The sequence below is a fragment of the Prosopis cineraria genome, unplaced genomic scaffold (genome assembly GCF_029017545.1).
Source record: "Prosopis cineraria cultivar Desert tree isolate PC_DT_omini unplaced genomic scaffold, ASM2901754v1 PC10, whole genome shotgun sequence".
Lineage (NCBI taxonomy): Eukaryota > Viridiplantae > Streptophyta > Magnoliopsida > Fabales > Fabaceae > Prosopis > Prosopis cineraria.
Genome location: NW_026555341.1, coordinates 7,910,185 through 8,021,234, shown reverse-complemented (window position 1 = coordinate 8,021,234; position 111,050 = coordinate 7,910,185). Strand labels below are relative to the sequence as shown.

The 111,050-nt window shown below is 33.6% G+C and overlaps 16 protein-coding genes across 25 annotated transcripts; 5 read left to right on the top strand and 11 right to left on the bottom strand.

Moving 5' to 3' along the window:
• Positions 1 to 2,230: 2,230 nt before the first annotated feature.
• LOC129321671 (GDSL esterase/lipase At4g10955-like) lies at positions 2,231 to 5,278 on the bottom strand. 2 transcript variants are annotated; one of them, XM_054967523.1, is made up of 3 exons: positions 4,994 to 5,278; positions 3,697 to 3,817; positions 2,231 to 3,376 (listed from the first exon to the last, which is right to left on the bottom strand). In XM_054967523.1, the coding sequence occupies exons 2-3, from the start codon at positions 3,756 to 3,758 to the stop codon at positions 2,392 to 2,394; spliced, it is 1,047 nt and encodes a 348-aa protein (XP_054823498.1). In that variant the 5' UTR covers positions 3,759 to 3,817; positions 4,994 to 5,278; the 3' UTR covers positions 2,231 to 2,391. The 2 variants fall into 2 exon arrangements, with proteins under 2 accessions (XP_054823498.1, XP_054823499.1); XM_054967524.1 differs by lacking the exon at positions 4,994 to 5,278 and adding an exon at positions 3,464 to 3,502 and having other exon boundaries at positions 3,697 to 3,798.
• A 2,477-nt stretch (positions 5,279 to 7,755) lies between these two features.
• LOC129321670 (dynamin-related protein 5A) lies at positions 7,756 to 15,461 on the bottom strand. Its single transcript, XM_054967522.1, has 16 exons — positions 15,070 to 15,461; positions 13,733 to 13,796; positions 13,531 to 13,638; positions 13,203 to 13,304; positions 13,013 to 13,063; positions 12,837 to 12,898; positions 12,437 to 12,527; positions 11,910 to 11,974; positions 10,814 to 11,008; positions 10,579 to 10,698; positions 10,179 to 10,249; positions 9,836 to 10,061; positions 9,260 to 9,310; positions 8,501 to 8,729; positions 8,245 to 8,384; positions 7,756 to 8,080 (listed from the first exon to the last, which is right to left on the bottom strand). Exons 1-16 carry the CDS (start codon positions 15,196 to 15,198, stop codon positions 7,952 to 7,954), a joined length of 1,833 nt encoding a protein of 610 aa, XP_054823497.1. The 5' UTR covers positions 15,199 to 15,461; the 3' UTR covers positions 7,756 to 7,951.
• Positions 15,462 to 18,379: 2,918 nt separating this feature from the next.
• On the bottom strand, positions 18,380 to 22,502 carry LOC129321243 (UDP-glucose 4-epimerase GEPI48). The gene is made up of 9 exons (XM_054966954.1): positions 22,239 to 22,502; positions 21,373 to 21,422; positions 21,108 to 21,243; positions 20,283 to 20,384; positions 19,845 to 20,072; positions 19,601 to 19,679; positions 19,324 to 19,406; positions 18,888 to 18,979; positions 18,380 to 18,756 (listed from the first exon to the last, which is right to left on the bottom strand). Exons 1-9 carry the CDS (start codon positions 22,422 to 22,424, stop codon positions 18,663 to 18,665), a joined length of 1,050 nt encoding a protein of 349 aa, XP_054822929.1. The 5' UTR covers positions 22,425 to 22,502; the 3' UTR covers positions 18,380 to 18,662.
• Positions 22,503 to 32,932: 10,430 nt separating this feature from the next.
• LOC129321685 (uncharacterized) lies at positions 32,933 to 40,354 on the bottom strand. Of its 5 annotated transcripts, none has more exons than XM_054967551.1 (13): positions 39,752 to 40,354; positions 39,011 to 39,171; positions 38,749 to 38,838; positions 37,900 to 37,979; positions 37,486 to 37,570; positions 36,323 to 36,742; positions 36,033 to 36,140; positions 34,704 to 34,771; positions 34,484 to 34,571; positions 34,288 to 34,335; positions 34,141 to 34,194; positions 33,410 to 33,531; positions 32,933 to 33,277 (listed from the first exon to the last, which is right to left on the bottom strand). In XM_054967551.1, the coding sequence occupies exons 1-12, from the start codon at positions 40,185 to 40,187 to the stop codon at positions 33,451 to 33,453; spliced, it is 1,719 nt and encodes a 572-aa protein (XP_054823526.1). In that variant the 5' UTR covers positions 40,188 to 40,354; the 3' UTR covers positions 32,933 to 33,277; positions 33,410 to 33,450. The 5 variants fall into 5 exon arrangements, with proteins under 5 accessions (XP_054823526.1, XP_054823523.1, XP_054823524.1 ...); XM_054967548.1 differs by having other exon boundaries at positions 32,933 to 33,326; positions 34,288 to 34,359; positions 39,752 to 40,353; XM_054967549.1 differs by having other exon boundaries at positions 32,933 to 33,272; positions 34,288 to 34,359; positions 39,752 to 40,353.
• Positions 40,355 to 42,177: 1,823 nt separating this feature from the next.
• LOC129321687 (uncharacterized protein At2g29880-like) lies at positions 42,178 to 44,336 on the bottom strand. The gene is made up of 2 exons (XM_054967555.1): positions 43,033 to 44,336; positions 42,178 to 42,952 (listed from the first exon to the last, which is right to left on the bottom strand). Exons 1-2 carry the CDS (start codon positions 43,342 to 43,344, stop codon positions 42,329 to 42,331), a joined length of 936 nt encoding a protein of 311 aa, XP_054823530.1. The 5' UTR covers positions 43,345 to 44,336; the 3' UTR covers positions 42,178 to 42,328.
• A 2,333-nt stretch (positions 44,337 to 46,669) lies between these two features.
• LOC129321686 (putative RING-H2 finger protein ATL21A) lies at positions 46,670 to 52,350 on the bottom strand. Of its 2 annotated transcripts, none has more exons than XM_054967553.1 (2): positions 51,502 to 52,331; positions 46,670 to 47,317 (listed from the first exon to the last, which is right to left on the bottom strand). In XM_054967553.1, exons 1-2 carry the CDS (start codon positions 52,220 to 52,222, stop codon positions 46,848 to 46,850), a joined length of 1,191 nt encoding a protein of 396 aa, XP_054823528.1. In that variant the 5' UTR covers positions 52,223 to 52,331; the 3' UTR covers positions 46,670 to 46,847. The 2 variants fall into 2 exon arrangements, with proteins under 2 accessions (XP_054823528.1, XP_054823529.1); XM_054967554.1 differs by lacking the exon at positions 46,670 to 47,317 and adding an exon at positions 50,913 to 51,180 and having other exon boundaries at positions 51,502 to 52,350.
• Positions 52,351 to 54,032: 1,682 nt separating this feature from the next.
• On the bottom strand, positions 54,033 to 55,808 carry LOC129323052 (putative RING-H2 finger protein ATL21A). Of its 2 annotated transcripts, none has more exons than XM_054969591.1 (2): positions 54,567 to 55,808; positions 54,033 to 54,487 (listed from the first exon to the last, which is right to left on the bottom strand). In XM_054969591.1, the coding sequence occupies exons 1-2, from the start codon at positions 55,267 to 55,269 to the stop codon at positions 54,441 to 54,443; spliced, it is 750 nt and encodes a 249-aa protein (XP_054825566.1). In that variant the 5' UTR covers positions 55,270 to 55,808; the 3' UTR covers positions 54,033 to 54,440. The 2 variants fall into 2 exon arrangements, with proteins under 2 accessions (XP_054825566.1, XP_054825567.1); XM_054969592.1 differs by having other exon boundaries at positions 54,033 to 54,472; positions 54,567 to 55,805.
• Positions 54,067 to 54,390, bottom strand: LOC129322049 (putative RING-H2 finger protein ATL69). Its single transcript, XM_054968081.1, has one exon. It carries the CDS (start codon positions 54,388 to 54,390, stop codon positions 54,067 to 54,069), a length of 324 nt encoding a protein of 107 aa, XP_054824056.1.
• Positions 55,809 to 58,028: 2,220 nt separating the features above from the next.
• LOC129322048 (putative RING-H2 finger protein ATL21A) lies at positions 58,029 to 59,691 on the bottom strand. Its single transcript, XM_054968080.1, has 2 exons — positions 58,974 to 59,691; positions 58,029 to 58,450 (listed from the first exon to the last, which is right to left on the bottom strand). The coding sequence occupies exons 1-2, from the start codon at positions 59,689 to 59,691 to the stop codon at positions 58,029 to 58,031; spliced, it is 1,140 nt and encodes a 379-aa protein (XP_054824055.1).
• Positions 59,692 to 64,236: 4,545 nt separating this feature from the next.
• On the top strand, positions 64,237 to 64,843 carry LOC129284562 (uncharacterized). Its single transcript, XM_054920075.1, has one exon. It carries the CDS (start codon positions 64,408 to 64,410, stop codon positions 64,705 to 64,707), a length of 300 nt encoding a protein of 99 aa, XP_054776050.1. The 5' UTR covers positions 64,237 to 64,407; the 3' UTR covers positions 64,708 to 64,843.
• A 6,899-nt stretch (positions 64,844 to 71,742) lies between these two features.
• LOC129321247 (uncharacterized) lies at positions 71,743 to 72,465 on the bottom strand. The gene has a single exon (XM_054966960.1). The coding sequence runs from the start codon at positions 72,359 to 72,361 to the stop codon at positions 71,915 to 71,917; it is 447 nt and encodes a 148-aa protein (XP_054822935.1). The 5' UTR covers positions 72,362 to 72,465; the 3' UTR covers positions 71,743 to 71,914.
• Positions 72,466 to 75,430: 2,965 nt separating this feature from the next.
• LOC129284596 (uncharacterized) lies at positions 75,431 to 77,376 on the top strand. Its single transcript, XM_054920122.1, has 3 exons — positions 75,431 to 75,645; positions 76,763 to 76,911; positions 77,115 to 77,376. Exons 1-3 carry the CDS (start codon positions 75,576 to 75,578, stop codon positions 77,130 to 77,132), a joined length of 237 nt encoding a protein of 78 aa, XP_054776097.1. The 5' UTR covers positions 75,431 to 75,575; the 3' UTR covers positions 77,133 to 77,376.
• LOC129284595 (NAD(P)H-quinone oxidoreductase subunit S, chloroplastic) lies at positions 77,268 to 78,240 on the bottom strand. 2 transcript variants are annotated; one of them, XM_054920121.1, is made up of 2 exons: positions 77,737 to 78,240; positions 77,268 to 77,608 (listed from the first exon to the last, which is right to left on the bottom strand). In XM_054920121.1, exons 1-2 carry the CDS (start codon positions 78,140 to 78,142, stop codon positions 77,574 to 77,576), a joined length of 441 nt encoding a protein of 146 aa, XP_054776096.1. In that variant the 5' UTR covers positions 78,143 to 78,240; the 3' UTR covers positions 77,268 to 77,573. The 2 variants fall into 2 exon arrangements, with proteins under 2 accessions (XP_054776096.1, XP_054776095.1); XM_054920120.1 differs by having other exon boundaries at positions 77,268 to 78,239.
• Positions 78,241 to 79,213: 973 nt separating this feature from the next.
• LOC129284597 (nucleoside diphosphate kinase IV, chloroplastic/mitochondrial) lies at positions 79,214 to 87,376 on the top strand. Its single transcript, XM_054920124.1, has 14 exons — positions 79,214 to 80,009; positions 80,119 to 80,200; positions 80,284 to 80,366; positions 80,511 to 80,574; positions 80,683 to 80,800; positions 81,959 to 82,113; positions 82,318 to 82,361; positions 84,520 to 84,596; positions 85,494 to 85,625; positions 86,007 to 86,044; positions 86,175 to 86,225; positions 86,360 to 86,527; positions 86,625 to 86,737; positions 86,820 to 87,376. Exons 2-14 carry the CDS (start codon positions 80,138 to 80,140, stop codon positions 86,941 to 86,943), a joined length of 1,230 nt encoding a protein of 409 aa, XP_054776099.1. The 5' UTR covers positions 79,214 to 80,009; positions 80,119 to 80,137; the 3' UTR covers positions 86,944 to 87,376.
• Positions 87,377 to 89,326: 1,950 nt separating this feature from the next.
• LOC129322166 (uncharacterized) lies at positions 89,327 to 93,636 on the top strand. Of its 2 annotated transcripts, none has more exons than XM_054968267.1 (7): positions 89,327 to 89,569; positions 90,197 to 90,263; positions 90,349 to 90,407; positions 90,512 to 90,601; positions 90,715 to 90,854; positions 92,621 to 92,675; positions 93,128 to 93,636. In XM_054968267.1, exons 2-7 carry the CDS (start codon positions 90,197 to 90,199, stop codon positions 93,332 to 93,334), a joined length of 618 nt encoding a protein of 205 aa, XP_054824242.1. In that variant the 5' UTR covers positions 89,327 to 89,569; the 3' UTR covers positions 93,335 to 93,636. The 2 variants fall into 2 exon arrangements, with proteins under 2 accessions (XP_054824242.1, XP_054824241.1); XM_054968266.1 differs by having other exon boundaries at positions 89,334 to 89,569; positions 93,125 to 93,636.
• A 1,295-nt stretch (positions 93,637 to 94,931) lies between these two features.
• Positions 94,932 to 104,308, top strand: LOC129322164 (long chain acyl-CoA synthetase 4-like). The gene is made up of 19 exons (XM_054968264.1): positions 94,932 to 95,292; positions 95,865 to 95,928; positions 96,515 to 96,604; positions 97,529 to 97,585; positions 98,075 to 98,123; positions 98,251 to 98,327; positions 98,447 to 98,486; positions 98,568 to 98,662; positions 99,172 to 99,339; positions 99,559 to 99,669; positions 99,749 to 99,836; positions 100,703 to 100,769; positions 101,014 to 101,089; positions 101,189 to 101,306; positions 101,604 to 101,849; positions 101,944 to 102,083; positions 103,167 to 103,349; positions 103,450 to 103,569; positions 104,027 to 104,308. The coding sequence occupies exons 1-19, from the start codon at positions 95,141 to 95,143 to the stop codon at positions 104,084 to 104,086; spliced, it is 2,001 nt and encodes a 666-aa protein (XP_054824239.1). The 5' UTR covers positions 94,932 to 95,140; the 3' UTR covers positions 104,087 to 104,308.
• The last annotated feature ends 6,742 nt before the right edge of the window (positions 104,309 to 111,050 follow it).

Here is a 111,050-nt window from a genome sequence, read left to right as displayed (position 1 = left end):
AATATAAAGTTATTATCAATATGAACACTTTTGAAAAAAGACAATAATCACACCTTAAAAGATTAAAAATACCTTACATTTTTAAATATACAACTCCTTAAAAATATTTTTTAAACAAAGGGAGTATCATTTTTAAAAATTACCTTGTGATAAGAGCAAGAGGAGTTATATCACAATGAATATTGAATAGTGAAGGAATGGGGTTAAAAAAAAGGAGAGAAAAGGTTATGAAAGTAAAATAGCATTGGAATTACTTCCTTTTTTTTTTTTTTGGGCCGAAACTTCTTGATTCTGACAATATTCAAACTGACTCAAAAATTAGTAACATAGATAAATGAATAAAAAAGAAGGCTAAATTATAAAATATTCTCTTAAATTTCAAACCGTGTATAAATAACTTTTTTAATCTTTATAATTTTATAATGAACCTCCATCAACTCTTATGTTTATGCAGATAATGTTATATGATTAATTTCATACATTAATTATCTACAAATAACTTAAAATTTAGAGAGTTATTCATATATTAATCAAAGTTTGAAAGCTTAAATGCACACAAAATAAAGTTTAAGAGGGTACATAATCAATGGTTAAAGGTTACTTGCATAAACTTGAAAGCTTAAGGAGGTTTATTATTAAAATTTAAAAATTAAAGAGATTATTTGTTCATAATTTAAAGCTTAAAAGAGTTGTGTGTAATTTAGTCAAAAAAAATAAAAAATATAAGAATATAAATGAGAATTGAGAATATATAATATAACGTAATGCCTAATTAAGTATCTTTTATATAAAATAAAAATATTTTTATATTATTATATTTGTTGGGATAAAAAAGTGATGAGGATGGAAAATATATAAACTTGAATGACTAAACAACCTTTGAAATAAAATAATACAAATTTTATTTTACTTTTCTTTAGAACGATTATAGTCACTCTCATTTTAGCCATTAATTAGATCAGAACATTGCTGGCCCTTTTTAATCTGATACAGTGCTTCAAGAGGACTTCAAATGCAAGTTCGAAACTTTCTTCGTCATCCATTATCCCTTGCTCGAGATGCATGCGGGTTCTTGCTTCTCCTCCAAACTCTTCGTATTCTATCTGGTCTGAGATGCACGTGCTTTAGGTTCATTCTTCGCCAAAATGTTCCATATCATTCTTCACGTCTCACATTTAAAATCCATGTGTTTAAAATTATTTGCTTGAATAGTTTAACACATTTCAAATGAAGAAGAGTGATAAATTGATATTCAAAACGAAAATTTAAAATTGAAAATGACACATTTATTTTTATTTTTTAATCGAAAAAGGTAAGAAAAGATATAATAGCTGTCAAGGAGATTAAATGTTTGAATTTATTGAAATTTAAATTATTAGGGTGTAGAGAGAATTTAAGATTACAAAGAAATTATAATTTAAATGTAGTTGAGTTGCATCCAAATGACATATAAAAATGTATGAATTTAATTTTTTTATTATAATTTATTTATAATTTCAAATTCCTTTTACATTTTAATTATTTAAAATTTTAAGCACTTTAAATTTTTTATTATCTTTGCATTTTCATTTATTATACCTCTATAACTCCTTGTATATTCTTTTCATTTCTTGCTATCATTTTTCAACAATTGAAAAATATAAAAAATTATTATTTCTAATTTTTTGTTTTTGTTTTGAATTTCAACTTATACATCTTGATTTAGAAAATTTTGGACTACTGAAAATAAAAAATTTAAAATATATAAATTTTAAACATGAGATTTAAAATACAAAATTTTAAATATAAAATTTAAATCCAAACTACCTATCCAGACACTATTTTAATTCATTGTTCCTCTTCTCACAACCTCCATCTTTCTTACTTTTCGTTTGTTACAATGTCTTCATTTTCTTAACTTCGATTACATCTGAGCTTACTCCTGCTGGAATATATCGAACAGATTTTTCTGTTGAGCTCACACCATTTAGTTTGATTCTTCATTTGTGTCCATGTATAATGCAAAAATCAAAGATTTCACGGGCAAATAAGACTTTTCAATGATTATTCCTTGATCTACAGTGCCATTCCTTCACCCCCAACCATGGAATGATCTGGCCTATCCTCTCATGGAAAAGGAAAGATAGTAGAATAAATTTCAAGCATACCAAACATAGTATTTGTGTCTGCATATGCCATGTCCCTCTCCTTTTCCAAGTACACCAAACACAACGCGAGTCTTACCAATCAGTAAAGACACATGAACCACCAAGCTTCTATTTACAGAAGAAATGCAGTTCAACCAATCTACATGCATACACATTGCTCCAAAACCGAAATTAAGTATATAGACATTCACAAGGAAAACTAGAAGCGACAGCGCCAAATGAACATAAAAGCCAGTAACTAGAGCTACTTGTATTTGTAGAGCTTGTGTTCCAGACTCAAATGAGGTCTCCACCACTGATGAATGCTATGAGCTTCTTTGAAATCCTGAACTGGAGTTACATTTACTGTCAAAGAAGCTGAAGGAATTAGGTGCAGGGCTTCTGATTCCTTACCAAAAGCTCCCATCAGCAAATCACCGATTGAATTCTGAGTCGCTAACCTCTCAATTTCACCTGCACCGATCTCCTCCATCATCTTCCGGTGTTCAAAATATCCTATGTATTCTGAGCAGATGTGATCGGATGGATTCACAAATAAACAGGGGACCCAGGCAGACAAAGCAGCAAATGGATCCAACTGATCATCCAAGGACACTTCCCCTTTCTGCTTAGCCTTCATAGCAAGGGCGAGTCCAGCTGTTATCACACTGCCGGCTATTCGAATCCCAAGTTTCAAGTTTTTATCTTTGATTCTCTCGATTGGAGCAGAAACAAATGGTGGGTTGAAAAGAAAAGATTCAATAAACATGCTACTCTTGGCCATTCTTTTCCCTGTAAGCATTGCCATGGCAGATCCCAGTGAGTGACCAGCCAACCAGATATTTGAATCCCCTATGGTGGCTACCATGTTCCGAGCAGCTTGGATAGCAATGTCAGAGCGAGATGTCTGATGGAGTCCATTTTGGATAAAATGGATATCCAACTCAATATCACGAGAAACTGAATCTGCCTTTGTCAGAGTGCCTCGAAATGCAATCACATATCGTGGACTTCTAGATATAGTGTCATTACCCTTGGAAGAGGGAGGTGGCTTGAATTCATAAATGGCTCCAAAGATGGACCTATCAACGTCATCTATCAATGGACGAAACAACTGAAAATGGAAGAAAGTCCACCAAGGAGGTGCAAGAGCATTGGGGCCTACGCGATTTTCTTGCCGGTCCCTTTCTAGTATGTAAACACCTTGTACTAGACTCGCAGCAACTGACATTCGATGATATGCATTATCCCTGCAAAAGATAGCATATTATTTTGTGTCAGCAATAGATTCACCAAAAAATAAAATGCTAAAAATATTTATCAAGAGTCAAAATCACCAGCGAGCAAGTCCTTTTCATCATTACTCAACTGAAGCACTACGTCCAAGAAAAATCTAATTATATTCTTGAATACCACAAGAAAAAAAATCTTGTTCTTGACAGACAAATCAATAAATTTTCAGATACGCAGTCAAGGACAATCAACAACTAATTTATACTCACATGTTGCTCGAGATGAGGAAGCAAGATAATCCAAAGCAGAAAAAAAAAAACACGTTAATAGGCTTTACCAGTCAACAAAAGAAAGATGTAAGGGTCCTGAAAGGTCAAAACATTCCCTCTCAGAGGCCATTACACCCTATGCTTTTTTTCTGGCTATCTTCCTTTTTGCTATCTTCACAACTGCTGTCGCTGAAGTCAAAAAGGAGAGAAATGGGTCAGCGTGGAAATTGTCAAGAGTCAATCAAATTATTGAAATGTCTATGTAAGGCGAACAAAATATCAAATTTCTAACAAAAAAAGGTTTTCCATAACCGTTGATGAAACATTTCATATCGTAAAATTCTACAGATTATTCATGCCGTAAATAAGAAGAGTCATACCCCTGCATTATTTATGCTCCAAGTCCAATCTATGACATGGTAACATGTTTGAGAAAATCTATTGTGCAAATACATGGATAGTTGGAAGGAGGAGGAAGAGCTTTTTCTATAGAAAAGGGGCTTGGAATGGATTCAATTCTATTTAAAGTCGTCTGGCTTAAATCAAATTATACATACACGATCCACACTAATCTAGGAATATGAATTTCAAGATTCCAGACGCACAAGTACACAATCAAGTATCCTAAGTTGCGTCAGAAGAATCTAACCTCTACGAGATAAGATTAGTAACTTTCATGATCACCGATACCCTTTTGAAGCTTAAAATGTTGATATGCAGTTACAAGTAGAAGTATAATTTAACAAAGGAACCAAAGTACTTTTGCCTATGATAAAACGACAAAGGACAGTGACAGATTTGGTATGAAACATAAATAAAACCGGGAAAACAAACAGGAACTAGGATTTTAATATATTAAAGAGCTTAAACTAATATTTGGCATCATATTATGTTCTTGAACACGATATATTACACTACCAATTTTCTCCTTTTCTTCGAAACGCCTTGCTTCATAAACACAAATACATGTCTTATTCAATAGTCCCATTACGAAGTTCCTGAAAAACTGGTAAGTCTCAATCACATAAATCGTCAACGTACCAACGAACATAAACAGCGAACCAAAACAAGTTCGAGAAAAGAAGGTTCATTTCCGAAGACGAATTGAGAGAAAAATATGATGAACCAAAACATAAACAATGACAAAAAAAAAAATCTTCTCGATCCATCTTGGATGTGCGATGAAATCATCCCCAAAAAATTCAAAATTTCGCAAAATGAAAGACCTCTTGGATTCGATCAATTTCCGGAAAAAAATACACAGTTGACCGGATATTGCTGCTTGTAGAAATTCAAATCACAGAAGGGAATGAAAGACTTGGGATGAGATCTGGAAAGCATTTGGAATCAGAGAGAAGAATATACCTTGGGGGAAAAGTGAGAATGAAAGTGAAGGATCACAGGTGACGGATAGGAAGCAGAACACCAAACAGCAAATAATGCAGGTCCAAGCGAAACATTAAAATGGGGAGTGAGTGAATGGCTCCAGCAAACGTTGGGAACGTCACCGGGCCTGACCTCCACCGACCCCCCACTCAGGTTGCTTTCAGAACCAGGAAGCAAACCAGAAACGACCAAGGCATTTATAGAGATTAGAGAATGGCGTGACGATGTCGTATGCTAAAGTTGGAGTGATTACTCAACCACGCATATCCGCGATCCCGCGCATCAGTTCTGTTGGTTACCTGTTTTCAGGCACGAAGTTTTGTTGGTCACTGTAGGATGGAGATACGCTATGTCGTTTACAAATCATTACTCCCCTGATTTTTTTTATTAATTATTTTAATCAAACTCATCAATATTAATATAAAACAATAAAAAATAAAAGTTTATAAAATTTAAAATATATTATATATAATAAATTTAAAAAGTAATGCATTTTTTTTACTTTTCCATGAAGAATAATTTTAAAAATATTATTTAAAAAATCTTACCGTAACTTATAAATCGAATCAAATAAATTTTTTAGAATTTGACTTATAAATAAAATATAATGGAGTAATTCATTAGAGCTTAAGGCCTAAAGCTGAGAGTAAAAAGCCCCCTTCCCAACCCTCTTTTTTGGAATAAAAGGCTATAAAAAAATTCATGCAAAATGGTGACAAATTAAGTTAGAGTACAAAAAATTCCTACACCCATTGGGTGAAAAATCAAAGATCCTAATCTCTAAATTATCATATAAAGATTTATGTGTAAACCAATCAATACGTCTATTCACTTATCTAAAGACTTGATCAAACGTGATTATTCAGTCTCTTATAACAAATTCTCTAATTTTTCCAATAATTTCAATGAGGGGTGGTTATTTGAGAATTCATGTTAGATGAGCATAAGAGCTTCAAGAGAGTCAGAATAAATGTTAACTTTATCAAACTTGTCATTCCAACAAATTTTGATTCCTTCAAGAATACCTATTAGTTTTGCAACAGCAATAGGGTGGTAATTGAGTCATCAATATCAAGTCTTACCCAACTTGCTTTAGGAGGCACCATTTGGCTTAAACTTTTTCACCTTGCAATAACATGTGGTTGAGCCTTGACTGAAGCTTTAGATCATTTATTATATCTTCAGTAGATGTGAAAGTGATATCTTTGTTGGCAATGTATTCTTCTGAGTTCATGTATTTGCATCTATCTTTCTAAATGCTCCAACAGATATGAGCGAAAAATCTCTACCAATGAGCTTTCCTTGTATTTGGTCCTCCCACATCATTCTTTGCATTTCATAGTACCCAATCCTACAAGTTAAAAGAAAAGAAAATATTAAGTTTAGAATATATAACTAGTTTTGACCAAACATCTCTTAATTTCTTCTTGCAATCTTGTAAAATGTGAATCAATGAGTCTAAAAAATTACAACCAAAAGGGTAGGCCCTTTGGCAAGGATTGGAGCCATTAGAACATGTATATTTAGATTGAAGATGATCCCAAGCCACTTTCTAAAGGAATAATTTAATTTTCTCATAAGTAAGCCATCTCCAAATCTTAGACTAAATTTTAGAGTTGTTATTGTCTCATTGGTTTTCAATAGCCTTATAAGCAAATTTAATGGAGAAGTTTCCATCAATAGAAGGCCTTCAATAAAGACTGTCAGCATCTCCCAAGGGATTAAGAGGTTGAACGAGAGATAAGATTGATGACATTTGAATGGAGATATCTTGCCATTTGAACTAAGTTCCATCTGCCTGTTGCAAAATGGAAGTTAGAAACTCTAGCATGTAAAATAGACTCAACATTAGGGAAGGCATATTTAATAAGAGGTTCAAAAAGAGAGAACCATTTGTCATATCAAAAGGAAATTTTATCCCCTTTACCAACCTTCCAATCAATATGAGATTTAAAGTTATCCCAAACCTTACAAATACTGGTTCATATGTATGAGGAAGAGTTAGTTTTACAAACCATAGAAACAATGGACTTGTTGCATTTATATTTATCATGCAAAATCCAAGCCTAAAGACAATTATTAGGCTTCATAAGGATACCCTAGCATAACTTCATAATATAAGCAATATTTTGACTTTTACGTTTCTTAAAACCTAGTCCTCCATAATTTTTTCCTTTGATAATACAATCCCAAGATATTAGGTGAGACTTTTTGGTGTAATTGGAAGAATCTCAGAAAATTGCGAGAACTCTTTTCCAAATCAATTAAGATGTGCAAGAGCACATTTTACACAATATAGCTAAGTAGAGATAGAAGACTAGATTTTGTGAGAATAAATTTCCCAGCCATGTTGAGGAATTGACCCTTCCAATTGCACAAACGCAAATTTGTTTTTCTCATGAGAGGAGCAAAGGTTTTGATCCCCAGGCCTTGCATTCTCACTATTCATTTTTCATTTGATTTTTTTTTTTAATTAAAGAGACAGACTAACACCTTGAAATTATAAATAAAATTAAACCCATAACCTCTTACTTATAAGAGAATTTACATGCCATTAGACTACAAAAGCATTGGATTTTTATAGTTGACTTAATCCCATTATTTTACAAAATTTATAATATTTTCAACAATTGTTTTTCCCCCATCTAAAAGAGCTCTCTCCTCTAGATGATTTTACGCGCGTACAAAATGATCACGCTAATCATACATTGAAAAATGGGGGGTTGCTGAAAAGAATCACGTTGAGGGAGTGAAGACACCTAATAAATGATATATAACCCGGAAAAATAAAATCAGATCTATTATCAGAACAAGACATAGAAGACAATACATTTTTAATAAGTAGAAGACGCACTCTAAATACAACAAAAAATTACACGCTCAACCAACGTGTTATAGAGTCTCTCCATGTATAAACGCAATGCACACGATTCCCATCTACTTGGACCAAGCAACAGCATCTATTTCAGCTTGTGCACTTCTGTATAATTCCAGCCTCTTTGCAAGGGCACTACGCCGTTCCATAATCGCAGGATCCTCATTCAGCAAAGATGATAAACGCTTTTGCTGCCAAGTTTCATTAACGAAGACATGAAAAATTTCAATGTTGGCAAATATAAAAGAAACTAAATGAAAAACTCAACAACATGCTACCAACTGGCCATTTGAGGGAGGGGGGGCTACAACGAGTAATATCCGCCATAAACTCCGTGAGGCAGATTTTTACTCACCTCCAATTTGCCTAGCTCAGTGAAGAAATGATCGAGTAGGCTTCGCTTTGCCTCTCGCACTTGGCAATAGACAACGGACTTGGGAATCGAGTGTCGAAGACTAGCACAGACCATGTTGACATAAGACAAAACTGTCGTCCCTGTTTATAAGAAGAGAGAATAAATAATAAATTTAACGCATTTCACTGTGAGGAAGGTCACACTGGATCAAGCTAGGTGATTTAAATCAAAATTCCTTGAGTTTGACAAGACTTACCAATTCGCCTAAGATATGAATCATTATATCTATCAAAAATTGAATGTGTAGGATTGCCACCCTTGTCAACATCTTGAGGGAGCTTCCTAAAGAAATCAACCGTCAGATAGCCACACTCCATATCAACTAGCTGTAGTGTTGCTTTTTTGCTCTCCTCCCTCATTCTTTCTAGAGACTCAATTGCTGCATTTCCCACCTCAACACGAAGACCAGGATATTGCTTCAAGTCCTGAAAGTCAGATGAATCCCACGTCATTTTGATCGAACAAATTGAAGGGGAAAATACCTACGCATAACTTGACTGTAAAAACAAAACAAAAATATTAGACAACCTCATTTCATAATGAATTATTTCAAATTCCTCTGAGAAAGATCAAACGCATAACATGGGAGGCATGGAAGTTTTGGATCGAAATTTTTCAAAATCCTAATAGCAAAATTTCAATAGCCTCTAGCATATCTTGACAAAATAAACAGTCTATAAAAAGTCAACAAAAACACGGAAAAAGATGTTAAATTGTTAGCGAACATTTTAGCATGCATGAGTTAACCACAGGCCCAAAGAAATCCTGCAACCCAACAATTAGAAACTTAAAGTAATACAAGCCATTTACTTTCCGTGGTACTTGCAGGAAAAACGATTACTCACAGAATAAATTAAGACAAAACCTGAACACCAAGAAGCATAGAAGTTAAGTGAAAAAGTCACAGCAAGAATTACGGAGGAAACAATGAACCCTAGTATCAACAGGAACATACCACAGTCTCATTAATAGATTTGTGAACCAGGTCCTTGAGCAAGGAATGAACCTGAAAGTAAACAATGCGAAGTAACAAATCAGTTGAGCGTGAATAGTGGGAAAAGTCAACACTTTAAGTTGAGTGAAAATATATCAATTATTAAATACATGATAGCTCAAACATGCATTATATGAATATTTTAGCTTTTAACAACATTAAGGTTAAATTTTTGCCTTTAACCAGTGCACAGGCTTTTAACAACACGTATTATATTCACCAGTGCACAGGCTTTTAACAACATTAAGGTTAAATTTTTGCTTTTGGTTAACAAAAGAGACATAAAGCCCTAGAAATTTGAAAATTCAGAAAAAGATAGGGTAGAATCAAACCTACCTATATGGAGAGCCCCGAGCTCTTGTATCCCCAAGAAGGGCCACTTGAGCCAAGGCTCTTTGGCTAAGGTTTTTTTAGATCAATAAAGAGGTCATGTTAAGTTTCAATACAATCCTATGAAAAAAAAATGGACTAGCAACATGGTCATAGACTAACAAGTCTTATAACAAATAGTGTAGACTTTCTTTGATTCACACATACCGCATCAACAGCTGCCTCAGCAGGGCCCCTGATAGTAGTTAGAGAAGACTCAATCAGACGACGGTACCCTTGCTCAGGGGCTATTAAATGAGGCTGGTACCCATCAGCTTCAGTAATAAGTTTCCGTATGTTTTCCATTGAAAGCTGCTTGTCAAACTGCAACCTTTTTAAAGCAGCAGGGAGCTGATTATCAAAGACATGATAAATTTTATCACCTCCAGGCCTCCTGCAGAATGGGATTGACAAAGGTATTGATAAAACAAATAGAGCACAAAAGGTATTGTGAAAGGTAGGAGAAAAGGGCACTACATCACATAAAAAGATGAAAGAATGTAGAACATACACTCCATCAAGATGCTCTTTAAATATTTGATCAAATGAACGGCATATTTCCATGATTGCATACAACTTGCCCTGCATTTCATAAGATATCAGTCATTAGAAAATTCTAGTGTGAGAAGTGAATATCCCAAAAAATTAAGCGCCATGGCATCTTATCAACACAACCATAAATGTTCACAAAAAAAAAAAAGAACACAACTATCATAAATGGGCTAAAAAAACAATTAATAAATAATTGCATATGAACAATTTCTAAGACAGTAACAAAAGTTCCCTCCTTTTTTTTCATTTTTTTTTTTTTTTGCCTGACAGAGAAAGGCAATATCTTTTTTCAGCACCACGATTGCATAAAATGCCCCATGTTTTCTGACACTAATTGAACAACAAAGAGGAAAGCTTACCCCGGCATCAGCTGCAATAGGTTTCCCTAAACGACTCAATTCAGCTTCAAGTTCAGCAACTGTTTTGTTAATGAGAGATTGAATGCCTGGAATTTTTGACTTGATGACAGTCTCCAAATGCTGAAGTATTCAGCATTGTGAATTAATTATTAGAAACCCCAATGGTTAGAATTGAATACAATAAAAAAAAAAGGCATTTAGTCAAACACTAATTGGCAAGGGATTTGTTGGCTACCTTTGACAGCATCTTCGCCAGATGCTCAGAACCCATTCTGTGAGCAAGGTGCTTATATTCAGGGGTATTAGCAAAATACTCACGTTCTCTGCGCCTAGCAGCAATCATGTCAACATTCTTGTTTATATCTTGTTGTGATCGATTGACAACACCAATCCAAGGATACTTCATCCTGTATGCTTTCCCCTCCAATATCTGAAGCAACCAACAAGTTATGTCAAAGAGATCTGTATTATACCAAGTAGCTGGATTTCACAACATAGCTATGAGCAAAGCAGCTATATGTTTTTGCTTTTCTAACCGTGCAGAATGAAAACTAAGGAACTTTAAAGCAGTCGAGACCTAAAATGCAAAAACAATTTCCTTGGCAACAAACCGACACTACTACTGTTGACTATAAATGGTCCTTCAAAAGGAAATGGCCAAGTCTTTCTGAATATCATAAGCCTCGTGCATTTTCAGGCCAAGCATATTCAAGGAAGAAGCATATTGCTAAGGCTGATGGGAATTTAAGCCCAAGTGTCACTGTAAAAGGCCCAAAAGATGCCGTCAGTTATGCAGAGGTGGTTCAAAGGGATGAGTTGGGGGCTGACAAGGATTCCAACGTAGCTAGGGCTGAGTAAGATGACTTTTAGGTTATGTGCAGTGGGATGAGGTCCAGGAAGCTCCTCTTTTGGGAAGGAAAGGCCTGACCACCTGAAAGTTAGGGACTACGGTGCTCTTTTGCTGTTAATATCATTATTTTAGCTTATGTCTGTCCTTACAGGCCTGGTGTTTACCATTAGGAGCGTGTAATTTTGCCACAGTAGCTCTTTGTTCGTTGGGTAAAGTGTAACACCTAACACCTCCACTAATTAAAAATAATAGAAGTTTTACCAGGTTTCCATCAGAATACCAATCACTTAAAGTCCACTAGTATTTACGGTATCCATTAAATGAAGGCTAATCTCAAAATTGGGAACAAGTAGAGCCAATTGTAGAACTACGAAAAATATTTAGACACTTTCCATAGCATATGTACCAGTAGAATAAAGTTCAACTGATACACCAACGCATTACAAGTTGTTCTAGTAGATTTAAGAATTAATCTACTCACATCAGCAGCATCAGTACCCTTATCCATAAGATCAATCTTTGTCAAGACTCCAAATGTCCTCTCCCCTGGAAAAAAATAATAAACCCAGGATTAAAACACGGATAGACTGCTTACTTCAAGTTATTCAATCAACTTGTTCTCATTGATTAGCCACTATTAGTTGGATGGTGGTTATAGCAAGGGAAAATTGCATTAAAGATTAGATCAACCATGGTTCAAGCATAAATTTTGTACATGATAAAGGACCCAATAATTGGGACAGAAAAGTTTATTTAAAATGAAGCATGAAGCATGGCACATAATTGGGTCCCACTTGAGGCCTTAAATTAAAAACTGCGTCTCATCATTGTACTGGAAAAAAAAAACAAAAAAACAAAAATGCTCTCAATGATGCGAACTGTTAGAAATTTAGAATCATAGTAAAGTTCACATTTTTTGCTTAGAGAGCAATGAAAAAACTCATTAAATGAGAGGAACAAGAAGAGTAATCAAAGTATATGGAGGAAAAAAAAAACTATAGAAATCACCTGTAGGATCCACTTCACGGGAAATCTTAATTGCATCAGATGTAGCAAGATCTTGATTGGCTGGTGATATAGCCAAAATCAAGCAATTTGGCTGCAAATTAACAAGAAGAATTGAATTTAAAACATTTACTGCAGGGTAACATCCGTGCAAGCATGAACAATAATTGCTTCACAGCCCAGCAATCTATCCTCAGTTGTCCACAAAATTATGAAATTAAACTCAGCTACTTCTAAATTCTCTATCAACTAGCCAGTTTTGCAATTCCTAGCTACAAATAATCAGACTAAGACATCATATAATGTGAGGTAAGCAAACAAAATGTTATATGCTTCCCAGCAAAGTTTGTACTATAACCATGCTATTTCATGTTAGAAGTTCAAACACTAGAATGGACAGCACCTTCTCTATGTAGGAGCGAACCATATTCTCAATGTCCTGTACAATACTATCAGGTTGACCCTCTGCATAACATATAATAATAAGTAAGCACCTATTCTTTATCATAAAACTTGAGCAATTCTCACGAAGTTGCAGGAAAACCATGGACAATAAATACATGTCAATCTTTTGCTTACCTACAGCTACCTTTGTAAGTCCAGGAAGATCAACAAGTGTCAAGTTAACAACTGCAAAAGTCCAAGATGTCACCAAATTTGAAATCGGTTAAGAAGATTGATTAAAAAAAAAATCTTATGCAATATTACATTTATAGGTATTCTAGTTGGCAGATCATAAGGTATAAAGAACAATGGAATTCATACACACCATTTGGAGAATATATACTAAGATGAATTGGAACACTTGAAATTTGTTTGGTTCGTCCAGTCTCTCTATCAGTTTCATCTTGAATCTCCTTTCTCACAGCAGCTACATAAATTAGATCATCAATAATATGGAGAAATGCCCAAACTTGTGCCAATAAGTTTGTAGTGTTAATAAATCATTCAGAGCTCTAAATAGTGAAACAAGCTTTAATAGCTTAAACTAGCAAACCTGAAGATGAACTTCTCAACAGTCAAAACAATATCGCACAGCACCAAACTAAAGTAATGGCTAATAACAAAGAAATCGAACTTGAGATTGAGGAATTTACCAAAGTCAGTGAACCTTTTCCTTGGGAGATGCAGAAATTCTGCATACTCTCTGCTACCTTCATCAGCCTTGTGAAGCTGTAAGACGAGAGGTCGCCGGGTAACAATCCCTGAAATTTTTTTCATACATTAACTTCCTCCTCCTCATATTTACAAAGACTAGTTAAAGTAAAAGGTGTAGCCAAATGTTATTGCCATAATTACCTGATCCACGGGGTAAGAAATCCTTGCCAACTATGCTCTCCAATACTGAAGACTTTCCAGAGCTCTAAGAGAAGATACAGTGAACATAATTAACCAGGGTTGTATATTTTCACATACAAGGAAGGCATAATCCTTTACCAACATAAAAGATACACATACCCTATATACCAAAAGAAAAACGTAAGCCTTCTTACTTATAAAATAATAGATACACCAATTAAGTGAAAAATCATATTGAACTCAAGAATTATGTACTACTCTAAAGAATTCAGTTAGACAACTAAAATGGTTAATGTGAAGAGACAAATTCATTGATGTGTCCGGTCAAACAGCACTAAACCAGAACTTAAGTGACAATTTCCACCATATCACATGCATGGCAGAATCCAAGCTCTTCTATTCCACTAGATGATGAGATACTAATCTTCATCTGGCAGCAATCATGAAAAACTACAGGTACTGTCTTGAGAAGTTCCTACCAGTATTCAGTCTTCCATGTTTATCAAGAAGCAAATCAACAGGACGAGTGGAAGACCCTCCAATATAAATGGGAGTTCCACGTCTCTCATCGAGCTAACGTGAAACTAATTCTCCTATGCAGGAGGTGTTCTTTATTAAAGTTTTGCCTACCCTTTGGGTATGCTTGGTTGAGGGGAAATGGGTAGGGCAAAAGAACGAGAAAATGGGAAACAACAATTATTTGAACACAACTAAGCATAAATGCAATTCCATTTTGAAACTGCTAGATAGTTTAGACACTGGGTCTAGTATCTTCCATGCTGTGGCTGATGGTGGTTTTCTCTACTACATCTACATGCCCCCCCACCGGCGCGCGCGCGCGAGAGAGAGAGAGAGAGAGAGAGAGAGAGAGATGAGACTAACGTATGTCAGTGTTATTCCAACCTTTCAAACAGTGGCTTCCGCTAAAGAGGGAACAAGATAACCGCTCACTACCAAGGCAAAGCTGGTATCCTTCCCTCCGAAATTATGCCGCTACAAAGGAAATAAAAAGATGTTTGCACTCAAATGTTTGTTATAAATTTATCATCGATCTAAAATTCAAATAAAAATCTCTAAGGATTCAATCAAAGCTTGACCATCAAATACACAATAACATAAAATCACGATCCCTACAGGATTTTGCCAAACGAGAAAGAGCCACACCAACATGTGAAATGCAAATGAAAAAAAGGAAATAGACCAATATATATTACCAAAATAAATAAATAGATATCTAATCCAAGGGAAGCTTAATCTTGATTCAAAACATCAGGAGATAAAATCCAATCAACAGAAAGAAAACAAGAGCGGAACAAAAATAGCAGGATCAAGCCAACCTGGCCGCCGACAACAGCAATAGCAGGGAGGGCGTCCCAGAGAGTAGGCAGTGCACTACCTTCACCGTGGTCACCTAAAGCTGTACAAGCTCTCTGGATTTTGTTCACCAAAGAAATTAGATTCTCCATCGGAATTGTCGGAGAGAAAGGAGATGAAGAAGAAAGAGAAGAGAAAGTCCAAAAGATTGTAGCTTGGATCTGACGAACTAATCACCAAACTGATAGAGATCTGCGCTCGAGAGGGAGAGAGATGTAGAGAGAGAAAGCTAACGCTGTGTGGGTTTGAACTTTGAAGGGGGAGAGCGCGTATGGCTATAGAAGCGTTTTGAAACGACGGGACCCAACCAGAGCCGGCCACCACCCTTCTACTGGAAAGAAAGACTCGCACTTACCTTTGTAAACTTGAACTTGAATGCCGGGTCATTATGCTTCAAGTTTTCAACTCGCGAGATTTTCGTTGACGTGTCTTCTTTTTTTTATTATTATTATTTTTTTTTCACCTGTTCAAGCTCAGCACTGATTAATAACTTCACAAAAAAAAACAAAAGATCAAATTCATTAGCGTAAATTAGTAAAACGAAATGCATAAAAAGTCCAAATCAGTCAAGGTTAATTTGGGCACCGAGTATTACATATTACGGTAAAAAGGTAAAAATTATCAGTCGCAGGCACCTAATATCTTAAAATGAAAAAAAGGATAAAAATATCATACACATAACGTTACATAAATAGGTGCAAAATTAACAAAATCATTAATTTTAACCGTTAAATGCTGACGTACATGTCACGTGTCAATTTTTATTAACATGGATTAATAAAGGAGCAAAAATACCCATGAAGTTATCAGCCAAAAGCAAAAATACTTACGAAATCATAGGTAAGGAGCAAAAATACGCGTAATGTTACCAGAGTTGGTGCAAAAATAAACAATCCATTCAATTTTTTAAATGTTGATTGTTTAGCTAACAGCTAAACAAAAGTTGATTATTTTTTCATTGATGTAAATAAAAAATATTCTTATACGAAATTCTCTAGAAATTAATCAGTTATTATATGAATATCATGTGAGAAAATGTCATTTTGATTGAATATCAAATTAAATTGTTTATTTCTTTCCAACACTAGTGAAAACCATTTAAAATTTTTGAATCTATCATGAATGCAATTATTTAAGGTTGCTTAAGCTGAATGTGCTCAGCCTCAATTTTCGATTTTATATAACCTATCTCACCATGCTAAACCTCAGGTTTTGTGGACAAGAAAAATGAGTGAAGAGGGAGAAAGAAAGGGGTCGAGATACATGGCGATGGAAATAAACATGTGACATTAATTTTAACAGATTAATCACTATTACACTTAATAAAGTAATATTATAGGTACTTATACGATGATAGATCAACATTTGTAAAAATTCATCTAAGAATATTTTTTTCTACATCAATACAAAAATAATCAATTTCTGTTTGGATGTCAGCTAAAAAGTCAACACTTAAGAAATTGAATGGATTGGTCACTTTTGCACCTACTTGGTAATGTTACGGATATTTTTTCTCTAGGCTTACGATTCATGGGTGTTTTTACTCTTAATCAATGACCCTGTGAATATTTTTGCCTATTTAATAATCTACGTCAACAAAGACTGACATGTGACATGCATAGTCAACGTTTAACAATCAAAGTTAATAGCATTAGGTCAGATTTAATAATCTGATTACTTTTGCACATACTCATATAATGTTATCAGTGTTTTTATCCTTTTCTTTACTCTAAAATGCTGGATATCCATGACTGATCACTTTGTGAGTTTTTTTACCTCTTCTCCCTACATGTTACTACAATAAGAAAGCATTAGACAAGAGTGACAACAACATCATCACGAGCTAAATGAACTATTATAAAAGCTACATTCAACTTGAGCCCGTTTACTTTGATGATTGTATCGGTTTGAGAAAAGCTCTATTCTATTAACTACATAATCCAGCATTTAAAAAGAAAGGTGAAATAATATATCTTAAATCATTTATACCAAGGTGATAAAGAGAGGCACCCTAAAATAACTGGCACAACTGAAAAGTTAACATCAATCCGATTTTTTTTTTCCCAACTTATCACTTATATTAAAAGTTTTTATAATATATATAAATGCAGGTTGGACATATAAACATGGAGAAAAAAAAAAACAAGACAACTAACAAATAGCAACAACAAGCCCATCGCTCAAACCTCTCTCCTTTCATTTTCAATTTTTTTTTTTTTTGTGAGATAGAATTTTGATTTTAAATCTTTAAGGTGGTAATTTTTAGCGTTTCACGCTAATGTTTCTTAGCCTGATGGATTATTGTTTGGACTCTTTTTTAACCGATGGCATAGTATTGTTATTTGAATTTAAGATGACTCTGTTCTTTTAACCATACTTGGAATGATTAATTCAAGACAAAATAAACAAAGCATATGCTTTTGTCTATAGCTTTGATTTTGCACCTTTTTTGTGATGGAAAACTGAACTTCATTAACAGAAACTATTTACAAAGGTGGACAAAAAAAATCATCTAAACCTCTCATCAACCTTGCCTTTTGTTTAAAAGGAACAAGGACTAAACTAAAGTTGCTTTTCAGCTTTTAGTTAACATATTAAAACTTCAAAATAGAAAAAATAATTGATGATTTGCGTTTAATTACAATTAAAATTAGAATAAAGATGAATTTTAAATTTTGAAAGATGCATTTTAAATAAAACAATGAAATAATTCAATATTTATTCAATGCAAAAAAAAAAATTGAGCTTATTACTACATCCAAACCTATTTAAAAACGAAGAAGTCATGATGAGTATTGAGTGTGGGCTAGTTGGATTGAAATCAGACCCAGGTTTTCAAACATAATTATCTGTACGGTGGACTGAATATTGAATTTGGGCTTTGTGCCCATCAAAGTATAGAATTAACGAAATTCAATCAGGACCCAACCATTAAATTTTTCAACCAACTCAACGATTCATTCTTAGTCAAAAAAAAAAACAAAGAACTCAATGATCCATTCGGCTTTCAAACCATTGGATTACCGAGCGTTCGCCATTTCTGTTATTTTTCATCTGCAAATCAATTTCTTAGTAGCAACTAGGTTCCATCTCAATTGCGCTAACTTCAAAGAATAATTTCATGAATGATCACTTCATTATTGAGAACTTAACAAGTATGAGAATCCTTGATTATGACGCATCTTACGTTAAGAAAAAAACAGAGAAAATTGAAGGAAGTGAATGGCCAAGACAGAGATCTAACCAAAAACACTGGTCATGACGCTGGCAGTATGAATGGAGCTGTTAGTGATATTCTATATATAAAAATGTTGTTCAGATATACAGGTGTTCTATATGAGCTACCTCACTAAATGACCCCTGCAAAAAAGAACCTAAAAAAGCTTTAATTACAGTAAACCACTACTTTTTTTTTTCATGTAGCTAGAAATAATAATAATAAGAATATGCCAGCTTTAAATTACAAAAAGAGCCAAGGGATTTCCTAAATTCATATATAGCCTATGGTGTGACAGGATTCACAAAAGGGAAAACAAAGAATATATATTAAACAAAGTTAATTGGGGGACTCCTGTGATTCATAACCGAAAGGATTTTGGCTAGCCCAGTTCCATTGATCACGGCACATCTCTTCAATGCCAAATTTTGCCCTGTGAGGAAAACAACGTTGTGAGAATTTGAAAAGAATGAAGTGAGAGCTAAAGATCAGTTCTCTAACAGGAAATTTTCAAACGAGAAAAATACGAAGATACTACTAATTTGATGTTAAGCCAAGACATACTTCCACTTAAGTTCCCTTTCTGCTTTTTCTGTAGATGCATAAACAATTTCAGCGTCACCAGGTCTTCGGCCAGCCATCACAAGTGGAATTTTCTGAAAGATAGCAACACAAGTTAATGAGATATGGAATACGAAGGTTCAAGATGCAAGTTTCAGAGATGGAGAAAAACTTGTTTTTGTTCATAATTCCAACATGAAATTGAATTGGCCTTGAACATGAAAATCAAAACTAAAGATTATTTGGAAAGAATTACATAATACGCCATTTTGGGACAAAACACGAACAGCAAGATGACTCGGTGACTGAATTCTCAGCAAAATAGAAAAACTCACCATGAATATAGCAAAGGAGTGTTTTGAAAACAAACAAAAATGACAGTAAGGGCTACAGTGCATTAACAAACAAATTATTAGTAATAGAATTATTAGTCTACTACCTTTCCAGAGGCCTTTTCAAAAGCTCTAACCATCTCAAAAACTGAAGTTCCCTTTCCTGTTCCCAGGTTGTACACCTCACAACCTGCATGCAGCACAAAAATTAATGTACTGAAATTTTGTTGTCAACGATACTTTATAACCACAAACTATAAAAAAATAAAAAGAGAGAACAATAAAATAGATCATTAGCCTATAGAATTAAGCATTGCTGCTGCCAGAGAATGTACAATCTGGTGAGTGAACGAATTCTTAGATGACATAAATTTGGAGTAATACCTATATCAGAATCATTTAGTTTACTCAATGCAGCAATATGCCCATCAGCTAAATCAACAACATGAATGTAATCACGAACCTGAGAAGAAAGAAAACAATCATTCAATTAGATACTATATGAATACATGAAGAATTAGATCCATGGTCAAAACAGGAAGACAATGAGTTAGAACTTCAGTAAAACATCATGCAATTTTTCAAGGGAAAAAAAAATCAATGACAAGACAACAGAGTCAGAACATACACCAGTGCCATCAACTGTATTATAATCATTCCCAAAAACAGTCAGGGCAGGGCGTCTGCCAACAGCTACTTGCTGAACAAATGGCATGAGATTGTTTGGAATTCCCCGAGGATCCTCACCAATATTACCACTCTGATGTGCACCAACAGGGTTGAAGTATCTCAACAATATCATTTTCCATTCAGGATCTGCATGGTAGACATCCCGGCAAATATCCTCGATGATCAGCTGAAAACAGAAACTTTATCAGATCTCATTACTAAATTACAAGACAACCATCACAATGATTTAGTCACCAAAACACATAAAACATTTGGTGAAAAACATTCTTTCAGTAAAGTAACAAGATGCAAATCAAAATTGTATTGTTCATGCAAGGCCACTTCCCCCCACTTTCAATTTCCAAAAAAAATACAAAAACAAGTTTCCTACTCATACCTTGGTTCTCCCATATGGGTTCATTGCAGAGAGAGGGAACTCTTCTGTACATGGAACCTCCTTTGGCCAACCATATACAGTAGCTGAAGAGGAGAATACGAGCTGAAATCAATTCAGAAGTAGGAGTTCAGTCTAATCAGCAGACTACACAATAAGGCAACATAATATATAAGCAATTTTCACAAGACAATAGGGTTGAAACACAATGAAGGAATTAAAATAAGCGTAATCAAAACACCATCCCAAAATAGCTTGATGACAATGTCTTCTACTCAACCGTTGCAAAACTGAGGAGTAACTGAATGGCTTGATAGTTTAACACTCAATTTTCGGATTGACCCATTCAACCTATTCAATGACCATTAAGAAGAACTTTATTTTCAGATTGACCTCATTCCTGTAGGAGGAATACATATAAGCAGCTAGAAATTTTTTAACCTCCTCTTTTATCTGATTGGAAAAACTGAAGGGGACCAAGTCCCATATTCATATTTCAATATGTTTGCTAACCGGAAATATCAAGACAAGACAAAGAAATTTAAAACATTCATGCAAAATCAAGTATTGGTATTGCATAACAATACAATCAATTGAAGGAAGCATCCCGTAAAAGCTATACAATCATAAGAGAAGCAGTTGCATAAATAAAAGCAGCAACAGTATGGAAGAATTTTAGCCATTAAGTCAACTGAGTTAGTTCATAGATGTATGAGCTAATCACTTCAATCAGACTTGGTATATTTCGCAATAAGACGGAATTTCATAAACAAAAACTATTGAAAAACACTGCAATGAGGTCAACCAAAAAAATTAAAGCAAAATTACCTTCTTGCAATTATGGGCAGCCATTACTTCCAACAGAGTAATTGTACCAATCAGATTGTTGTTATAGTAGAGTAATGGTTTCTGCACACTTTCTCCTACAGCTTTCAGCCCAGCAAAATGTATAACAGCATCAAATCTACGGAGAAAGATAGAGATAAGAAACAGCTAGAGGTGATGGGGTGAAAGCGTAAATAGACATTATGCATCAAGCAGAACCAAAATTGTAATTTTGAACAAAATTTTCCGTCATTAGCCTAGTCCTTACTGTGTAGCAGAAAAAATTAGCTCAAGAGCAGCTCTGTCCCGGAGGTCTACCTATAATGGATAAAAAGAACAATAGCAATAGGTCAAAAGTTCAAACTTAAATATAAGACATGCAAGAGTTTGTCTGGACAATAAGATGTAAAAATAAACAATTTAAGTATATTATAGTCATGTTTAGAACTGCCAGATTTAGACATGTCCGAGTGGGGAAAATTTACAATTAACATTCGTTATTTCAGAACCACTTAAGCAGAGTAAATAACTTAGCAGATAGAAAATGGACTAGATGTTAAAAAAAGGTTAGCTTTTATCACAAAAAAGAAAAAGGAAAAAAAGACGTTAGCGCCATTCAGTTTAGAACTCGGCCAAGCTTGAGCTAATTGCAAAGCGGATGAAGTCAACAAATTGGATGCGAGAGAAGAAAATTATCAGAAGCGGCTGTATTAAAATTAATTTAATCACGGTAAAGAAAGCAATAAAAAATATTTGGATCCAGAACGGGAAGAAAGCATTCGCTCTCCAAACTCACAACAGATCAAAAGGCACTCCGAAATGATAAAGCCAGGAACTGTGGGGAAAATATAACTTCGACGGGCCGACATATCTTTATCAGTCACAGAAAGAACTAAAGCACAAAACTTTTGGCTTTTGGACCAACGGTAATCACAAGATGTGAAGAGCGCAATCCAATTGAACCAATTTAATCAAATCCAATCTAAACATTCAAAATTACAGCGAGAAGCGTGAAGTGGCAGACCTAAATCAAGAATTAAAAGCCTTAGCTCATAAGTAAAACGCATAAGATGCCGAGAAGGCCATGCAAGGAAATCAAGCAAAAGGAATGAGTAAAGAAACAAGAGTAGAAACCTTGTGAAATGAGAGATTATCCCCGAATTCAGCGGCGAGTTCTCTGACTCTGTGGATGGCAATTTCAGAAGAATTGTCGAGATTGTCGACGACGACAGCCTTATAGCCGCCAAGCAGGAGCTGAAGAACAGTGTGGCTGCCAATGTAACCGGCTCCGCCGGTAACAAGAACAGTGTTGGTCGCCATAATAGAAGGTGAACTGCAACGGAAAGGAGAGAGGGATAACGAAGATGAAAGAAATGATGGCTTTGAAATCACAACAGGAGGTGGAAAGGGAGGGGAAGTTATATATAGGTGGCGAAGTTGAAGACGCGCGAGCACATTTTCGGAGAAGGCGAGAATTATGTGACACGTTCATAAAGGTAAAAGATAAAAAAAATTATAAAAAAGGAAATAACTTTAATTAAAATTGGAATTTAACGCTTTTGTAAATATTTATATTTTTTTGGAGAGGGCAACAGATCAGCCACGTGGATTTCCAGTGCGTCCACTTCCCATATGGCGCGGGACTCTCTTTCTTCCTTTGCTTCCAATCCAGCACGTTGGGTATCCATGTCAATCAATACTTCTCTTAGTCACTTTTAATATATTTTAAAATATTTTAAAAAAATATAATTTTAAATCTCTATATTTTATTTCAATTTTATTATAAATTTATATATTTTTTTAATATTTTAAATTCTTACATTTTTTTTATTTACACCTTAGGTCAGCGTTATAAAGATTTAAGGTGCAAATTAACAAAAATAAAAAGATTTAAAACATAAAAAAATATAAAAACTTATAATAAAATTTAAATACCTAAAATTGTATTTTCTTATATTTTATCAATGCATAAAAATATTTAAATTTTATTAATTTTATCTAAAAATTTAATAAATTTTTAATTTTATCTTTATTAAATATAAATATTTTAATAATATATTTTCTCTATCTATTATTTAATGAAAGATAAAAAATTAAATGTGTGATAAACATCTAATGAAATGGCTTATGGAAGAAAATTATTTTCTTTCTATCATGTAAAATTGTAAATAGAACAAAGGAGAGGTATTTATTCTACATCATTCATCTGCATTAATTTTTTATGTTATATTATTAATTTCTTCATGAATAGGCATTATTCCGCAACAGGCGCATAATTTTCTTCAAGAGTAAGTCCGGGTAAATCACTTTTTAATATTTGAATGATGTATTACTTAAATTTAAGTTCACGTTTAATTAATGTGAAATCTGTTAATATTTTTGGCCAAAAAATATGATAATTTATCAATGAAGAGACGTATCAGCTTTTGCTTAAATTCCGTGAAATTTTCATATATTTTTGGGTTTAAAAACATGAAACGTATTTGATTTTAACTATCAGCTTCTTGACATTAAATTAATATTTAATGAATAAATATAATAATAAAAGTAAGGTCATTTATTATAAAAAAGAACTATTTTCAGGTCTTGAAAATAAAATCATACAATTATTTTTTTAAATGTCTGCGTTAAATTAAACATCTCTCGTTGGGATACTTAAATTTCATTTAGTGTTAAAAAATAAGTTTTTTTGTTTTTAAATAAATTACTCCTCCAGAGATAATTTAAAAAAATAAAGTTTAATTAATAATTTTTTTTAATTTTACCCTTGAGTAAAGAGAAAATTGAAATAATATTACATGTTATGATTAAATATGTAAGGATATTTTTTAAAATTTGTAATTTTATTCTGAAAAGATAAGTTTGTAAAATGATATTATTTTGTTTTATTGATATAACTAATCTTTTCTTAAATTATAATAATTATTTTTTAATTTTATTAAAATTATGAATATAATAATTATATATTTTTACTTTTTTAGGTCAAAAATATATTTATTATTTTATTCATTTTAAAAACATTTTGGCTACTGCCGCGTGTCTCAAAATCTAGAAGAATTGTTTTTACTCTTTAGCTGTCCCCAATATAATTAAGCTGATCATCAATCAATTAATTATTCCTAAGTTATAAGATAAGGTGAGATAAGATTAAACATACTAATAAAATATAAGAATGATGTTTTATAAATTCTAATTTTGCAAAAATAAAACTATATATTTTTAAAAATACCACTATATAGTTAGTAATTACTTTCTAATCCTATTTATAAGTTATTCCTAACATATTTTATCGGTACTTAAGAAAATTTTAAATCTCATTAATTTTTTTAAAAAAATTTAATAAATTTTTAACTTTATCTTTGTTAAATATATATATTTTAATAATATTTTTTTTTTCAAACATTCAATTGAGGATAACAAATAAAAATTTAATAAAATTACTTATAAATAAGATAAAAAATTTGTTCTCTCTAGACTCTGTAAAAAAGACTATAAAACATACTTTACAGTATCATTTTAATTATTTTTCTGCTTGAAAGATAATATTTTTAATATTAAAAAAATTATTAACAAAATCTTATTTTTTTCAAATTATATTATATTTCAGAGCAACAAATTTTTTTAAAATTTATCTTATAATTTAAAATAAAAAAATTAATATTTAATAAGAGACTCTCGAATTCTCTACAAGCTACTATAAAACCGTTGTTTTTTGTGGCTTGGGAAGAGTGCCACGAGTCGAGGAGTACGGTAATACTTTGGACTTGAGATCACGAGAGCACTGCTTCGTGAATTATGTGATACAAATCCCAATCCAATGATTGGATTATTATAAAAACAAAAAACAAATATCGGGTGTAAGTTTTGTTTGTTAGCTATGCTGTTATTATAAAATGCAACTAACCAACGGTGTCTATATTTAATCAAATTAGTGTTCAATTACAAATTACAAGTATATTTTTTTAGCATTGGAATCATAATTGATTCTTTCCTTTTATATTTATTAAATAAATTAAAAAATACGCAGCTGCTCTAGACGGCACATTTCCTCACCTAAATATGATTATTTGATTCTTTTCTATGAGATGTTACTGAACTCATTGATTATATTTAACAAACGTTACATGTTTATCAAATTTATTCCCACAATCTTTCTGTTTTAAGATTAAAATAAATCACCACAGCACTTTTAAAATATAATTAATAATTCCCGATTTAACATATTTAATTTTAGACACATGTGCTCCCTCGTGCAAAAGAAATATACAGTGCTAGCCTTGGAATCTTTGTATGTTTTTGTTACAGTAAAATCAATATTTATCAGGAGAGGTGTCCATATTTATATCTGAACTTACCTTAAACAGAATTGCTTCTAATAAAAAATATCTTTGGATAATTAAAAATGCAAAAATAAACAGTTTTGTTTTGAGCCGCAGTTCGATGTGTTTAATAAATTAATCAAAATTAAAGTAAATAGTCATGAAAACTAAACAAAAGCTCTGTCAATATAAAGTCCCTTTTGAATTGCTTCTTAAGAGAAAATTTAAGTAGAAAAGAAGAACAAGAAGAACTCACCATTAAGTAGTTGGTAAATACTTCTGCAATCATCAACAAGCGCTTGTGGTTCATCTAATTAGAAATTGTACTGGCTTAATAAAAAAAAATCTCAAATTTGGGCCCAAGCATGCAACTATGTTAATTAAATCTCTGTCGAGAGAACTTAGCACCCTTGTAATCTGAGCTGACTCGATCTTAAATATTTAGAGGAGGATAATTAATTTTCGTTATTGATAAACTTACTTTTTATACCTAGAGCCAATAATATGAGTTGAGCTTGCCAATCTATGAAAAAATTACAAATTAGATTGAACAAAATAGGTTCAATTATATGCAGGGCGGGCCAAAATCGCCCCGCATAACTTAAACCAATAGTGGGCTAACCCGCTAGTTGGCAGGTTAGCCCGTTTATATTTTTTCTTAAATAAACAACAAAATAAGTAAATTATATTAAATTTAAGATAAAACATTCAAAGCAAGCATGCTTGAAATTGTTATTTAAGCACTTGATACTTTTACATTTATTTAATTTAAGTTTAAATTATGGTAAAAACAATAAAAATACATTGCTCATACATTTACATTTAAGTTGCGGCATAATATAATCTAAATGCAATCAAGATAAGATTGAATAAAATATTTTATTATACTCTGCTTGATTCATATAATAATTTATTTAAATTATCTTGTTTGTAAAATAGTGCTACCCAAGCCAGTAAATAAAAAAAAGCTTAGCTGCCCTTTTTATTTATAAAATTAAACATATTTATGAAATGCTAACCATATATTATATTATCATCTTAATTTGAATATAAAAAGAAAAAAATGGATACAGAGATATTAGAACATATTTAATAATTAGGATTTAACTTATCATTATTTAAAAAAAAGAATTGATATTTTAAATTGAGGCATCAATTTTATAGCAAAAATGCCAAAACAATATTAAGAGAAAAGGAGATAGATAAAGCATTTTTATTAGTTTATATATGTATAATATTCATCAATCATATACAAAACTAGAGAAGGAAAGGATCACAAAATTAAATTAGTTTATATTTAAGTAGTGATATTAGTAGGTCTTAAATAGAAAGACTTTTATTGTTATTTGGATAATTAATTTTTAGGGAGAATATATGATTTTTTTACAATGAAAAAAATAATAAAAAAAATAAATTCATAATTTTTAAAACTTAAAAAAATTATAAAAAAATATTTTTTTTACTTGTGAGTTAATTTGCTAACCCACCAACTTGCTACAGATTGGTAGAATTCAACCTGCAAAAAATGCGAGACATGCCAACTTATCTTGCCAAACTTGCAATCCGCTGTGAGTTGATTTATATTATCAATTCTATTTATATTTAAAAAAATGCCATTGTTGCCCTGTGAAAGTATAAATGCAGCCGTGTATGGCGCAAGAGCACAGTAAACAAATGGATATCCATGAACGCACTCTTTGGAGACAAGTCTTTCCACAAATTTCTCCACAACTTTCTATGCAAGCTTTGGCAAGAAAAAAGCAATAATTATTTAATATGATAACTATGATACCGCAATTATAGAGATGCATATCATGCCGTTTTTCATGCACCGTTTGATCAAAAGCGGCCCGTCTCATGTGTTGTTGTCTTCCACACCAAACATCGTCTTACGTCATTCTCGGTTCCCGAATCTTCAGGACTTGTACCTTTACATTCCCACCATTTTCCCACGATTGATAGGAACTCCGTTTATTGTTTCAGTAGCATTATATCAAGATGAATCAAGGGGCGTGTGAGATTTTGCTTGATTCTGTGTGGATTGGATCGGAAGTAGAAATATTGAGAAAAAGAAAATGGCCACGAAAATTAATGATGACAGGTGGCTACTGGCCCGGGATATGTATTGTATACTTGCCGCCCATAAAGGCTATATGGGTCTAGAAAACTTAAAAATTTATTAGGTCCGTAATTTTGACTTGTGAAGAAGTTGGAATTGAAGTCAGTGTCGCATTCCGTAAGCAACGTCAAATAGTATTATTTGACTTTGCGTGGGTGACTAGCCAAACAGAACACGCTTTTATCTTCAAGAATATGAAAATATATGTAGTTTCACCGCCCAAATGGGATTTCAACCTGAGTTTCACGGATATATTATTTTTGTTTACTTGGCCTTTCCTTTATCTATTCCCGTCCAATAATTCTTTGCCCTTTCAAATGTAACAGGTCCTTTTTAATCGGAGGTAAATAGGTAATTATGTTTGATTTACAGTCAATTGTGAAATATGGACATATATCTTAACTGAAACTTGAATCTTAATTTACTATATGGTGAATAATTGACATTTTTTTATTAAATTCAATGCCTATTGATATAGTACCCTTTTTTATTTCTAAGGACACAACCTGTCCCAAATGTTGAGATGGGTTGTATTGATTATATGACGCTATTGTATTTTATCATTAATCAAATTCTTAATAATCTTGTTAATTAAGAGGACTTGTTCAATAACTCGTGTGAATGTTTTTTTTAATTTTTTTCTATCCCTCTTAGTAAAGCTCAATGACGAATGCAGAAACCTAAGTCAATGAAGATATAAATTATATAAAATGTAAAAATAATTAAAAAAATAAATATTTGCATACTTTGCAAATTTTCTCCTCATGAATTCATGTTTTGAAACAATTAAATGATCAACACATTGTCAAAAAAGGAGAAATTTGGGACTTGGGACCACGCTAAGCAGTGACAAAAATTTCTTGCTTCTCCGTCTCCTTCAACTTGTTTTATGGAGCTCACTCTCAATTTCTCACACTCTCGCTCCATTTACCTTGTCTCTCATCTTAAACTTTATTTTTTAGCAGATGGTTTCTCTATCTTCTTGTCTGTTGATTTTCTTTTGATCTTTGTATACTTTAAAATTTTAAATTTTATTTTTATTAGAGATATTTATTATTTAGTTTGACTTTAGTTTTGTAAAATATTAAAAAAATTATAATTATTATTATAGTTAAAAGTAATTTAAATTTAAATATAATGAATTTTAAATTAAAATCCATTAGGTTTAGATGAGATGTAAAAAACCCAATCAGTTTCGAACTCAAATATGCTTTAGTTTGAGCCTAGTGGGTTTAAAATTATAACGGCAATGGAGCAAATTTTTAAAACTCCTATTTCCTCCTTATAATTTTCCCCAAGTTAGGGGACACTTGTCCATCCTCGAGTATATGTAAGACTGCTTGATATTACTTATTCTACTTTTTTCACACGTGCTTCTCTCGCAATTATTTTTGGTACATATTTAAATCATTTCAAACAATTTTTTTATCAGTTTCTCTTCAACAGATGTCACTTTCAGCTTTTCTCATTATATTTTATCCTTTTGTGTATACTAACACATTCTTATCAATATTATCATCTTAGCTACTTCAATGTTATAGTCCGGTAGTCGTTTTAAATTTGATTTCAACGGAATCAATGCTAAGTGAAAGCATGAGAGTTGGAGAAGATTACTCCATTACTGCATTACATGCCTCAAAAATCCTGTATTTCTTAAATTCTAATGGAAAGAGGTGGCTCTATTTATTGGTGATACTTCACAAAATATTGCTCTTAGAAAAAAATTTCACGTGCCTAAGCTAAAAAAAAAAAAAACCACGCTCCTAAATTTATGCTCTCTTCAATAATCATCAATAATACTATCAATTCGACGATGAAGAGAGAGAATGAATATACATATGTTAAAAATGAAAGAATTATAATCAATTTGATTTGCAAATATAAGATCTAATAATTTATTATTAGGAATTGGAGTGACAATGTCCAATTACAATGAGCCAGCTGCCTACTCCTATCTTGACTTGAATGATCTCCATTAATTTAACGCATAAACAGTGCTAATGAGAAGCTGACACGATGTGACATGACCCTGTGTGGCCACTGGACCGTCAATGAATGAAGAGGATGAGTCATATGTGAATGCAGCCTTTTGTTGACAAGTCATGCAAAGCCCCAAAAAGAGAGAGGAAACAAACTTCCATAACCAACCAAATCCAATTTCTCTTCTTCAGAGCAAAACAAATAGAAACTACGACCACAACCGACCCCTAAAAGCTGCCCCACCCAATTGTCACAACATGGCAATCCAATTTCATTTTACTTTCTCACTGTTCAACTTTTTTATTTAACCACAGAAGCCTGTGCTTAAAAAAAGTGGCAACAACTTAATCAGCAATTTTAAATTTGAGCTTTGAAATGCAGTAATGTTATAACTCAATGATAAAGCCTTCAACTAGAAAAGATTTTACAATGTTTGATTTTAATTAATCTAGATCCCTGTCAAAAAAATTTTCAATTCAATGTAGGGCAAGTTTAGAATATCAAATGCATGAGCAATAAAAAAGTATCTTGTGTGTTTTTTTGTGTCCGTTGAGTACGTGGATTTATAAGAGTCGGGGTTTGAAATCCATGAAGGTAAAAGATGGATCAATTAATCTAAAAAATATTAATAGAATGAGTCGTATTTATTTTCACCCGTGAATTTACCTGCGCTAACCTTCAATCCATCCTTTTGGTGACGGGAACATTTCACTCCATTTTGTGTTAGTTTATCAAAAAATTATTTCTTCAATTAAAAAATATAAAATATTTTCATTTAATTGAATCTCACTTTTTAATAAAATAGTTACCTACTTTCAAACCAACTCTTTTTTTTATATTTACTCTTATTAAACACCTTATAATAAATATAAAGTCACTATTATTAATAGGAGTACTTTTGAAAAAATAATGATTATATTTTAAAAGACTTATATTTTTAAACATTTAATTCTTCAAAAAATATTTTATATTTTTAAATGGGGGGAGTATCATTTGATTTCTGATGCTTAAAAGACCTTTTTGAAATATAATATGTTGAAATAATAAATAATATTTATATTAAAAAACTTTCAAAGCTGTTGCATTTCTCATAGACTGTTAACTGCATAATTCACTTGCTAGACTCTGTGTAACACGAGGCCTGAGAGCGAGATGTGATTGAGCTCAAAGTTCAAGTTACCCTCCCCAGCATCTTCTGATTTTAGATTCACTCAATATATCATTCACTTGAAATAATTTAAACTCGACTAGTGACGGTTGTCCTAAGAGTATCCCCAAAAAAAAAAAAAAGTGGTTGAAAAAATTGTACGTAAAAACCTGTAAAAAATATCATACACAGACAATGGCTAATATAAAATAAAGTTTTGTTTGTTAAAATAAAAATATAAATTTATTTCTTTCTCAAATGATGATTGTTATTAGTTTTTATTTATGAATAATATTCTAAACATGTCCTTAGATGCCATTCCAAAATCATTCACCCATCACTCAATAAATCTTTTCTTTCCAAGTTTTTATTTTAATCAAAGTTTTAAATTGATTGGTTGAAGATACAGTGAGGCGAGGACGAAAGAATTATTAGAGACAGAGAAGAAGGTGTGGATCAATTCCACCTGTCAAACAGCAATAGATTCTGGGAGAACATGTTTGACCCTTGAGGAGTTTGATAAACACCCACTCCACCGACATGTAACGAAACGGGCGTGAGGGATCTCCAGAGTATCTTGTGAGACAAGACATATCGGTCATGCCTGCCCCACATATTTTTTCCTTCATTCTCTGAATTATTGCACTAATCAATACTTCTAAGTTTTAAGTGCTTCAAGCCGGGCCCAATGGGGCGGCTCAATTGCTTCTCCATTTGTTCTCTTGGTTTTTTCACTTTTTTTTTTTTTAAAATGACTTCGCAACATAATGAAATACGATCATACAATTCATACTATCTTAGTTTCTTTGGAATTTTGTTTTCGGGTAAACATAAATATGAAATTTCAATCTTTTACTGAAATGCTTTTAGTTTTTTTTCTCCCTCGAAAATTTACTAAGTGGAAATAAATACTCTTACTAACATTAGTTTTTTATTCAGGGAATTTGGGATCCTAACAGGTATCAAGTCCTTTTTTTACACATTTTTAAAATACAAAATAAAATATCCCACGTAATTTCAGTAAAAAAAATTAATAAATTTATTTAACCTCAATTTTTTTTATTTTTGAGTAGAAGTACTTCGATTTAAATTTTAACTAATTTATACCTCAACATACAAGTTTGAAGAATAAATCATGTTATTTATGACTTATAAAATTTTTATACAAATATATATATTGTTTCAAATCTTCCGGGAAAACCTTTTCCAGTTCTCAAAAACAGTAAAAAGATAAATTTACTCCCTCTATTTAAAAATATAAAGCATTTTTAATTTTTCAAGATGTAATTATTATCTTTTTTTAAAAGTACCCCTATTAATGAATGATTTTATATTTATTTTAGAGTTTTTAATAGAAATAAATATAAAAAGATAAAATCAATTTAAAAGCAGGTAACGACTTTATTGGAGGTGAGATTCAATTAAAAATGCCTTACATTTTTTAATGTGGAAAGTATATTTTATATCCATGGAAGTGTCACCCCTAGAACCTAAAATAAGAGTCAAAATTGGAGGCCCTATTTAAATAAAGATTTGGATTTTGAAAATAATTTTTTTAAAGTAATCGGGCGTCAAGGTCTGACCCTAATAAACTCTGTAAAAAAAAATTCTAGCCTGGAACCAAGGACTTACTTGCTTGAAGTCCTGATCCTTCACATATTATATTATTATTAATTTTAATTTATTTTAAAATTAATTTAATATAATTTAATAAATATTAGTGTACAGTATAAAAATTTTAATTTTTTTTATTTTTTTATAATTATTATATTTGTGTATTTATAAAAAATATTTTTTAACTAAGATTTGAATTTTATTATTAAACTTTTGAATGTGTATTGTTTAATTTTTAAAAGATTATGAAAATTTTAATTTTTAAAATTTTAAAATATTTTAATTAATTTATAGTGTTTAATTTATTTTTAATTTTTTTTATAACAAGATTTGTAGGTTTGGCTTTGAACCTTCTAAATAAAAGTCAGCCTCAAAAAAGAGATGAAAAATTGAAAAGGAAGAGGAGGGGGGAACCCTTCCCATGTTAAACTACTGGAAACGGAAATAAGCTTTTGCACGGGACAACTGTAAGTTGCAAGTCCGGCAGTTATAACAGACTAGAAAACTGATAACTAACACGCTCACTTATTAGTTATTCCCGTCGAACAGCTTGTTGCCACCTAAAGTGCGAGCATTGCTTAACTTTTAGAATAAATAGTTCTTTTTTTTTTTCTTTTAAAAAATTAAGAGGTAAGATGAGGCATGATACTAGACCAGGCAGGAACCAATGCTTTCCCAAATATAAGCATAGCTACAGCAAGGAACCTCACTTTTGAATGTTGGCAAGAATTGGGTACAGATTTGCGCATGATAGGAAAGATCAACAATGATTACTCACTTACTCGATATGACATAATAATCCCTACTATCCTAGGCCTTTAAAAGGCCTGCTCATCTGTAAAACAGGACGACAAAGACGATTTAAAATGAAGTTACCCACTATGTGCTGTGACCTGTGATCCATGCTTGGCTTCTGGAGCCAGGAGGCTCGTCTTCACTGGCCCTTTTCAGACGCCACGTCATCCCATATCATCGTATGCAATTCCGTTCTGATCTGACATAACAGCAACCATTTTGTCGGAAATTAACTTGTCTAACGTTGCCTGTTACAAGGCAGAGGGAACATGATGCTGCACTCCATTATTCTGTCGAGTGCAGATCATTAAACTGGGGATTTCACACTCACCTTGTGATGTAGCTCTATAAACCCGATGCATTTGAACATGGCTAAACTTCTTCATAAGGTAAGGACTGCGAACTAAGAAGTCTTTCAGCCTCATCATTGGCTTCGGCTTGTATTTTCCATCTCTGCATCGCAGTTTTAATTAACAATCAGTGAAGTCGCCGGAAAAAAAAAAAATTAGACAAAGGGTAGAGGCAATGAGAGTATTAGCAAACGGTTTAATCAGAGAAGCATAATATTATTACTATCACAACAACAAACGTCCTCGTTAAGACAGGAATTCATTGTTAAAACCATGGTAGAAATTGTCGAGCTAATTCTTCCTTTATCGTATGAAGTTAACATTGATGAGAAAATACTACGATCACTAAATCAGTTATGCAGTAAGGAGGCAAATCCCGATTGCTATCCTAGACCTGCTGGTGAAGGGGAACCGATGGTTTCATCCTAAATTTCCTTTGCCGGCAAACAAAAGCTCATTGTTTAGGAGGAGAAAAAAGTCAAAAACTATCAGCTCATAAGCGTCAAAAGTGTTAAAGTAGAGGAGATAGCAAAGAGAGCAGAACTAATCTCCAAGGGAGAGAACTCAAAAAAGCTTATTGCTGGCATTCCACTTCTTTTCTTAGTCTAAGTAGCGCAGCACTCTGAGCAAACGCTTTTGTGAATATTTACTATGGAGGCCATATTCTAGTCTACAATGTCAGATAAGAGGCTTCCTTGTGAAAAGAACAAACCTCTTCAAGATTTTCAAGCTCCATGATTTGTTGTATCTGTTCCATGATATTATCCTGCACAGAAGACCTCAGTTGAGCAATTGCACCAGTCATATCAATATATCATCAGTCATCGCCCAAAATAATAAATATGACAAAATGCTTTACCGCGTTGCTCACAGTTTCAGCAGCAGGAACATCAGTGTCCATCTCCACCTCAATTTCAATCATTGAAGAGATCTGTCAAAAAGGTGCTATAACATGCATCTTTTGATGGAACAAATTCAAAAACACAACCAGGAGGGCTATGTTTCCTAACCCTCACAACCATACAAGATTTGAATATTAGTCAGAGAAACCATACTCTGGCATAGCTGTCGATCAATTCAATCCGTCCCCTGAGGGACTTCTGCAAGCTCTCTCGTACCCTCTTGATTCTACTTTTACGAGCTCTAGAAGAAGGAGAAAGGAAAAAATAATAACTCCAATAGAATAGACCAACATAAGTGGTCAACTACATAGAATAAAACAGTTATTTCAGTGATACACTGAGAATTGAGAAGTAGAAGACAAGGGTAATTCACCGATATGAGGGTTCTCCAACAACAGAAATTTTGTTTTCCAGTTGGCACATTCGAGCCAACATCCACACCTGCAGAGAAAGCAAAGCATAATTATATAGCTCAAACTAAGGTGCATGCATGCCTAACAAAAGGAATAAAAGAACATGATTTTTTACTCCATTTCAAAATAACTATTGCTTTTGAGTTTGGTTTTGTTTCAAAATAATTGTTACTCCAGAATTTTAATGAAGCTAACTATTTTTGTGCCATTTTACTCTTCATTAATGAAAATAATGGCAGATAAAGTTTAAGTGCCATAATATTTTAATACAAGGGTATTTTAATCAAATATCTTTAGATCTTGCTCCAATCTAGACAATTTAATAATTTTCTTAATCTATGTGTACAACCTTAAATCATAATTATTTTGAATAAGAGGAGGTATTATCACCAGATAGATTTTTCATATGTCGTCCTTCAGCCTTAGAAGTGAGAAATGAACTTTGCTCAGAACATTTCCAGAGGCTACTAGTGGCATTTATATAAAATTTACTATCATATTGCCCAGGAATAAATTATATGCTTTATTTAAATGATAAATTTCTGCTTTCAAAGTTTAACAACTCGTCCTAGGAAATTAATTGTTTGATTGATTACTAGTGAATCATACGACGCCACCTATATTAAAAGCTTGCCAAAGCTTTATTATGGCAAATGAAATACCTTGAGCCATCATAACTCCAATGATATAGCACTTTCTTGTTTATAGATAGTGAATGGAGTTTTGCGCTGGCGGTGTATTAAATTTATACTCTCCACTTGTGCATCGGATTTCCATACGGAACACATTATGCATACACCCAGACATGCCTGCTGGGTGAGCATGTGCGATGCAAATCAAGAAGACCAATTGCAACACAAAGCTAATATTTGAACATGACGGGAAGTTTAGAGTGAACGTAGAATAAATTAATATCAACTGATGTTAGAAGCCAACTGAAAGACCTTTTTTCAAAAATTCGTTCTTTCATTTCAATCTTGCATGATCTAAACAATATTTCTCATTATTACAATATAATAGAAAAGAATTTAAATTTCACAGACTTCATTGTCATCATCCCATGTCTGAGCACTTTACTTCACATCCTTCCTTGATGACTCGTCAGGTTCCCTAAACAAACCTACCCGTGTTCTAAATATAAAAGGTGTCTAGAGAGTAAATGTGTGCTAACAAACTTTTCTCTACAGGGAAGTTGGAATGGAAGAATAGCTCAAAACTTCAGAAGGAGAAAGACTTAGAAAAGAAGGTAGAATTCAATGTGCTAATGAAAAATAATGCAAGTAGCACACCTCTTTTTCAGAAGCTTCTTTTAGGTCTTTGATGCGAGACTGAAGCACATCATATTGAGATAAAAGTTGTTGTTTGATAGCGATTGCTTCAACTGATCCTTGCGGAAGCTGCCACAATGTAAAAAGTAAATACTCAGAATAAATTGCAGGATACAAGGCCACTGAGCGGTGGGTGCAAGGGAAAATGAAGCCATGCTGATTTCAATATATTACAACGGCATAATAAATTACAAGGGTCACACTAAAAAAATGAAAAATAAACATGCAAAACAAAAAGGAAATTGTAGTACCAGATTCAACTGGGGAAAAACAAAAGAATTCAATGTTGCCCCAACAGCAAGAGATGAAACTGCAACAACTGATATAAACTGGGGCAGGCTGGGGTCAATAAGTCCAGATGCTGCATCACCGGTTGCAAATACAGCAAGAAGAGGAAAAAGGAAATAGGGTTTAAGCAATGATGAATCTCCTTCTTTTCTTGGGGCTCTTAATAGAAGTGATTCTCGGCCATCTTTGTGGTTCGTCAAGCACATAGCCTCACCAGGATAGAAATCAGGGGCCCTGGGACTAAATCTGAAGGGGCCTACCTCTCTATAGACATTTGATGGAGCTGCCACAGCAACAGTTACCCTTTCTCCTACTTGCGCTGGCACATCAACTGTTTCAGTTGCAAATCTATGTGTGCGAGCCATACCTGAAGGGGTCTGCACCTAGATGGTGGGAGAATAAAGGATTAATGAAAATAATTTAAGAAATGACTATTAATATTTAAAAGCTGACTCCATTTAGTAAGACAAAGCTTGTTGTTTTTGTATCAATATTTAGACGAATGGACATAAGCAAAACTTCATAGCCCAGTGCTCAGTTTGATAAGAAACCATAATAGCACAAGCAAATAGGAAGTGAAAGGACAGACAAAAGGGGCCAGTGAAGATCAGAAACGTGCACCACAAAACAAGAATTTGGTGCAGGACATACAAATTTATGGTACCTCTATTTTAAAGACTGCCAAAAAATTTTTTCAGATGAGCCAGAAATAGAACCATTAACCAGCGCAGGTGCCTCCAAACGAGATACTGCTTGGAGTGAAATGGTTGAAATCCTAAGCTTCAACTTTTATAATGAAGCAACCATTATTGATGCTTAAAATTCTCAGTAAAGAGCTACCAATAATAGTAAGATGGCTAGAAGACACGTATATCAAAAATCAGAACCTTTGCAAAGGTCAAAACTTTATTTCACCAAATAGCTACCATTAGAAGGAGGTGCTTGTTTTATTAGGTATCATAAATTAGAAATCTAGAAAAGCTAATGCATCAAAAGATATTAATTGTATAGCTGGATTCTGAACTAAAAATCAACTTAGACATGTCATGTGAAGGTCCTAATGCATGATTATTTAATAAAAGCTAGACCCAATGATAAATGTCTAGAGTTAGTGAAAAGTATATACCACAATGGAATGAACTGCAGCAGGAATGCTTCGCTTCTTCAGTTGAAGGAATTTTAGCCCCCTTTCCCATGGCGTAATATCCATGCTGCGTTCGGCATGAGGAGATCCTTAGGCAAAGTGAGTATTCCTTGATTAACTACGCATACATGTTGTTCAATCAACAAAAATAAATAAAGAATGGGAAAACTCAATTGTGCCGCTTCCTACTAAAACTATTGGACCTGTGGACTAGTAGAAACTCGGATCTGAAAATGGAAGTTATATATCCTCCGTATTCTTGATAAAATAAGAATAAATAAGAAAGTTTAGGCAAAAAAACATACAAGACATGTCCACCAAACTTAATTTTAGGGGAACTACTTTTAGTTTACCAGACAAAAGAAAATAATAGACAGAATGGTATGATTAACTAACCTGATTTCTTCAGATTGAATACTGATTATGTCACCAGAAACAAGTTCATATTCGTAGCGACACTTCGCACAGGATACCAACTGCATAAGAAATATCATTTTATGTCCACCTTAAAAGTTTCATATGATTATGAGTAGGTAATACCAAAGATATCATCTAAATAACCCTATCTAGAGTTTTATGCGCATATAAATGCCTCAAAGAATCAACCGAAAAATAGTAATGCTTTCTATGTCAACCACGGCTCACAAACATTCCATATTTCCTTCATGTAAGAATTATGCTGCTGAGACAACGACTATAAATGATCCGAGTTACTCAAATATATTTAATCGGTACCAAACGAACCTGAACAGAAGTGAAAGAGACTAATCTATGGATGAAACCTCTACACAAGCTCATAGTTCAGATTTCTTTCTTTTTTTTTCTTTTCTTTTCTTTTGTTTTTTTGTTTTTTGTTTTTTTTGCCTTCTAAGACGCTTCATAGTATGATTGAGCATGTAACCATACCAGGATTAAAAGTTTGGCAAGGTTTAGGATTAATGAATTATCATTGTCTTTGGGGAAGAGGGGACAGAGGATGTACTGGATGGATGCTGAACCTAAGGTTGCCCTTATTCTCAATTTATTATCCTCATGATCTGTACTTGTGCTTCTTTACAAAAATTACAATTACCAAAATCCTCACCGAGATAGGAATCAGTACATTTAAAAAAATATGTCAAAGAATTAATAAAAATGACCTAGTTTCCTTATCCTGGAGGCTATCATCATGGACTTCCTAATCAAGTGCAGCTGCATCAAATTTGTGACACAGGGATCTAACATGCACCAAACACACTGAAATACCTGAATACCTTGCTGTGGCTGCGCAACAGCAACAGCTATCCTACAACTAGGACATCTCACTATCTTTCCAAAAGGCACCTGCAACAATATCTACAGAATTGTGATAACAGTGATGCTAAAAAGCATTGATAATAAAGCCATAAAAAAATATAATTTTGGTAACATCAATGAAGTGGGATATTTTTTTTAAGTTCAATTCGCTAAGGAGGCTAGCACTGTATATGAGGCACAAAAGCAGGACATAGAAATGTTTTAATCATACCTCCTCACCAGGAGATACTGCCACTTCACAAATATATTTAATGACCCGAAGAGCATCTGAAACCCTTAATGATGATGCAAGACCCTGAATTAACAACGTGTAAGCATGCGCATTTGGCCTGGACCACTTCCATCTCTCAACCAAAGGGCCCTTCTCAGCAACTGATCATGGCACATCAGCATTGTCAAATTGAAAAGCAAAAGAACAAAGTGAATTCACAATGTTAGTATCACATAAGTTCTCAGGAAATCAGCTTTCAGCTGACAGAGAATAACATCTCAAACCAATAGGACAGTTAAAGAAATCTTAAACCAGACGCAATTTACACCTATAGAGTTTCAAGTTTGTATTTGATAATCTAGATCAATAACTTGTGGTCCAAATATTAAAACCCGTAAATAACAAAGATAAGAAGGCAAATCTTCCAGAACAGTTACATCATGCTCTTGATTTCTAGTTGTGACTCCGGCGCGGTTAAGCTGGACTGTATATATATGTTGTGAGAAATATGTACAACTGCTCCATACGTCCTCTGATAAGTGATAACAGCTAGATTGGGAGCTACGTAGTCCTTTTTTTTTTTTTGTCCATTTTGTCTGGTTGGTTTAAATTTAATTTTTGGTTTCCTTGGGAAGTTTGCTTCCATTGGGGCCAAGAAAGAATTATTCATAGAGCAAAAAATATCGAATATAGAAGGTAAAGTTGGCAACTGTGCTCGTGATAATCAAGCATTATAATAACCTTGATTAAAACTAGAGCTCATGGCGAAGAATACCGACAAAGCCAGCTCCGCATTGTTCCGATTAAGTGCAGCCACTATAATGGAGCAACAATCAGTCGTGCAAACAACACCTTCATCTCTTCTAGACTTTTCAGCGATTATCTGCAATGCCTCGTCGGCGTCTTTGGCAGCGGCAACGCTGACCAGTAACTCCTGGTCCAATAACTCCGAAACGTTATTTGCTGAAATCTCATGATCGCTCTCACTCACAGAAGCTTTAGCCTTGATGAATTTCGATATATTGAACGAAACTGAGGAGCACCCCAGGAGGTGAGGCAGGAAAGAAGTGTTGCCACAGTGAAGTGCGCATGTTTCGCATAGTTGCGGAAGACTTGAAGGAGAACGAGGAGGAGGAGGAAGCCGAGAGAAGCGAGGAGTGCACGTGGTCAAAGTCATAGCAGGAATGGAGAAGATTGGAAGGAGATAACGGAAGTTTCACTGAATTAAACTTTCGCGCTGGTGATCCATCCTGCTTGTAGCCGGAGATCAGAAACGAGTGGTGGGAAGACAAACCAAGGAACGAATATAATGAGCTTCCAGAATCATGAAAGGATAACGGAGCCGTAAAATTTTCAGCCGCCCAATATACCTCCTCTTGCCACAGGCATTTCACCTGTCAATTATTTTCACGCATATGACTCTTTTTCCAAAAATATATATATATATATTAAAAAAAAAAGTCCGCGGCACTAATATGAAATTTTAGTGTGTATTTAATTTTCAGTTTGAAAAAAGTCAGTTTGATAAAAGTTCATTTGATAAAAATTAGTTTGATGAAAATCAGTTGTTGTAACGAAATTTGTATTTGAATATATTTTTCCAAAAGTCAGTTTGATAAATAAAAAGTTGTTTGGATTAATAAAATTTTATTCTTTTAAAATGTACTTTTTAATGTGTAATGATCAAAAAGGACATTAAGAAATGATAGTTTATAATTTTAATTATACAAGTATAATATATTAGTAATGTTTGAAAAATGTGAAAGAAATTTTAAAATAACATAAAATTTAAAATGTTAAATAATAAGAAAAAAAATATAAAATTTAATTTTGGACAAATTTATGTAATAAATAGTTAAACATTGACTAATATTGAATAGTTACATGATTAATGGTTCGATCTATAATATACAATCTGATCTCTAATAGAATCTCGAACCATATTCATCTCTCTATCAGAAGCCACGCTTGAAATTGCACTTGAAATTATTGATGAAAATACATGCTCATCATTATCATCGTTAGTATTAACCATATTTTCATCCTCAAAACGCCTAAAGTCAGAATTAGTTGCAGATTTTCTTCTAATAAAATTATGTATAGCCATTGTTGCACCAACGATACGAACTTGCGTCACAAATGGATAGCTAGGCATGTGTCGTAAGATTGCGAATATGTTCTTCCAAACCCCAAAAGTCCTTTCAATCGTGGTCCTTAAGCTTGAATGATAATAATTAAAAACCTCATTATTATTTGCAAATCCAGATGAATGCCTGAAATCTGGGAGGTGGTACCTATGAGATCTATAAGGACCTAAATATCCACTGGCGTTGGATAGCCGGCATCTAATAAATAATATTTACCTACCAATAAAAAAATTATAAGATCCCAAAGAATATTGAGTAAATTATTTTAAATTAAATAAATATAAAATATACCTTGGGGTGGATGTGGAAATTTCATGTCCGGCCTTGTGAGTGCATAGTCAAACAAACGAGCATCATGGGCAGTCCCTTCCCATCCAGCCATGACATAAGTGAAGCATATATCCCAATCACATGCGGCCATTATATTTTGTGTTGGAATACCTTTCCTTCCAATATATTTCCCTCGTTCTTCAACACTAACCACACATGGGATATGTGTTCTATCGATTGCTCCTATAGCATCTTTAAAGAATGGCCAATATCGCGGATCACCTAAAAATTTTGGATGAATATCTTGAAAAGTGCGATCTTTTGGTTGGATATATTCCTTTGCTAGCTTCTCACAAGCATGCAATACATTTTTGAAATGTCGGTGAATAGTCTCTGCTGAATGTTGAAATCGTTCTTGTGCCATCACCCCATGTCCAACAATATTTAAGAACATACCGACCATTTCATGAATCCCTGTTCTTCTAGTTGGAGACAAACCATGTTGCACCAGTTCATCACAAAGTTGGAAAAAAACATCTTTTTCCATGCGAAACATGTCACAACAACGCTGAGGATGCCCTTGCAAAATTTCTTGCACCCATGCATGACTTGATTGTGAACTGGTTTTACAAGGCTCTTTCAATAAAGTTGTTGAGTAATTAGATTATTGCAGTAATAGCCTCAATCTCATCGTCTTCCGCAGGTATAAGTAATTGTAATAAGTGAGATTACGTATTGTCATCCATAAAAACTGCATAGCATAAGTAAACAACCATTACACTATTGTTCATGACTTAACATAAGAAACACATAACACAAGAGTCAAATAACATAGTCAGTTTCAAAATAAAGTTAACAACATAAACGGCACTAGCTAAATTTAAAACATTGAGAAGGCAAGCTAAGATTGATCTAATCTGCTTTTTTTTCCCAAGCACCTCAAATAGGCCACTAATGCTCTTCTGTTGTCCCTAAGCCCAATATACATGTCCCTTGCAGTCTTATCTAACAAAGCCACAGCACACTGTCCAAGAAGCGACTCATCATAAGCAATCTCCTCGATTCCATAAAGTTCCTTTGCAACATCCACCACATTTTGATCAACTAGTTTTGTGCCACCCTCTATGGAATTAAGAATTGACTTCAATGTTGAAACCCTATCCTCTTGTGTGAACACTAAGCGACTCATTGAATCAACCATCACAGTTGCAAGATGTTTTCCCTTGTTGTTTTGACCACTTTCACCAATCTTTCTCTTACTCCTCGAATTAGAACCACCACTGTATGCATTGTTCAAGTTGACCTGCCCAATTTCCGGGAGAGCTCCTCCACTAATATTTCTCACATCATCACTGTCTCCTAATCCTTCGGTCAAATCCAATTGAGGCCTATACACATCTTGTGCGTCATCAGCCACAGGTGTCCACAGGTAAGTACCTCGAGCTACAACTAGCTGGAACAACTGTGTCAATTCTTGTACATATGGAAGTGGTCTATGTCTGAATTTTCTATACTCAGGATTCTCCTACACATTACAAGAATTGAGTTCAATATATTTACAAAATAAAGTATCAAATATATGGCATGCCGTATATAACTATATACCTTAATCTTTTGACTCCACCACTCATCCGGTGCTGAAATAGTATTCTTTAAACCATCCCATCCCAAGCCGGTCTCTTTGTTCAGCAATTTGTCCCATATATTCCAATCTTTTCTCAAATTATCCCATTTATTTTTTAACTGCTTCTTATCATAGCTTCTAGAGTTCAAAGCATTGAATTGTTGCATTAACGCTTCCCAACCTTCCTTTGATAAGGTAGAGCCCTTGCGCTTATTTTTTTTAACTTGTTGAAGAGCTAATTTGAGGAACAGTTTGGTCTCTTCGGTAGTCCCCAATGCCTTCTCCTTACTCATATTTACTATTGAAATATTACATTCTCAATAACTAATTAACATAAATTAGACCTATTTGTCAATCCACATTTAACAGGAAACAAAGCAACTAATAATTAATTAAGTAAAATCATCCAATATTCATTTATGAAACCATACCAAAACCCATAATTTAACATTAGTTTGAACAAAAAAATAACTTGAAAATACACACATAAATATACATAAATTCAGAATAATTCATCAGCAATTGAGTACAAAAAATTTTTAGCACACACACATTCTCAAGAAAAGAAATCAAAACCCAGGAACTAATCATTGATTATAAAAAATTTTACACATTTATACAAAGAGCAAAACTAATTTTGAACTTAAATAATTCAAGATCTAAAAACAGAACCAAGCATTTCCACCATTTCAGTTCCTATTCATTCAGCATAACAAAACTTTGACCCATACACACAGAGCACAACTACATTCAGATTCACAATATTCCTATTCAATAAGTATGAGAAAAGTTTGAACCTGCCCTTCTTCTTCAAGGTTCAGATTCCCAACGTCCAGAAGCTTTCAAGTTTTGGAATGCAAGTAGAAGAAACGGTTAAACAGATCAGAAGAACCTTCAACCGGAAAAAAAACAGAGCATAAGCAACTGGAAAATGGTGACTGAAATGGAAGAAACGTCCAGAAGCTCTCAAGTTTTGGAATGCAAGTGGAAGAAACGGTTAACAGATCAGAAGAACCTTCAACCGAAAAAAAAAACAAAGCATAAGCAACCTTCAACCGGAAAGAAGCTCTAACCGTCCGAGTTCAGTTCAAGCCTCAAGTATTTTTACTTCTATCAGCTTCACAATGCTGTCCCAGACCTAAAAGAAGCTCGATCCGTGAGCTACCACCGGAAAATGGTGACTGAAATGGCGAGGAAGGATGACAAAACTAGGCCACGAGCTCAGCGAAAGAAGAAAAGTCAGATCTGTGACTAGAGATGGCGGGGGAGAGACGGAGGAGAGAAGGACGAAAGTCACCGGAGATCTGACAGCGGATGAGGCGGACGAACACAGCACAGAGAAAAGAGAATGAAGAAGTTAGATCTGTGACCCAGTGTGGTGGGGGAAGACGAACGCGAGAATGATGAGAAGACTCACCGGAATGATGAGACGAATGCGAGAACGCGAGAAGACTCACCAGAATATGACAGAGGTGCACTAACAGTGGATGACGCGGAAGAGGCGGAGGAGAGCAGACCACAGACACGACAGAACTGGAGGAAGCAGGCGAGATCTGAAACATGAAAGAAGACAAGCTCGGTAGGAAAAAAGAACAGATATGAGCAGGGGTATCATGGTCATTTTAAATAATAAGTATTTTATCTCTCCTCAACTGACTTTTTAAAAGCTCTAAATACTAGCTTTCAGTTTTTTACGTTGCAACCAGGTCTGAAAACACTTTCAAAAAGTTAATTTTAAACCTTAAATGATCCCCAAACACCATTTAACTTTCCCAAAGTAAAAACTAACTTTTTGGATGTAAAAAGCTAGATTCCCAAACGTACCCTTAATCCTTTTCAACTTAGTTTAGTTTAGTTTTGTTTTTTTTAATGAATGATGCTGAAACCTAATAATTAGAATAATAATAATTAGAATCAGGGATCCCTCATCATTCCTCAATTATTGTAAAAGTGTTGGGTGATCACAAAGATACAATACTTAGAATCAAAAGTATAAAAAATCTAGCCAAAAAATCAACATAAACATTTTTCCTTCAAGGAGATGGTAGGCACCCATTATCTTTCCATCAAGAGTTTGGGATGTTTATAAAATGCATCCCTAGCTACCTAATTATATTGTGGATTGTATTACTAACATGCTAGCCCTGTGTGAGAAGAGAGGAGAGAACAAGCACTTTTGAATCCATTCACCTAATGGAAATTTTTTTATAAAATCTAGTCATTTTTTTTTCTTGTAGGTATCAGGGGTAATCGTGAATCCATATGGCAGTGGATTTTAAGATGGAACATCCCAGAGAAGTTGAAGAACATTTTTTGGCAGCCTAAACACGACATAGTCCATACAATAGCACTCCAAATTTATAGAGGACTTGCTGTTTTAAGCCTATGCCCTTTCAGATGTGAGGAAGTGGAAGATATTATGCATTTATTTTGTGACTGTAAGCATGCTAGGAATTGGCGGTCTGAGTTTGTGCACCCTAACTTATTTAGAAAGTTTTTTAATTTAAAAGGATGTGACTAGCTAGAATGGAACATGAAGGAGAAAGTGGGTTTATCCAACACTCATTGTTTGCCTTGACATTTCCTTTTTGCAAATATATGCTGAAATATTTGGAAGAATGGATGTAGAGTTCTTTTTCACGGAAATGATAATGAAGTCATTGAAGAGCCCTACTTTTTTTTATTTAAGGTAGTTGTTGATTATAGGTTGTCAAGTGAGATTTCTATGTTGCACAATTTAAAGTTAGGTTCAAATAGAAATCCCTTATTATGAGAATATGATATTATTAGATATTGATGGCTCTACCTTAGCTAATGGTCGAAGCTCCTGTGGAGGCATCATGAGAGATGCAAGTGGAAACTAGATTCAAGGTTTTAATTGTAAGCTGAAAGGTGCTCCAACTATCATTGCTAAAATTTATGGTATTTTTACAGATTTTGAAATTTGTTAGAAGAAGGACTTTGGGATCGTGGAAGTCTTTTATGATAGTGCACATGTCACCTCACTAATCACAAGGGACAATCATAGTTTACACTCTTTCATGGATATCATTAGTCAATAGAGAGATTAATGTTTAGAAATTGGAGCATCAACTTCAATTTTATGTATCGAGAAAAGAATAATATGATCAATTATCTGGTAAAATTAACTCATAATTTTCCTTGTGATTTTAACCTTTTTGACCCACCACGTACTTTTTAGATTTTGGGTTGTTGCCATATTCTTTTTGGCAGTTTTAATTAGTTTAGTTCCCGTATTTTTTGTTTATCATGTACCCTTTGTTTGTTCATTTTTGAATGAAGGTTCCTGTTTATATTTAAAAAAAAAACAACAATGATATCTCTAAATGGATGGCCCTCGTCATATCTTTTGGGGATCAAATTAATTGCTTCAATGCAATGAGAGTAAACTTCAACATTCACACACCTATATTCCCGACAAGGGTCAAGTCACAAAAAGATAGCAAGGACTTCTGTCAAAATGTCGTGTGCTTTTTTCATTATATAGAACACACAGAACTTTTTCCTTAAAGATATTACTTCTATACTAGAGTTTTCTTAGGGGGAAATTTGAAAAAACATCAATCCAAATTGCTGTCAAAAAAGATAACATATTCATTATCTGATTATATGTATAATATGATTGTTGCTAATAAAAAAATAGATGTATACAAGAAAAAAGAAAAAAAGAAAATCATCTACACATAAACTATGGTATATTTCGTGTGGTATATATTACAAATAGTAACATGCTTGCGTGTATCTCAAATCTCAATGGGGGAGAACATGAATTTATCTAGTGTGAAGAGGATAAGGAAGAAGAAGGAGACATAGATGATGAAGTTGAGATAGAAGAAGGTGTGTGCGTGGGAGAATTCCGGCAAACGGGACACGTGGCATTCATCTTGAGCCATTCATCTATACAGTGTGCATGGAAATAATGGTTGCAATCGGGTATGGTTCTCAAGGTCTCCTTGGGCTCATACTCCGACAGGCATATGGAGCAAATATTATCGCTGGGCTTGGGTAGCCGCCTGCTCTCGCCAAGAAGAGTCATGGGATACTTTTCTATTGTGGACCCATCCAGGCCCGTTCCAAATGGGCTCGACTGGACCATAAATGATGAGATGGGAAGGTCTATGCTGGGCCTGGGATTGCGACGACGTCGTATCTTGCCACACATGAAACAACCTAGCCCAATCAAACACAAGAATCCAGGTATTCCCACTCCTATTGTTAGCCCATACTTGACACCCCTTGGAAGACCTGTTTCAAATTTCAAATGCAGCCTTAATCTGTGCCTCACTTTCTGTGTGCCGGAAAAAAAAATAAAATTCAAGACTAATTTAAAAAAAATAAAATTCCAATACTTCTTTATATATATATATATATATATATAATTCAATACTCCAATTTTCAATTTATTCACAGGTAATCCAAAACTTTTTGACGGATATTAAGTGAGAACTATTGCCGGTTGTCTCCCGAAGAATCAGCATTTAAATGCCTCATAAATTTAAATCATACTCCTAATGCGTAACCGTTGAATAAATTATTCTGTCTTCTCATGAGAAAATTCTAAACTATGGGATATTTTCTTCTTCTTAAATATACTCATCCGTCCTACAGTCAAAATTCAAAATATGTACTATCCTACATTCCTCACAGTGACAATGTATGTATACAAGGTTAATAAGTAAAATAGACTCGGATTGTTGCACAAAAAATTGACCTAAATTTTTAAATTTATAGCAAATTAAACCCCACTGTTAACTTATCATTAATATCATTACTATTCACTCAATGGACGTAATCAAAATGATGATGTGTCAATTTTAATAAGTATCACAAACCCTAAACTAGCGCGTGAATAGTATCCTGAATTTTGAAATTCAAAACAAATTATCTCATTATTTATGTGTAGAATGTTGATTATTGTATGGATCAAATTAGCCTTAGCATGGTCCACTGTGGTGAATGCATTGTTAGCCACAACAAACGACCCATAATTTTATGCAATGACTTTTTGTCTCCCTTTTTTGCAATGTTTTTTAAATAATTGATATCTCATGCTTTCATATACTTTACAATTTTAATTTAGTCTTATTTTAAATAATGTTTATTTATTTAATGGTGAAAGCTTGATATCTCATTTGAAAAAAAGTTTAAGTACCAAAAGATTTTATAGATGATAGATGCGAAAGCTGACAATTTTATTAATAGATTTCAAATCCAAATTAATCAACTAATTAAAATCTTAAACTTCTTTTTAAATGGGATCCTAAATGTTCACCATTAAATAATAAACATTATTTAAAATTTAAAACAAGACTATATCAAAGTTATAGAATATATGAATGCATGATAAAATATATGAATGCATAAGATACTAATCGTTTGAAAAAAAATATAAAAAAAGAGGAAAAAAAGTCATTTTACAAAATTATGAATCATTCACCGCGACTAATAATATATTCATCGTGACGGACTACGTTGAAATTAATTTGATTTATACAATAATCAGTGTTCTACACATAAACAGGGATAATTTGCTCTAAATTTTAAGGAGATAATCTGTTTTAAATTTTAAAATTTAAGGTCTAAAAATGCTACTCGTACAATAATTTAAGGTTTGCAATGCTAATTAAAAAATAATATATTAGCAAAAGACTGTCACTTCAATATTTTGACTTGATCCCGTTAAGTGAACAGTAATAATATTAATGATAAGTTAACGATGAGATTTAATTTATTATAAATTTAAAAGTTTAGGCTTATGGTGTTTTTCACGTAAGATTTCAAAATTCATTTTATTCGTTAACTCACACATATATATATATATATATATATGTATATATATATACATATATATATATATTCACAAAATATGAAAATACTCTATCACGCGCACCCATGATTACGCTTATTTCTAATCAAAATACGCCCACGTTCGTTACAACCAATGGCCAGTACAACATAATAAAAAAATTCAATTGAAAAAATTATGAGAAATGAGGTATATCAGTATATGTACATTAAACATATTTGTAATTGTTATATTTTAAATTAATAAAATATGTGATTTAAAAACTCTTCTGTACAACCAATAGCCGACGGTAATAAGACGTGCGTGGAACTGTGGGTCGATTGTTTTATATTCATACATCAAGTGACGGCTGAGAATTTTCTTAGGGTCAACAACTTGTCGGAAGGCAAGACTGATATATTTTTTTTATTGCCAATATATGTTTTTTTTTTTTATAATAAAAAGGCAGGTATGCAAATTGATGACCACATTCAAACAAACCAAACGTTCTCAATTTTCAACCTCAAAAATAGTTCTAAATTTCCATGGAACCGACTGGCTCTCGCAAGCATACATCTTACGGCAAACCTTGACTTTAATGAGGATTCACACCTCTTCTTTTCCTTTTTTTTTTCTCATCCTCTTTTTAATTTCTAACTATTAGATTAAGATTATAATAATTCAGATTTGATTCCCTATATAATATTCTTTTTTTTATTTTTATTGTATTTTTTAATTTATCATATTAAATTTTAGCAACTCTGAATTTTAATATTTTGTATTTTTTATATCTTAACATTTTAATAATAATTTTATAAGAGATTAAATTTAAACCATATTGATTTAGTGGTTAAAAAGGGAAAAGAAAGCAAGAACATGAAAAAGGAAGAGGAGAGAATTTCCCCCCTTTAATTATACCCTCCTTCCTTTATGAAACAAAAGCAGGATTAGTAATGGACCGACATGTTTAATTTTGTGATTATTCATGTAAATATGGATTGAATTTTAATGAGTAATTTTAATTTATCTCTACTAATATATTAGTTTTAAACCCACTAATGAAAAGAGAAACAAAAGAAGAAGAAGAAAGAAGGAGATAAAGGTGACAATCACTTATGTATGGATGATGAGTTAGGTGTAGAGTTTGTGAGAAAAAGGAGAAACTCTGGTTGAGTCTATAATTTTTTATTTAAGATATTAGGAAAAATGAAATTGAAGATCGTCAAATTTCGGAACAGTTGGTAACAAGGGAGGACTGAGATTTTGAAATAATTTGTGTTACAAATGATTATTTTTAATTGAAACTTTTATTTCTAACTATTGGAATTATTATTACAAATGTTTTACTGGAATTATTATTTTATTTTTTAAAATTTGTTCTAGATTTTTTCTAAAATCATTTAGGTAACATTTGGGTGGGTGAATTATGATTTGAATTTTAAATTTAAAATTCAACATTTAAAATATACTTCCTCAGTTCAAAAATTTAAAATATTTTTAATTAAATCTCACCTCTCAATAAAATAACTATCTTTTTTCAAACTAACCCTATTTTTTTATATCACCTTTATTAAACACTCTAAAATAATATAAAGTCATTTATCAATGAAAACACTTTTGATAAAAAAAAAAAGAAAAGCATTACATCTCAGAAGACTAAAAATATCATATATTTTTTAACATTCAACTTCTCAAAAAATATCTTATATTTTTTAATCGAGAGAGTATGTATTTAAAATAATTTATTTGGATAATTTAAAAAAAAGTGAAGAAAAAAGATGAATTGAAATTAGAAATGAAAACAAAAAATTAAATATGAGGATTTACCTCCATTTTTAAATTTTTAATTGATAGAAGATTTAGTTCAAATTCAAATCTAAATTTTCATTAATCAGAATATACCATTATATAATTTTAAATAATGTTGACCTTTATATTCATTTAATTTTTTATTTAAATTTTTTAGCAAATTATCAAAAATGGTATTCGTAATAAAGATCTTATTATTATTATTATTATTATTTAAATTTAAATTTAAATTTAAATTTAAACAAGTTATTTTTGGCCAAAACCAGAGAAGTGCTTCCTATCATTAAATTCAACAAGTAGTTAGTGTTTGATATCAACTCTTACACATGCAAAAAACCTAATTCACATGGGTCTATTTTCATTACAAGGGCAAATTAAATTTTGCCGTTGGTGAATTAAAATTTAATGTATCATTTGCGTTTCATTAAAAAAAAAAAAAATCTAACCTACTAGCCGGGCCATAGGTCCACCAGGGGGCGAGAGTCACGACCACATAACCTAAATCCCCAACCACCTAAAGAATATTCAAAGGATTCAACATTCTGTCACTTGGATCAGTTTGGTCTCTACTTACGCTAATTACTAAACTATACAGATTAAAAATAAAGTTGCTCAAAACTTTGGCATATCACGAATTAAACCCAACATTTAAGCGCTTATTTTTGTTAAAACGAACGAACTCGTGTGTTTCTTGGGAGAGTTTCATGCTCACGGATTAGAGTTGCCATGCCGAGTCAGACTAATCAAACAACCTTAGGAATTCACAACTATAATCTTAGGAACTAACAAGTAACACGCACCACAAACAGAGAGACAGAGAGAGCGTGCTACGTACCTGAGCTTTCCTGGGAACGAGAGAAGCATCCTGTTTGTAGACCCGTGTCTTTTGAGAACCCACAATCTTGTCCTTGAGCTTCACAGCCACCACAACTCGGCCTGCCCCACGTCAACTGTATATCATCGCCGATGTCGACCCAGAAAGGCCACGGGTCGATGTTCGAAATCGGATAGGGGACAGAAGAATTAATGACCTCGCACGATTCATTCAAGAGCGAAGGAATGGATCGCATCCACAAATACGTAACAGCGAAGGAGGAATTGGCAAGATCGTTAAGACAACGAACCGGAGTGAGTGGGGAAGTCTCTGTTAAGTTGGAAGGGCAGCGAAGGAAAGTGAGGTTGATGCGATTGTAAAGACCAGGATCGAACTGGAAAGGCGAGCTAGAAAGAGTGAGACCCTTCAAGAACCGTCTGGGAAGGCATTGATTGGGATCGTTAACCCAGAGGATTTGGGAAGCGTAATCGATTCCTTTGATCACTAAGTCTCCTGATTCTGGTAGCGTGAAGATGGTCTGGCTCTGATTGTTGCAGGAAACGAGGAACCTGGGGTAGCTACATCGACGACTCTGATTGTGTCCCTTTAAACCGAAAGGGAACTTGATCTCGATTCCACCACAAGACATGCTAGTGCAAGCCTCCACTTCATGAGCCCCACTAACGCACTGGATTATCAGCAATAATAATAATGACAGAGATGAGGCTAATAAGGTAGTCATTTGAGAGAGATGAAGTAGTCGATGATGTTGCCTATTGCTCTAGTTCTCGCCTGGTTTTGCGTCTGAGACAAACAAGGGGAAGAGAGTGATGTTGAATTTGAAGCTGAGCTAATCTGTAGGTCTTAAAAAATCATTCTATTCTCCGACGTCAGTGTCACCATGAATAGGTTAGTAAATGAAAAACATAATTTTGGATCTCACTTTTATTTAAGTTTTGTTCCACTTTTATAAAATTTAAATTTTTTTTAAAGAGTTAAATGTTTAAAAATATAAAGTCTTTTTAATTTTTAAGCTATAATCATTATTATTTTTAAAGTGCCCCTATTAATAATAACTTTATATTTATTATAGGATGTTTAATAGAGATAAATATAAAAAGTTAGGGTTAGTTAAAAAAATAGATAATTATTTTATTGAAGGGTGAGATTCAATTAAAAATATTTTATATTTTTTAACGAAGGGAGTACATCTTTACATTTATTTTTGAGTATTTTGAATTTTTATTTTTTATATTTTAAGTCTTTATAATACTGTTCATGAAATAACTTATAATATAAAAAAATGCAGGGAGCTGAAATACCTAAAAACTGTGTAAGACTCATAGTAAAAATTAAATAAAATGTAGGGACATAAAATTGTATTTCCTTTGTTTTAATGCAACAGTGAGAGTTCCCCTGTAACTGTCCGACACGTCAAATACAACATGGACTGGTTAAAATGATTCATCAACTTCTGACTAATTAATAAATTTAACTCGGTTGCTTGTTGGGGAATCTGACCCCACCAACTCGCCCTTTGGATTAAATTCTTCAGCAAGCAGCTCTCCGAACCTAACCCTGCTGGTCAGTTTAGGTGGAGGCCGTTTTTATTTTGGGGCAGTTCCTGCTATCTGAATCTGAAGTCAAAACATGTTTTTGAAGGGTTAAAGTTAACTCGCACCTAGAAGGTCAATTATGCTTTGGAGTTTGGAGTTCAATCCAGACACGTCACTACCTTTTCGTTTTCACATTATCAACAACTCTATTTAGAAGTGCAAATCTTATACTATAGTCATCGTCCCTTGCTTTTATTACTCGTTATCTCTGAATAGTCAAATTAAATATTCTTAATTATCTATTTAAAAATATTCACAATTTTATTAATCATATATAATTTTTTTCATGAATAATATATAGAATATATAATGAATTCTGTCAATTTTCGAAGAAGAAGTGATTAATGGGAACATAATAGTTTTGTCCTTTTTTTTGGCCAGACAAAATAGCTTTGTCAGCATGTCTTTTAATTATACTAGTATAATTCGCTTCTGCCATTGATTAAATGGTCGAGTTTGCCATCAATGGAGCAAATGACAATTGGATCAACATCTGCCCGCATGCTAATTAATTACAAAGGTTTGTATTTCTTAATCACGCATATATTTTATTCAAATATATGTTTGACTGATGAGCTGAGCATGACCAATTCAATTTTATTTTGATCAGCAGCCACACTGGTCGTGTCCAAATTTATTTCTTAATAAACGATGTAATTAAAAGGCATTGACAATCAATAGTTCAGTGATGGTGACTCTACAGGCCGTCTGAATTTCCGATGCAGAACAGTTCTGCATCAGATGCTTTTCACTTTCACTCTCGAGTCTTGAGCTTATAAGCTGTTGAAGATGCAATTGATATCCCAAGCCCAAAAAGACAACCTCGTAGTCCTTGTTACTTCCAACGATATGTAAATATATATATGTGTGTGTGTGTGTGTGTGTGTGTGTCCTCCGCTACGAGCTTACAAATTAAATACATGAATGAACCATATATAAGGAACTGTATGAATGCATGTGATTGATTGCATTAAGAGTGGGGTAATTTTCGACACAAGGGACAAGTAGCATTCATGCGGAGCCATCCATCTATGCATTGGGCGTGAAAGTAGTGATTGCAATCTGGGATAGTCCTTAACGTGTCCTCGGGTTGGTAGTCACTGAGACATATAGAGCACACGTTGTTGTTCGGGTCGGGCAGTCTTCCACTATCACCAATGCGGGTCATCGGATACTTCTCTATGGTTGCTCCATCAAGCCCCATAACTACTACAGAGGACCTGCCAGCAATATTTAGTTCCATATTTCTCCCCTGCCTTCGCTCTTCGTTCTCTCTTCTCTTCCCTCTACACATCAACACGATCCCAATCACGCAGAGCAGTCCAGGTATTCCCACGCCAAAGCTTAACCGTACTTGGCAAACTTTGAAAGACCACCTTCACAATCAGTATCTTTATGTGAGACAATAGAGCAGCCATTAAAAGACGTGTGTATATTTATTTGTATGAATATATATATATATATATATACCTTGGTGTGGTAAATAGCAAGCTATTTCAAGACCTGTACCCCTCAAGAACTCGCACCGTCCTTTCTTCGCCATACAGTCTCCACAGTTTGGCGTGTTCCATTGCAAGACTATATCATCGTTCAGGTTCATCCAGTACAGTCCACTGGTAAAGGAATAAGGAATCGAAGCTGAGGAAATAACCTCGCACTGTTCCTCCGACAGCGTAGAAAAGCGAGGATCCGACAACACGGCGACCACCGAATGGTTTTGGTCGAGGTCGGAGCTTAAGCATGAGATGGGTCGGAGTGGGTACTGCTGGGTGACGTTGGAGGAGCATTTGAAAAAGGTGAAATTGAGAAGACTATAATCATTGGTGAGTTGGAAGCGGGAATCTGTGAGGTTGAAGTCGTTGTTCAGGAATCGTCTGGGGAGGCAATCATCAGGGTCTCTGATCCAAAGCTTTTGATCTTCATAAGAGATCGAGTCCACCAGGAAGTCTCCAGAGTGTGGGAGATGAAGCATCGTTCGGCTCTTGTTGCAGGAAAGTTCAAAACCAGGGTATCCACAACGACTGCTTTGATTCGCTTCGTCTCTGACCAACTGGAAAGGGAACTGAATTGGAGTTTCGTTCACGGCGCAATAGGTCTCGCAGACGTGAAAGCTTGTTGCTGTGGGATAATGAACGAAGAGGAAGAGGAACACGAACCATGACAAATCAGCCATGAGAGAAGCCTATTTAGATATGTCAGCTTAAAGGAGGAGTTACAGGGAACTGAGAAGCAGAGGATTAGATATACGGTGTTTGATTGGAACCCTGCCCCCGAGATGTTGACTAGCTGACTAATTCACATTCTCGTGCAAATATATGCAACCTTCTGGTTGTGAAAAGACCAATTTTTGAGCATTTTTCTGAGAACAGAAGGCAGCAGAAGGAAAGCGGTAAATAATACACGGGGGAAGTGTGCAAGCTCTGATATTGGAATCGGAAGTATTAGTCAATAATATAATATAGTAATATAGATTGGCTTTTATTATATTCTGAAAGTAAATAATAATGGACCTGTGGTAAGATTACGACATTGACCAGCCAATGAATGGGGCAAATGGAAACTGCTATGTATATAATCCGAAATGATCATTTGCAATGGCGTGAGAGTCCTCTCACGTACGGGTGGGCATCCACTCATCCGGCAGATCCTTTACGAAGTCCCCTTGTATGTTCTGGGAGGGTGTCAATTATCAAACACGTATAGGTTTGCCCGTCTCCCCCCCCCCCCCCCCCCCAAAACCCCTCTTTTTGGGCCAACATCAAACACGTACAAAAACATCGAAAGACAAGTTTGGAGCGAGTTCGGTTTCCGTGGCCATCAAGTGACCTTCTGCAAAAATCCGAACACTCCAAATTTTATAAAATTTATTTTTTTAATTTTATTTTATATTTATTATAAAAAATTATAAAAATTTTAATAAATTTATTTTATCATCAATTTAGACAATATAAATTTAATTTTAATAATTTAATTTAATATTATTTTTTAAAAAAAAATTAAATTGACTATTCAGATATACTTTAGATAATCTGTCTAGAATACATATGGATAGTCAATTTATAAATTTTTTTAAAAAATTAATATTAAATTAAATCACTCAAATTAAATTTGTATTGTCTAAGTTAATAATAAAATAAATTTATTAAAATTTTATAATTTATAATTTAATAGATATATATATATATATATATAATTGATAAATCTGGAGTGTCTAAATTAAAAATTTGGACGGTCAAAATTGCTCATCAAAACCGAATGCGTTTGGAGCTAATTGAATGCAATGAGCAATTGCGAGCATGCAACGTCAATCATTGTTCTCTGCGTGTGTCATATAGCACACTATTAGCTTATTATATTATTATTATGAATTTATCATTATGGTTTTGTTCGATAAAAAATGGAAGGAAAAATGTCAAAAGAAACGGTGGATGAGATGAGAATGTTTCAAAGTTCGACTAGCACAAACAGATAGAGGAATTTGAAAAAAATAAAAAATGAAGCAAATTAAAAGCAATAAAAGCGGCTTGGACAGCATACTCAGTTTGCTTTTCTGTGCATAGTTTGTTTTCTCTGACCTTTATTAACTAGAAGAAGGCGAAGCCAACGAAACATTTTGACCTTTACTTTTTTTGGACGAAACCCAGGCAAGATTAGCCCATATCCCTATTACAATTCACAGATCCATGATGGATAGAAGCCCGTTAGGAGCCTGTGAAATAAAACTGAAACCTGGCAGCAAACTGAGGCCAAGTTTTGCGAGAATAGTCAGCAGCACAGTTCCAACTTCCACTAACATGGCTTAACCGCACTTCCCAGCACCTCTTCAACATAGTTTTCAACTCTATAATAAACCCATTATCTCTATAGCCCTCATTGGATCTGTTCGAGACCATATCTATAACTTTGGTAGAGTCTGTTTCCAGGATGGATCCGTATAAGCTCATATATTCTTGTCGACACTATCGGAATTTATTTATCCATCTGTATCACCCAACCACACAAACATTGTTGAATCCGTTTGAATTTTAAGTAAGTATAATTGATTATAAAAATAATTAATTAATATAATTAATTTTAATTATAATTGATTATGTTAAAAGCAATTTGTTTTGATATTATTTTTTTTAAGATTGATTTTAACGTAATTGAAGATATTCGCATGATTTAGTCAGAATTAATTTTAACTATTTAAATTTTTTTAGGCATTCACAACTTTATCACTATTTTTCTTTACTTTTTTTAAATTAAGGGATATTTTTCTCATTTCATTAAAAACTTTGATGACAATTAAATTTTTTAGAACTTCAAAAATATTATCTTATTTTGTGAGACCAAATTATTATTTTTTATTTTAAAAAGATTTATTTGTTATTCTTCCAAAAAATAATCCATCATGTTCATATGTGGAGGTTTTAATATTTAACATATCCTCACAACGTGAGGTGCATTATTTTATTACTTTTTCTCGCGGTTTACTGTTTCTTGCCAATTCTCCCCAAAATTGATGAACAAAAGCATCCAGGAGAAGCTTACTAAAAAACGCGATTCTAGCCCAAATAATCAATTAAGTACAAGATGAGCTGATTGGATAATTATCTTTAAAATTGATTATTTTGCCTAAAAGATCAATTATTCCTCCAATCCAAACACACACGTTGAGTCATACAGACATTTGTTTTTGAAAAAAATCTAAATCAAAATATATGTTTGTGAGTCACAGCTGATCATCTTATCTCATGTATTCTCTCCCAACGTCTTCTTTTATCAATGAAATCAAATAAAAGAAAGGAGTAACAACTTCTTTCCCCCTTATGCTGTACCAAAACTTTCTCTTGTAGTTAATAGCGCGCAAGACACTTACAAGGCTAATAAAACATGCATGTACATAATTTATGTCGGGATCAACGACGGATGAGAAGTTGAAGATAGGGACTAAGAAGACCCATGGGGAAGATGACGACACAAGGGACACGTGCCCTTCTTCTTGAGCCAGCCATCTATACAATGGGCATGAAAATAATGATTACAGTGAGGAATGGTTCTTAATGTTTCCAGAGGCTCGTATTCACTCAGACATATCGAACAAACATTATCGCTTGGATTCGGCAATTTTCCACTGTGACCAACCTGGGTTTTCGGATACTGTTCGATGGTTGACTCGTCCAGCCCCATTGCCACATCAACGGATTCCGCCGTGTTTCTCTCTAACTCCACGTTCATCCTCCGCCGTGGCAAACCGTTCGGCTCCACCTCAGCGCATAATAAACGGGCAAGTCCAGCCACACAAAAGCATACCGCTCCAGTTACTCCGACCACTAATATTTTGTATATTTTGTAATGTGGAGGATCTCCATCTGCATATAAAACGATTCTTTTCATCAGTATACCAGTCAAGCAGAGCTCGAAAAAAAAAGATGACATGACATGCGCGCGGGCGCGCGCGTCGGACATTTATGTGCAGCCTTGTATTAATTATTTTGTTAATTTGTTAAAACGGGTTATTAGCAGCTAAAGTGTAAGCCATAAACTTAACAAAGCTTCTAGCTATTGGGTAGGCTAGTAAGAATTGTTAAATAGACTAGGTTCCTCTCTAACCCTAACTCGTTGTTTACTTCCCTACTAAAAACTGTTTAACTCTAAAAGAGTATATGGAGAGGAAAACTTGGTTTTCAGTCGAATCAAATGCACGATTCTATGTATATTTTACGTTTATATTGTTGAACATATATGCACTATTTCCTTATCTAACACTATGTATGTTAACTAGATTTCACAATATACGGCGCATGCATGGTGATATAGTATTACTATAAGGTTCCTCTATAATCTAACTCTACAAGAACAGTATTCGGATTGTTCTATTCCATTCGTGTGTACCTGGGTTTAGAAGATTGTTCTCATAGCAAGCATTGTGTTGATTATCAGGATCCAGATTCGCGGGGAGTATGCAGTTAGGCTGGTTATTCCATTTCAGCCGCATGTCGGAGTAAAGGTTCTTCCACAATTGCTCCGGTCCAAAACTATCAACAGGAACTAAAGAGGAGGAAATGAACCCACATCCGGGGAACGACATCGATGTTGTTGGAAAGGCAGGATCCGACAAAACAGCGATGACGGATAAATTGTCGCTGTCGGAACTGCTGAGGCAAGGTATTTTGTGAGCGAACTGAGCGGAGTCCGGCACTGGGGTAGTACAGTTGAGAAAGTCGACGTTCACGACAGTAGAGTAATCGGTGCTCCACCGGAAAGGCGAACTTTGAAGTTGAAGGTCCAAGTCGTGGATGAAGCGCGAGGGAAGGCAATGATTTGGGTCATTCATCCAAGCTTGATGGTCCTCCAAAGAGATCTCTTTGACGACAAAATCTCCGGCATTTCCGAGTGTGATCAATGTCTGGTTTCGGTCGTCGCAGAAAACTCCGAAGTTTGGGTACCCACAATCATCGCTTTCAACTTCTTTCAAATAAAAAGGATACTGAATTGAGGGTCCAAGTTCTGGGTCTCCGCAGTATCTTGTTTCACATGTTTGTACAGTGCTTGTTATTGTGTGAAGGTACACAAGCATTGAAAATAAGAAGAAACCTGGGATGCGAGCCATTAGCTAGCTAGGCAAGGTACGTATAATAAGATTGTACTGATGAAATCTCACACTTAGGATGTGGCGTACAGGAATTCATTCTTAGAGTTCAGATCCTAATTTTGTTGTATTGAATCTAGTTTTAATCGTCCAACACATCTTCTTGTCATCATCACTAGGTAAATTTGGATTATTTGAGCTTAAATGCCTTTCCTACCACTCATAACAAGAATTAATTTAGATGATTTCAAAGCATCTTCAATCATGGTAATGTTTCCAAATAAATTATATAAAGGAAAAGTTACAGATTAATTTATGGTACCTGCAGACAAAAATTTATGATCTTAACGAAAAAATTGTGATAACTAATGTAAGTGAAATGATCTCTAATTACATTTGATAATGAAAGATTCCCCCCCCCCCCTTCTTCTTACTCGTTTTTTGAGTTTAGTGCGTCGATGTTGAATTTGAGAACTTCATTCTTTCACTGATTGTGGCTTCGTAAAGCTGAGTGCTTGTTTTCTGGTGAGACACCGAAACCAATCGAGGTCGATATGAACTTCAATAAGACATGGATACTAAGGATTTGAGTAATGACAATGCATTTCAATCCGTTCACAATCAAACAGACACTTCATATTGTTTAAATCAACCACGAAACGCATCATTTCATTAAATACATAAGAAGTAAGACTGTGAGAACCACTTTCTATAAACTGATTAATAAAAAGCTAAGGAACACCAGATTTAAACCTTGTATGTTTCAAAGCCTGGGGATAAAATAAAACAGGGCGTCTTTTGGGCCTTAATAATAATTGTGTAAAAATTTACTTGTTCATTGACATTGTACAGCTTATATGGCCCAAAAGGCGAAATGAAAAATAAAATCAGGCTCCCTTTTTTATCGGCGTTTGCATCTATTAATGGTCTGGGCTTTCTTCTGGAGCTTGTAACATGCTAAGCTTATCTGTAGGGAGGGACATGTCATTTTGGGCGATTCACAAGCCACTCTATTCAGGTCAAAAAAGAAGCCTCAATAACCCATTTGATATTTTTGGCTGGGTACTGGGCCCAGGATTTATTGCTGATGACGTAGTTATTCTTGATTCGCAGGTGATGACATGCCTATGGTCGTCAAGTTTTTCGTTTCTAAATGCCTTGTTTTGGAAGAAACTTGGATTTTCTCCTTTTTTGAGAGATCTAACTTCAATAAATTAGTCAATTTTATGGCAAAAAATAATAATGATAAGTAGTAAATTTGGCGGATTGTTTATGTTTTCTTTGTTACATGTGCATGCATGTGATCTTGTTGATTTGCCATATAAGATGCTAATTAATTTCGATTGCCAAGTCAATGCAGTTGCCAATTGCCATATATGTCAGTAATAATTAAGCAGCAACGCATGGGCGCGAGCTAGACTATATAATTGTAACTTCAAACATAGACTCCTAAGCTATATATAACAAGGTGTGGTTAGTTTTGATCTCTATAGAACTGATCATTCACAAATCAGCAAAAAAAAAGGGGGGGGGGGCGTACGTTTTTGTCTCACTATATAGGAGAGAGAAAAAGTGATATTTAAATTTTAAAGGTATATATAACAAAAAAAGTGAATCTTAACAAAAGGAACTAATTTTTTATAATATGATGAATCAATATTCAAATCTCTTTTCAAAAAGGTGCCCATGTTGTATCTAATTATATCTTGAACAAAATCACCTCCAATAAATACATACATACGAGCAATAAAAAAATAAATATTTTATAGTGACATCTATAAATAACAAGTCGGATACTTTGACTTGCTTTACCTCTTTGTCGTAGCTGCATATTCTACGTATATGCAAAGAGTTTAATTAATACTCTGTTTTCAAATATAAAAAAATAATTAATTCACACAATTTAAGAAAATTGATTAAATATAATAATTATATCTAAAATTAAGAATTTTGGATTAAATTACTTTTGTAATTAATGAAATAAATTTATCTAATAAAAATAAACATTGATTTTATTAGGGACAATTTAAAAAAAAGTCATAAATGCTTTTTTGAATTTATAATTTTGTTTATAAATAAAAACAGTAAAACACATTATAGTTTTTCTTATATTCAAAAGCATAAAGAATAAGGTTTTTTAATTGAAAAAATATATTAAAACCAATATAAACATAGAAAAAACGGGTTGTTTTAAAAGACACTAACTAACTTATTAAAATGTATGAATTAGTTAAAAATGTCTTATAATATTGATATTAAAGGAGAATAATTGGTAGGTTTTAAAATATTAAATTAATACCAGATAAATCTCCAAATTTTTTTAAAATAAGTTAAAAATATCAATCTAAATTATTATAAATTTAAAAATTTTAACTATAAATAAGTATTTAAATATCAAATGAAATTTTTACATTATAACAAAATTTTTTTATTTGTAACTGTTTGAATTTATATTTATAATTCATCTTATAAAAAATTTTGATCCACAATCTAACTGTTATTAATTTATTCAGTTGAGACTTAATGGTCATTCTTTTGATATTAAATGAAATAATTACTATTAGCATTCACTAGGACGTATATAAAAAAAGTGAAATACTTTTCACCGCTCACCAGCGGGCGTGGTGAGATGATTGACAACTTAATATGGCTTTCGCGTTACATGTGTATAAATTTCGGTCATTATTGTAACTGTAAATCATTGAAGACATATATATTGAGGTGGGGCACCCTAATTCTGTGGTGTTGATCTGTGCCCTGACTCGCTCACTGTACTCAACATGGAGGGAACGAGTTAGTCAACCGATTTAAACAGACAAGGACAAGAGTAGGGTTTGTGTGGATCCACCCTCGTATACATGCATGTGGATCAACAGTTAGATTATTAGAACTCTCGCGCTGTGTTCTTGATATTTAATTTAATCCAGTCTTTATCTCACCTAAACAGCTCCATACATACATGTCGTCGTCCAAGCAATATTCATTTCTTTTTATTTATGCGTCAATAGATGACAACACGGTAATGCATATTTTATATATTAACCCTTAAAATTAATCTAATGCTGATTAATTATTCTCCTTATACGTGCAGAAACAGTTCGATCGCTTGGTAAACTATTTGTATTGAACTTGTAATGAATAATATTATGCTTTGTCCGATCTGTCACATGGGGTTTTGGCGTCAATATGATATCATCGTGACTCTTTTTTTTTTTGGGGGGGGTGTCATCAGGTCATTGTGACTGTATTTATACGCAACACATGTTCTAAACGAATTGAATGATGAAATGAGGATTTTTATTTATTTATTCATCGTCTTGTGCTTAGAGAAAGGAACATTTTTGGCATTTCCAATCAATCAAGAGGTGGGAGGTACATAGTGCAATTTGCAAGAGGATTGAATTACGAAAAAGGGTCGGGTCAGTGAACGTAAATCATGCCTCATTTTCATGAGGAGCCAAACAGTGACAAAACGGATAATGACGTGAAAAAAGCAATGTCAATCAAAAAGGTTGTTGAAATTAGGCAAAAGCGAAAAGCGCTTACGATTATAATTATAAGCATAATCATAAACTAAGCTGAGTTAATCAGCTTAGCTTATTGACTGGCGACGCTTCTTCCCCCCAACCGCCTAATTTTTTTCTCTCGTCAGATGATTAATAATTAGTAGCAAACAATTAGTGTTTCTGTCAGTTAATTCTATTGCCTTCTTTTCTCGCGTATACCTAATTACGCTGCTCAGCCTGTGACTTTGTCGTGAAAAATAAATACGACGCCGATTTTATATTTATCGGAATGAAAAGGGCGAATTTGCTGCGTCCAGTTCATTCCAAAAATTATTTTTAAATAGGAAGAGTATATATAATTATATATAATTAAAATTCATGTGAAAGTGTGCTTATATATCTGCAAATTCTGGGCATTTTTCTCACTATTTTAATTGATGTATCTCACATTATGCACATGCATCTCAACAGGTTTTTTTTCCCAATTCACAAAGGCTGTTTCTCCCGACAAACAATGGGTTAATTCTCACAATCATTAGCTAACAAATTATATCCCCCCACATTATTGCGCGTTGCCTTTCAGATATTTGCAATCTACCCCTTTTTTTCTTTTTAATTTAATTTTTCAACCATCACAAAAATAATACCACATGATATAATAAAATAAAAACAAAAAAAGAGCAAGTATTAAAAAATTCGAAATAAATAATCGTGTTCTTTAATATCATTTCAACATGCATGATTAAATAATAAGAGAGAAGATTTAATTTGGTTTTTCCTCTAATACACTTGCCCCATTTCTCCATTATTTAGCTCATGTCCCTTAGGTACACTATTCAGGCCCTAAAATAGAACAAAAAAACAAGCAAATACAGATGGCAGGGGCAATAGAATATGAAGAAACAATTAATTAATACAATTTAAAAAGATACGAAATACGTCACGTCATGGAGGAGGAGAAAGATACATAACGTTAAAACAAATCTCCGTGAACCCTCATCGTCTTTTTATTGACTATCCGTGACCTTGAGCCACATGTTCTTATTTATATAAGAGGACCCATAAATACACCCATCTCCCTCCATACCGTCCTCCTCATACTCTGTAACCTTGTAGAATCTTCAAAGCGCGTCTCCCATCTGGGTTCTTAATTTCTGAATCAGAATCCAGTGCAAGGGCATTTTCCTGGGAAAAGTTATAAGAAAGGTCAAGTTCATCAAGAGTTTTAGTGATGGGCAATTGCATGGAGAGATCCAGCGAGACTGATCGGTGGCAAGCAGAAGAAAAGGAAGAGGTGAAGCAGCATCAGGTAGAGAAAGATGAAGGAAAGAAGCGAGTGAGGGTTAAAGTCGTGCTGACGAAAGAGGAGCTACAATGGCTGATACTTCAACTCAACCAGAAGCAAGGGATGGGACTGGACCAAGTTCTGGAAGAGATAAAGAGAAGCAGAGACAAACTAGTCCAACCATGGAAGCCTTCTTTAGAGAGCATCCTCGAAATTCCTGAAGTGCCGCCTCAGATGGACAGATGATTCTCTGTCTCTCTGGTTTTTCTTCTCTTTGCAGCCTGTAATTCTAGGTTTTTGTAATAACTGATGTAAGAAGTGATAATGACCACATTTGTAAATCTCACTTGAAGATGACGATCTTGTGCCTAGAGTACTACAATCTTGCTCTCTTCCTTTACTTTTCCCTGCTTTAATTAACTAACCCTGTTTTCTGAAGTATACGCACACATATCAGTTCCGTGTCTATGGTTTTGTTTTCAGTTGTTCATCCAGCACTCCCACTATATTTTTCTCAAGGGCAAGTAGATTGCATGGAATTCAATAGAAGCTTTTAAGAATGGGAGTGGCCGTCTCGGAAACAGGGAAGATGACAAATAGACAAAATTAAATATAGAAGTTTTGAATTAAGATATTGTATATTTTTGCTAATGTTCGTCCATCTATTCTCTCTTTCATTTGTGGGCAGCCATTACCCATTTCTGACAAAGTAATGGATAGAAAAAAGAGGCATGTAACGTAGTGAGGGAAAAGAGGACGTTTGTTGGGCATGAAAAGCTCATTACTGTATGCCAAATACGAATCCAAAGTCGAACACTCGTTATCGAAAAAGTGGTCAATTATGTATTTTGATGTGAAGCAATTAAAAAAGCGTCCCCAGGATGGGAATCCAAAGTTGTTGTTGTAGTCCAGCAGGGCTGTATAAAATCTGACACTAGTGGCGTTCTTTTATTTTATTTTTTTTCCTTTTAAAATTTCAACTGGGAAGATTTTCAAGACAAGAACAGTGAACGCTGAAGAGCACAGGTCGTGAATTGAAATGATTGGCCCATAGATGGAGTTTACTATAACGCAAATACAGAGTGTTGAGAAGTTTCTACGACGGTGCCATTTTTTTCTTTCTAACGAGAAATTCCAGACAGGCTGGCAGATCCTAAATTCTAAGTACAGCAAATAAGATTCGTCATATATATTATATGTAGGAAGTAACCTCACTTCTGCATTGTCTTTGTTATGCTAGTCGCAGAAAAGAAGGAAGAAAGGCTCACAGCGAGGGAGGGGAAAAAATAATAATGATAAAGATCATATGGAAACAAGCGTAATATATATTTATAATCGAATTAATTTTATGAGCAAGACTTTGAACCATATATAATATAGCCGGTGTAATTGTTGCTTCCTATTCTGAAATGTCATGCTTCATCATTATTTTGGCTGGAGAAGCAGGTGGCTTGGAAGGAAATTTGTGGTTGATATCAGAGTTCGGTTTCGGTGCCATCATTACCTTATTAGCTTATGAGCAATTTGGATTGACCAGATTTTTAACCTGAGTCATCTATTATCGGTTTTATTTTATATTTTATTATATATTTATTAAAATATAAAATTGTAATGAATTTATTTTTATTATCAATTTGAATCAATAATGTATATTTAATCTCGATGATCTAATTTAATATTAAATATTTTAAATTTTTATAAATTAAATATTTAGATGTACTCTAAATCTAATTTGTTTATAATACATTTAGATAGTTAATTTATAAAAATTTAAAAAAATAATACTAAATTGTATCATCTAGATTAAATCTGTATTGCCCAGATTAATGATGAAATATATTTATTAAAATTTTATAATAAAAAAATAAATTGTATAAAATCTGAACGATTCAGATGCTGATCAAGTCATAAGCACAATCTACGAAAACTGAACACGGTGATATCACATGTGGAGTTTTGTACTTGAGGCTTATTTATATGATACCAAGATAATTTAATTAAATAATGATTTATACCAAGTTATATACCCTCATTTTTCTCATTAGTTTCACAACTTCTTTCTTATCAGGCTCCTCCTTTCCCAATTTATAAGACAATTTAAAAAAAATTATATATATATATATATAAATAAAGCTCTTTAAACACACTTTATAACATACTTTTTTTTCAAAATAAAAATATAAATTTATAAAAATACCATTCATTTATTAATATTAAAGAAAGAATATAATAATGAGATAAGGGTAATACTGAAAAAGTATATTTAATGAAGCCTTATTTTATAAAATTGCCTTATTTTTTTAATACAAAATTATCTCTAAAATAATCTTATAAATTAGGATGGATAGGGTACTTTAATTCAATTTTTTTTTCTTTTGGGTTACCCACAGATGTCTTTTTATTGAAAGCTATTATGTTTAAGTTAATATTTAATATTTAATATCAACACCTTTTTTAATAAAAATTTAAATCTTCATTTATTGTATTGTAAATGACTAATTCCTCTTGCCAGACATAATTCTGTGTGTCACTTTAATTAAATTTAATACTACTGCATCTCTATTCGATCAAGACCAAACCGCCATGGGAGTGACAACTAGGACCATGGAAGTCATGGTCCCTCTTCTTTATTTGTCTTCTTTTTTTGGGTTTGTCACCCAGGCCCATCTTATGCGCTATTTGGGGACCAAAGCGGGTGCTCTAAGAATAAAGATATTTATGGACAAAAAAATGGCAAAGATAAATAGATGACTGTCTGAAACAATAACGTTGAAAGTAAGCCCCAGATCATGCCAAATTTGGGCTAAATAGGGCCTGGGCCTATGTTTTTTACTTAAATCTGGAGCCATCAATTAAGATTAACCTTTTTAAGTCTGAAAAAATTTATTATCAGACTGCTACTTTAAAATATAAAATAATAATTTAGGCTTAAAAGGGCAAGGGCCGACCCTTATATAGTTTTTTTTTTAAATGTTAATATTAAAAAAAATTAAATGATACGCTAATTTTAAAACCCTAACCTTATTTCACGTGGATGAAGAAGCAATATATAAAAAATTTAATATTTTTGCCGTTGTTAAGGCTCTATAAAGAAAAGGATAAAATTATATTGATCTTGATGACAATAAAAATTATTAAAATTTTGCTGATGATGGTAGTAAAGTCTTATTATCATCGGCGTTAATTTTGTGATGTTGTTTTTATTAGACTTAAATTTGTTTTTATAAATTTAATTAATGTGTAATAATTTTTTGGAATTTTCAATATGTTTTTTATATTTTAAATTAAAAAGTAAAAAATATATAAGGCTGTGGCCATGAGGGCCAGACTGATCAAAATGGAATCCTGAAATATAATCAAGCTTTATATAATTTACTCGTTTAGGTCATAACCTTTTAGGGACTGACCCTAATTAACACATTTACTTAAACTAATGTGTAAATCATCATGAAATTTGTGTCGACTCAATCAGTTGAATATGTGAATTATTAAGACCTTGTTTGGTATTCAAGAATTTAGAGTAGATAAATGAAAACGTGGAATTTAACAAATTTAGGGTTCTTAAGAATCATAATTATGCCACAATTCTTAAAATTTGATTCCTTTCTCACCCTTAAGGATTTGGATTCTTCTCCTTGGAATTTCATTTTGCCCTCTCAAACCATTTCATTGTAAAGCTTCAGCCATTATTGCCACCATTGATGGTCACTACTTTGGTTTCAATTTTTGTTGACTGCATCTTAAAGTCCTTTAGATTTGAACTTCTCTACCTCTATTCCAGCAAAAACTTGAGCACAATGTCCATGACAATGACAATCCAAGGGTCAAGATTGGCTAGATGATCCAGAGGCGAAGATCATAGTTCGAGATAGGGGCATTGCTAGAACTGATGTCGAGGCATAAGGTGTTGGCAGTGATGGTGCCATCGTGGTTGGTTTCATCTTTGGCAAAGAATTTGATGGTACCTTGTTTGATATGTGCGTGTTGGACTTAGCCATTGATTTTTATTCAATATGCACTTGGGATTGCTTGAATTTATATGGTTTTCTGCTTATTTGTTTTGAATTATTAGGTGATTGTGATTTATTTTTTCGATGCGTCCGTGTGTTATTGTCGAAGAAGAGGAAAGAAAGCATGTGATAGAAAAGGTCTTTAATATAAAGAAAAATGATATTTTGATTTTTTCTTATTTTAAATACAAATACTTATTAAAATTAAATTAGAATTCCATTATCTTATCACACACACTTTTAAAATTCATTTATATTTAGATTCCAATGCCATCAAAAACTATCCCATTATATCAAATATGGTATAAATTAACAATTTGATTGGTTTGATCCCAATTTTAACCATGAATTCTTGAATCAAGGCATTGACTTTAATAATAAGCCCATTAATACTTTGGTTTTTATAGATGATAATATATTTTAAATTTGTGGCCATATAAATATTAATTTTTTCGAACAGTAACAAGATCAGATTACCCGTACGGGATAAAAGCATAAACTTCGAAGAAACGAAACATAATGACAACATGCCCCACAATGCCACGTACGATTAAGAAAACTAGGAACTCGGTCAATAAAACACTCAACTGTCGCATTTCACTCAGGAATGAAACCTGCAGGCTACGGCGCTCACCAGTGGGACGATGGGGGCAAAAGGCAAAAAGTTATGTATAGATTAGGCACTTTGTTGCCAATTAATATAAAGATCCGGTGACGATATGGCTGAATATCTGATAAAAACACCAATTGCCTTTCAATTCGATGTTCAATTATCTTGACTAATTAATGTTTAAAAAAAGCATGCACCGAAGAAGTATGAAATACAATAAGCTGACTTTATTGACCGGCAGTGTTGCCCGAAATAAAAGAAAAAAAAAAAAATTACTGACTGGCTAGAGTGGCAACAGTGAGACTTTTAATTTGGGCAACGTAAGTAATATGCTCTGTCTTATTTTTATAGTATAGACAATCCCGATGCATACCACATTAAAATTCAGTTGCAATTTTTCCTCACGCAAAATATGGTAAAATTTTAATACAATTCATATTTTAGAAGAAATTCATAACTTTCAATATCGATTATGATGCATGAGTTTTTAAGGATCCAATATTTTCTTTTTAGAAATGCCCTTATTGCAAATTCTAATGAGTATATAAAGAGGGTGTTTTGTTTATTTTAGATTGATGGTGTTAATTTGGAGTTAAAAAAAATTGAAAACTTGCTCAATTTAAGACTATTTTAAATTAGGTCACTTTCAATAATTTTCAATAGAGAATTCTTTTTTTTTATCATTTGAATTAATATTTGGAGTTATCTTTCACAATTGTTTTTTAAATTTAAGATCTCATTTGTCTGCAGAAAAGGAATGGAATGGATTAACAAATAAAGATAAAAAAAATGATAATCAAAATGTGAAGAATTGATAAATCAATGTTTATGAGAAGATATGAGTAATTTAATTCATGGGATTAAGTGTCATAATTCCTAAAGTTTGTGGTTAGTGTAGTGAATCCCACATTCAAGGCATATGGCATTGAGTTTTTTTTTTTTTTTTTTTCATGTTTGCTATAACGGATTGGATAATTCAGCTTATTTTTATTCTTATTTTTTAATATATCCCATTCTTTTTCAATAAGTAAACTGATCATGATTTGCATTGAACTAAACTTCTGAGATCTAACTAATGTAATGCCTTAATAAAAGACTCATTGACATTGCTTCTGAGGCACTATCTCCCAATTTAAATGCGTGCAGCCAACTCTCATATGAGAATGTAGACCATGAATTTAGTATAAATAAGCAATTACGTGCTTTCATTGAAAAATATGATTTTGGTATTTTTGAAGGTGAAGCCATAAAAAAATTATTGTATGGACTAGCGCACAACATTATTTATGTTTTATTCAATAAATTACACAATTTCAATCAAATAAAATTTTATATATAATTATTTTTAATAATTTCATTTTTAAAATAGCGCACTTCTTTAAATTATTATCTTTTTTTCTTTCTACTATCATCAAATATTTACAGCAATCTGATACATATTTTTTTTGGATGTGCATGAAGAAATGCAGCTAAATCTTATCCAAACTCTCCTCTCTAATCACATGAGACAATCCGCGTTCGGTGCAAAAGTTAACTAATGAACGAATTAGATGGAAGCGTGCACTGTGGGCTATTAGAAATTAAAGAAACATTAATGTCAAGGTCGTTGTTGATGCTGCGTGTTGTGCGTGGAATTGAGATTTCCCATCACCTGGAACAGGTCAAAACGCTCTGTTTGGTTGGACAATATTATTTTCATAAGAAAATTAAATTTAAGGATAATTTTTCCCTAGGCTATGGAGCCTAGCATTTTTTTTTGCAAGTGCGGAAAATTATACAGTTTTTAAATCAAAAACAATATTTTTCCCTGGATAAAAATGTTTCTCAAATTTATTAAAAAAAGTAAAATTAAATTAATTCAATATTTAAATCCCATAAGATGATTTTTTTTTTTATTGAGTAGAAAAGCTAAGGGTATATATGTTTAATTGGCCATTAAAAGTACAAGTTCCGGAATACATTTACAAAGTTCATCTAATAGAAGTAACCAAATAGCTTTTAGCCTTTTATCTGGAGCTATACCTTCAAACCAACTCGATTCAACTGCTTCTTGGACCACCTGTGGAACTGCGCAGCCTGTTTGATAGAGATGCCAGGGTTGTTCCCATAGATACCCTGTTTAGTTTCTGTTTGATTTTTCTTTATATGGGTCTTGTGCGGACCCGTTTGTTTACCCAAAAAAAGAGAGAGTATATTCAGCTTTACATTGACCTTTTCAAATAGATTTTTTTTTTTAAAAAAATTATAATAATAACCAAATAACATTTAACAAAACCTATCAACAATAAATTAAAAAAAGACTTTGAAAATATTAGAAGTCCAAAACAAACAGGCGTTGAGAGTACTACTCCTCCATCCAAGAGTACATGTTAACGTGAATTTGGGGGTTAATTATAGGAGATCAAGCTGCACAGCACTTCATGATACTGATAACATTTGGTTGGAAAGGGAAGATATTGTACACTTTACCAAAAAATATATATACATACACGCCAAGTCCCTAGGCCATCTGAGGCTGGCAATACATCCCACCGAGTTCAAAAAATTTATCCAAGTCTTGATCCCACAATATGATGCCTGCCAATCCATCGACACTATCTTTGATCATTTCAATCAGAGATCATGAAGATGAAAAATTGAGGGCTATGAGCATGCACATGCTTAGCGGAAACTTCATATTTATACATCACATATATAATACAGTAGGTCAAGTAGTATCGTCCCAAAAAAATAGTAAGTTCGGCACTCCAGCAGAGAGCATAGTCCTATAGAATACTACAGTTTTCTGCTGCATCATATTAGAGCTATAAACTACTAATTTATAGTATAAAAACTATTCAGGGATGTCAGCAAGAGTGGCTTCTTCGATGTTGCGCGTGGAAGTGGGCACGGCGCTGACACGGCTTGCTGGGATCAATACAAGCTCACGAGCAACGTCCCTGAACTCAAGAAATCCTCCTTCTTTGCACTTCGATAGCAGTCTAGCTGCTTCTTCCTTCGTCATCTTCACCTTCACTATAATCCCCTCTCTCTCAGTACTCCGGTTTATTCTTCTCTTCTCACTTCCCTTTTCCTTCTCCGACTCGTCATGATCTCCAGCAATCACTGTGGGCTCTGAATCCGCAAACCTCACACTTTTCTTCACCACTGCCTTTCTGGGTGCTTGCTTTTTCGTCAACTCGTCTCTGTACACAGCCGTTTTTTCTTGAGGTTGCTCCACCACTCCTACTTTAACATCTGAGACTTGCCTATTCAAGCAAGCAAAAATGGTGTGCATCATTTTCTTTGTTTGAACTGAGAGTGAGAAAAGGTATGGGTATAGTGTTTCAAGAGAGGTATGAGGCAAAGGGGAGAGAAAAGCAGAGTGAATTTATGGCACTTTATGAGATGAGAGCAGAAGCATGAAGTAGAGGGGGGGTCATTTACATAAGCAGCCTAATGGTGGTGGGCCTATGTATGTCAACGTAGAAGAGTTATGGTAATGCATCAACAAGTCAAGAGAGCAAGTGATTTGACAGTCAAAGGAAGTGGTCCCTCCAATGTTGTTTTTTTCGTAGGAAAAGGGGGGAAATTATGACTGTAATCTGCCGGGTTGGAAGGGTCCAGCCAATTACCCTTTGAGTTGAGGGAATCACGAGTATTGAAGACCAATTCTCCAGTTTGGCCAGTTCAATATAGTGATGTGTGTTTCTTAATTGATGAGAAGCCTCTGATTTGAGCCACACAATTGATGGAGGCTTATCTTATCTTCTAAATGCATAATACTGGATTGATTGATTAATATATAAGCTGTTCCTTCGCTGTCACCGTGTGCAGGATTAACGTGAAAGACTGGCTCATATAATGGCATAGCGCAGTACAGAGCCTGAAGTCTCTCCCTCTCTCTCTCTCTCTCTCTGCGTATATATATCTTCATTTGAAATTTGAAGGTATATATGAATTGGATTAGTGTATTTTCCACTTTGGTAGAAGACTCAAGAATTAAGAGACTACTTGATGGTTAAGACCAGATCGAGTTTGCACCCTCTTTGGAAGCGTTCCAAGGTGCTATGTACAAAAGGGGAAAAAAAATGAATGCGAAGCCTTGGCTAATTACATTGGTGAAGCTCGAGCAATAAATTAATAATGGAGAAAGTTGACAAGGCCGAGGCATTAGTTAAGCACGGTTATGACTTAAATATATGATCCAACAATTTCAACGCAGCGCGTGTGTTGAAAAATGGAACGAATTACAACAAAATCTATGGCGTGAAAGTCTGTTTATTACTTTAATATACAGTGTCAGCATTAAGTATTGACTGGTTTTTTTTTTTTTTTTCCCGTTCAATAATTCCTAAGTCCACTTCTTCTTCTCGTGTCTTCCGTGGACAGACAAAAAGCACGTCTTGTGGGAGAGTAGCACAAGGAATTAGTCGTAAAAGGAGCCAAATAACACGGTTTTTGAGTTGAATTAAGGATGTGCAGACAAAGTCAAATTTGATTTTTAAGTGCTGAAAATTATCCTTCTACAGTTTGAATTCTATCTTATGTTGAATTGAGATTGTCTAAATTAGAGAATTGAAAAAAAGATGGTGTATAAATACCATTTTAAACTTCAAAAAATAAATACATGTTTTATCTCGTTTAAGTGAGACAAATGGGAAACGGATTTTTTACCCTAGAGTTTACATGACGTAGTCTAATCAAAATAAAATATTTGTTCACGATAAATTATTTTCTGCAACCAAAATAAAACAAGAAGCATTTGCTAATTTTTTTAAGGAGGAATGATAGTGGAGATAGAAGAAGAATTTAATTTCAATTTGAGACCAAAAAATTTGAAAAATTTCAGTAAAAAACACAAAAGATCATTAAGTATTTCAGCACTAATATACAACAATTTGATACTTATATTCCAAATTTTGGCATTGGTATTATGAACCTTAACACTAATGTTTTAAAATTTGAGGGTAACGCAGATTTAAAACATCAGTATCAAATTTTGGAATCTTACTATCAAATTTTTAAATATTTTAAACTTTTGGTCTGTCACTAAAAGTTTAAAATATTTTGATTGTAAATTTGAAATTAAATTTATGTTTTTGTTTCAAACTGCTATGCTCCAAATTTTTTAATATAATGGCTAGGATTACTTCATCCGCTGGTGACGTGAATGTGATGCTTTTCACCTATGTTAGCTGGCCAAAACCCATGCGTGGGGCACTTTATGGGGTCACTAAATTCATTATCATGGTATGACCTAATGCCTTGGGACGGTCTACATTGCCTGAGAACATAGTTAGCTCAGCGTGCCCCAGTCATTGGATCAGGCACAGGGGCCAGGGTCAAATCCCGCCAAACCAGAACATATGTTCTTATGTTTGAAAATATAAAATATTTTTAATTAAATTTTATTTTTTAATAAAATAATTATTTACTTTTTAATTATTTTTATTTTTTTATATTTATTTCTATTAAATACTCTATAATAAATATAAAGTCATTATCAATAGACGTATTTAAAAAAAATAATGATTATATCTCAACAAATTACAAATACCTTACATTTTTAAATATCAAACTCCTTCAAAAATGTCTTATATTTTTGAATGGAGGGAGTATCATTTTTGTATGAATAATACTTATCTTATAATATTATCATAAATTTATTATTTTTATGATATTTTTGGATATTTCTTATCATTATAATTTTTTTAATCTCTTTCAAAATTTAATTTTTTTAATTAATATTAAGTAAAAATAATTTCCCGCTGTTGATTATATGTAGTTTTAAAAGAATCACTTTTGATACTATAAAAAAAAAGAATTACTTTTGATTATAACATTAGTCTTATAAAGCTTATATTTTAAATGATAATAATGGTATTTTTCAAAAAAAAATATTTGCTAGATTTCTCCAGGCCTAACGCAGTTGAACACTTGGGATTCGAGTTGGCCTAAACAGCATATCAGGCTGGGCACTGATTAGAGGTGATACCGGATCCGATCTTGCCCATATGTAAGCATACTAATATGCCCATAGGTTTTTTTTTTTTTTTTAATTTCCTCATTTTTGGTTTACAAAAATTGAATTTTAATTTGGGATCCGATCTTGCCCATATGTAAGCATACTAATATGCCCATAGGTTTTTTTTCTATTTCCTCATTTTTGGTTTACAAAAATTGAATTTTAATTGGCCCTGTATAGGCCATTCAGACCAAAAGAAATTAACTTTTTTTTTTATACAGAAAAGAAAATAACGTTGGACATTTAATTGGAGTCTCTGAATAAAGAGTAGGCCGAAGCCCAAATGTCCAGTTCTAATAACCCAAAACGTTGATCGGTCATTACAAGTGAATACGCAGTGCTTTCGCACGGCTCGCGAGATTATGCTTCAAATTTCGACAATCTTCGCGAGACGAGTTCAGAATTTCACTGTCAAAATCCAAATCGCTGGCGTCGACGACGCAAAGATAAACCGAACGGGAAGACTCATTGGAAGAGAGAGGGAGCCATGGGTGCTTCTCAGGCCATGAAGAGAATCCCTCGCATCAAGTTCCCTCAGAGACATCCCAAGCCCTCAGGTCTCTCATTCTTTATTCGCCTTCATCTTTTGGTTTCCTTTTTTTTTTTTTTTGGGCCGCCCTTTTCTTTTCAAGCTTTTATTTTTAACGTGTTTAGACAACTTGATGCTGCCGGTAACGAGCTATATTAATTCGCGAATCTCATATTGACATAATAAAGCAATTTAGCTTCTCAAATATTGAATTTGGCCGGATGGGATTCCTCTATGCGTCATAATTTTGCGTTACTTTCCTTTTCGTGCGCTTGTTGGGTCTTACTTGTATGATTTAATATTTACTTCATATCTTCTAGTACTCCCCTCAGGATGAATGAGTGAAACGTAATCTAGCCTCATCGTTGATTTATAATGTGAATTTGTTGCTTCTCTTGAGATAGGCCGTTTCTTATACGGATGGAATTTTAATTTTGAGACCTAGTGATGCATCCCTAAGTATCCGTGAATCTTGATAGCTTGGGAGAAGTTGGCTTTATTATTCTGTTGCATCCACTGATTTTATTATAGCAAAATGGTTGATATTTGGCGGTTACTTTCGTCTGGCTTTAGCTTTGTTCCATATGTTTTCAATTCGCCATGCTACGCTATGTTTTGCATTTATGCTGACTTTATTCAATACCTCTGGGGACAATCCAGTATCTACTCATCGAATGCTGTTACTTGATTCTGCAAGCTTTATAGATTTCAGTTTCATTGGAGATCCTTTCACTCTAGATTTTTCGTATATTTGATAACTCCGTATGGTTGGACGCGCGAACTCTATAAAATTTTCTTTGGTAGCAACATTGTATTTAATATCTTTCAGTTTTTCAACAAATAAGTGATGTCCATATGCATTCTGGTTTTAAATTTAATAGTAAACAGAGGCTGACGATGATAATGTATGTGACATTTCATAAACTAACGCTCTTGCAAAGAGTTTCAACTCTCGAATCCTTGAACAAACAATTGAAGAAGTTTACTACTTTTGTCAGGACCAATTTTATGATAATCATATGTCAGATCTATTATGTGATTTACAATTTCTTTCATAGTTTTGGATCTTTGTCCCAATGAACAAATTTCATTCTGATGCTTCATGCTTGGTAATAAGTAAATCTTCCAATTTTGATGGAAAGCAGGGTCTGCATATGAGACGCAGGCTCCAGTCTCAGAAAATGATGCTTTACCATTCTTTTCAAGCTCAAAAGCTCCATCAACTGTGGGAGGGAAAGCCTCACTTCAGCCCAAAAGAACTCCTGTGTCCAGTGAGGAGATTGAGGCAATTATGGTAGGCAACATCTCCTTGCGAGTTCATTCCAATGATATTGACATTTGCCTATGGGATTATTTTTTATGCCTGCTAATTGCATGACTACCTGTTATGCTTCTTCACTTGGTTTCTTTCTATGTCACCCCCTCTTTATCGAGTTTTCTTTCAAGTTCTTATATTGTTTCAATTGCTAATATGATTTTTTTGGCCCTTTGACACAGTTGGGTGGGTGCTTCTAAGCGTGTCCTAACGTTGCGAGGATGACAGCTCTAATCTGTCTTAATGTACTAGCTGATGGTTCCGATTTAGTAATTCCCTGTAATTTAAGAACAATATACTATTCCTGTTTGTCAATAATGGTTTAGGCACAGAAGTGGAATGGAAATCCGTGATTGATATTTCTACGTTGTTGTAGTAATTGATGTAATTGAATAATTGATTTTGGAATATAGGGACCGACAACGATCCTGGTTGATGTTTCAATTGCAGAATGGATCTTGTACTATATAAATAACTAATAAACATGCTTTACAACGGAGAACTAAGACCCTGCCTACTTTGATTTCTTTTCAAGAAATGGTTCGAGCACAGCAGACTTGGGGTTTTTCATTGGAGGACCTTTTTCCCTGCGTTCCAGTTCTTCCAGCCGAAAAGTAATCAACCTGTCCCAGTTTCCTCCTTCAAACAGAACCCCTGCCTTGCCATCTGTGATCCGCTGTACAATACCACAGTACATGTAATACGGGTTATTCTCGTTTTTGACTATTGCAATCATCCCTGGCAACAAGAGCGGTAATTCCGGTGCTTTTGGCTTGTTGGAGAGTTTAAGGTCAGTTATTTTACCTGATGATGACTGTTTGGGAGGTGGAGGATTTTCCTGGATAAATTTTTCCAAACCCTTTTCTCCTCCTGGAAATCCTCCTGTTAACCCCATCATTTCTTTCTCGAAGGCATCCTCTGGAACAGTCGTTGCTTGGGCCGGCCCACCTGAGTTTGCTTCTTGCTCTGTTCCGCTTGCTGGTGGTGCCTGCTCTTCCACTTTCTTCTTCAGCTCTTGTTCAATACCTTTTTCTCCGTTGCATAGCCCTCTGCCTCCCAAGATTTCTGCCATGTTGAATTTAGCCCTTGTTTGTGCTGTGGATGGTGTTGCCTTTCTGTGAAACGTGAATTGCTTTTTGTGGTCTTGGCCCAGGAACTGGGATCGAAGAAGAGAGCCATGTAGACTGTGAAGAGTAAGAAAAGCAGCCATGGTTAACTGTTTAATAAACACCGAACAGACGCTGGCATGAGTGGAGAGGATAGAGGAAAGTATGGGAAAGTCTCATCATCTAATATTGACCACTGGTGATTTCCTATTCTATTATATCCCTTATCTTCACGAGAACTATCTGGTCGCAAATCCTACTGTAAAACTTTCTCGATTAATTTCGGCCACAAACTGCCACGACCAAGTTTTCCAGGGCTTGAGAGGGACTTCTTCATTGTTCGATTCTGTATATTTTTATGCTTCCGCCTATCATTTATCAAATTGGTTTTCCGGTCCCAAAAAAAAAAAAAAATAATTGGTTCAATGATTTTCTTTTTTCTTTTTTCTTTAACATATCAGATTTCCCTATTTTTAATTTTATAACCTAAATAAAAAATAAATTAAAATATTATTATCATATTAAAACGTAAAAGGTCTGACCAAACCATAATTTTACCCAGTTTATCTATCTATCTATTTATTTTGAGCCGCATGTCCGTGTAAATCTATTTGCGCGAAGTAAAATGTCCTTCGTTAGCTAGCTGGCTTTCTTTAAGGTCTCTGCCACTACCACGAGTATGAGCTATGGGCTTTTCTCGTTTGTTCGTTGGTTATGTGTTCATACCATACCAGGACTTCTCATGGCAAAAGTGAAGCTTTTGCATGATATATATATATATATATATATATTTTTTTTTTTTCAGTCGATGAATATGCGGTTATTTGATTAGTTCATTCCTGTTTTTTTTTTTTTTGGCCCTTGATCAGTTCATTGCTGTTAGAGAATTGGAAATCTGGAATTCGTAAATTAATGGATTTATCTAGTTCCATTACGGTGACGTTGAGATGCTTTCGCTTTTCACTGTTCATTAATTATGAATTAAATTATAAGCGACGTTTTATTTATAGCATTCTCGTCAAGCAACAGTATTCTTTCTCCTTAGTTCTTATCTTGAGGCAACCTATTTTAGGTGGAAGTGGAAAATTAGTCTTTTTTTTTTTTTTTTGATAACATGGAAAATTAGTCTTTAGTGTAACTAATTCTGGTGCCATCCGTGTTTTTCCGATAATCAGATTTTGCTGTATGCTGGTTTCTGTGGAGTAGCGACTAAGCTGATCATTTTCTTGCTTGGTGAGATTAGAAGCTGGTATAGTGTCCTAATGTGCTTCATTTGATCGTTAGGAAAGAGAGGCTTCTGTTATATTTGAGAGGAAAAAGATAAAAAATTATATGTAAAATAGTTTCCATGACTGCTAAATTAATAACAAGCAACAGGTATAATGATTTGTAGCTCTTTCTTCACTTCAATAATTTGACAGAAAGGAAGCCAGGGTCTGTCACTTGTAGCTTTTAGATGGATGAACAGTTTTCTTGTCTTGCCAGGTTGTACTAATGTGGATCCATGTTCAAATGACTTAGGTCCCGTTTGGTTATTAGAAAGGAATAAAATGAAATTAATTGAAAAAATAAAGGTAAAAATGAGATGATTAAAGGAGAAGGTGAATCACATTCACAACCATTCCATTCAAATTTTTTTTAGTAACCAAACGGGATCTTAAAGGAACCTGGATTGCAAATTGAACGAATTTGGTCAGCATTGTATGGCACTATGGCTGATGACTCTGTCACCTGGGGAACAACTGCATATATGGTTTTTTGGCAAGTGGTAACTTTATGGAATGAACTATACATAAACAGTTTTTCTTTTCTCAGATGCAGGTTTTTCCTTTGTCAAAAAAGGTCGATGATGGTCATGGAACAGATGTCATCCTGATCAGTTCCACGCCCCATCATTAACTGTAAAATCTCTCGAAATCAGAACACCATATATTCAGAGCCTAGAAGGCTAGAATTGATAAATTCTTCGAGGTAATGTTTCCTGGTGGAAAAAGAAAAGTTGAAAACAACCCAAAAGTAATCATTAAGAAAGTGAGCTTATTTGAAATCAGTAACTCATCATAGTATAGTTTTGCTCCAGTTTTGAGTAGGCTGTCTTCATGTTGAACTTGTTTTCTCTGAGGAACCTGTCTTGGGGTTCCCGTACTGCTGGCCAGGAAAAGGTTTTCCTACAACTTTTGTGTACTATGGGTTTTATGATGACAATGACTATAATCTCTTACCAACAAAAGTTCATATTTTGCAGGTCGAGGTAACTGCTGCGGAAGTAGAATCACTTCAATCAGAACTTGCTGATGCAGAAGAGAGGGAAGCTCACTTAAAAGCTCAGTGAGTGATGAACTATTTTGGACTATCATGGTCCTTTTATCTTTCGTGCTGTGCTTTAAATTTGGATTAGTGCAAGCGAGTTTATCATATTGATTATTTGATATCATAGTATTAAATTATTGAATATCTTTCTATTTCACACAGATTGGATCATATTGATGAGATTCTTCGGTCAGCTCGTCTATCTGGCTACATGTACATCAGAACGGTACAGATTGCCCATATCCCATTGCTTTACCTTGCACTAGTTTGTACGCTAGTATTTCATTCTCCTGACAAATTTAGTACTAATTTACCTTCAATTTTTTTGCTATAGAGATGGACGGCGCTGCCAGGAGATCCTCCACCTATAGATGATTCTGATGTAGATGATTGGGTTCCTCGTTTTGTTGTTCTCCAGGGAGAATGCATTTTCACGTATTTGTTGTGTTCAGGTATTTTAAATGATTGCTTTCCTTCTCTCTCCCTACTCTTGTACCATGCCCTATGTTAACTGCAAAGTGTCATATAGCCCCTATTAACACTTGCACCATCAGATCTGTTTTTTACTTTTTATGATAACACTCAAGTGCTTGATCCTTGATGAGCACCCTATTTTTCAGAACTATTTTTTTTCTAGATCAGCCTACTTAAGTAGTATTGGCAATCAATGTTCTTTATTCCTCTTAGTCTTCCTTCAAACCTCTATGCTATTCAAATTTATGCTGGCACGTTACTATCTTCCTGAAGATTTATTGTGTGACCATATTGCATGTAAAAAATTTCAATGACAAAATGGCAAAATAAGGCAAAGAAGTGCTTATCAATATCTACTTTATCTTATGTTATTGCTTCAATTTTTTATTGTACTTCATTAAAACAGCGTGCAGTTTCCTATTTTGCCAAGCATGCAACTGTAGAACTATTATCAGTCAATTGAATTCTCAGGAAATGAACTATTTCTTGATGTCTGTACATTGCGTACAATAACCACAGTCTGCAGTTAGGATCATAGTTCTCGCCTCTTTGTTACCTTTTCCTGATACTAGTTACGTACAGCATGCTTGTTTGTGGGCAGAAAGGTGTTGTTGGTTGATTCATGATTCACTTTCTAGCCAAATACATTAGATATTACTGAAAATGTTATCTTTATTTTCTCGGCTGGATTCTCTACACATTTAGTTTGATACCATTAATACTTTGTCACTTTTGGGTTTCTGATAGCCATACTTCTACACTTCTTCTCGTTGTAAAACATGTTTTTTGCCTATTATTATTTTAATGTCTTCCTTGCAGTTATTGAACAATTCTGGTTCTCTGTTCGTCTAGTTAATTTTTCAAGATTATCTATAAGGGCGTGGCTTTGTTATTGGATATCCCTCACATATTATAGGAATATCCACTGCGATATTGGAGTATCCAAGGGATTAGCTGCATGGCAAATTCCTTGCTTTATTAAACTTAGGCATCCTTATGTGTCAACTACACGTCAAAAGCTTGTTACCTTCGGTAACATATACAGGATTGAAATTTCACAAGCTTTTTACTGCCAACTCATCTTATATTGAATCATCATCACTATTAAAAATTCTGATAAAGGTAACAAAATGCAGATCTAAGTCCTCAAGACACCACTCCTCTATCTGATATTGTTGAAGTGGGGCTGCTACCAAGTTTTAAACGGGAGGATGATGAGAGACAACATGCCTTTTTTATCTTATCTCGTCTAGGATTTCGATACGAGTGTTCAAGTAGTTCCAAAATACAGGTGTGTCTAATTTAAAGTAATTTGTTTATTGGAAGTTGTAGTTATTTTTCTTCGGCCTGGATTGCTGCAAAATAGTTACTTCCTTTATTCAATGATATTAACTTTTGCAGATGTGTTTTATTACATATGTTCAACTTCATTGGATTTAGATGTTGTTACATGAAGTCTTTCCATTCAGTTTCCCTCCATTCTTCTTTTTGGCAGGTGGACTCTTGGTTGTCGGCTTTACGAACTGACTGCAACTTGGAGTTTGACACATCAACTCCCAACAGTTCAATCAAGGCGTGATAGAATTTAGTCAACATTCTGTCAGTTTAACATGGTTGAAATCTAAAAAACTTGTGTAAGTATGACAATGGTGTCAATTTACCAACATTTATTTAATTCTGGTACCAGACATTGCATGCATTATAGTGACACTTGGGGAGAGGGGGCTGGATTTTGTACCATAAAAGAAGTACGTAAACACTTGCTAGAAATCAAGAGCAAACTAGAAGGAAGATGGAAATGTTTTATGCATTGTGTAAGTTGTTGAGTGGCTTCGTTTTGTTCTTGGCTAGAAAAATCGGTAGTTCATATCTGACCGTTTTGTCTTTGATGTGCATAATGAGATACCAGTATGTTAGTACTTGGCAGAATTTTTATTGGAGTAGAAATTTAGTTCACGTCTGATCGTTTGTCTTTGACGTTGAATAACCAGAAGAGGCAGGGGGCTTCATAAATCATAATCATTAAGGCTGCACAAATTGGAGATGATTGGTGTGATTGTTAATGATGAAGAATCACTATGACGAATGAATGGAAACAAAAAGGTCCACCTATGTGCAGTGGGATCCAGATTTGATGAGCACGAGTGTTCCAAGATCTCTCACTCGTTAGTGTTCCGCGTCGCATTATAAAATATCGATTCAATTGAACAGTTTCCAAAAATATTGCCACAAGATACAAAGATAACATTAAATCGCAATTTTACCTTTTGCTACGTACACAAACTTTCAAACCTTGATGAAATCCTACAACTGCAAAGTAGACACTCACTGGATGAGATGATTTTAAACAATCAATCGAGATAACTCCAAAGTAGACACTCACTAGATGAGATGATTTTAAACACTCAATCGAGATCCCTGTGCAGTGAGGAAGCTTTTGGCCATTATTTTGCAAGTAAACTTCAAGAAACTCTGGCCAAGGAAAAAAGGGCTACTCCAAGGAACATGAATTTTTAAGCTCCCAGCTTTAGAGGGAAAACTGGTGGTTCTATTTCCATTTGCCTATCCTTTTCGTTGGGCCAATACCTTTCAATTTATATATTTGTGGGGGGTTAATTCATAAAGTAGGCCAACATGTGAACCTCAGCATCTTTTCACTCTGATTGCATCCATGTTCAATAAATTGTTGTAGGTCCCTCCGAACGACCTTTGTCCTCCTCCATTAGCATTTCTGATCTCTTTTCTTCTCCACTCCCCCCTTTCCTTTATTTGTTGTTAATTGAGAAAGGCTTTTCCATCACCAAAGGAAATGGAATTGGTTCCTCCTGTCCAATTTATACTCTGCAAGTAAAGTATTGACAACAACACCAGAAGCTTCACTATCACCTTCCTCTGTATACCAACCGCACGTACTATTCCCTCATCTCTCTCAAACACCAATCCCTCATCACATCTCGACTGTAACAGGCTTGATGATTTATCATGTTGAGTGTATTCTAGCACACCCACCGACTAAATTAAAGAAGAAACAAAACCAATCAGAAAGGCCGATTTTTTACAAGATAGCGTGATCAGAGAGATATCAACTTCCGCCTGGTTGATTCGAGATTTTTACAAGGGCCTTTTTAGGCATCCAGGAGGAGAAGGGACTATAATTGATTCCCCACATCATGAACCATCCTTTTTTTTTTTTGGGCCTGAACATGAACCATCCTGATAAAGACAGAAAGATGGCCAATTATTAATTAGATTATATTAAACCATGAAGTCAAGAAACGAACAAACCGCAGAGATAATCACTTGAGACGATCGCTGTGGTGCTGTTAACTGAGCTAAATCAGATTCGACTATTGTGTAATATCACGTGGACGCGTCCCATGCAGCTATGCCTGCTTCGGGATTTGACTGACCTAACCGGTAAAGTCAGTCATAACTAACTGCAATGGGCCACAAAGAGGGGCACATTTACCAAAAATGAGAATGAGAATAATTATACAATAAATAATAATAAAATAGGAGCAAAATGAAAACGGAATAACGCGAGCCGCACGGGACCAATCAGAATGTTACTTATGTCATGTTATATGCACCATCATCACAGTCCACAGACGAAATTGTCACACGTCCCTCGTAGCCTCCACTATCTCTGTTCCTCTTCCTTCTATCAGTGCCACTAGCTCAATCCCTCCAACATGAGCTCGCAAGTTTGCAGATCTGCTTCTAGAGCCGTGAGATCTTTTCTCTCTGCTTCCAGGGGCTCTCGCTTTTACTCCGGTACTTTCTTCTCACTCATCATGGTTCTTCTTTTTTCCTAATCATTGCCCTGCTATTTTGGATTCATTTGTCTGCTTAATAATGAACTCTGATCTTTTCTGTTCCTTTTGTAAATTTGAATAGTATCCTAAATTCGGGGCTGTAGTGCCTGTCTCTGGATTGAGTTTTTGTTTCTTTGGTTAGAAACTTTTTTCCGATGGTAATTCTTCAACTCCTATGACTTTTTCTTCAGTACGGACTCCGGAGAAATAAAAGACGGCATTTTCCCGTGTATAACGCTATTTTTTTCTTGTATATGTTATAGGATCCAATCTCATTTTGCTATTGGTTTGTTGAATAAATGATTCTGTGCTTTGATGTTAGAAACCTGTTGTAGGTTGCCTCTTGACGCGATGAATCTTGTTGATACATATATCGGGTTTGGCGATATCTTGTTTTTCTCTTCGACATTTTTTAATATTCTTTGTTTTGCACTCTATTGTGTATTTAATTATTTTATGGAGTCACTATTCCCTTCTTGACTAATCAATTTGATATTGTGGATTGAAGAATAAATAAATAATATTGAAGCTCTTGTTAGAATGTCAGGAAAGGGAAAATTGTCACACTGATAATCTGGACAAAACTAAATTGCTATATTTCTCTCCTCCCCTCCTTCTTTTTGGGCAGGGGGGGACGGGTTGGAGTATACTCCATCTGCGTTTTCTGATGCTATTGAGAATCAGCAATGCATTGAGCGATGCATCATGTCCAGATTCATTGGAAATTTTCATTCCTTTCACTTTATTTCCCAAACAAAAGATAATGATTGTGGACCATCTGCAGTATGCAGTATATATGTTGGAGTTTTGAGTTCTTTAATTTCTTTAGAGATAACCGAATTTATCCTCTTCACAGAAGGGCGCAATGTAGCTGCTGCTGTTTCAATCACAAGGAAAGTGCCTCTTTTTGCCACAAATTTTGGGAAGTCTGAATCCGGAAGTGGACCCAGATCATGGCTTTCAGGGGTTCTCGCTCTTCCTGCTGCAGGTCTGAACATGAACTACACTTATCTCAAACATTTGTCTTGCCTTTTTTTTTTTTTTTGGGCCCGTGGTGGTTTTCGTGCTCCCCCACCCCCGGCCAATTTTTTTTTTTTTTTTGTGCTTTGATTGAAAAGAATGCTACTATACAAGGATTACGTGTCTGTGGATGTGTTTGTTGAGTTCTAGTGTCTTTTACCCTGCGCACCAGTTTATCGAATCGAATAGCATGTATAAGTCATATATTTCAGTCTAATATACAATAAGAATTTTGTGACAATTATCAGCTTGTTCTTAAAGCTGCATAAATTTAGAGTCCGCACGTTTTGTTAGATATTCAATCCCTAATTTCTTTTTTCTGTAAATTTTCTTGTCCCGTGTCTTGTAGTTTACTTGCTCCAAGATCAAGAGGCACATGCTGCAGAGGTTCGTCTTGCTTTTCTTCGACTATATATTCTTTTTTTCGTTTGATTCTTATCTTTTTTCCTTCTTTATTATGCCAGTTATGCTAATCGTGCTAACGCGTAAATAATTTGCTTTTGTTTTCCCTGCGCAGCTGGAGCGCACTTTCATTGCCATTAAGCCCGATGGAGTCCAAAGAGGACTGGTAAAGTAAAATTATAATTGTGATTTTTGTTTATCAGGCAATTTGTTACAACAATACAGCCTTTTAAATCATGATGTTTCTCCTCACTATATCAATGTGAATGTTACATTTATTCACGATATATTATATTTCAGATTTCAGAGATTATATCTCGTTTTGAGCGGAAGGGGTACAAACTCGTGGGAATTAAAGTGGTGATTCCTTCAAAAGATTTTGCACAGAAGCATTATCATGACCTGAAGGAAAGACCCTTCTTCAATGGCCTATGTGAATTCCTAAGCTCTGGCCCTGTTGTTGCAATGGTTAGAACTGACTCTATCTCAGGATTTACGGATTGCTACATCAAACTGATGCACCCAACCTAACCATCTTTCTTTCTCCGCCAAATTGATGTCATAGGTCTGGGAAGGACAGGGAGTCATTTCCTATGGCCGAAAACTAATAGGAGCCACTGATCCACAGAAGTCTGAGCCTGGCACCATCAGAGGTGACCTGGCTGTCGTAGTTGGAAGGTAGTACTGTTTCATAAAAAGCTCCACTGGCTTGTTTCTTCACATTTGATTCACTAACTTACGAATTCTACAATACGCGCAGAAATATCATCCACGGGAGTGATGGGCCGGAGACTGCTAGGGACGAAATTAAGTTGTGGTTTGAGCCAGAAGAGTTGGTAAATTACACGAGCAATGCAGAAAAGTGGATTTATGGTGTAAACTGATTCTTTTTTTCTCAGCCATCCGGTTTTTCCATGACAGGATAGAAGCATACGTGAGTTCTGGAATAAGCTAGTGCTCGTCTCAGATGAGTGGCTAGTGGTAACATTGACTCTTGAATCCATAAGCGGAATTTAGAATAATATTGTTACCAGATGATATATTATACTGCATTCTGAATTCACACTATTTAATCAAGCCAGGTGCTGTCAATCCATGATTAGTTCTTCGTTAGTTATTTCCATCTTCGAGAAGAAATTAGGATCACCCACCATGCATTTATCCTATAAACAGTTGAATGGAAAAGAAGCTGGTTCTCTGAACATGTTTGGTTGAAGCATGCATTTGTCATGTGTTGATTCATATGTTTTTCTGAATGTTGTATTAAAGCTTTGTATGAACTGCAAGGCTGCCATGCCGCATCACATTCTCTGATCAGTTCCCAGGCAACATTATTTCTCTTCATCCGACACTAAATTTATTCAAGAGAATATGTTCTTGCTGTTATCGTTAATCATGTTTATTTCTTCTTTCAACGTGTTTAGTTTAGATTCATGTTTTATTCAGCAACTAAAAAGAGGAAATGAGATTAAGACAAGGCTTCGTTACATCTTGTTTGGTACAGAAATAGTTTTTTGTTTTTAAGAATAAAAAAAAAACTTATTTAAATGTGTTTTGATTTTAATTGTTTCAAAAACCATTCTTTTTTATTTTTAAACAGAATAAAATTGTTTTCATTTTATTTTTCTTGTTGAAGTTATGTTACGTTTATTTATTAAAAACTATAATTACTTTAACCAACCATTATCATAAACCACCATTATTAACCGTCAACAACTATTATTATCAGTTAATTTTTTAAATTCTAAAGCTATTTTTAAGCTAACATAATCAAACATATTTTCTTTTTATTTTATTTTAAAAACAATTTTAAAAATTACATTGCAAAAACAATTTTTAAAACAAAAAAAAAATGAAACACAAGCAAAGGCTCTTAATGTAACCTGTTGTGATCAATCAAAGAATTATATATTTATTTAATGCAATTATATATATATATATATATATATCAAAAGTCAAACTTAGAACCTTGAAATAAGCTAATTTAATTTTCTTGATTTGTTAAACCAAATGCCCTTAATTTCTCTTGTATCTATTGCTATTAAAAATTTATGTCAATCAAGAAATTGAGAAAATAGATGTAGCCAAACAAACTAACTTGTTTGCTTCCCAAAACTTACAAAGTCCAACTAGTAAATTAAAATATGTTAAGTTGTTTGTCTTATAAAAATTCAAAATAAACAAACTAACCCATAGGTTAACCGGGCTAGCCTATTTTTAAGATGAACTTTTATTATATAGGATTGTTATTATTAATAATAGCTTTACAAGCATCTTAAAAATGTCTTTGACATAATTATTTAAGATGAGTATATATCATGAGGCTCAAACTCAAGAACCTCTTACGGACATGTACAACATTGGAAGCAGATAACTTGTCCTCTCACTTAGTTTAGAGAGAAAGAGAGAGAGGAAACCCCTATGGTTTTGTAGCTTTATTTTTTAAATAAATAGTGGAAGCAGCAATCTAATTGATTTTTCAGTTTTTAATCAATTTTACAGATCTCCAATTTAGCAGAAATTTTATAGGATTAAGTTCATCAAGCTTTCATTTAACCCATTAAATCTCATCAAACAATAGGGCTTTGAATTTGATGAGTAATCTAAATTTATTTTTTCAACAAGTGTCTGAAGTAACATGATAATAATTATTTAATTTAATTAAAGAGTTATAAAAAATTTTGTCATGTTATATTAAAAAAGTATTAAATATCAAATTTTTTAAAAGAAGCGACATATGTGATGAATGTTTTAATTATAAAAATTATTTTAAATTTATCAAAAAATTGTGTTTTGATAATTTTTAAATATTAATAAAATTCAATGACTATAATTAAGATACTTATTAAACGAGTGCATTTAAATTACTCATTAAATTCAAATCTAGATTCAAATAACAGTAGAATTGGGATGACTTCGTAACAATGAAAAGCCTAATTAGGGGCTCATATTCACATGAAATGTAAAGTAAGATGTATGCAATTAATATTAAAAATATTACTACAATTTATAGCCTATTTGATATTGTCTGCGGAGATCTGCAGGATATATATTAGTAGGATAGGATTATTTATGAAATCGGAACTCATGTAGTTTACTGGTATTATTATTATTATTTTTGGTAACATATTAAAATCTGTATCTATTAGATGGGGGTTTTTTTTTTTTTAATGATGTATATTGAATAAAATAAATAAATAACAAAAAAATTGACACCCCCTCGCGTCTTCGACGCAAGTCCAACGAAGTAGACTCAAGAAAAGAGGTTAATTCATAGGAAAGCGACGCGAAAAATAGGAGAAATTTGCTCACTCGGGGTCCATCAAAGAGATCCGCATCCGCCGACTCGCTGGGCAACGGGCATCCCCGCCATCTATTAATACCTTACCCGTATCTATTGCTTCAAATTCCACAATTTTATTTCTTCTTTTTGTGCCTGTGCGTGTTGCGCAAAACCCTAGCTTTTTGCAACTCGAACAAAGCATCGTTGAATTTCAGCTTCGCTTTAGAGTAAGCCCTTTTTCCTTTCTATTTTTTCTTTCTCTCCTTGTATGATTTTCTATATCGCGTTATCCGTATGTGGTGTTTGAAACTCTGGTTTGATTTGTGAGTTTTGACTATCTTATAGATCTATATTGCACCCAAGTTTATTTGGTTACGGCATTTATTTGGGGTAATTTTTTCAAGCGGATATTTGTTCGTAGCTTTTTCAGTTCGTTTTGAAGTTTTCGATGAGGAAAAGGGATCGTAGGATTGGAATTGGAAGCGTGTCTTTTCTTAGTTGGTTTTGATGCTGTGGTTGCAAAGTTATCGATTTATTCTATGAACGCTCTATATTTTCTATTTATGATTGAATTATCTGATCAAGATATTTCTGAAGACTCTGGAGGGAAGCAGCGGCTCTTTTGTGTTATTCTTCAACATTTTCCACCTGCAATGGTTGCTCTCTACATGCTAATATTTCTTTGTCATTATTCCGAGTTTCTTAGCTGTAATTTACAAATCGACCGGGGGCCGTGTCTTCCCTGGTGGGGGATCATATTTCTCTTTAGTACAATTGTTGGTAGATGGGTTAAGTGCTAGTCCTAGTTTCTCAGAATATATGTAGTTTTTCTGATTTCTATTTTGCATTATCAGATGGCGGCTAAACCACTCTCAACTGAGGCGATTGCACTTACAGAGAAGAAAATGGACATGACCCTAGGTTTGCTTCGTGTAACTATTGTGTTTTTAAGCCTTTCTTCTTCCTTCTATTCCTACTCTATCTGATTTTCCGTTAAAATGAACAGATGATATAATCAGAATGTCTAAAACTACTTCCAAGACTAAGAGGCAAAGAAGAGTTCCGGTAAGTATTTTTTGGATAATCATTTTCTAGTGTTCTTATCATGTGCTGTTGCATTTAATACTGATGGTCCTTATCATTTTTATATGATTCCCATGCCTCTACAGAATAAAAGCCAGAAATTTTCAAATGGTCTCGCCCAGGATAAATCTTCAAAGCTGCGACGCTTTATGGAGTCAAGATCATCTGTTAGACAGGTGTGTCCACTTATGAAGTGTACTCAGTTCTAAGTTTCTAACTCACATTCTTTTTATGCTGCTATTCTTAATGACGTTTTAAATTATTCTAATGCGCTGAATTTGTGGTTCAGGGAGTTCTTGCTAAGAGAAGATCAAATTTCCAGGAAAACCAATTTCCTGTTGCAGCTGAGATTGCACAAAAAGCTGCAGTTGCTCCTTTACGCAATAGAGCTTCAAATCGTAGTAGGGTGGCTAACCGGAATAAAGCAAGGTATTAATTTTTATTAATTTTTCATGTCTTTCCCTCTGATTGTTAGAATGGGAGAAGAACTAGGTGTAAGTAATGTAACTTATAGAAGATATTGTGTTATTGATGTCAATAATTGCAAAAAATTTTATTGCAGGTAAAACTGGGCCCATCTGTTATAGTGATGACATCATAGGTGTGCCTTCCATTTATGTGATTTTTTTTCTCCGCAAAAGGAGCCAGTTTGACATGATAAATGGGAACCAGCCACTTGTTAATGAGATTTCTGAATTGAATGGTTGCATTATAACCTCACATCACAATCTGCAAACTGCCTTCACGGTTCAAGTGGATTTATATCTATTGTCACTATGGATATTCATGCTAGAGAATTGAAGTTAAGTCATTCGAGTTTGCTGGTGATAAGATTTGAGTATTTGTTAAATGGATTCAGTTCGCTGGAATCTAGATGCTAGAAATGATATATTAAGATAATTTGTTGAAGTATATTTCCCCAAGGTTGAAGAGGGTACCATCAGATCAGAAGTCCCAACATATGCGATGTGCTTATTTAGTGGCTGGTTCCCATGGAAAAACAGCTCTGTTGTTTAGAAGCAGTAGAAATGATTGTGGCATTAAACTATATAAGGCTTTTTGCTAGTCATTTTGAAAGGATGATCCCGTGATATTACTGTATATATGGTTACTTCCTGTTGATTCCTGCCTTCATTTTGGGTGAGGGTTGTTACTTTTTCTTTGGCTGTTGGAATTCCTTGCTCTTGGGTTGTGATTCTTGCTGGCGAATCCATTCACATTAGATGTACACTGCTCTGAAACAAAATTGGTTCCAAGTTGTGAGATAATGCTAAAGGATGCATGCACTTCCCATGGGATCATTTATTTAATCAGACCCTTTCTTAAATTGCAACTTGCCACTTTTGTATTTCATGTTGATTGATTCTTCGTTTGTTGATATTGTCAACTACTGGCCGGAAAAAATGAATGGTTTTTTGTTCATTATTGAATAAGAAACTCTTTTACGGCCAAGAATCAGGAGGTCTTTTGTTGGGGCTTCTCTCTATGAAGTAAAGTTTTATGGTTCACAATCAAGTAAATCAATGGGAATATTTCTGGGATTGATAAGTATTGTGGGGGACGATGTTGCTCTCTATACATGATTGAGTTCAAGTTTTCTTAGTATTCAGCAAATGTGACTTTCAATGTTTTCTGGTGACGAAAATTGTGACCTGGTCACCGTGAAAATAAATTTGAGGCTACTTCTTGAAAGGGATTTGATCTTTGAGGTGAAGACCGGTTTGGTAGCTGGGGGGTCTTTGTCGATGGTCTACTGCACAATAGATATCCTTCCTGGTAGTACACAGTTCTGTACTGTGAAGTTTCACGCTAATGATAGCCTCCATGAGAGTTCCCAGTGCTGAACTGTGAAGTGTCACACAACAAACTTTTGGGTGCTAACCCAAATCCAAATCATTTTCCAACATGGAGGATTTTATGGAAATTGTTTAATTTTGTTCTGAGGTGGTGTTGGAATTTGTATCCAGGGTACCATTATCCTTACGCTTTCTCTTTCTTAGTTGGATATAGATAGAATCTGAGGTGAGTGGCTACACTTCCAACTAAGTGAGAGATTTATTGAGTAATGTTCCTGTTATTACTAATAATGGCTTATGATGCTGGACAGTTTGGGTTCTGCTCGGAGCTCTTGATGAAGTATCTTCAATGTGTTGTGCTTCTACTCTTCAATAATCTCTTTTTCTTTTTGAGTGCAGGTTTGGAGTAGCAGCGGGTCAGAGAAGGGCTGCTAGTGGAAATTTCGCAGTAAAGGTATGACAATGTTAACTTTTTCTTGTTTCTAGTTATACATGTCACACTCAGAGGTTAGCATTCTGAACATTTTCAAGGAGAGAACACATACAATAAATGTCGTTGCTGATTAGCTGAAACTCCTTTATAGTGAATAGACCGATAACCAGATGTGATGACAAGAACAAATATTATGTATCCTATGATGCAATTAGGAAATGGACTTGGCAGGGCTTTAAAAACGGAGGTGCAAAGATTCTTGTATAGTTAGTTGTCAGTAGCCAATCACCTAATGATAATGAGGCTAGGGTTCTCATTCAAAGTTCTAGGTTTTCTTCTTTCCATCAGTTTGTTTACATTGATAGACCATGGTGTCATCAGATGCTATACCGTTTGAGGTTTTCTAGTTCACTTAGAAGATCAATGCTCTATGAAGCTGAGACTGTTGTTGAATTTGTTTTTGTACACAGCAGCCCCGGCCTTCTCAGCAGCAGCAGCAGCAGCAGCAGGAATTGAATGTGATGCCTAAGCAGAGACAACAAACGTTGGATTCACTGTTTGCAAACATGAAGGAGCAAAGAATGAGAGTTCAATCAAGGCAGAATCATAACGTGCAGCGCAATGGAGGAGGTGGTGGGCACAGGATTCCCCCATGGGGAAGGAGTCGCTTTGGCAACTAATGTGTTGGCTTGGATGGAAATTTCGTGGTGTCAATTCTGAAGCCCCTGAATTGATGCATGTTGGAATTTAAAGTGTGCAAATGCAGACCTAGTTCTTTCTCTCTCTTTTTTTTAATATTTTTTTTTCCTTTTTTGGATGTTCACTGTTTTTTCACTTGCATGCTCTTTTGGCAGTCGCTTGCACGCCCATTGTATAGTTTTTTAATCCCAGTAGCATAGCGAGTGACTATGAGATACATATTTGTGGTTAAGAACGAATAGTTAACATGCAATTTCCAGCTTCTTTATTTTTATATTTTCAATCCAATGTGGTCGCTTCTCGCCTTCTCGCTGGCCAAAAAAGAAAGAAGAAAAAAAAGATGCGGATGCATCTCGTGGCAGCAAGTTGTTACTTCTCTTGTATTCAAGGTTTGGGTGATACGGTTGATGATGGTCTATCATGCGTGAATGTTGAATAGTTTTATAAATTTAATTCTTGTATTTCCATTCATTTTCAAGTAGGTATTTATGCTGTTTAGTGTTTGTAAAGAACTTCCTATAATTTTCAATGTTATTAAATTTAGTTCTTAAAATGTACTTGCGGCTGTTTTGTTTTTCGGCCTTGTAATTTTGTTTGTTTGTTTCTGTTAATATATAGCTCAGGTTTTCATTAATTAATTTTTTTCCCCATGCGACATTGGTTTCATGCCCCTGCTTTATCCCAACCGTTCAATATCCTTCTTAGACCTCACCGGTCTTACTCTTTTCGCACTCTCTCGTCTGCCCAACCATTCCTTTCTCCTTCGTTTTCTCTCTAGTATCTCTTTGAATCTTACATTGGATGATGCCTGTTTAAGATACTTGGTCCCAACATTGACTTTATCATCCTTCTTGTACATCAAATTTTTTGATTACATCCGGATTACGTTTAGAGTATAAAATAAGGAGGATTGCATTTTTACATATTTATCAATCGCTGAGTTGTAATGTCATGAATTATAATAAATTATACGCATCATCTTGTTTTTTGTACGAATTTAAACTGTTATAGTTATATACTTATTACGTTATAAATATATGCATGTGATATTGGATACTTTTTCCAATAGTTACGCCATTGCTATCTTATGTAGTGCTGACTTTTCTGATGGTGACTGCCAAGGAATTTCAACACTCCCATCTCTCTTCCTAGCCGTATTGCACAAGACAAAAGACATGGGATTTTTTATTTTTACAGGATAAGTATTGTAATCAATTAATTATAACAATGATTTAGATATTTGAATAATTCAAACATTTATATTGGAGAGAGTCCTCCACCCCGGGAACAAAAAATGTAAAAAAAAAGCTTGTTGACCCAAGAAATTTAATTCCTAATAAGCAACTGAGATACGTGTATAGACATTTACCAGATCGGACAAGTCTTTTGCCAAAACTATAGTAACAGTAATAGAAGAAGAGGATATTATTGGAGTAAGGTACTTGCTATCTCTGTTCTTTCGTCTTTAATTTGGCGGTAAACCAATTTATTAATATTATTTTCATTCAAAATGAAATGAAATCACCGAGACAGCTACTAAAGCATTGACATTATTCATCGTGAACGAACTAACCGATGCTATTTCATCTAACTAACTAATAAGGAAACAGATAGTTTCTGTTTTAGTGTTTCGTTTGCGAATATAAAGCTTCTTCAATTGATATATTCCGAAGCAGCAATACGGCCAACCTCAACCACTTCCTTCTTTCGTCTCTCTGTGTTTCTGTTTTCATTTACCAGTAGCAGAAGCAAAGAGCAGAGAGATTGAGATCTCGTAATCTTGTGGTATGGCGCAGAAGAGATACATCGTAGATGTGGAGAAAGCCAAAGAAGAGACGGAGGGGAGGCCATCCGTCGGGCCGGTGTACCGTAGCGTCTTTGCTAAGGATGGATTTCCGCCTCCGATCGAAGGTCTTGATAGTTGCTGGGATGTTTTCCGGTGAGGTTATTTGCTTATTCTTATAATTATTCTTCTGGCAAATGTGAAACATATACAAGAGAGAGTTTTACTATTAGGAGAGTGTGGAGTAGCAACAACACGGCTTTAACAGTCCCTAATGTTTTGAAGAGTAATATTAACTCAGAAAAATACTTTTAGGTCTCATGTAAACAATCTAAATCTAAAAAAATTACTTTGAATGAAGTCTGTATCTTTTACTAAAATTATCAATTTGCTATATCCAAGTTGTCAGTAACAGCAAAATAATTATAAGAGGAGTTGTTCAAACAAAGGTAACTATATAGTTAACTATTCAGCCATAAGCCCATAATTGATAATTTTAGTAAAAAATATGAAATTTCAGAATAATTTTTATACATTTAAATTATTTGTACAGGAGATGAGAGTCTCATATATATATATATATATATATTAAGCGAGAAAGGAAACTGTGCTCGTTCTCGTATAGTATTTTGTTATTTCTGAAACTACACACGGGTATATTTATGTGTTTGTCTACATGATTAAAAACATAGTCATATCTTAGTTTTTATTGTCTTGTCATTTGACAGCACGTCTGTTGAGAAATATCCTAAACAACCAATGCTTGGTCGCCGGGACATCATAGATGGCAAGGTAATTGATAAACTCTCTTTAACTGACCATACTAATGGAAAATTTCAAATAGCTAGTTCGTGAGTAAGAAAATTAATATAACAATAATCTTCTATATTTAGTTTATGGGTGGAGGAAAAAGGAGAGAGACGAGACGGAGGAGAGGCAACAAAATAAAAAAGGAGACGAGATAAGAAAGTCTTTATTCAGTTCATCATTAAGAAAATTTGTGAATGAAATTGTCTGTGCGTGTGTTTTTACAGCTTCTTTAGACACGTGCAGTGGGAAGTTTAAATAATTTTTTTTTTCGTTTAAAAACAACATTTTCTTACCAATCAATTTACAACTTTTCATACTATACTTTTACAAGATAATAATACTTCAATCCTGGGGTGGGGGGGACAGGCTGAGCGGTAGATTCCACAATTTGACTCAAAATTTTCGCAGAAGAACTTGTAAATAATCTAATGGAACTTAATTATTTTTATTTTTTTTTACTTGGGATTTGTTGTAATACTCCCGATATTAATTTTTGTTCTGCATAATGTTTCATTGCCATGCCATCATTTGATCCCTTCTGCCGTCTTTCTCGTTGGCTTTTTTGTAGCCTGGCAAGTACAAGTGGCAAAGTTATGAGGAAGTATATGACTTGGCGATGAAGCTTGGAAATTCCATTCGCAGTTGTGGTTATGGGCAAGTACGCCATCTCTGTCCTTTTTACCACGAACCAGAAAACATGATTTACTTTTGGTAGTTCTAACAGTTTTACCTTCTTTAACCTGAAATTATCCTGTCCTTGAATTCTCAGTATATGCTCGGAGTATTGTATTATGACAACATTCTGAATGTGCTTTCAAATCGAAGACAATATCAGACTCTAGGTCAAATCTTTTTTTGGAAAGTTTGTCTTGACTTGAAAAAGCGGATGAGGCACTCATAGGAGAGTGTTTTGGTAATTATAATTAATAATGTAATTTTAGTTATTGGCCAGTCACTTAGTTAGCAATAGTCCTTAGTAGTAATAGATGGAAAGATATTTTGTCATTATTATATATGGGCTCAGGATATGCCAGGTAAGGCATGTATCGGGTTATAAATATACTCTCTAGAACTAAAGAGAAATAATTAAATCATTAAAATAGTTTAAGAATGAAATAATTTTCTAAATTTACTCATTTTTGAAAGAACAAATCCTGAAAAGTTGTAAATAGGGATAATTTTGAAAAACACTGATTAATGCGTTATCTTTTTTTAATACAAAATGATTAAAATATAAAACCATCAAATTGTTTTAGAACATGCAGTGACAGGACCGGAGGGAGGGAGGGAGTATTATTCAGTGAAGTGAAAATTCAGCATCTCTCTATCTCTAACCTCTCGTCTCTCTGTTTTCTCTGTTGTCTCTTTCTTTCCTCTCTTTCCCTCTCTCACCCTCAATTCTCATCTAGCCACATCAGCATCTAGAATGGCTGCTTGAGTTCAAATGCTTGGGTTTTATTGGACTACTGTTTTAGGCTGCATAAGTTGTCCTTCCTTTTGTTATGCGTGATTTTGATATCTTGTTTTTGCAGACCTATCATCCACAACCATATCTGATGTTTAAGCTTAATGTATATTGCAGGGTGCAAAATGTGGTATTTATGGTGCCAATTGCCCAGAGTGGATTATAAGCATGGAGGTATATTTTATTTCGAATTTCTTTTCTTATTTGCTACCTCCTTTCTGCCTATTGCTGTCTGTTCTTAGAAGGGTTCTATTATATTTACATGTTGATTCATGCATCTATCTTTTTGTTGTATATTTATCGTTATTTTCATTTTAATGTCATTTTGTGTATGTAGGTGTTCTTAGCCGTCTGTGATCCTTCTTGAATGTGAAGGAAAATAAGCCATTTCTATATTAAAATCAGACTGTGGGCCTGTGCTTTGCACGGAATTTGAGGTGAGCTGCATTATTCATGGCTTGTGAATAATGCAGCTTTATATAGATTTAATATTATATATGTTAGCGTTTGATGCCATAATTATGGGGTGGGAACCATTGGCCACCTTGTCAAGACCAACATATATGTTTCTTAATTAGCATCTTTTCTCCAATTGATTTTCTTTTTTAAAATTTTTGGGTGAAGTTCCGTGGATTTCTGACTTACTCTGCCATATGAATTTAGGCCTGCAATGCTCATGGACTTCATTGTGTTCCTTTGTATGATACCTTAGGTATGTGCGCGCCTTTATCACGCTTCCAGACCATGAAGATGGTTTTGCTGACGTTTCATAGGTCCTTAAGAATACAAGTCATTCCAAGTATTATGGGTTTAAAAATCTTGTCATATGTATGACTTAGGTGCTGGGGCTGTAGAGTTTATTATATGCCATGCAGAGGTCACAATTACGTTTGTAGAAGAAAAGAAGATTCCTGAGGTTCGCCAATTATATTCATCCATCTTATAACTTTATTTATCTTTTTTCGAAGGATTAGAAATATTCTATCTGTTATAAAGTTTAATCTATATAATTTTTTTCCCCCCATAAAAAAACAGCTATTGAAGACATTTCCAGCTGCAGCAAAGTATCTTAGAAGTAAGTCTCTTTAGCTTCTTGAATTTTTAGTTACTCGATATTTTTGAAATAAGATGCAGTCACCTTTATTTCTTCGTCTAGCACTTGTGAGCTTTGGAAAGGTTACACCTGAACAAAAGCAGGAAGCTGAACAGTTTGGATCAGTAATACATTCATGGGATGAATTTCTGCAACTGGTGGGTTGTTCATTTGACTTATAATTATGGTACTGTTAGTTTCTCTAACATGAGATATGGTTCTTCTATTTAATAGTTGATGGAAATTTCTGAGTTGTTTAGCTAGTTTGAATATGAGAAAATATAATTTTGGGTCCCTACACTTTGCTTGCGTTTGTTATTGGTTCCTACACTTTTTTCTGTTGTTTTACGTTTCTACACTTATTGTTTTTCATTCTTTAGGTCCCTCCAAGATCCCTATACTTTGTTTATGAAGGGATCTACACCAATGAAAAATAAAAGTGTAGACACCTAGAACAACAGAAAAAAAAGTGCAGGGACCAATAGTAAATCGCGAGCAAAGTATAGGGACTCAAAGTTATGTTTTTCCTTTGAATATTTAAATCTTGTTATTTACCATTCATTTCTTCTGAAGTCCAGTTCAATCTTGAGCAGTGGAAAATAATGTCTCCTTCTCTGCTTGCATATTGACACTGTGGCTTCCCATCCTAATTCCAGTTTTCCTACAGGGTCAAGGTCAAAATTTTGATCTTCCCGTGAAAAAGAAAAGTGACATCAGCACAATAATGTACACTAGTGGAACAACAGGTGATCCCAAGGGAGTGCTATTATCCAATGAGAGCATTGTTACTGTCTTAGCTGGGTTCAAGCGATATTTAGAGAGTGTAAATGAACAAGTAATTTTCTTCTCAAGCTTCTGTATCTCTTATTTGAACAGATGGATTTGCTTAGGAATCCTAAAACGTTTTTTCTTTCCATTGATGTCTCATAAATGGGTGGCCTAATTTTAATTTTGGGGAAATATTTTTTTTAAGCTTTGGTACTGTGATTGTTGGTCTTCAGTAATCCATCCTTTCATTGTATTTTTCAACTCCCTCATCTTTCCTGCTTTGCAGTTGACTGAGAAGGACGTATACATTTCATATCTTCCTCTTGCACATATCTTTGATAGGGTCTTTGAGGAGCTTTTTATATGGCAGGGTGCCTCAATAGGTTTCTGGCGTGGGGTAAGATGCACTATATCTCTTCTCAATGGATGAAAGTTCAAAAAATTAACTATATTCATCATCAATCCAAATGGTTCAGGATGTTAAACTATTAATTGAAGACATTGGGGAGCTAAAGCCATCTATTTTCTGTGCTGCCCCTCGTGTGCTTGATAGAATATACTCAGGTAAATTTAACTTTATATTACGGCAGCATAAAGGATTGGACGGCATTGGATTTCAACCTAACCCGAAATTTGGTCTCTTTCATGAAAAAGACTAGGTTAGGCAATCTGGAGTCAGGTCTTATCCAGTGATAACCAAAAAATTAACAGGACGGGACTTGGTTCATAAAATTGGGAGACTGATCCTATTAGTTCAGTACTTACTTTTTTTTTTCCTTTTTCCTCTATGAGAGGTAATAATCCATTTCAACCTAATAAACTTAATTGAGATAATAAAAACGTTTATAATAATAATAATAAATCTATAATATAATAATAATAAATCCATAATAATTTCTACCAAAAAAAATATTTATGTTATAGTTCAAATGATTTAAATTTATAATTTCAACAAAAACAGTACTCAACAAACTTCAACAGCACTACATTACAACAATAATTTAAAAACAAACTCAACAAATTTTCATACAATCATCTCCTTAACTTCAATTACACTTGAAGCATTTGTCAAAAATAAATTAATTATAATTATATTAAATAAATTAATAGGACTGGACTAGACCAAGAGGTCTAAATGCCCTCATATCTAGTCCAATCCAGAGAAATAGTCTGGTCTTTTCAGTCATTTGGGTCCTAAAGGACCAGTGTTTTTATAGACCAAACAGAACTAGACTATCTCGAGTTGGACTGGATCAAGCAGAACCGGAGGACTTTTACACGGCCCTACTTTATATCATGTAGGTGGCAAAAAGAATTCTTTAGTTTAATTAAGGATAGAACAGATGCATAAATTAGTTTTAGGTTAATAGTCTTCTTTTTCCAATTCCCAGTTTTAATGGGCATTTTCTCAATCTTCATTTGATACGCAGGTTTGACACAGAAGATTTCTGCAGGAGGCTTCTTAAAGAAGAAATTGTTTAATTTTGCTTACTCATAGTAAGATATGTTGTTGTGACATTTTACTTGATTCTTGATTATGATAAGCCTGTAATGAACTGTCATGGCCTCATAGGTTCACCATGATCAAAATAAGAAGTTTTACTACATGCAAGTCTCATCTAGACTAGGTTTATTTTTCTTTCATTATTATTAAGTTTTGGGCATTATTTCCAATTATTTGTGATTCCTTGGTAGAAACTGCATCATTCTATTGTTAATTTATTCTAAAACTTGTCTGCAGCAAGTTGAAAAACTTGAAGAAAGGCCTAAAGGATGGGCATGCAGCTCCACTTTTTGACAAACTTGTGTTCAATAAGGTGGCAAAATTATATATTTGAATCTCCATGCTTCAAGTTAACTGTTGCCATATTACTATATCTTCTTTACTAATGAGTTCTTGAAACTTAATTAATCAGGTAAAGCAACGTTTAGGCGGCAATGTACGTCTTATTCTCTCTGGATCAGCACCTCTATCTATGCATGTTGAAAGTTTCCTCCGGGTGGTGTCATGTGCATATGTCATACAAGGATATGGTATCTCCTGCTAAAACTTTGAACTTTTATCTCTCACTACATGGTAGTGGTGGTGGTTGTGTATATCCATAAAAAATTTCTGAAGCCTGGCTTGGACCTTTTGGGACTTACGTTTACTTACTTCATATCTATCCTACAGTGAAAAATAAAGTTATCTAATAACCTACGGAGGTTTATGGTTTTGTATGTACATTTGTTTGCGCTAGATCTTCATATGATGCTATTAAATTATATGCTTTTTGGATATGTGTCATGTTTAATATGGACCTCAGTGCATGTTTGTTACAATGAAAATAGGTTTGACTGAATCCTGCGGGGGAACCTTTGCCGCATTAACAAGTGAACATGCAATGATTGGTACAGTGGGCCCTCCTATGCCAAATGTGGACGTGTGTCTAGAATCTGTTCCTGAACTGGGATATGATGCCCTTGCAAGCACACCAAGAGGAGAAATTTGTATTAAGGGAAAAACCTTGTTTTTAGGGTACCACAAACGAGAAGACCTCACAAATGAGGTTTTGTTTGATGGATGGTTCCATACTGGTTAGTTTGTTTATGGTTTACAGGATTGATGTGGGAATGCTCTTTTCAATTGGTTTTCATTGACAATTTTATTGATAAATAATCTATTCGACAGGGGATATTGGAGAATGGCAACCTGATGGAAGCATGAAAATTATCGACCGGAAGAAAAATATATTTAAGCTTTCACAAGGAGAATATGTTGCTGTTGAAAACTTGGAGACCATATTCGGTCTAGTTTCTACTGTTGAATCTGTAAGTGATGGCTTTGGAACTCTAGTACATGTTTATTTTCCTCAAGGTGGGTGGTTAAATATGTATAAGGTGATATTCTATCCAGATGGAAGGGAAATGAGCGATATAGAAATTATTGTTACTCAACAACCTTGAATTGGCATGAAACATCACTTAAACAAGTAGTTGGGAGTTTGAATTTCAGATTTCATTTGTCCTCAATACTCTTGAGGATATTAGACTCTGCTGTCGGTGGAGGATACTCCTCGTGCCTTATCGAAAACCAGAAAAGAAACTATTGTTACTCCAGCTACATGAGCCCAGAATTGGCCGCCCAAAAAAAATAAAAAATGCAAGATCTTAATGGTTCTTGATAGAGTTATGCCTCTCGTGGCTTTGGAGACTGTCTTCTGATTTAACTTGATATCAGCGACAGACTAAGTCTCAATTTGTTTGCAGCTTAATAATGTGTGATGTTTTCCTTCTGTGACCAAACATTTAACTATATGGCTGTTTCTTGTTCGAGCAATTTTTTATGTATCTATATACTGCTTTTAAAATTAGAAACTTCCATCTATTTCCACAGTAATAACACCCAATTGGCCATATGTCCTGCATGCAAGTTTTTCTCTGGGTGCTAGTGTCTGAACCTGAACATTAAGGTTTGATTATTATTGGCTCACCTTGCCAGCGAAAAATTTGAAGACTGAGTAGTTTGTTAAAAATACCGTGACACAACAAAAATACAAGTATCTTGGTATAATTTTAAAAGTGTTGTGTAAGATGTTTGAATGCAAGCATAGTTCCATTTTTGAAGTATCAGATCTGTGTTTTGCAAAAAAGGATGCATGCCTATACTTATGCTTGACGTGAACATGGTTCTGTTGGCAAAATGCATGTGCTTGATGGAAAAGGATGTGCACGTGACTGATGATTCTGTTTTTGAAGCTCCTATGCGAATACATGTGTTTTGATTCTTCTCGTCATTTCGTGAATGTTTCATATTCTATTAAGTACCCAGAGAAAAATTTCTGGAATCAAAAAGTTTCTGCCAAGAAACTTCCAGAGTTCCATCTATATACTTTTATGTGATTCCATTTTCAGATATGGGTGTATGGAAACAGCTTTAAGTCCTTCCTTGTTGCAATTGTTAACCCCAAGAAAGAAGCGCTTGAGGGTTGGGCAAAAGAAAATGGTATTACAAAGAACTTCAATTCTCTCTGTCAAGATTCTAGGGCCAAAAGTTTCATACTTGAAGAACTCACAAAGATTGCAAAGGAAAAGAAGGTTGGTTAAGTTATTTAATATTTAAAAAAAATTAATTATCATGTAGCACACGCACAGGCACCTAAAAACTTTCTTGGATCCTGAATGTGTTTTTTGGCAGTTAAAAGGTTTTGAGTTTATAAAAGCAGTTCATCTGGATCCTGTGCCATTTGACATGGAACGTGACCTTATCACTCCATCTTATAAGAAGAAGAGGCCCCAGCTGCTCAAATACTACCAGGTACAATTTCTTGTCTTCTCAATATTTCTCTTTGAAGTTTTGCTCCATCAACCCTTCTCTTAGTTTTGAAACATACAACTAATCCAAGTGCAAATAAGAGTGGGGATGAACCAGACTAGTTAGCTTGACCAGACCAACATGTCCCTATGTTGTGCACCGCCCTGTAATGGAAATGTAATGTAGCTTGGTATCATAACGCCGTAACTAAGAGGTGGCTCAGTACAATCAGATAGATATTAACCTGACATATAGAGATTGTAGAGTTAGGCTCTCCAGTAATTTAGGTATTAGACGAGAAATACTTGAGGAGATACATCATGATATCATACTCACATTCTCATTTGTATGTCATAGAAATAATAGATACTTGCGTCATTGCTACCCAATGTTAATTTTGGAGGCAAAAAGAAAAAAGAAAGGATTAGAGCACTGACATCAGTTTCTTTTCATGGCACAGAATGTCATAGATAACATGTACAAAAATGGAAGCAACGCAGTGCCTAAGCTCAGGGCGTGACTCTTGAGATTATTTGTCGTCTGTAATAGGGGATTTGAGTAGTTGTAAGTAATTATTTCTGATTTTAAATGCATTGTAATTAGGAGGAGATTTAGGAGGATTCTTTTGGCTTGATGATTGATATATATCTGATATTGTGTGTGTGTGTGTGTGTGTGTGTGTGTGTGTGTAGACATACCTCAGCTGTGCATTTTCATATCAATGAAATCAATTTCTGCAAAACTCTTGCCTCATTTCCACATGGCATCAAAGCAGGTTTTGCCGTTTTGATCATTCCACCTTCCATTGATGGAAACAAAAACAGAGAGTCGGTTTTTGTGAATGACAGAGAAAATATAGCTGTATAAATAATACAAAAAAATTAGTCATTGTTAGTCAGTCTGTACCGAAAATGACACTTGCTAGTTCCATCATAGCACCATGCTGTTAGCTTAGATCCGTCATGAATGATCGCAAGCAATTCAGGAGCATCATCATTAGACTTGAGCTTGGGTCTTCTAAATGGCTGATTGGATAAAAGAAACCATGGGCGAAAGCACATACAAACTTGTACAACACACACACAGAGAACAATGGTGGATCCAGAGTTTAGCATCTCGGAGGCAAAATAACAACTGTGAGACAAGTGGGGTGTAAGTATGTTTGTCAAGTGGAAAATGTTAATTGCCTTTCCATGGTTAATTAACCTTCAGACTTAAAAAATTGATATTTACGGTAATTTGATCAGGATCATAAGGACTAATATTTTACACACACACACACACACACACGAGGTAATTCGATAAACCAATTTCAAATTAAAAATCCACTTAATTTGAGTACATTGGAAATGAGTACGATCTAGTTACAAGGACAACGAGATAAGGAAAATATATGTTACTTTCTTTAAATCATGATTCCGGTCACCATTGACTGTGTCACGAGAGAGTTTTCGTCCTGTAAAAGAACATTTTGGTAATTCAATTACGTGTTGCTGTTGCATAACAAAGTTGAATATTGCAATAAAGCCACAATGTAGGGCATTTTTCAGAAGCTCTGCTTAATTCAAAATGTAGGATATTGAATAGGTTTTATATTAATTTTCAATTATATCTCTACCTTATTCTATTCCATTCGAGTAATTAATAATGGTGATTGAGTAAATAAAATATTACATCTATTCCATTCCAAAGTATTGTTGAAAGATGAAATTTTTTTAAAAAATAAAATTTTAATCAACTTTTAAAAAAACACAAATTAATAAACAGCAACTTGTATTACAATCTGCAGGGAATATTTTAAAAAAAAAAAACAAGGGTGATTGAAGAAGTAAATATGGCGGTGGGAGTTTCTTTGGATAAGAACAAGCTCAGGGTTTCGGGATAAAATGATGAACAAGGTCAATAGTTTGAATGTTTCGTTATTTGTTGGCTGATGATGTGAAGGCAGCCAATCAATTCAATCATTTTCTGGTTTGGGGAAGGAGGGAGAAGGCATTGGAATGGGTCACACGAGAGAGAGAGAGAGAGAGAGAGAGAGAGAGAGAGCATTCAAGTGGACCTGTATCACCGATCCTTTTGTTCATATAAAACAATTTTACCTGTCGTTCTTTAGTTAACTATTAATTATTTAATTTAATATAGCCTTAGGGATTTTAGGCCAAACAAAGTATTAATTACTTCTCAGATTCTGCAAAATGTCAACTAGAATTCTAGAAGAGTAGACACGCATCCAATCTTGAAGTTGAACTAAATATTAAAAAGAGGTCTTTCACATTTTTTCCTGAATGAGCACTTATTAGAAAAAGAGAATGATAATAAAATTAAAAGAATAAATTAATAACAGTCAGTTTTTCAATAAAAATTTTTAAAAAATAAATTATACTCCATTCGTTTAAAAATATTAAGGTATTTTTAACTGAATCTCACCTTTCAATAAAGTAGTTATTTACTTTCTAACTAATCCTATCTTTTCATAATTACTCCTATTAAATACCCCATAATAAATATAAAGTCATTCATCAATGGGGGCACTTTTAAAAAAAAGATAATAATTACATCTCGAAAGATTAAAAATACTTTATATTTTTAATATTCAACTTCTCAAAAAATAATTTACATTTTTAAATGGAGAGAGTAAGTATTAATTTAAACGGTTATAAATAAGAATTTGAATTGCAAACAGATTGTTATACTTAAAATGTGAATATCTTATTTACAATTAAAATTTTTAAATTTATAACTATTTAAACTGATATTTATAACTAATTTTTGAAAAAGATTATTAGGAATTTAACTGTTAATCTCCCCATTAGAAAAGTTATTAATAAAGATGAAATTCATATACAAACCACAATTTTTTTTTTGGGCCAACCATACAGTGTACTATATAAATACGAGCATATAGTGAATATATAGGACATGTTAGCAGTTTGAGAACATAACTATCTTTTGCCCTTTTCACTTTTGAAGCTGTTCCTTGTAGAAGATTGGGGTATAATTTTATTAGTGATCGTTGCATCTCATATTTAAATAAATAAATAAATAAAAGGAGGAACTCAAAGAAATAATAAAATAGAATCAAACTGAAATTGGGGGATAAGTAGGTAAACAAATATAAGTTTAGTTCTTCCGGATTTCTTGGAGAAGCTTCAAGAATAATGGTGGTGGTTTACTCAATTAGCAATTAGAGTCCGATGATAATAGCTGGCCTAAAACTTAGCAACCAGATTAAAGTCAATGGGTTGGATAAATGAGTTTGAACCATGAAGACTTAAAATTGTTCCTGGCAAATTTTTCAATCTTAATTAGTTGTTCATTCGTATGGTAGGTATATACAAAGAGGTATAAAATGAGAAACAGATGATGATGATGGATTGCTTTTGATTGAATAATATAGTTTGTTTCTTCACAGTCAGTGAAAATGCTCTTCTCTAAACATTCACTTCAAATGAGTTAAGTCTCAAAACTCAATAGAAGTAGGGTACACCTTTACAAAAGTATTTATAAATTATTTATATAACTCATGATCATGAGAATTATGATTCAAATCTTTATAAAGCAGATCAACTCTTATTTATCCCTCCCTCATATTCTAATGTAAGAATTAGTTAAAGGAAGTGTTTTAGTTATAAATATAAGATTTCAATCTATTTTGTGTTTAAAATTTATAATTTTTTGTAAACTGCCCCCATCGCTTGCACATATTAAAGAGGTTTTTCATCACAGAGGTAGTTTTTGATATGAAGGATTGAAATGATTATTTTAGAAAAACACGAACTCATTTTTTTTTACAAATAACTAATTTAATTAATTTATTGTTTTTTAATTTCTGTAAATTAATTATTTAGCTTTTGAATTTAGGACCAAAGAGAGTAGCCTATATATACGAGGTCATTTATCTGTACCTATGTATAAATAAGTTTATTATGTGTCAAATAATATATCAAATAAAAAATTATATAACCAACCATGCAGATTCGGAAGTCTAACAAAAAGGTTAATCTGCTGCAGAAGAGATGTAATAACAATGTTGTAATTTCGCTGGTAAAAAGAAAAAAAAAACAGTATTATCGCAATCTCATACCCCATCCATTTTTATTTATAATGCATTTTTTTAAAAAACTACACATACCGATGAAATTTATTAAATATAATTTATAATTTTAATTTTTCTATAAACTTTAAAAAAACTCTTCGTTAATAAGATATAGGTGGAAAAAATTTATTTGAGAAGTGAAAAATAGGGGGTAATATTAAAAGAATCATTATCAATAACATTTTATTTTTGCGAAAATGTTGTATATTTTAAGATATTAAATCATTTGCAATGTGGTTTGAATCAACCCAACCAGCCACCTTCCCTTCATAGCCAACCACTCCACCTTCCTTTCTCAGCCGTGCTACTCTGGGTCTGATAAGCATGCATTCATTTTCCACATACACTTTCTCTGCTCCTTTTCTACCCCACAAAAACCCAACACAAATTTTAACAAACTAAAGAATCATAAACTCTAATTCTACTTCACATACACGTGGTACGCAATTTGTTAACGACACTGACACTTGTAAGGAGTCTTGACATATACACACAACAAGCTCTAGCTAAGTGACGTGGGCTACATGCATATAATATATATAAAATATCATAAACTCTAATTTTGTTCTTCCAAAGAATCAGTTATTTAATATTAGTTTGTAAACGCCATATCAAAAACTTCTTGCTTACTTTTTCGGTTTTCCCAATATTTATGGGCCATTTAATTTTTCTCTTCTCCTATGGACTGAGTGTTGATGAGATGAAATGGGACAAAATGAGAACACTTCTATTTTGTATCCTATCTCAAAAGAAGATTAAGACTATATTTTGATCTCATATCACATCCCGTTAGAAAATAGGGACGGGACAAGGATGAGATTAAGATGCCCTACTGTCTCAATAAATTAAATAATGTGAGAAAAAAGTTTAAATAATAATATTCATTAAAATTTTAAATCACATGATTTATTAAGTTTAAAATTAAAGCAACACAAGTACATAAATTATAATAATTTAAAGTCAATTGTTGAATTACATTAATCACAAATACAAGTGTATAATACATTATGATAATAATTATAAGTAATCTTTAAGCTACAAAAACAACAACAAACAAGCGAAGCACAATATTAAGTCATTGTTCTTTTTCTTCAGTTAAGATGTGAAAATAAAGCAACAAATACGATATAAATAAAAGTTATTAAATAGATAGATATAAAAATAAATTACATTAATATAGTTAATATATTATAAAAAAGATATTATCCTACACTACTTACTCTGTAAGTCTATATTATTAAAATTATTAATATAAAAAAATTTAGTTTTAAATAAGAATTGTATATATTAAAATTATAATTAAGATAATCAATATAAGTATAAATTATATTAATATATTTAATGTATATTTAAAAAATAATATATATATATATATATATATATAATATTTGAAATAAGATGATATGTCTCAAAAACAATTCCATGTTCCATCTCACAAAGTTCTGTCTTGATGATTTTTTAATTAAGATGAGATCTATCTCAATATGATTAAAATTAAGTCGTTTAGAGAAAAATAAGTTGAATATCCCATTGCAACGGGCGCCTTCCCCCCCCCCCCCCTTTTTAAATCTCTTCCTCAAACGCGCTGCACAAGACAGCTGACATGAGAATTTTTTATTACAAGATTTATTAATTATTATATAATAATTAATAATAATGGTGATTCACATATTTGAATGGTTCTAACTTTTTTAAAATCGAAATGCTTCATAAGAGATCAAATTGGGACCATATAATCATCTTGATTTAATAATTAGAAATTAGAAAGAGGGTGATAAGGAAGAGAAAATAATCCTTATTCTGGGAACCAAAATGTAAAGATTGATAAACCCTTACATGGATTGATATGGCTTTCTCTACAATAAAATTACACCATTTTTTTGGGGATAAAATATGATAACATAATCAAAAAAGATTACATAAAGTTTCTGCTATTGACCATGAATCGTTTCCTTTCATCCATCCCTACCAACCAAGGCGGGTGAAAGTTAAAGACAATGCTCTAATTACCCATATTATGGGCATATCTAGCTGGAGTATCAGCTTTGCTAACGAATTCTCTATGTCTAAAGTTAATGCTTACATAGCATGAATAATAAACTACAAGTTTCTTGAATAATATAATTGCATCAATTTAGTTAAATTAAAATTCATTTTATTTTATTATTTTATTTTTGGAACAGAGTGCCTCCATAATTTTTTGTTTTTTATATTATTATTAATAACCAAATCAATTTACATTTATAATCATCTAACATGAAATATTTTTATTAAATAAAAAATCAATGGCGTGTGCACGAATCGTGTTAGAGTTTCTTGGTAGAAACTTCTTGATCCCAGAAATTTAATTCCTGAGCAACTTGGATGTACAGGCTTTAACCTCATTGGAGAAGTTACTTGCCATCTCCATTGGCGGCAAACCAATTCATCGTCACCGTCATCACGTTAAAATGTATAAACTTTTTATGAATTTTGAGATAATTACATACGACATCCGCACCTTTAAAGGTTTAAAACAAAGAAAAATGATAATAAAATTTTTTTAAATTATATCAATAATAATTTAATTTCTCAAAATGTTATAATGTTATTAAAGTTTTTAAGAATTTATTTGTCAATAAATTTTAAAGTAAAAAAATTATTTTACCCTTATTGAAAATAACAAGCCCCGATTATAACTCTTACTTAAGGAATCACAACTTTTATTTAACGAATAATAATTTTTATTTTGTAAATCATAAAAGTTGAATAAAAAATTATAACTTGTCAAATGTAATATCTATTATTAAAAAAATAAATTCTGAAAAAAAAAACCCAGTTACAACTTTTGTTTAAAGAATAACAATTTTTATTTAAAAAATTGCAATAATTAAATAATAAATTACAATTTATCAATAAAGAGAAAATAATATTTTCACTTTAAAATTTATTAATAGAGAAATCCTCAGGGACTTTAATAAAATTATGACATTTTAAAGGATTAAATAGTCATTTATATAAGGGTCAAGGTCAAAAATGTCTCTAAAATGAACATGAAAGGTCATAAATGATCTCAAACTCAATTAAAAATTATTTTTGTCCCTCAACTTAAAATATTTTTTTTTCCCAACACCCTAATGCTATCTTGTCTTGACGACCATTAGTGTAGGCCATACTTTTAAAATTTTTTAATATTTTCATTATAAAATATTACTTGTGAACCCCATGTTAGTTTTTTATATTTTTAATCCTCTCTCTCTTTACTTTTTTTTTTTTGCAACTAGCCATCTTCTTCATCATCCATGCTATTCTTAAAGTGAGGATGTCATTGCCATCTCCTCTATTATTTCCTTCATTCCCTCTCTCTCTACCCACATGTCACTTTGAGCTCTCTTCCACACTGTTAACC

What these genes read in the sequence shown, in the direction of transcription:
- LOC129321671 (XM_054967523.1), bottom strand. Translation starts at nt 3,758, where the DNA reads ATGGCCTCTGAGAGGGAATGTTTTGACCTTTCAGGACCCTTACATCTT. An exon ending in CATCTTTCTTTTGTTGACTG is followed by an intron (nt 3,377 to 3,696) that starts GTAAAGCCTATT and finishes TATCTTTTGCAG; the next exon opens with GGATAATGCATATCATCGAA.
- LOC129321670 (XM_054967522.1), bottom strand. Translation starts at nt 15,198, where the DNA reads ATGGAGAATCTAATTTCTTTGGTGAACAAAATCCAGAGAGCTTGTACA. An exon ending in TTCGCTCCTACATAGAGAAG is followed by an intron (nt 12,528 to 12,836) that starts GTGCTGTCCATT and finishes GTTAATTTGCAG; the next exon opens with CCAAATTGCTTGATTTTGGC. An exon ending in TTCATATCTTAGGCGAATTG is followed by an intron (nt 8,385 to 8,500) that starts GTAAGTCTTGTC and finishes TCTTATAAACAG; the next exon opens with GGACGACAGTTTTGTCTTAT.
- LOC129321243 (XM_054966954.1), bottom strand. Translation starts at nt 22,424, where the DNA reads ATGGCGACCAACACTGTTCTTGTTACCGGCGGAGCCGGTTACATTGGC. An exon ending in ACTAAATGATTCTGATATAG is followed by an intron (nt 19,407 to 19,600) that starts GTATTACTCCAA and finishes TGCTGCATGCAG; the next exon opens with GTTGTGAGGTGTACAACCTG. An exon ending in TTGAAAAGGCCTCTGGAAAG is followed by an intron (nt 18,980 to 19,323) that starts GTAGTAGACTAA and finishes GCTATCTTTCAG; the next exon opens with AAAATTCCACTTGTGATGGC.
- LOC129321685 (XM_054967548.1), bottom strand. Translation starts at nt 40,187, where the DNA reads ATGACTTTGACCACGTGCACTCCTCGCTTCTCTCGGCTTCCTCCTCCT. An exon ending in GAGCTCTAGTTTTAATCAAG is followed by an intron (nt 39,172 to 39,751) that starts GTTATTATAATG and finishes TGCCATGATCAG; the next exon opens with TTGCTGAGAAGGGCCCTTTG. An exon ending in AGCTTGAAAATCTTGAAGAG is followed by an intron (nt 33,532 to 34,140) that starts GTTTGTTCTTTT and finishes ACTGCGATGCAG; the next exon opens with AGATGGAAAATACAAGCCGA.
- LOC129321687 (XM_054967555.1), bottom strand. Translation starts at nt 43,344, where the DNA reads ATGAGTAAGGAGAAGGCATTGGGGACTACCGAAGAGACCAAACTGTTC. An exon ending in GGTGGAGTCAAAAGATTAAG is followed by an intron (nt 42,953 to 43,032) that starts GTATATAGTTAT and finishes TGTAATGTGTAG; the next exon opens with GAGAATCCTGAGTATAGAAA.
- LOC129321686 (XM_054967553.1), bottom strand. Translation starts at nt 52,222, where the DNA reads ATGACTACCTTATTAGCCTCATCTCTGTCATTATTATTATTGCTGATA. An exon ending in TCGTTCCCAGGAAAGCTCAG is followed by an intron (nt 47,318 to 51,501) that starts GTACGTAGCACG and finishes AATTTGAAACAG; the next exon opens with GTCTTCCAAGGGGTGTCAAG.
- LOC129322049 (XM_054968081.1), bottom strand. Translation starts at nt 54,390, where the DNA reads ATGTGTAGAGGGAAGAGAAGAGAGAACGAAGAGCGAAGGCAGGGGAGA.
- LOC129323052 (XM_054969591.1), bottom strand. Translation starts at nt 55,269, where the DNA reads ATGGCTGATTTGTCATGGTTCGTGTTCCTCTTCCTCTTCGTTCATTAT. An exon ending in TTGCTATTTACCACACCAAG is followed by an intron (nt 54,488 to 54,566) that starts GTATATATATAT and finishes TCTCACATAAAG; the next exon opens with ATACTGATTGTGAAGGTGGT.
- LOC129322048 (XM_054968080.1), bottom strand. Translation starts at nt 59,691, where the DNA reads ATGGCTCGCATCCCAGGTTTCTTCTTATTTTCAATGCTTGTGTACCTT. An exon ending in GAACAATCTTCTAAACCCAG is followed by an intron (nt 58,451 to 58,973) that starts GTACACACGAAT and finishes TTTTATATGCAG; the next exon opens with ATGGAGATCCTCCACATTAC.
- LOC129284562 (XM_054920075.1), top strand. Translation starts at nt 64,408, where the DNA reads ATGGGCAATTGCATGGAGAGATCCAGCGAGACTGATCGGTGGCAAGCA.
- LOC129321247 (XM_054966960.1), bottom strand. Translation starts at nt 72,361, where the DNA reads ATGATGCACACCATTTTTGCTTGCTTGAATAGGCAAGTCTCAGATGTT.
- LOC129284596 (XM_054920122.1), top strand. Translation starts at nt 75,576, where the DNA reads ATGGGTGCTTCTCAGGCCATGAAGAGAATCCCTCGCATCAAGTTCCCT. An exon ending in GAGACATCCCAAGCCCTCAG is followed by an intron (nt 75,646 to 76,762) that starts GTCTCTCATTCT and finishes GATGGAAAGCAG; the next exon opens with GGTCTGCATATGAGACGCAG.
- LOC129284595 (XM_054920120.1), bottom strand. Translation starts at nt 78,142, where the DNA reads ATGGCTGCTTTTCTTACTCTTCACAGTCTACATGGCTCTCTTCTTCGA.
- LOC129284597 (XM_054920124.1), top strand. Translation starts at nt 80,138, where the DNA reads ATGTTGAACTTGTTTTCTCTGAGGAACCTGTCTTGGGGTTCCCGTACT. An exon ending in GCTACATGTACATCAGAACG is followed by an intron (nt 80,575 to 80,682) that starts GTACAGATTGCC and finishes TTTTTGCTATAG; the next exon opens with AGATGGACGGCGCTGCCAGG. An exon ending in CACGTATTTGTTGTGTTCAG is followed by an intron (nt 80,801 to 81,958) that starts GTATTTTAAATG and finishes AACAAAATGCAG; the next exon opens with ATCTAAGTCCTCAAGACACC.
- LOC129322166 (XM_054968266.1), top strand. Translation starts at nt 90,197, where the DNA reads ATGGCGGCTAAACCACTCTCAACTGAGGCGATTGCACTTACAGAGAAG. An exon ending in AGAGGCAAAGAAGAGTTCCG is followed by an intron (nt 90,408 to 90,511) that starts GTAAGTATTTTT and finishes ATGCCTCTACAG; the next exon opens with AATAAAAGCCAGAAATTTTC. An exon ending in GCTAACCGGAATAAAGCAAG is followed by an intron (nt 90,855 to 92,620) that starts GTATTAATTTTT and finishes TTTTGAGTGCAG; the next exon opens with GTTTGGAGTAGCAGCGGGTC.
- LOC129322164 (XM_054968264.1), top strand. Translation starts at nt 95,141, where the DNA reads ATGGCGCAGAAGAGATACATCGTAGATGTGGAGAAAGCCAAAGAAGAG. An exon ending in TCCTTTGTATGATACCTTAG is followed by an intron (nt 98,124 to 98,250) that starts GTATGTGCGCGC and finishes TGTATGACTTAG; the next exon opens with GTGCTGGGGCTGTAGAGTTT. An exon ending in CAATAGGTTTCTGGCGTGGG is followed by an intron (nt 99,670 to 99,748) that starts GTAAGATGCACT and finishes CAAATGGTTCAG; the next exon opens with GATGTTAAACTATTAATTGA.